Source organism: Heteronotia binoei, chromosome 1 (assembly GCF_032191835.1).
Source record: "Heteronotia binoei isolate CCM8104 ecotype False Entrance Well chromosome 1, APGP_CSIRO_Hbin_v1, whole genome shotgun sequence".
Classification (NCBI taxonomy): domain Eukaryota; kingdom Metazoa; phylum Chordata; class Lepidosauria; order Squamata; family Gekkonidae; genus Heteronotia; species Heteronotia binoei.
Window position 1 is genome coordinate 193,719,869 of NC_083223.1, and position 144,179 is coordinate 193,864,047.

General features: G+C 43.7%; 2 protein-coding genes across 3 annotated transcripts; both read right to left on the reverse strand.

The window, feature by feature from the left end:
- Nucleotides 1-19,364: 19,364 nt before the first annotated feature.
- EPHX1 (epoxide hydrolase 1) lies at nucleotides 19,365-69,114 on the reverse strand. Of its 2 annotated transcripts, none has more exons than XM_060259466.1 (9): nucleotides 69,031-69,114; nucleotides 63,668-63,855; nucleotides 56,528-56,708; nucleotides 49,755-49,982; nucleotides 46,234-46,363; nucleotides 36,020-36,234; nucleotides 29,593-29,701; nucleotides 22,998-23,123; nucleotides 19,365-19,652 (listed from the first exon to the last, which is right to left on the reverse strand). In XM_060259466.1, the coding sequence occupies exons 2-9, from the start codon at nucleotides 63,848-63,850 to the stop codon at nucleotides 19,439-19,441; spliced, it is 1,386 nt and encodes a 461-aa protein (XP_060115449.1). In that variant the 5' UTR covers nucleotides 63,851-63,855; nucleotides 69,031-69,114; the 3' UTR covers nucleotides 19,365-19,438. The 2 variants fall into 2 exon arrangements, with proteins under 2 accessions (XP_060115449.1, XP_060115441.1); XM_060259458.1 differs by having other exon boundaries at nucleotides 68,986-69,105.
- Nucleotides 69,115-73,908: 4,794 nt separating this feature from the next.
- Nucleotides 73,909-81,477, reverse strand: SRP9 (signal recognition particle 9). The gene is made up of 3 exons (XM_060245638.1): nucleotides 81,188-81,477; nucleotides 76,580-76,648; nucleotides 73,909-74,476 (listed from the first exon to the last, which is right to left on the reverse strand). The coding sequence occupies exons 1-3, from the start codon at nucleotides 81,257-81,259 to the stop codon at nucleotides 74,357-74,359; spliced, it is 261 nt and encodes an 86-aa protein (XP_060101621.1). The 5' UTR covers nucleotides 81,260-81,477; the 3' UTR covers nucleotides 73,909-74,356.
- Between the last annotated feature and the right edge of the window lie 62,702 nt (nucleotides 81,478-144,179).

Genomic DNA, 144,179 nt, shown 5'->3' on the forward strand with positions numbered 1-144,179 from the left:
TCTGTAGATTGTGTGTTCTGTGGCAGGGAAGCTGGCACCTGGGTGAGAGACCCAGAACCAGCAGGCTTGTTGTGGTTGGCCAGCTCTCCCCGTGTTGTTTGGGGCAGGGCTGGAGAGCTGGCATCTGTAGATTGTGTGTTCTGTGGCAGGGAAGCTGGCACCTGGGTGAGAGACCCAGAACCAGCAGGCTTGTTGTGGTTGGCCAGCTCTCCCCGTGTTGTTTGGGGCAGGGCTGGAGAGCTGGCATCTGGGTTTGCTGCAGCCAGGTCTGCAGAGCAAGATTGTGTTTTGTGTGGCAGTGACGTTGGCAACTGGGTTTATATTGCTTCCAGGCCTGCAGGGTTCATAGACTAGATAGAGGGATGTAGTGCATTTGGGTCCTATAAAGATTCTCTGATGTGAAGTTAGGTTTGGCTTTGGGTGCCCCAGGAATTGGACCCCCTGGTCCAATTTTTTTTGGCCTTGTGGGTTTTGTGTGGGACAGTGCCCTGAAGCTGCACAGCAGTTTGGGGGGGCTCTCATCAAAACCCCCTGCTCCCCAGAGCCACTTTCCCCACAACAATTACAGTGAGGAAGTGGCTAATTGGGCTTTCGCCATCATTGTTGGCAATGGGCCTTTTGGGGAGCCCAAAGACAGGGACCCCCTGGCCCAATCTTTTTGGTACTTGGGGGGGTTGGAGGGGAGAGTCCCCTGCAGGTCCCCTGCAAATTTGGGGGCTCTCCCTCAAACCCCCTGCCCCCCCAGTAGCCTCTAATTATGCCCTATGTTGCCATTGATTTCAATGGGCTATAGGGTATAATGATGGAATAGGGGCACCCTCTTTGGGTGCCCCTGGAATGGGATCCCCTGGCCCAATCTTTTTGGGACTTGGGGGGGTTGGAGGGGAGAGTCCCCTGCAAATTTGGGGGCTCTCCCTCAAACCCCCTCCCCTCCATGCGGCTTCAAATATACCCTATTTGCCATTGATTTCAATGGCCCATAGGGTATAATAGGGCCGTATATTCGGCAATAGCCGTGCATCTACCGTATATGCGGCTATTCCGAATGTGGTATTCAGGAGTATACGGGGATTCCGAATCCCCCCCCCCCGTATACTTCCGAATCCGTGTAAAACCGAATATTTTTTTTTGCACATCCCTACCTCAAGGATCTGTCCTGGGACCTGTTTTGTTCAACATCTTTATAAATGATTTGAATGAACGAATAGAGGGAATGCTTATTAAATTTGCTGATGATACTAAATTGGGAGGGGTTGCAAATACAGTAGAAGACAGAAACAGGATACAGGATGACCCTGGCAGGCTGGAAAACTCGGCTGAAACCAATAAAATGAATTCTAACAGGGATAAATGTAAAGTTCTGCATTTCGGTAGGAAAAATCCCATGCATAGTTATAGGATGGGGGAGACTTGTCTTGGCAGTAGTATGTGCGAAAAGGATCTAGGGGTCTTAGTGGATCATACGCTGAACATGAGTCAACAGGCAGTTGAGAGGTGATATGATAACCATCTTCAAGTACTTGAAGGGCTGTCATATAGAGAATGGTGTGGAATTGTTTTCTGTGGCCCCAGAAGGTAGGACCAGAACCAATGGGTTGAAATTAAAAGAGTTTCCGGCTTAACATTAGGAAGAACTTCCTGACGGTTAGAGCAGTTCCTCAGTGGAACAGGCTTCCTTGGGAGGGAGTGGGCTCTCCTTCTTTGGAGGTTTTTAAACAGAGGCTAGATGGCCATCTGACAGCAATGAAGATCCTGTGAATTTGGGGTAGGCATTTGTGGGTTTCCTGCATTGTTTAGGGGGTTGGACTAGATGACCCTGGAGGTCCCTTCCAACTCTATGATTCTATATAATTTCTGGGTAAGATAATTGGGAGAGCAGTAGCTGAGTAACTTCAGGACTTCCTTGAGGACACATCGGCACTAGACCCATTTCAGTCTGGCTTCTGCCCTGGCCATGGGACTGAGACTGTCCTGGTCACTAGTCTAATGGATGATCTCTGAATGCAGGTGGATCGAGGCAGATTGGTGCTGCTGTTACTATTCGACACAGATGACTATGATCAATTGGCTCACTGCCTTGTCAACATGAGGATACGTGGGATGGCCCTACAATGACTTTCCTCTTTTCTCTCAGGGACAGAGGATGACACACAAGGAGGATGTGTCCACCGGATACCCCCAGGTGTGTGGAAGTCCCTCTAGGAGCACTCCTCTCTCCAATGTTATTTAATACCTATATGTGCCCCCTTGCCCAGTTGGTATGGAGCTTTGGGCTATGGTGTCATCAATACACAGATGATACCCAGCTGTATTTGCTGTTGAGTGATCAGTCAGCCACTTTCCTGGCATTTCTGACTGAGGAATTGGAGGCTGTGGTGGTCTGAATAAGGAAGAGCAGGTCAAAGATGGAGGTTCTGTGGCTGAGGGAGCAGAGCTGGAGTTGGAGCTTAGATTGCTGCTCTTGACAGGGCACTTTTAACACCAATGCCAACCATCAAGAGTCTGGGAGTGACACTGTATACCTCCCGTTCACTGGAGGCTCAGGTCGCACATATTGCCAAAGTGGCATTTTTTCATCTTTGCCAAGCCCAGCAATTGGCCCCCCTCCTGTCTCACTTGGACCTAGCCATGGTAATCCATGCAATGGTCACCTCCAGATTAGACTACTGTAACTCACTCTATACTGGCCTACCCTTGAGTCTGACCCAGAAGCTCCAGTGGGTCCAGAATGTGGCAGCATGAGTCTCAACGGGAATGCCACGGATGGCACACATTCACCCTGTGCTGCGTCAGCTACGCTGCTTCCAGTTGAGTACCAAGTCAGATTCAGGGTTTTGGTTATGACGTTTAAGGCCTTGAGCAGTCTGGGACTAACATATCGATGGGACCGCCTCCTCCACTATGTCCCTGGAAGAACATTGTGTTCTACTTGCCAAAATCTACTGGTGATTCCTGGCCCTAAAGAGGTCCAGCTGTCCTCAACGAGGGCCAGGACTTTTTCAGTCTCAGCCCCAACCTGGTGGAACTCTCTGCCAGAGAACATCAGGGGCCAGTGAGATCTTTCACAGTTCTGCAGAGCCTGTAAGACAGAGATATTCTGCCAGGCTTTTGATTGAGGGCAACGAGGATTGCCGAGGTTGCACCTCTCCCCTCCCCTCCAATGCAGTGTCCAGGAAGCTGAATTGGAAGAACATTAATAGGATGCCATCAGGGTTTATAATTTGTTTTGGTTCAAATTGCTTTTACTGGGTTTTAAATGTATATATTTATTATCCATTGCTGTTCATCACCCAGATGAAGTGATGCATCAAATTAAAAGATTGATGATGGTGATGATGATGATAATGATAATGATTTGAACATGCAGATCTACCAGTGAACACATGAATCAGGCCCTGGGTCCATCAAGGTCAGTACTGTCAACTCAGACTGGCAGTAGTTCTCCAAGTTCTCAGGTGGAGGTCTTTCACATCACTTACTACCTGACATCACTTACTACCAGAAACAGCAACTTTTTAGCAAAGGACTGAGTAAACTCTCTAATTGTTGGCATTGTAACTCAGGATGCATCCCTTTGTCAGAACCCATCACCGGTGGACAAGGCCTGGCACTGGCTAAATAACATCATAGGCAGGTCTATGCTCTCAGGGATCATTTTCTGGTTGCTGCATCTTTTCAGACCTGATGGGGTTCACCTGCCTGATACTAGGATATTTTCTTAGCTGATCTGCAGGGTGGTCTGCATGACCTGGCAGGAGTTGAGTTAAGCCAAGGCTAGCCCCACTCTGTGGTGGGAAAAGCCTGGGTTGAGGGTGTTTTTGAACTGTAAAGCAGCCCAAGATATCAGCAGTTGGGGAGTCCTCAAACTGGGTAGCTAAAGGCTTGGTAGTATGGGTGACTCAGTTGGAGGCTTCTTTGACAAGCCTTAAGGCCCAGCAGTCACAGGCAGGAATGTACCCCTCCATCTCCTTTACAAACTGGCACATGGGTTGTGACAAGTAAGGTCCTGAAGCATTCCAGACCCGACTCTGAGCCAGGGTGGTTTGCCCCATTAAGAAGTTTGCTTTGCAAGCACAAGACAACCTCTGCTTTAAAATATAGCAAAATGATGCAGATCACCTTATGTGTAAATAAAATTCTCAGTTAAACCATAGCTTGTATGTTTTCATTCAAAGGTGGGTGGGCAAAATTCGGTTTAAGATACATCGGACAGCACAGCATCTCTTTAGCAAAGGACTGAGTAAAGTATCTAATTGTTGGCATTGTGATTTTCAGGATGCATCTCTTTGTTTTGGGAATGTCTCATTTTGGCTTTTCTGGGAAGAAGTTATTACTCATATCAGTTTTGTATTAATGTTCATTGATTTTTGAGGATAGTTATATACTTTTAAGAGCCTCGTGGCGCGAAGTGTTAAAGCTGTAGTACTGCAGTCCTAAGCTCTGCTCACGACCTGAGTTCGATCCCCGGTGGAAGCTGGGTTTTCAGGTTGCTGGCTCGAGGTTGACTCAGCCTTCCATCCTTCCGAGGTCGGTAAAAATGAGTACCCAGCTTGTTGGGGGAAAAGTGTAGATGACTGGGGAAGGCAGTGGCAAACTACCCCGTAAAAAAGTCTGCCGTGAAAACGTGAAAGCAACGTCACCCCAGAGTCGGAAACAACTGGTGCTTGCACAGGGGACCTTTCCTTTCCTATATATTTTTAAACTGTTTGCTCATTTCTTGGCGACTGACTAGTGGTCAGTGAAGATGGCCTCTCCATGCTGTTACTACTGCTAAAAGATTCCTATTACAACACTGGAAATATAAAGACCCACCTACAGTAGATCAGTGGATTGGAGACCTTGGAACTTTATCAATACTTGAACAATTGGCATATAGACAGGAATTATATGTGGACTTACCCAACAGAACTCATTTGCATACTAGGCCACACCTTCTGATACCAAGCCAGCCAGAACTGTGTTCCTGTGCGTTCCTGCTCAAAAACAGTCCTGCTTTTGTGTGTCATCCTCTGCTTTTAGATATTTGGAAATGGTTTACAGGAACTTATGCATAGATCTCCCATCAATTATATGTTTTTGTCTTATTTTTATATTTTCTTTTCCTTTAAATCTTATTTGGTTGTTAGATTTGAAGTGTTTTTCTCCCTTGTTCTTTTTTTTCTGCCTTTTATTTGTGATTTTTTTTTTTGTTTTAAAGAAGACATTCAAAATTCCTTCCAAATAATCCAGGAAACTGCAGATTTGTGAGTGGGTCTATGGACTTTCGAACTATCAATATGCTCACTGAACATATGAGTCCTAGATATTTAAACCTTGCTGGTAAAACTGATATACATTTTGCAGGGAAGTAAAAGATCCCTTGAGTGGATGCATATCAGTATTACAATGCCAGTGAATATATTTAATATGCCTGCCATTTGCATTGGATAAGGGCTTATTGCCATATTAAGATCCCTATTCACAATCTTGTTTGGTTGCATGTGTCTCAAGCCAACCTTCCTTTACACACTCAGGGCTGGCGCATGGGAGTAGGCCAAGTAGGTGGCTGCGTAGGGGTGCCATGAGGCACCCCCTCTCCCAGCGCATGCTGCCTCCCCACCCCGTCTGCCTCTCTACACTCACCACTGCCTCCCTGCCCCCACCTCCCCTCACCTGCTGCCACCTGCCACTTCCCCTTGCCCGCCGCCGCCTCCCCATGCCTGCTGCCACACACCTCCCCACCCACCTCTCTGCCTCCTCCCTTTGCCTGCTGCTGCTCGCCTCCTCCCCCCGCCGCTGGCCACCACCTCCCCTCACCCACCGCTACCTCCCTTCGTCCACCTTCCTGCGGCTGTGGGCTGCGCACGCTGCTCGTGCAGCCCGATGACATCACTTCCGGTGATGTCATCAAGTCGCATGCTATACGTGCGCAAAGAAAGACTTGGTGGGCTGCAGGGTGAAGGGGCCCAGCCTAGGGGCACCTGACCCCCTAGTGCCAGGGCTGTACACACTATCAGAAAAACTGAGCCCATAATCATATTTGGCCTAGAGAGCCCCAGTTCAGGTTCAGTATGAATCTATGTAAATAGTTTTCAATGTCATTACTATGAACAGGCTGCTGGGTGGAGCCTGAGGGAATGGGAGCACTGAAGAGCCAGGTCAAATGTTCTTTTGTTTATTCATATAAGTGGATGAAGGAGCACAACAAAAAGGTTAGCATGTGCATTTTTAGAGACAACAAACCCACCATGTGGGCTGCTTTGCAAATCCTTGTTGCATTAGCTCAGGGGAAAGAGGAGCCTATAGACCTCATCCATTAGCTGGAAGGTGGAAGGTTAGCATCCTCTGTATCCATAGCAGCTGCTGTCAAATGTCTTCTTCAGGCCTAGCGGGGAAGAGTAACTGTGCCTAGCTGGATTAAAATTGGCACAATTCAAAGATCAGTCTGGCCTGACTAGACTAAAAACACCAAAACCCATTTTCTGAACAGTGTATTGGCTTTATGCTGGATCAGAATTAGTTTGACTAAGGTGACTTCCATTGTAGTTTTGCGTAAAGACCAGTAGTTTTCTGTAGAGTCATTTAGTCCTCCTGCTTCTTGTCACACTGAACTAACCTCTGAGACAACAAGCATGTTTTTGTGACTAAAAATAGGAAAGGTACACAGTGTTCATGAATCGTTCAAATGGGAAAGTCAGGATTCTAAAATAGGGGGATCTATCATTGTCCTCTTTCAAACAGCTCTTACACAGGAATGGAATGTTAATGAGAAGCTGGCAGAAAAGCTAAAGCATAAAGCAGACTAATTGGTGTAGCTCTCTAAAGGTGAGGTGAAGTTGCAGCTAATTAAGTATGAAAGGACCATGGGGAAAAAACTCTCTGTGATTAATATAAAGAAGCAGGAGGAGACAGCAATCTCCCCCCCCCCAGCTTTTTTTTTCTGGTGTCACAGTTTTCAGGACACCTTAAAAGAATGCTTTCAGAAAGTGACAGCTCAGAGCCTTTCAGAAAATTTGACTCTGTTTAAATTGGCTTGTCAAACTGTGTGGCCCAAATCACATCCCTATTTTCAGAACTTTGGCTTAAAAATTGAAAGTTGGCTATGCCTGCCAGTCACTTCCTATGGGAGCATAAGACTCTGTAACAGAATCCTGATTTGCAGAATGGAATTAAACACAGCAGCCCAAGGTCTCCCTTTTACTTTGGGTATTTATATATGGTTTTTCCCACCCTATCATGCAAAACAGTATGTCACAGCACCCTTGGCTCCAAAGGAGTTATCTACATTACCCATTTGGTACTTAAAGACTGAACCAGATATACCAGGGTGATGGTGATTAGAATGGGGCCTTGAGCAAAGTTTCCATCTGTGGACTGCTGACTAAGTTCTTCTAGCCTGCCATGTGGAACAACTAGGATTACTTCACAGCTGCAGCATGCCTTTCATAAGCCCCCTATCAGTACACAGGAAAAACCCGTACTTCTTCCATGGGTGACCACATCAGAAAGCCAATACATAACTTCATGTTCTATGGACTGGACTGTGAGTGGGGTCTAATGCTTATATGGTCAGCTTGCACTGACATTAGGATGCTTACTCATCTCATAAACTGCTGTCTCAGTACAGTAGGTCATAGGTTGAGAGCCTAAATAATATGGAGCCAGAGCACATAAAAACAGTCATACAAATGACATTTTAAACTAGCCCCTGTCTTTGTAAATCCAGCTGTGAATGTTGAGATGGATTCATGAAGAGTAGGCAATTTTCTACATACAAGCACAGTTCTGGTGTTTTATTTTCAGCTGATTGTTCATCTATACAATTATTTTCAGCTGAATATCTGCATTTATCTGTTTTATTTTCAGCTGATTATTTATCTACAAAATTTACACCCTTCCTTTCTGTCCAATTGGCCACCAAGGTAGCATAGATTAAGAACAGTGCAGTATGGTTCTTAGGACCCACTCCAGTCAGCATCTTAGCTGGAGGACCCTGTACCAATCAGAATTTCCAAATACTGCTCAAAGGAAACTTGACATAGAGCACATTGCATTCTCCTAATCTAGATTTCAAAAGGACATGCATCACAATGGCTAGACCTTTTCTGCCCAGATAAAGCAGAAAACTAAAAAGGTAAAGGCAAGCACTAGTCATTTCCAACTCTGGGGTAATGTTGCTTTCACAACATTTTCACAGCAGACTTTTTTATGGGGTTGTTTGCAGTTACCTTCCCCAGTCATCTACACTTTCCCTCCAGCAAGCTGGGTACAAATTTTACCGACCTCAGAAGGATGGAAGGCTTAGTCAACCTCGATCCAGCTGCCTGAACCCAGCTTCTGCCAGGATCAATCTCAGGTTATGAGCAGAGCTTAGGACTGCAGTACTGCAGCTTTACCACTCTGCGCCACAGGGCTACTACTTCATTAAAAAGCTATTACTTCATAAAGTGCCTAATTTACTTATGCGAATTGCGCTCAAAAGAAGTGATTGAAACACATTAACTTAGGCTGGTTCATCAGTGGATATTAGATATGACAAGTGGGGGGCCTGCAAAACTCCTGGGGTCTGTGTCCTCTCTCTCCCTCCCCATCGCCAAGCCCAGTGTGACTCCCGGCCCCGGCACTCACCAAGCACAGCACTGGTGGTGTCAGAGAGCCTGCGAACCTGCCAACATCCACCACCACTGCTACTGGGCCCAGGGTGACTCCTAGGTTCTCCTGCTGCCGGTGCTGCCAGGCCCACTGCAGCTCCCAGAGACTGCTGCAGAATCACAGTAAGTGTGTTATCTACGCATGTGCATACAACACCTTTTTATTTTTAGGGGAATTTAACACACACACACATTTTCTATCACTTCAGATTTTTCTGCAAACCTGGGGATTCTCCCAAGTTTGTAGAAAAATCTGTTTAACGTAACTGTGGCCCCAATCTACAGTTTTAGATATCAACAGATGGGGGTCAGGCTTCACTGTTAGATACATAGATGAGTAAATGAGTAAATGCATGTTTAGTGACTGTAAACATCTGAGTACCAGTCGCTGGATGGCAACAAGGGGGACAGGATGCTTGTAGGTATTCCAAGCGCATCTGGTTAACCATTGTGAGAAAGGATCTTAGGCTAGATCAGGGGCATCAGATATGCAGCCCGGGGGCCAAATCAGGCCTTTGGAGGGCTCCTATCAGGCCCCCAAGCAACTGGCTGCATCTGCTTCCTTCTCCCTCTCTCTTGATTCCTTCTGCATAACAGCTTGCTTTGCAAGGCTTGCTCAGTAGCACAGGAGCTACAGAGCAAAGTCTCTATTTTCTCCATTGGCTGAGGCTCCTCGGGAAGGAACAGGGGAGGGAGAGTTTGCTTTGCAAGGCTCTCTTGATTGCACAGCAGACCTATTGAGCCAAGTCTGTCTTCTGTCTATTGGCTGAGGCTCCTTCCCCTGGGGAAGGAAAGAAAGAGCCAGAGCTACTGGACCCAGGGTGACTCCTAGGTTCTCCTGCTGCCTGTGGTCAGACCCACTGCAGCTTTCTCCCAAGGTAGCAGTAGTGTTTCTCCTCACCCTCACCTCCTGCAGTATCTTTCTTAAGAGATTCAGCCTGGCAGAATTTTATTTTACTGAAAGCAAAGAGTGTGCAGTAGTTACTCCCCCTTCCCTCACTGTCTGGCCTCTGAAGCAGGAATGAAAATACCTCTTACTTGCATTTGAAAACTGGTCTGGGAAACACTACCTCATGAACTTTGCTCACACTTATTTTGTCTATATTGTGACAGATCAGTCTACAGGGGAACATGAATTTAAATTATGGTGCAGCTATGCTCCCTGGCTGTGATTAATGACTGTATGCACACATGAAACATTCTGTTGGATGACCCTGTGGCCTGAAACAGGAGACTGCACCTAGAAGGCAGAATCAAAGGTCAACTTTTATGTTGCCTGAGCTGAGGGAAAGGACAAAGCATATAGATATAAAATACAGGGAGAGTGGTCAGGGAACTGGTGAAACTGTTGCTTCCATAATTCACAGATTGAGTGGTATGAAATAATAGTGGGTTACGTAACTAAATGTAATGACTGAATAAGAGCACTTTAAAGATGCCATCAGGGTTTGTAATTTTTTAATGTAACTGATTTTATATATATGTATTTTTAATGTTGTACATTGCCCTGAGCCTGGTGCTAGCTGGGATAGGGCAATTCATCAAATGTAATAAATAATAATAATAAACAATGAAAACTCTTGAAAGCCTAAGATTAGCCTAGAAGAAACTGTCCCCTGAGCTTCTGCATGATTCCCTGTTCTGGCTTTGCCTCCTCAGTTTGCTTCTTCTGGAAATTATAGTTTTGTCATGTGTCTGCATGTTATGGAATTTATGGAATCCTGCCATACTGCACTGGTGTGATAGAAGCAACCTGTTATTCCTAGTGTGTACTGATACAAGCGCTTTCATCAGCGCTGCCTTCGCACCATCCTCAACATCCACTGGAGTGACTTTGTGACCAACACTGAAGTTCTCAAGCAGGCGGAGGTTACCAGCATCGAGGCACTGCTGTTGAAGATGCAGCTGCGCTGGGCAGGGCATATTTCTAGGATGGAAAACCATCGCCTTCCCAAGATTGCTCTGTATGGCGAACTCTCCACCAGCCATCGAAATAGAGGGGCACCAAAGAAGAGGTACAAGGACTCCTTGAAGAAATCCCTTGGCACCTGTCGCATCAACCATCACCAGTGGTCTGACCTAGCCTCAGATCGCAAAGCATGGAGGTACACCGTCCACCAGGCTGTCTCTTCTTTTGAGAACGCACGTATAGCTGGTCTTGAGGACAAAAGGAGATTGAGGAAGAATCGCACTGCTACAGCACCAACCCTAAATCAGACTTTTCCCTGCAGCCACTGTGGCTGGACCTGCCTGTCCCACATTGGTCTTGTCAGCCACCAGCGAGCCTGCAGCAGACGTGGACTATTGCACCCTTCTTAAATCTTCGTTCGCGAAGCCAAGCCGAGAGAGAGAGAGAGTACTGATACAACAGAAGCATCCACCCTCAGGAGGCTACCTGACATTTCTCTGTATCAGTACCCTAGAAGCATAACTGCGTAACAATCTTCCTTGCACTACCAAAGCAGTTGCCAAACATGAGGCAGCTCATCATTCAGTTTTTTTCTACAGTTAACTAACGTTCAGCTCAGCAAGCTCATAAGTTAAATGTTGCCTAAATGGAAAATGTGAGAGGACAGCCTAATACTTACCTTCACAGTACAGTTGTTCCAAAATAATGTGTGTCTGGCTTGCGTATAGGCACAAGCGTTATTTATTTATTTATTTATTTATTTATTCCGTAACTTATATCCCGCCCTTCCCACAAGTGGCTCAGGGCGGCTTACAACAAACAATAAAACAATAAAATCGGAACAAATTAATACATTTAAATTCAAATATTTAAAACCTAAAAACCTTAAAATTTTACATTTTACATTAAAACTGTGCAGTATAATCACAGAAATCTAAGATCTAGAAAGCTACATTTGTCTAGTCAGGCGTAGGCTAACCGGAAGAGGGTCGTCTTACAGGCCCTGCGGAACTGAGTAAGATCCCGCAGGGCCCTCACCTCTTCCGGTAGCTGGTTCCACCACATAGGGGCCGTTGTGGAAAAGGCCCTGTCTCTAGTTGTTTTGAGGCGCACTTCCTTGGGCCCGGGGATGGTGAGAAGATTTTGAGTCCCAGACCTCAGTACTCTCTGGGGAACGTGTGGGAAGAGACGGTCCCTCAGGTAGGCAGGTCCCAGGCCATATAGGGCTTTAAAGGTAATGACCAGCACCTTGTACCGGACTTGGTATATTATTGGAAGCCAGTGCAGAGCCCGAAGACCCGGCCGAATGTGCCCCCATCTTGGGAGGCCCAATAACAGCCGGGCCGCGGCATTCTGCACCAGCTGCAATTTCCGGGTCCGGCACAGGGGCAGCCCCATGTAGAGGGCATTGCAGTAATCCAACCTCGAGGTGACCGTAGCATGGATCACTGTTGCTAGGTCGTCGGGGTCCAGGAAGGGGGCCAACTGCCTTGCCCGTCTAAGATGAAAAAACGCGGACTTGGCAGTGGTCGCTATCTGGGCCTCCATATTTAGGGACGGCTCCAGCAGCACCCCCAAGCTTTTGACCCTGTCCGCCAGCATCAGCGGGACACCGCCAAAAGCTGGCAGGGGGATTTCCCCCCCCCGGCCCCCGACGGCCCAAACAAAGGACCTCTGTCTTCGCAGGATTCAATGTCAGTCCACTCAGTCTGAGCCACTCGGCCACGGCCTGTAATGCCCGATCCAAGTTATCTGGAGCGCAGACCGGTCGGCCGTCCATAAGCAGATAGAGCTGGGTGTCATCAGCATACTGGTGGCACCCCAGCCCATACCTTCGGGCAATCTGGGCAAGAGGTCGCATATAGATGTTAAATAACATCGAGGAGAGAACCGCTCCCTGGGGCACCCCACAGTCGAGTGAGCGCCTCCGGGATAGTTCCCCCCCAATCGCGACCCTTTGTCCCCGACCTTCAAGGAAAGAGGAAAGCCACTGCAAGGCCAACCCCTGAATCCCTGCGTCAGCGAGGCGGCAAGTCAGCAACCGATGGTCGACCGTATCGAACGCCGCCGATAGGTCCAACAGCATCAGCACTGCCGAGCCACCCCGATCCAGATGCCGTTGAAGGTCATCTACTAGGGCGACCAACACCGTCTCCATCCCATGACCTGGGCGGAAGCCGGACTGAAGTGGGTCAAGGATGGAAGCGTCCTCCAGGAAAGTCTGTAGCTGCCTCGCCACTGCCCTCTCAATGAGTTTGCCCAAAAAGGGCAGGTTTGAGACCGGCCTATAGTGTGCCAATTGGGCCGGGTCTAGAGATGGTTTTTTTAGGAGGGGACGGACCACAGCCTCTTTGAGTGGCGCTGGAAAAAGCCCTTCCGTTAGGGATCTGTTTATGATATCCCGTATAGGATATCTGAGATCCCCCTGGCAAGATTTAATAAGCCAGGAAGGGCATGGGTCCAGTTTACAAGTTGTTGGGCGGGCAGATGAGAGGATCCTGTCGACTTCCTCCAGGCTGAGGGGGCTGAAACCGTCCAGGATATAATCCGAAGACATGCTCGGGGCCTCGGTTGCGTTAACTGCCTCAAAGTTGACGGGGAGGTCGAGGCGGAGTGATGTGATCTTGTCCGCAAAATAGTTCGCAAAAGCCTCACAGCCTATCTCCAATTCACTAGAATTTGGTCTGCCCTGGGGCAGAGTAGTCAGATCTCGAATTATCTCAAACAATTGTGCCGGGCGCGAAGTTGCGGACGCAATCTTAGCCGCAAAGTATGTCTTCTTTGCGGATTTGATTGCCATCTCATAGGTCTTCAAACTCTCTCTATAAGATGTTCGGGTCACTTTGTCTCGAGTACGCCGCCATAGCCTCTCTAGTCGTCTGAGGTCCCGCTTCAATTGCCGTAATTCCTGATTAAACCAGGGAGACGGTTTGAGGCGGGGGCGCAGAGGACGCCTCGGCGCAATCTCCTCGATAGCCCTGGAGAGTCCGTCGTTCCAGGACTCAACCAGAACCTCTAGGGAATCGCCAGTGGGCCAGGTATCCCATAGGGCCGTCAAGAACCGTTCCGGGTCCATCAGGCTCCGCGGGCGAGCCAAAATATGCTCTCCGCCTAAACGGGTTTGGGGTGGCATATCCATACGGGCCTTGAGGGCAAAGTGATCCGACCATGGCACTGCTTCCATTGCAATATCGTTCACTTGTACTCCCGCCACGAAGACCAGGTCTAACATGTGTCCCGCCTGATGAGTGGGCGTTGTAACAACCTGGGAGAGTCCTAGTGTCGCCATGGATGACACTAGATCCATCGCCCGGCCGGAGTCCACGTCGTCGGCATGAACATTGAAGTCACCCAAGACCAGTAGCCTTGGGCACTCCAACGCCCAGCCTGCCGCGGCCTCCACCAGGGATGATAAGGCGGCGGCTGGTGCGTTAGGCGGTCGGTACACCAGCCAAACCGCCAACCCCTCCACAACGTCCCACATCAGGCCGGCACATTCAATGCCCGGGATCTCCGGGGCCGGGAGAGCCCTAAAGGAGTAAGCCTCTCGTATGAGTAATGCCACTCCTCCCCCCCGCCCGCTAGTCCGGGACTGGTGGAAGACCGAGTAACCTGGGGGGGGTCATCTGGGAGAGAGCCACGGTCTCCCCATCTCGCACCCAGGTCTCGGTCACGCATGCCAGGTCCGCGTCCTGCCCGAGCAGGAAGTCCCGAAGGACACCGGTCTTATTGTTAATGGACCTGGCATTGCATAGCACCAGTGTCGGAGGCGGGTGAATTCGTCTGGTCCCACTACCTGTCACCGTCGGGATGGGACGCAGGCTGGAAGGTGGTCGAGCACTCTCATGTCTCAACCTCCTTCGCTTGTAAGTCTGCCTGCTCCCACCGTCATACCTTCCCCTCCCCAGGAGTACCGGAATCCCCAGGCCAGTCATCTTCTGTGGTGGTCACCAATTCGTCGACTGGAAATGATTCAACAACCCTTGGTGGTACAGACGCCTATGGCCAAGCCAGGAGCAAACCAATGTGATCCACTCCTAGTTTTGCCCCACTTCAGCCCATTCTACCCATCCCAGTTGGCTTACACTTAGAAAACAAGAGCACAGTCTGAGATACTCTTATGCCCATGAGATGCAGGGCCAGACTACAGAATATGCTTGTCCAGCAGTTAACTGGGGATCTGTTTTCCCTGCATGCCTGTGGCTATTTCAGGGTGCAAAAATGACAGCACCTCGGGGGAGAAGCTCCCAGTAGCTGCCATCTGGTTGTGGGGAAAAGTGGATGGTGTTGGGACACCCCAGCCTCAGTTGCAGACAAGTGTTAGCATCCAGTCTGACCTTTCTTGAGAGAAGTCAGGGATACAGGGTAATCTGTTCCTGCTTATCCAACTTCAAAATGTGTGATCCCACAACAGGAATTTTAAATGATGGAGTGAAATTAGTGATCAACAGGTTAAAAGGTGTAACTGTCTGAAGTCTCATCTGGATGATAAAGGCATCACAGGGATATCTATTTTCATGTGACATATTTGCCTCTTGCATTTGGCATGTAAATTTGTTACCATACCATTGCCACCATAGGGGCTGCAATTCTGAGCATGCCCCCATCCCAGACTACTAAAAGTATATTCAAATTAAAAAGGTGTATTTATTTCTCTGCAAATCAGTCAGCAGAAAGTACTGAGAGCTGCAGAATCTTTCCCCTAGCATTTCATTCTGACCCTGGGGAAGTTTATTCATGGGGTTATCGGACTGATGAGGACTAATAGCCAGCAGTTTTAGAGGCTGCATTAGGGAAGCAGAATGAGACAAAATCACCCTTTCTGCCTCACCAGTCAGTACAGCTCCACCCAGGGCTGGAAAAGGACTGCAGTGCTGACAGGAAGGGAATGTGGAAAGATCTGGAATCCAACTCAGTGGTTTTCTCCAAAGGATGAGAATGTCAACATTTCTGAAGTGTAAACATAAACACTATAAGTGGTTTGCAGAACTCATAAAAGTTCCAATTCTCTCTGAAGGTCTGCTGCTTTAATTTGACACCTGTTTATACAAGTAGTAAATCAAAAAGCATCCTCTGAGACCAGATATTTCCTTCCATGCAAAACCTTCCACAAAGACATTCTACGTAAGACACTTACCATTGAGTACCTCCTGGACACTCCATTCCTGCACCTCAGCACCTTTATTTATTTATTTATTTACTTATTTATGTGGATTTATATTTTGCCCTTTCCCAAATTGGGCTCAGGGTAGATTTCAACACATCAAACAGTAAAACCAATAATTACACTATTACAATAAAACAGTAAAATAATTACACTATTACAATAAAACAGTAAAACAGTTAAACAAAAACATTAAAAATTAACACAGTTAAGCCAGTAACAGCGTGGATAGTGTGGACACTTAAATACACAGCCTGGTGTCCAGAAATGCCAACTATATCGGCCCGATTTTCTCCTCAATCCAGGTGGTAGTCGGTATTGGTAGTCAGTGGTGTCAGTGTTGGGAGGCCAGTTAGATGGTATAGCAAGATAAAGATGCCCGTCTGCCTCAGTCAAAGGCCTGGTGGAATAGCTCCGTCTTACAGACCCTCCAGAATGGCAACAGATCCAAGAGGGCCTGAACCCCTATGGGGAGCTGATTCCACCAGGTCGGCGCCAGGGCCAAAAAAGCCCTGACCCTGATCGAGGCAAGACGAATGTCCCTTGGGCCAGGGATGGTCAGAAGATGTTTAGTGGCCGCTTGTAATGGCCTCCGGGGCTTGTATGGGAAGAGACGGTCCCTCAGGTATGCCGGTCCCAGGCTGCACAAGGCTTTAAATGTCAGTACTCACACCTTGAAGTGGATCCGGTACTTGATTGGCAGCCAGTGCAGGCTGCGCAGCATCGGCCAACTGCTTGCCTGTACAGGCGATTCAGTCAGCAAATGTGCTGCCGTATTCTGCATCAGCTGGAGTTTCTGGGTCAGCCTCAAGGGCAAGCCTGCATAGAGCGAGTTACAGTAGTCCAACCTGGAAGTGACTGCTGCATGGATCACTGTAACTAAGTCCTGGGGAGCCAGATAGGGTGCTAGTTGTTTGCCCTGCTGCAGATGGTAAAAGGCAGATTGTGCAACTGTTGTGATCATAGAGAGGGTGGCATCCAGTATCACACCCAGACTCCTCACCTTCTGAGCTGGCACAAGAGATGCACCATCCACAGTGGGGAGCTGAATGCCCGATCCTAGCCCTTCCCTGACTCATATACAGGACCTCCGTCTTGGTAGGATTAAGCTTCAGCTGGCTCAATTGCAACCAACCAGCCACTGCTTCCAATGCCCTGGTTAGATGGTCTGAGGCAGAGTCTGAGTGGCCATCCATCAACAGATAGATCTGGGTGTCATCTGCATACTGGTGACAACCCAGCCCAAAACGTCTGGCAATCTGGACAAGGGGGTGCATATAGATGTTGAACATCATCGGCGAGAGAATAGCTCCCTGTGGTATACCACATTCTAGTGGGTGATGCAGGGAGGTCTGCTCACCGATAGCCACCCTTTGTCCCCGACCACGGAGGAAGGAGGAAAACCACTGTAAGGCCACCCCCTGGACTCCAATGGTGGGTCATTAGATTGTAGTTGACCGTGTCAAACGCTGCTGAAAGATCGAGAAACAATAGCAGCGCTGACCTGCCTTGATCCAGATGCCTGCTAAGGTCATCTGTGAGGGCAACCAGAGCGGTCTCTGCCCCATGACCAGGACAGAAGCCGGACTGGAATGGGTCAAGGACAGATGTATCTTCCAGGAAAGCTTGAAACTGTTCTGCCACCACTTTCTCAATTATCTTGCTCAGAAACGGTAAATTTGAGACTGGGCGATAATTGGTTAGAAGATGACTTCTTCAAAAGTGGATGAACCACTGCCTCTTTAAACTTGGCTGGGAATACCCCCAATGCCAGGGATAAGTTAACAATCTCCGCCAAGGGCCCCTGAATGTCATCCCCACCTGCCTTGACAAGCCAGGATGGACACGGGTCCAGAGGACAAGTGGTGGGCTTCACTGCAGCCAAGATCCTGTCCACATCCTCCTGAGAGAGACAGCTGAAGTGGTCCAACATGGGACCTGAAGATGGACAACAGGCTTCCAGTTCTTGTACTGTATCAATTGTGGCTGGGAGATGATGGCGAAGAGTTGAGAACTTATCTGCAAAGTAGGTTGCAAAAGCTTCACAGCCGATATCCAACTTTTGATTGCCTGTTGGCACCGTAGTCAATGATTGAATTGTTCTAAACGATTGAGCTGGGCGCGATTTCGCAGATGCAATGGAGGCCGCATAGAAATCTCTTTTAGCAGACTTCACAGTCTTCTCATTGACCTTCATAAATGTTCTATAAGAAGTTCTAGACTCCTTGTCATAAGATCTCTGCCACACTCGCTCTAGCCGTCTAAGCTGTCGCTTCATCCACTGCAGCTCCAAAGCGTACCAAGGAGTTGCTCTGGTGCAGTAGCGAAGAGGGCGCCAGGGCGTGATTTCATCAATGGCCGTGGAGAGCCAGGAGTACTAGTCCTCCACTAACTCATCTAGCGATCCGCCTGGGGGCACTGGATCCCGCAGAGCCTCCCGAGGCCACTCTGGGTCCAGGTGGCTCCGCGGGCAAGCATAAATCTGCTTGCCGCCCAAACAGGAGGAGGGCTGCAGGTGCAGTCGGACTTTCAGGGCACAGTGATCTGACCATGGAACCATATCAACAGCTATCAGATCCAGTGTTATCCTAGCTCCAAAGACCAAGTCGAACGTATGACCAGCCTGGTGGGTGAGAGCTGAAACAAACTGGCTGAGTCCCAGTGCCTCCATGGATGACACCAGGTCCTGGGCCTGCAAGGATGCTGTGTCATCAACATGGACATTGAAATCCTCCAGGATTCATCACCTGGGGAAGTCCAGAGCCCAGGTTGATGCCACCTCCAGCAGTGCAGTCAGGCTCTCTGGGGGTGTGTTGGACGCCCGGTACACAACCCAGATCGCCAAACTCTCCTTGGTCTCCCATTCCAGACCAGCACATTCAATGCCCATGATATTTGGAGCAGGAAGTGTTTTGAAAACTGTCATTGCTTCCAGAGTGGCTGATAGCCTTGCCTGTCTTTGGGCTCTGCTCCCCCACTACTTTCAGCTGCGAAGGGAGAGCTTATCATGTTCTTACCAAACACCATCAGAGGGGCAATGAAGCCTGCTGCTGCTTAGGCATGTATGACATCACAATCTTCCAGGCAGGTATATTAAAAGCACTTTGAGAGACCAAACATAGACTGGTAGCATTTAGTATGTGAACTGTAATTGCATTTTAAGTTTAAAATATTGCTAAAAATCATCTCTTGAAAGTAACCAGAAGTATGGGGAAAGTATGGTGAGGATAAATGGGTGACGGGAACATCATTAGAGCAAAACAAATGCTACAATTGTGCAGAAAATCCCTCACTGATTAACCTGAGTAGTCAATCAGTCAGTTTGAATAACTGAATAAATCAGTCAGCTTGAATAACTGAACCAATTTTCCAGCTGCCTTAGCCTGGCTGGCCCAAGCTAGGCTGATGTTATCAGAAGATAAGCAGGGTTTGCCCTGGTTCGTACTTGGATGGGAGACCGCCAAGGAAGTCCAGGGTTGCTATGCAAAGGCAGGCAATGGCAAACCACTTCTGACTATCTCATGCCTTGAAAACCCCATAGGATTCCTATAAATGGGCTGCAACTTGACCACACTCATCACCACCAATATTCTAAACACATGGGATAAGAATCTGAGTTACAAACAAACAAAAATATATCTATTTAAATGCGAAGCATGTACCTATTTTCAATCTGGATAATTTGTACATTGCAAAACATATTACAACATCCCACAACTAAAACCAATTACTACTTCATTTGGCAAGGTTTCCTTTTTCTATTTTCTCCACAAACTGTCGGATGTCTGCTGCTAGGAGTTCCGGTTCTTCAAAGGCTGCAAAATGGCCACCTCGTGGCATGTAGTTGTATGAGACAATATTGACATACTTTGATTGTAGCCATAATCGAGGAAAGCATAAGAGGTCTTTGGGAAAACAAGTAATTCCTGTAGGAACATGCACAGGCAGCCTGCAAGGAAATCAGAAGTCAGTTGTTATAAGGCTACCTTCTAATACAACTGATAAAACAGAAAAAGACTGAAGATACTAAGGGAGAAATTCTAAGCAGGTCTTCTCACAATCCTACTCAAATTTATTCAGTGGGGCTTACTCCCAGCAGAGTGTTCTTAGGACGGCAATGTAAGAGTGGATTCAACGGAACTACAGATTCATTAGACTTCTAGAAACAGTAAGAATGTGTGTATACAGAAGGGGGAAAAGCCAGGTATTGGCTGCTGCAGATTAGTCTTCCCCACCCAATAAGTAAGGGCCACCTAAAATGGGCTTCAGGACTGTTCCCCAATATGACTTGCTTATTTTGCAGCTCTTTCAGAATTTTTTTTACCATGTACTGAATCTCAAGGGGCTTTGAAATATTCACCCAAACCCAGAGTGCATTCTAATCTTTGCTTCTATCAATAGTTTTTTTAAAATGTTAGAATGCTAGGTATCTTTGTATTTTCAAGTTTCTATGCTGCTTAAACATCTCTTGCTTTGTTCTGTTCATATAATTGATTATACTCCATACTGTGCATTATGTCTCATTCCATCTACACTGGCTTCCAGTTTGTTTCCAGACCCAATTCAAGGTGATATTATTGATCTTTAAAGCCCTTTATGGCTTGTGACTACCATATCTTAAGGACTGCCTACTCCCATATGAATCTACTCAACCATTTCAGTCATCCTTGGGGAGGATAAATGTAAAGGATAAATATTTGACAGATACATAGAGTATTTGAGATCAGATTATGAGTAATTCTGCATGAGAGCAGAACTAGATGGGGTCATAGTTTTAGCATTTTGGAGGATAAACCAATTCATAAAGAAGCTGACCTGATCTTCTGCCCTGCTTATGGCAGTCTAATCCTCTGGATTCTTTTGCATAGTTTGAAGCTGCCATTTTGTTCACCACCTGCTAGTCAACCCACCAAACAACAGCAAGCCAAACAGCATCTGGTGTTGGTGGCCAAATGTTATGTTGCAACTTGCAAGCAGGATTTTCCATCAGTAGACAAAGAAAAATTGCCACAAGCAATTTGGCCCTATCACAGTTGGCCCTATCTCTGTAAAGATAGAGTGAAGCTGGGAAATACAGCCAGATGCAGGGATCAGCCTATCTCCACAGTGCAATTCTATCCCAGGCAGTTATGGTTGCCAGCCTCTAAGTGGGCACTGAAGATCTCCTGGAATTAGAACTGGTCTCCAGACTACAGAGATCACTTCCCCTGGAGAAAATGGCTGTTTTGGAGGGTGGACTCCATGGTGTTATACCCCACTGAGGTCCCGCCCTTCCCCAAACCCCGCTCTCCTCAAGCTCTACTTCCAAGTCTTCAGGAATTTCCCAATGCAGAGCTGGCAGCTCTACCAGTGGCAGCTGTCTCAAATTTTAATCAAGATGGGCTATGCTCAGTTTCATTTGCAATGTGATGAAAATGTGTTTTCAAACGTTCAGTAGGAAGATAATATTCCATACACCTATTCCATCTCTTAACACTTTAAAATGTAATGTAAATAACCTCCTAGCAACTGTTCTGGATATTATTGTAAAACTTGGCCACCCATTAGAGGCTTAGGCTGTGAGGCAAAACAGTTCTAGCCCCAAGATACTTTCTGGAGACTAGAGCTGTCTCTGAGAGCCAAGTTAGTTGCAATACTGGAAGATTTGTGAATGGATCACTCCAGTGGCACACTGGTGATATACGGTGGGTAGAAAGGCTGCTGCACAATCCCTGTGTAGTAGTTTCAACAATGCCCCCCCAGCTGCTATTACTCTAGAGGGGGGAAGGTGGCAAAAAGAGGGTTGCCTTTATTTTTTCCCATCAAGAGCAAATAACCCTGACCTGGATAGCCCAGCCTAGCCTTGTCCTGTCAGATTTCATAAGCTAAGCAGGGTTGGCCCTGGTTAGTATTTGGATGGGAGATCACCAAGGTCAATCCAGGGTTGCTAGGTGCAGAGGAAGGCAATGGCAAATCACCTCTGAATGTCTCTTTCCTTCAAAATCCCATGGGGCCATACATCAGCTGTGACTTGACAGCAAAGAGAGAGAGGAAGAGAAATAATAGCAGTAAGGGGGGGGGAGTAGTTGTTTCAGTTGGCAAAACCACACTGGAGGGGAGAATGATTAAACCATCTCTCCCCCCTTCCCCACGGGCTTTCCTTTTAAAAACACATGTTGAGAGGACCTGTTCATGCTTCTTCCAGTGTTACATCTAGTTTGGCCTGGAGGGAGTTATACATATTCCAGACAGAAGGTATACATATGATATTCCACATACCAATTTATCATTTCAGTTAACTTCCCATCAAATTTACAGTTGCCTTAATAAGGTGTTGACTTTAGCAGAACCCCAAAAGGCAGTGAATATTAATATTGTTATGGTAATAAAAATAATTTCACCCATTGTCTGAACTTTGCTATGTTGTGAACACTGTTAATTTCAGCTGGGATTTTACAACAGAGGCCATAGAGCAGCCTCCAGTATTTAGATTTTCTTACTACAAATCTGCAAAGGTTGCCAGCCTCCAGGTGGGGCCTGGAGATCTCTCACTTTTACAACTGATCTCCAGTTGGGAGAGATCAGCTCCCCTGGAGAAAATGGCTTCTCTGAAGGATGGACTCTATGGCATTGTACCCTGCTGAGGCCCCACCCCTCCCCAAACCCTGCCCTCTCCTGGATCCACCCCCAAAGTCTCTAGGTATTTTCCAAAACAGACCTGGCAACCCTGGCCAAGCTATTGTCTAAAATGTAATGAACCCAGTGAAATAATGAAAGCAACCTGCCTTAGAACTTTACAAAGGTTCATATAAGTACATTCCTTCCTGAACTTTCTGCTACAAATCCACCCTTTACCCATATTCTGCATAATAATCAGTGGTGCCTTAAAAATTAACATTTATTATGTAATCTGCTGGAGTCTCAGTAAGAAATGCAGATTATAAATAGCATAAATAAATTTATTTCAGCAGAGGTCTCTTCTACAAAGGACTTACAAAAGCTTGTGCTGGAAGAAATGTTAGTGTTTAAAGTGCCACTGGATTTCTACTTCACTTTGATACAACAGACTAACACAGTTACCTCTCTACAACTGTGCTCTGCATTCCAGCATAGGGAATTTATTGTTGTGTTATTCAGACTTCTTGCTTACTCCAGAAACCTTTAGATGTCCAGATTCTAAAAAAGTCACCATATGTCCTTTCTGTATGACTGATGCTTACGTGGTATACAACAGTAATTCTCAGAAGTGCTGAGAGAGTGAGCTTGGGCATGGTATAAAACAGAAATATAAAATGGGCAAAGGGGGATCTCTTACTTTTCATGCTTTTCTGTGCCAATGCCATTCTTTAAGTTCTCTTTGTACAAACGCACTGAAGAAACTATGCAGCCTGATACCCAGTAGATCATTACATTTGTAAGCAGGTCATCAAGAGTGAACTTCCTGTAAAATACATTCCACAAATAGCTTCGTTAGAGCTCAGTGCAAATATTATAAAGAGCAGTTAAGGGACTTACTTTTCAGTAGTTGCAAATGGTGAAAGCAGCTTCTGCCACCAGCCTTCATATTCATAACCTTTCCCAGGTCCAGACCAACTCACACCCCTGGAATTGCCTACATCTACATTTTTCTCATTATGCACAAACCTCTGTGTGGTGGGGATTGGAGGAAAATCCCTCTGCCTCAGACAGACTTCAGGGAATCAGTGTGGGAGGAGGAGGAGGAGGAAGAGGAGGAGGAAGAAGAAGAAATTGGATTTACATCCCGCCCCATACTCGGAATCTCAAAGCGGTCACAATCTCCTTTACCTTCCTCACCCCCCACAACAGACACCCTGTGAGGTGGGTGGAGCTGAGAGAGCTCTCACAAGCAGCTGCCCTTTCAAGGACAACTCCTATGAGAGCTATGGCTGACCCAAGGCCATTCCAGCAGGTGCAAGTGGAGGAGTGGGGAATCAAACCCAGTTCTCCCAGATAACAGTCCGCGCTCTTAACCACTACATCAAACTCGGTACTTGTTATCATCTGTACTGTGCTGTTTGCAAGAATCAGAGTTTTGGAAAAAGATTCTGTGTAGATGGAGGAATAATGTATCATTTTGCTTTTTGTTGGGGGATTTCAGTGTTCCCCCAAAGAGCTTCACTTTCCCATTTCCTGCTCAAGAGTACTAAGACTTAAGCAAATCCACAGCCTCCCTTTAGAGGACACTTCACAAGTCATGCAAAAAGAAAGGAATCAAACAGCAAAGTATTATGGGAAGTGGTTACTCTCATATACTTTCTTCTGATTTAGTGTTCCAAGGTCTAAAATGTTAGGTACGTTGCACGAAGGCAATGGGGGAGGGCAGAATGCCATCTCTGCAGTCAGAGGATTCTATTTGACCATGATGGACAAAATCATTTTCAAGAGTTGGTTTTGTCTGTTCACTGAAAGGGCCAAAGCAAAACAGCCATCTGTGACATTTATTATTCATAAGCTCAAATCCTGCCATGTGTTATCAATAATATATCAGTTAGGAGGACTACAGAAACATGACCAACTGCTGTCCATTAATATTGCATACGTCATACATAGTGAGGGGGATGCCCTTGAGCCCAAACTTTCTATCATCATCTATTGTTTAAGAGCGCAATGAGAATATTCTGTTCCTAGCTAAAAATTAGCAGATCATTAGTTCTAGAAAATTTACAGCTGCCCGTGCAGACAGCTCCTTTATCTGGAATTATAGTCCTTCCCCTCCCAAAGGTTCTGGTCAGGCTGGTTCACTACCTGCAGTAACCTCCAATGGCTCACTACCAGCAGTAACAGAAAGTGGTTTTGAACTGATGATCTGGCATCTTATGTCTTTGGGATATTGCTGAAATATATTATTTCTTCCATTTATCATTATATTGGCTATTCAAGGATTTGACTAGGTAATAACTGACAGCTTAATTAAATAAAGCCCTTCCTAGGTTCACTTGATAGTAACAAAAACACAATATGAACAGCATTGACCCATTTCAGTCCGGCTTTCGCCCGGGACATGGGACGGAGACGGTGCTGGTCGCCCTAGTGGATGACCTTCAACGGCATCTGGATCGGGGCGGCTCAGCGGTGCTGATGCTGTTAGACCTGTCGGCTGCGTTCGACACGGTCGACCATCGGCTACTGAAGGGTCGCTTCGCCGACGCAGGGATTCAGGGGTTGGCTTTACAGTGGCTTTCCTCTTTCCTTGAAGGTCGGGGACAAAGGGTCGCAGTTGGGGGGGAGCTGTCCCGGAGGTGCACACTTGACTGTGGTGTGCCCCAAGGGGCGGTTCTCTCCCCGATGTTATTTAACATCTATATGCGACCTCTTGCCCAGATTGCCCGAAGGTACGGGCTAGGGTGTCATCAGTATGCTGATGACACCCAGCTCTATCTACTGATGGACGGCCAGCCGACCTGCGTCCCGGAAAATCTAGATCGGGCACTATATGCCGTGGCTGAATGGCTCAGACTGAGCGGGCTGAAGCTTAACCCTGCGAAGACAGAGGTCCTTTGCTTGGGTCGCCGCGGTCCGGAAAGGGGAATCCCCCTACCAGCCTTTGACGGTGCGCCGCTGATAGCGGCGGACAGGGTCAGGAGCTTGGGGGTGCTGTTGGAGCCTTCCTTAAAGATGGAGGCTCAGATAGCAGCCGCTGCCAAGTCCGCGTTTTTTCACCTTAGGCGGGCAAGGCAGTTGGCCCCCTTTTTGGAGCGCGACGACCTAGCAACAGTGATCCATGCCACGGTCACCTCGAGGTTAGACTACTGTAATGCCCTCTACATGGGGCTGCCCCTGTCCCGAACTCGGAAATTGCAGCTGGTGCAGAATGCCGCGGCCCGGCTGTTATTGGGTCTCCCAAAGTGGGAACACATTCAGCCGGGTCTTCGGACCCTGCACTGGCTTCCAGTAATATACCGAGTCCGGTACAAGGTGCTGGTTATCACCTTTAAAGCCCTATATGGCTTGGGACCTGTCTACCTGAAGGACCGTCTTTCCCCGCACGTTCCCCAGAGAGTACTGAGGTCGGGAACACAAAATCTCCTTACTATCCCTGGGCCGAAGGAAGCCCGTTTGAAATCCACCAGAGAAAGGGCGTTCTCCGTTATGGCCCCTACATGGTGGAATCAGCTGCCGGAAGAGGTGAGGGCCCTGCGGGACCTTGTACAGTTCCGCAGGGCCTGTAAGACGACCCTCTTCCGGCTAGCCTATACCTAGCTTGAGAATTTTAATGTAACTTGCCGGATTTCTTTCTTTTATATACAGTTGATATATTTATTAATATTTATTAATATTTATTGATAACCATGGTTTTATCTGTTTTTATCTGTTTTAAATGCTGATCCCTTTATATGTTTAAATACTGTAATTTTGTTGGATCTATCACTGGAAGCCGCCCTGAGCCACTTGTGGGAAGGGCGGGATATAAATCCCAAATAAATAAATAAAAAAATAAATAAATAAATAAACCTTTCTGCTTCACATTTTGCAAGATCAGTCTCATTAAATGGCTAGTGAGCATGGCTCAATTCTAAGGTTGCTAGGTCTTATCTGGCTTCCAGCAGGGGGGTTCCAAGTGCATTCTGGGATGATAACCATAGAGTTTTGGCCAAAAATTCTAGCATGTCAATGTGTGATGTGCCCAGTGTGATGATGTTCTGGGTTACATCATTGTGCCATTGATGTTGATGCGATAGGGGGCTGTTTGGAGGTGGAGTTTTCTCACCAGCCAACTGGCTGGTGGCAAATTAAAGCCCTTGAAATCAGGGGAACTCCCACCCCAACTAGGGAACTGGCAACCCTACTCAATTCTTTAGCTCCGGCCTTGCTTTCAAAGAATGGGTGAGTACAAATTCCACTCTGTTTCAGAAAGGGAAAAAACAAAACATCCCGGAGGATTAGTTCAATTTACACAATCCTCCACTGGGCCAAAAATCTTTCAGCTGTATGGGCAATCAGTAGATACACAGCTGACTGTAAAAGCAGCCCTGTATGTTACAGGGAAGAACAGAAACCTAAGCTAAGCCTTAACTTTATAGATTAGTATGGGGCTTGGACTATTATTTCCACTCAAAATATGATAATATGAGGAGAGGGGCCCAAACATTCAGTCTACAGGAGCACTCAAGAACAAAGTATGATATGAAACAAGGTAGTATTCTCTGTACAAGTTTTGTTTATAGTTTGTTCAAGGACATACTGATTATATTTCTTTTGCATAAATTCATTTTGATAGGAGTATAATTGTAAAAAAATTAGAAACACAATCTGGTTCAGTGTCTCTGCAGCCTAGGCTTCTCAAACCTCTGGATTTTCAGCCTCCTCCCCCGCTCTCCAAATATTTGGAAGCGGGAGGGGGGACGATGCTTCCCCCTCACAGCGCCAGGCTGCCGCCGCCGCCACAACACCAGCACAGCGCTGCCACCACAAGCGCTGCTGGCCCAGGCACAGGCAGCAGCCGCCGCCACCATCACCGTGGCTGCGGCCCGAGCTACAGGCTGCCAGTGCCTGAGGAGAGCAGCAAAGGGTCTCCTCTCCCTCCCCCCTTTGATCCTGCCTTCTGGGAGGGACTTGCGAGATTTTTTTTTACAATAATTACCAATTGCCCTTTCCTTCCGAGGAGCGGCTGTAGCTGGGAAGGAGAGATCGGGAAAGTCAAAGGGAGGAAAGGTAAAACAGAAAAACAACAACCCCATGCAAGCCCCCCCCCCCATCTGAGGCTGCCAGTTACAGGCCGTTTTCCAAATCGACACCCCCCGTTGAGATCTTTTCGCCCTCGACCCCGAAGAGAAGCTAAAACTGGCATGAGGAAGCCCGCACCTGCCTGCACTCTTTGCTTTCTTCCTGAGTGAGAAGGAAGCCGTCCACTTTCTTAACGCTTGCAAGGTCCAGGTAAAGTTAGAGAGTCCAGCGGCTCCTTTAAGACCAGCAAAGTGCTATTCAAGGTATGAGCTTTCGTGTGCACGGCACGCACACCTCAAATACGCAAAGTCCGGGTAAATAATTTTAAAAGCACATTATGTGGTGGAAAAAAGGCCAGCAAGGCATCGCAACCAGCCAGGCAAGACTGCCTCCCTAGCGAGAGAGAGCATGTGACTTACCAGACTGGGGAGGGAACTGACTGCTGGGCATTAATTATTCCCTATGGAAACCGATTCCCAAAGGGAATAATGGAGAATTGATCAGCGGGTATCTGGTACTCTGGAGGGGGGCTGTTTTTTGAGGTAGAGGCACCAGATTTTCAGCATAGCATCCGATGCCTCTCCTCAAAAGACCCTCCAAGTTTCAAAAAGATCTGACCGCGGAGTCCAATTCTATGAGCCCCCAAATAAGGTGCCCCTATCTTTTATTAATTCCAAGGAGGGAAGGCATTGAAAAGGTGTGTGGTCCTTTTCAATGTGATGGACAGAACTTCCTTTGGAGTTCAATTATGCTTGTCACAACCTTGCTCCTGGCTCCATCCCCAAAGTCTCCTGGCTCCACCCCCAAAGTCCCCAGATATTTCTTGAATTGGACTTGGCAACCCTACTGCAGCCTGTTGTGGGGAGCAGATTTTACACTGCGGTCACCACAGCCCGAAGGAAAAGCAGCCACTGCACTGGTAGCAGGAAGACTTGAGGACTCAGGCAACTTTCTTTTGTATTGCTAATGTGTACTATTGCTTTAGTGGGCCCTGAAGGTCAAATATGGTAGAAAGTAGGGTGAATTAGAATAAATACATGCTGCAGAGGCAAACCTTCCGGTTTAGCTAATCAGACTTTACTGCAGTAATTAGGGTTGCCAAGTCCAATTAAAGAAAAATCTGGGGACTTTGGGGGTGGAGCCAGGAGACATTGGGGGTGAAGCCAAGAACAAGGATGTGACAAGCATAATTGAACTCCAAGGGAGTTCTTGCCATCACATTTAAAGAGACAGCACACCTTTTAAAATGCCTTTCTTCCATAGGAAATAATTAAGGATAGGGGCACCATATTTTGGGGCTCATAGAATTGGACCCTCTGGTCCATTCGTTTTGAAACTTGGGGGGTATTTTGGGGAGAGGCACTAGATGCTATATTAAAAATTTGGTGTTTCTACCTCAAAAAATAGCCTTCCCAGAGCCCCCAATACCCACGGATCAATTTCCTATTATTCCCTATGGGAATCGTTCCCCATAGGGAATAATAGAGTGCCTAGTAGACATTTCCCTCCCCCCCACGCTTTCTAAAGGGGTGGAGGGCCTCCAAACTAGGGAATCCCCTGCCCCCTCCCTCTCTCACACACACACTTACCAGATCTTCCTCCAGACAACTCTACTTCCTGTGAAAACGAAAGCAAAGAAAGGGAGGGGCCGTTCTCAGAAGCCCTTTCTGCTTCCTGCTTCCTGCCCAGCCTTAAAGGGGCAGACATTTCACAAACGGCTCAGGAGCTCTACAACATGAAGCCTAAAGGTATGTTCTCCCCCCCCTCCACCCCCGCTTCCAGAGTTTTGAAGAGCGGGAGATGAGGCTGCGAACCCAGAAGTCTCCCGCCAGAGCGGGAGGTTTGGGAAGCCTAGCAGTAACAGAACATTTTTCATATGTTGCTTCAAGTATGTGACAGATAATCAGTATAAAAATGATCTAAATAAATACAGTTTGGAGTCACTGACTTGCATCTGATGGAACAACATTTATATTAGTGAGAAAGTGACTTCTTCTGACTTCCCCTTCCCTCTGCAAAGCCTCACCTTACCCCCTGTGCTGGTCCTGAGGGGCCATTGACCACCAGAAACAAAATCACAACACATTCAATGGGCAGCAGCAGGACAAAGAAGTGGGAAAGTTCTGCTCTGTGAAGTCCACTGATGGTTGGATTTACATAACTGAACCCTCCCCAGAAAAAGTAAGTTAGCTGCTGTGTATATGAGAAGGAAAGATGGCACTCACTTTTCTAATCCTCCATCTTCTAGATACTTATGGTTGAGATCGGTCCATAAAGCAAACTTCTCCAATATGTATGCAGCCAGTCCCAAAGGAGAGTCATTCAAGCTACAGCCTAAAAGGAAGAAAACCCACAAGTGACTATTCATTTAGCTCACCCACATAAATAATAAATACAGGCTACTTCTATCTGGTTTAAAAATTTAAAACATTTGAAAATCCACTAACAAAAAAGAAGCTTGCCTTGCCTTGGAAAGTTGCTTTGTGAAGGAGAAAAACTATAAAAAAGCAAATATTTCAGACATTTTGAAACAGTAATGAAACAGCAGCTGTCAGAGTAGCTTTGAAGATTTTGTTTGAATTTTGAAAAGGTTTGAGATCGCTATTGTGGCCTAAAGCTTTAAGGGTGACCAAGCCTGGCTAGTGTTCGTTCTCATCTTTCCATAGGGTTGCCAAGTCCAGTTCAAGAAATATCTGGGGACTTTGGGAGTAGAGCCAGGAGTCTTTGGGGGTGCAGCCAAGAGACATTGGGGTGGAGCCAAGAGACATTGGGGTGGAGCCAGGAGCAAGGGCGTGACAAGCATAATTGAACTCCAAGGGAGTTCTGGCCATCACATTTAAAGGGACAGCACACCTTTTTAAATGCCTTCCTTCCATAGGAAATCATGAAGGATAGGGGCACCTTCTTTTGGGGCTCATAGAATTGGACCCCCTGGTCCAATCATTTTGAAACTTGGGGGGTATTTGGTGGAGAGGTACTAGATGCTATACCAAAAATTTGGTGCCTCTACCTCAAAAAACAGCCCCCCCAGAGCCCCCGATACCTCCAGATCAATTCCCCATTATACCCTATGAGGATCAATCTCCACATAGGGAATAATGAAGTGCCCAGCAGACATTTCCTTCCCTCCCTCCCCCCGTTTCTGGTGACTCTGAAGCGAGGGATTGACATCTCTACTCACGAGTTGCTGCCAACTTCTTTGCTGCCAAAGTAACGCAGACACACCATCCCAAGAGGAAGCCTTTCCAAATGGAGACTGAAGCCTCTGGAGGTGGAAAGTCACACGATGGTTGTGGAGGCGGGGCTTCCCCCCATCGGCTAGCTGACTGGGGGCGGGAAGGAGCCTGGAAAAGCGGAAGAACCCCCGCTGGGACCTGGGGATTGGTAAGCCTAACTTTCCATCTTTCCTCAATGGTAACAATAGCTGTGCATATCTGAAGGAAGAACAGCCACCGCAAAAGATAACAAGTGAATCCTGGTACTGCTGCCATCACCCACCAAGTGGCTTGAAACTGACTGCCTGGACAAGTTTGCTTGGAGTGATTCTCACCTCACTTACTTGACAGTGGACCTGGCTGGTATTTTGAACCAATTTGTGAAATTCAGCTCACTGTCCATATGCTATGGTCACCAGCCCTCTTTTCTGAAGTGCCCAGGTTCTGTTTCTCTCTGTTAGAACTGGGTGGAATTTGGGGGGGGGGGGGTGGAGGAGGTAGGTTGGAGTGTGCTTAAAATTTTTTTTTAAAAAAAACGTTTGAGTAAAAGATTTCCCCACCCAGACAGAATTGGCACTCTGAATTGCTTTGCAGGATGGACTCTGTGTCATTATACCCTGCGAAGGACGCTTCCCTCCTGCTTTAGTCACACTAAGGAGAAAGACTGTACTTTTCCTAGATAGAGGCTGCAGGGAGGGGACAGAAAGCTTAAGTCAGATCAATTCCTCTATAGAAAATGGCTGTCTTGTGGCACATACTCTAGTCTATGGTATACACAACACAACAAGGCCAGGCCAAAAACTCACACACAGATCACACTACAAGCACACACTGATACTAAATGCAGCAAGGCTGAATATAGCAGGAAAAGGCAGCAACAATGTGCTGCAAGTAAAAGGAATGTTCGGCTTCAGCATCTATGTGACTGTCTTTATGCCCCCCCTGCACACACACACCCATAATTATTATTTTTTCTCTCCATTCTGGGCCTGCTTCAGGGCTTTGAGCCACTGCAGACATGGGGACACACACACACCCATTCGAAGGGAATGGAAAGCTGGCATCTTTTTCAGCTATAGGTGGGTGGAAAGACAGTGAAGATGGGGAGGTGAGTGAAGGCCAAGGGTTGAGTGGGGGGGGGGATAGCAAGGGTGGAGGGTGAGTGAATTTAACTGGTGGGGGAAGTAGTGGAGTGCCAAGGGGGCAGAGGTAGTTGAGATGAAGAGATGGTTGGGGGGGGGGTTATTGGAGGAGGGGTGAGAAGTTAGGGGGGAGACACCAAGGGTGGCGGGGCACTTGCCCAGACCCTCCTTCTAGAGCCCATTGTATTTTTCTCTACAACAGGCCTTATTCCTAGTACATTATATTTATACATTTTAAACTATTTATATGCTGCCTCATAATATACTTTAATTATCAATAATATTTATTGTTTCCAAGTGTTTTAGTGCTTCAACATGCTCTCAGCCAAATTTATGATAATAAGGAATGGCAGTTACAATACAAGTAAAGCTCAGAAGAACAATCACAAGGCAAACAGATGTAAGGAGGAAGTTCCACAGACAAGACAAGGCATCACTGAACAGACCCTGTCTCCCAAAGCCACCCACCTCCCTTCTGATGGATGGGGGCACACAGAGACGGGCCACCCACCAAAGATCTTAAAGGTAAGGTAGGAGCGAGCTGTGCGAATGCACAGCTCAGTTTCCCAGTGCGAATATTCATTGGGCCTAAATTTCTCTCCCAGAAATAACTCATCAACCCTTACCAAATTTTAATCATGATGGAGTAAAATGTTTGTTTATAATATTTCTTATAAGGCAAAGACACCATTATGAGGCGGTACATAATACTTCGCGTAAATGTTACTGTGTGGTAATCCTGAAGTGCTTCTGGAATGGCCCTCTGCCTCCTGAGCTGTAGCGCATTTGATGGTTTCATTAAGTCCTTTTCAGGTGTTACATTCCTGGCTGGCATTGTAATGCTGTATACAGAACAAACACTACACACAAATCACCAGTGCTTGAAGAGAAAAAGTTAGGAAAGCTAAAGCTAAGTATGAGCTTAGGCTGGCCAAAGATGCTAAATACAACAAAAAGGGTTCTTTTCATATGTTCAAAAAGAGCAAGGACATGGTAGGCCCATTGCGAGGGCAGGAAAGTGAAGTTGTAACAGGTAACAAAGAGAGGGCGGAACTGCTCAATTCCCACTTTTCCTCAGTCTTCTCTTCTGAGGGAAACAGTGCTCAACACGGCAAAAACAGAACATATACTGAGGATATGGAGTTGCAACCTAGGATCAGCATAGGGGTAGTACATAAACACCTAGTTTCTTTGAATGAAACTAAGTCCTCAGAGCCAGATGAACTGCATCCAAGGGTTCTAAAAGAGCTTGCGAATGTAATTTCTGAGCCTCTGGCTATCATTTTTGAGAATTCTTGGAGAACAGGAGAGGTGCCTGAAGACTGGAGGTGGGCAAATAATGCCTCATCTTCAAGAAGGGGAAAAACGAGGATCTGGGTAACTATTGACCCGTCAGCCTGATGTCTATCCCTGGACAAGTTTTAGAATAAATCATCAGTCAGTCCTGGAACATTTAGAAAGGATGGCTGTGATTACTAAGAGCCAGCATGGGTTTCTCAAGAACAAGTCATGTCAAACTAACCTGATCTCTTTTTTGCTGGATCGGGGGAATGCTGTAGATGTCATTTATCTTGATTTCGGTAAGGCTTTTGATAAGGTTCCACATACTATCGTTGTTGACAAGTTGGTAAAATGTGGTTTGGATCCTGTTAGTGTTAGGTGGATCTGTAACTGATTGACAGGTCGCACCCAAAGAGTGTTTGTGAATGGTTCCTCATCCTCTTGGAGCGGAGTGACAAGTGGAGTGCCTCAAGGATCTGTCCTGGGACCTGTTTTGTTCAACATCTTTATAAATGATTTGGATGAAGGAATAGAGGGAAACCTTGTTACATTTGTATATGATGCTAAATTGGGAGGGGTTGCAAATGACCCTGGAGGTCCCTTCCAACTTTATTATTCTATGATTCTGCAGAATCCTCCCAATACATCATCAGTGTTCCCTCTAAGCTGAGTTAGTGTGAGCTAGCTCACAGATTTTTAGCCTCCAGCTCACAAATTTTTGTCTTAGCTATGGAAAAATGGCCCCAGAGCACAATGATTTATCCAGTAGCTCACAACTTTAATGCCAATAGCTCATAACTTTAATACTAGTAACTCACAAAGCAGAATTTTTGCTCACAAGACTCTGCAGCTTAGAGGGAACATTCGCCATCACTATTCTTTTGCAAGGGGAAGTGCATGGTATGCATGTTCCAAACCTGGACTATACAGACATTGTCTGTTTTAGAAGAACAAGTGGTCATGTGTATCAGGCGGATTGCATGCAGTGCATTTGTGTGGTACTCTCTCTCTCTCAAACATAATGATTGATAATAGCTACAGTATTGAGCATTCATGCTCCATATCTCTGAATCCCTTACTGAAAGTCCATGCATAGAACACAACAATCTGATGAGGAGTTTGTGTGGCTTGCTCTGGAGTGTACTGTAGCATCTGAAAAACAAAGATGACAGCCCTGCCCTATACTGTAAGAGACTTGCTTTAAGTGACATTCTGGAGTCTTGAATTAGATTAAAATATTCCAGTAGGGCAGTGTATTAATTCGTTGCAATTTTTTAAAAAATTACTGGAAAAATTGATACTTTGAAGACCAACAGAGCTATAAAGCATAACTTCTTGTGGGCTCTACCTCACAGCATTTTATGCTTCAACAAACTTGTTAGCCCAGAAGGTGCGACAAGACTCCTATTCAGATTAAGATATGCAGATTTTTACAGTAACTCTAAAAGTAAATTTGTCACACAAAGCCATTTTTTTTTTGTAACAAATGCTATCGTTGTCATCCCTGTAATAATATAATTTAGATACAACTGAATGAATGATACATTTTCTTATTCACTTTCCAATCAGTTATAAAATATAGTTTTAAATGGAGGCATTTAAAAGTTTGCAGACCTAATCATAACAATATAGTTAAGCTAATTCACTTGCATGTCTAGATAACAACCCATTAGTCAAATCTGACAGTTTTCCCCCTAGGCACAGAAAGCTCATCTGAAGGCTTGTCAGTGATCAACAAAGAAAGAGGCAAAATTTAATTTTACCAAGTGTGCTGCTAGTTCTGAGTACTGGCACACAGTCCTCTGAAAGCAACTCAGCATGCAAGAAAAATTTAAAATAGCCATTAAACATTTTTTTCATTACAGTTTCTGCTATAATGGACCTTCACGGTGGCTCAAAAATTAAAAGAAAACAACACAATTGGCAAAGTAATTATATAAAAATGCAGCAATAAAAAAGAGAGAATAACAAGTGTAAATTGATCAAACAATTATGGCACAAAGAGAAACACCCCCCCCCAGAACAACCCTCTATCATACCCTATAAAAAGCTCCAACAAGATGGATTTTTCCTGGCATGTAGATGGTCCAAGGTGAATGTACAGTAGGTCAAATTTTGGTAAAATAGGATGCCACCACAAACAAGGCACTACCTGGCTAGTAAATAGTTCTGCAAACAATCATCACCATTTCCAAACAATGAGTCAGGAGAATCTCCCCACACAAAAAAAAACCCCATAAGGAAGCAGTTTTAATGGAAATAAAATTTTGCAGATATCCTGACCTGGTTAAAGGAAAAACACTGAACAAAAGCAACAATATTTTGGAAAAATGCTGTAGAAAGAAAACCCCCCAAAACAGAGCTAAAAATCTTAGTTAATGTTATAGTAGCAGTTCATGTTCTCAAGAACTGCTGGCTTGTATGTTTGAAAATAATGTTTATGTGCGCATTACAAGACTGTTTCACACACAGAGACACACAATGAAATGCATGTGATTGACAACTTGCACAAGTGAAAATTATCTAGTGGTGAGACATCAAGAGATGTCTTGTTCCTTTTTGTAGAGAAAAGCCCAGCAGGAATTCCTTCGCATATTAGGCCACATCACCTGATACCAAGCCAGCCAGAATTACGTTCCTTTGTGTTCTTGCTCAAAAAAAGCCATGTGCCTGTACAAATAATTTGATATTAAAGCTGCCAGGCAACAATGTGCAGTGTTTCACCCAAGCAATGGGGATACTTTTGCACATAGGCAGGGCCACAAATTGATTCTCATCAATTAAGAATACATGTTCATACAGGTGGTCATGGTCAACCACACGCTCAGTGGGATACTAAAGCAGCTGAAATTTGCAAGAAGGAAGGAAAACCAGCTGTACATGCACAAAAGTGTATTAAAACTGGTAGGATATTTGTGCAACGTTTTAAAAAAATGTTTATCAAATGATAACAAAAATTGCTATTTGCAATGAAAAGTGAACTGTGAAATTTTTATAATAAAAAAATGTTTTACCAACAGTATCAGGCCTTGTAGCTTGTATGTGAGCATAACCAGATTCTGTTATGAACCTAAGGACCATTTTCTTCCAGAAAGGAAATAAATGCTGGACATCCTCTTCTTGGAATCCAAAGAGTTTTGGGAAATACTGCCCCAGCAGTGCAGACAGCAGTTGCTTAAATCCCCAGACAGTGCACACTGCATCACTTAAGTGAAGGCCTTTCACATGGCTACATTAAAAAGGGAAGAAATTACATTAATTACAAACTTAAGTACTATTTTTCATACATATATATTTTTGTGAAACCCCTACCATACCCCTACCATATGTAAAAGAAGGCAGCTCCTGTTGGTAAGGCAAGAACCCAAGACTGATGAACATAAGAACATAAGAGAAGTCATGTTGGATGGGGCCAAAAATCCTAGCTATAAATACAAGTTGAGTTTAAACAATTTTATTAATAACATATGGTAACAATGTCTGTTTATATCATTACTATCCCTGACCCATATGATATTTTCTTATCCCCCCTCCCTCCATTTCTAGACTCCCGCCGAAGTTATATATTTAAGTTCACTTATAAAGGTACCCTTAATCAATCAAAATTCAATGTCTCCCTTATCTCATACTCATTATTAAAAAATTGTCCAATGTCTTTTTATATTCCACTCTTTCTCTATATATCCTCTAAATTTTTTCCACTCCCTTTTAAACACTTCCAAATCATAGTCTCTTAAAGTTCTTGTTAGTTTGTCCATCTCACTCCATGATAAAACTTTCACAATCCAGTCCCATTTCTCTGGTATTTTTTCTTGCTTCCACAACTGCGCATACAATGTCCTAGCAGCTGAGAGCAAGTACCAAATTAGAGTTCTATCTTCTTTTGGAAATTTTTCCATTTGTAATCCCAACAGAAAAGTCTCTGCAACTTTCTTAAAATCATATCCCAAAATTTTAGATATTTCTTGTTGTATCATCTGCCAAAACTTTTTCGCTTTTCCACAAGTCCACCACATATGATAAAAAGAACTTTCATGTTCTTACAGTTCCAACATCTATCCGACATCTTTTTACTGATCTTTGCCAGTTTTTTCGGAGTCATATACCACCTATATATCATCTTGAAACAATTCTCTTTAATCCTCTGACATGTTGATATTCTCATAGAGTTCTTCCAAAGATATTCCCATGCATCCATGTGTATTTCCTTATTTACATTAATGGCCCATTTAATCATTTGAGATTTTACTAATTCTTCTTCTGTAGACCATTTCAACAGTAATTTATATATTTTCGATATTAGTTTTTCATTATCTCCAAACAGAACCTTTTCCAATTCCGTTTGCTCACGTCTAATTCCAACAGTTTTAATATCATTCTTCATCAAACTTTTTATTTGTTGCATTTGAAACCAGTCATACTTATTATTTAGCTCTTCAGCAGATTTTAATTCAATTTTATCACCTTGGATCTTTAGCAGTTGATTATATGACAAGCCTCTCTCTTCATCAGATTCATCTGTTATTTTTATTACTTCTGCTGGCACTATCCATAATGGCTTTCTTTCATTACCATATTTCTTGTATTTTGTCCATGTATTTAGCAAGTTGTTTCTAATATAATGGTGAAAAAAAAGACCATCCATCTTTTTTTCCCCATAGTACATATAAGCATGCCAGCCGAATTTATTTCCATGAGCTTCTAACAATAAAAGCTTTTTATTTAACAGTATCATCCAATCCTTTATCCACGTCAAACAAACTGCATCATGATATAATCTTAAATCTGGAAGTTGAAATCCTCCCCTTTCTTTAGCATCCGTTAAAATTTTCATCTTAATCCTTGGTTTTTTCCCAGCCCATACAAATTCTGAGATCTTCCTTTGCCATTTATTAAATTGTTTACTATCTTTCACAATCTGAATAGTTTGGAACAAATACATTATTCTTGGCAAAATGTTCATCTTAACTGCAGCAATCCTACCCAACAAAGACAGATTAAGTCTATTCCATTTCATCATATCTTCATCCATCCTACGCCATAACTTTTCATAGTTATTTTTGTACAAATCAATATTCTTCATTGTTATTTCTAGACCTAAATATTTAACTTTAGAAGTGACTTCACATCCCGTCAAACTCTGCAATTCCTTCTGTTTATTTAGTTGCATATTTTTACATAAAAATTTCGATTTCTCTTTATTAATATAGAATCCTGCCATTTCTCCATATTCTTTTATCTTAGCTAGCAACAAAGGTACCACTTGTATCGGATTTTCAGTTATAAACACAATATCATCTGCAAATGCTTTATATTTGTAAGAAAATCCTTTAAATTTCAGTCCTTCTATCTCTTTGTCATCTTGTATTTGCATTAGCAGAATCTCAAGAGTCATTATAAACAACAATGGTGAAAGCGGACATCCTTGTCTTGTACCTTTGCTCACCTTCATTTCATTTGTAAGGTCTGCATTTATACACAATTTTGCGTACTGATCCATATATATTGCTTTTGTCATTCTTATAAAATACTCTCCCAGATTCTTTTTCTTCATTACTGCAAACATAAAATCCCAATTCAGATTATCAAAGGCTTTTTCTGCATCTACAAAAAATAATGCCGCCTTTTTCTGGATGTTTCTCATAATATTCTACAATATTTACAACAGTTCTTACATTGTCTCTTATTTGCCTTTAGGGAGAAATCCCGCTTGATCTTCCTTTATAAAATCAATCAAATATTGCTTGAGTCGTTCTGCCAAAATTCTTGTGTATATCTTATAGTTATTGTTTAATAATGAAATTGGTCTATAGTTCTTTACATTTGTGACATCTCTATCTTCCTTGGGAATCAACGAGATTACAGCTTCTTTCCAAGTATTTGGAATTTTCCCTTTTATTCTTATCGTGTTCATCAATTTTTGCAATTTTGGTACCATCTCATCTTTGAGAGTTTTATAAAATTTAGTTGTATATCCATCCGGACCAGGAGCCTTACCTACTTTCATTACATTTATTGCTGCTTCAATTTCAATTTTTTTCTATTGGATCATTCAAAATCTTTTTCATATACTCAGTCAAGGGTGCTATTTTAATATTTCGTAAATACTCTTCCATTTTTTCTTTTTTTTATTTTCACACCTTTGAATAAATTTGCATAATATTTAAAAAATTCTCTTTTGATTCCTTCTTGGTCTACTATCTCTTTTCCGCTAGCCACGATTTTATTAAAAGTTTTGTTTTCTTTCTTTTTCTTCAGCTGCCAAGCTAAATACTTCCCAGGTTTATTCGCACCTTCAAACGATTTTTGTTGCAAACTTTTTAAATTCCATTCTAATTCTTTATTCAACAAATGTCTTAGTTGGGCTTGTAATATAGTATTTTCCCTTATTAATTTCTTTTTCCCTAGTCTTTTTCTTAGTTCCCCTTCTTTTTTCTTTATTTCATTTTGAATGTCCAACATCCGCTTTTCTTTTGCCCTCTTATTTTTATTGTTCAATGTAATCAATAGTCCTCTCATTACTGCTTTGTAAGTATCCCAAACCGTCTGGAATTCTATATCATCAGTATCATTTATTTGGAAAAAAGCTATAGTTTCTTTTTCTAAAAATGTCACAATATCCTTATCTTGTAACAAATCCTCATTTATTCTCCATGTTCTTGTTTTCTTTTGCAATTTGTAGCCCAAAATATTGGATTATGATCTGCACATACCTTTGGTAGAATCTCTACTTTTCTAGTCATGAGGCCCAAACTTTTAGAACCCCATAGCATATCAATTCTAGAAAAAGTATTATGTCTTGCTGAAAAGAAAGTATAGTTTCTTACTTCAGGATTAAATTTTCTCCAAATATCCTCCAAACTTTGTTGTTTAACCAACTCAAAAAATGATTTTGGCAGTCTCCCTTCTTTATTATTGCTCTTTTGGCCAGATCTATCTATATTGTTTTGTATTGTTCCATTGAAATCACCCATCATCAAGATCTGGTCATAGGACACTTCATCCAACTGTCGGTTAATGTCTTTTAAAAAAAACATCTTTTGCTCTATTAGGTCATATAGTCCTAGTAACAACGTTTTCTTTGCATCCATCATCACTTCCACTGCTATATATCTTCCATCTTTATCTTTAAATATCAATTTTGGTTCTAATTGCTCTTTAATGTAAAAGACCACACCCCCTTTTTTTTGATCCACCAATGAAAAAAATTCCAACCCCAATTGTTTGTTCCACAAAAATTTATAATCCTTTTGTTGTATATGAACTTCCTGTAAACAAATTATATTACATTTTTGTTTTTTAATCCAATGAAATGTTGCTTTTCATTTTTGTGGTGAATTTAATCCATTTATATTCCAAGATAATAACTTGAAATCCATTATAATGCAAAGTCTTTATTCTCTTCAAAAAAACTACACATCTCTTGCTCATTCCTTATTGTAATCCTTCTTCCACGTTGCTCAAAGCCCAAACCTTTGGGTATTATCCATCTATATCTCGTTCCCTCTGCACGTAGCTTCTCTGTTAACCTCTTGTATTTCTTCCTGTTGTTTATCACTTGTCTTGGCAGTTCTTTCATTATTTTGACTCTGCTCCCTTCCACTATCAGAGCCTTTTGAAAATTTTTATTCAGAATTTTCCCTGCCATGTCTTTTGTCCTTAGTTTTATAACTATATCTCTTGGTAAGCCTTTATCTTTTGCATATGATGAATTAACTCTATAAATACTGTCAAACATGTTTCTGGACCTTTCAGGATCCTCTTCTAAATAGTCAGCAATTATTTTCACCATATAGTCCATTAAATCAGTTCCCTCCCCTTCAGGTATTCCTCTCAGACGCGCTTGAGTTTCCATTAATCTGCAGTCATGAACTGTTACCTTCTCTTGAAGCTTTAATAAGGTGGAAGCATGTACATCAACTTTCACTTCAACATCCTTGACTCTGTTTGTAACCATACCCAACTCATTTTTAAATCTTCAACTTCTTTTTTAAGGTCTCCAATGTCCTTCTTAAGCTCTTTTTTACAAGCTGTTAACATCTTCTCCACACCCTTCATGATCCTGGCCTCCATGGTATCAAACTGACTTTGCATTTTGTCCAAAGAATGAGATCTTGCACGAGTTAGTCTTTCTTCTGACATTAAAAAAAAACCTTCAAAAAATCCAAAGACTCCAATTCTAAATCCAGCACCAAGTCCAGTAGCTTAGAACTTGCTCTTTAAAATAAGACTAGTTTCGCCCTTCTCCAACCTTCCTGGGCTGAGATATTGATTTTTAACAATTTTTGGCAATTTTCCCTTCTTCAAAATGGCGATCGCGATTTCTCTATGGTTAAAAATTCCTAGCAAAGACCTTCTTCTTGCTCCTCTCACCTTCAGCTTTTACTTCCTGGTTCACTGAGCCCAGATCACGTTCTCCAAATGTCGCGGTCTTTATAATGCTTGTTATGTTGATTGCAAGTGCAGAGCCATAACACCGAAGCATACGTCAGGTATTCAAAACAACTCTTTTCATTCCCAGATTCTATCAAAGTCTTAAGAAGAAGAAGATGATATTGGATTTATATCCCGCCCTCCACTCCAAAGAGTCTCAGAGCGGCTCACAATCTCCTTTACCTTCCTCCCCCACAACAAACACCCTGTGAGGTGGGTGGGGCTGGAGAGGGCTCTCACAGCAGCTGCCCTTTCAAGGACAACTTCTGCCAGAGCTATGGCTGACCCAAGGCCATTCCAGCAGGTGCAAGTGGAGGAGTGGGGAATCAAACCCGGTTCTCCCAGATAAGAGTCCGCACACTTAACCACTACACCAAACTGAGTCCAAATTTCAAGTTTCCTCTTCCTCCCCTCTCTTTCTTTGTTATTCAATTTTTCCCACCTTCCAATGTTATCTAGATTAGCTTAGAAAAGTCCCAGAGCGAGAGATTGTAATCAAAGTACCTTTAACGGCTATGCCTCTTAAACTTCGGTCTTGTTGTCAGCGCAGGGACATTGAAGTTTCAACAAGGAACAGGCTTAGCTTTGTTGAAAACAAAGTTTCTGTTTATTGATTACAGCAATGCATTCCACAACGCAGGTTCATTGATACTAATAACAAAAGGGGTGCAAGCATGAGCATATAAGGATACACATCAAAGGATAGGGGCTTTAAATCATTTCCCACAATAAAACTGGGGCTTCTCTGCTGAGAATAGCCAGGGTGCCTTTCTGTTATCTCCCACCTACATAGCATTCTCGCCTCCTCTGCAATGGCCTTGCTTGTCTCCTCTAGGCGCCTGGAAACGGCTAGATGTTTTACACTTCAAAGACCTGCTGGTATTCTGGCTTCCCCCCTCTTGACTATCTCTCTACAATACTAGGGTTAGTGTAGCAAAAGGCATGGGATTAGTTCACAGTAAATAAACAGTTCAGGTCATAAAATAAGCTTCAATGTATACAAGCTGACACTTGTCGCTTCTCAGATGTTTATCAGTCCCAAAAGAGAGTGAGATCCAGACAGGCTTATGCCAATTAAATGGCTCTTTAATCCTTTGTAGATGTTGAACGACGCCACTTTTCTCCGCCGGTCCTCAAAGCTTCAGAAAGACCCCCTCCAAGATCAATCATCAGCTGAGGTTAACTGGCTCAAAGTCTTCTGCACGTAATTCTGGGCAAATCTCTATCTGAGAAATGCAGGCAGGAAGCCCCAGAAAGGCTTCTTACTACCCTGAACAAAGAATTAAGTTTTCCCCTTATTCAGGAGACGTCAGCTCTGTTGGATTCTCAAACCGGAAGCCCTAGCTATAAATACAAATTGATGGGATGTGAACTGGCAGAGACTGACCAAGAAACAGATCTTGGGGTTGTGGTAGATAACTCACTGAAAATGTCGAGACAGTGTGCGACTACAATAAAAAAGGCCAATGCCATGATGGGAATTATTTAGGAAGGGAATTGAAAACAAATCAGCCAGTATCATAATGCCCCTATATAAATTGATGGTGCGGCCTCATTTGGAGTACTGTGTTCAATTCTGGTCACTGCAGCTCAAAAAAGACATTATAGCATTGGAAAAAGTGTAGAAAAGGGCAACTAGAATGATTAAAGGGTTTGAACAATTTCCCTATGAAGAAAGGTTAAGACGCTTGGGGCTCTTTAGCTTGGAGAAATGTCAACTGTGGAGTGACATGATAGAAGTTTACAAGATTATGCATGGGATAAAGAAGGTAGAGGAAAAAGTACTCTTCTCCCTTTCTCACAATACGAGAACTTGTGGACATTCAATGAAATTGCTGAGCAGTCGGGTTAGAACTGATAAAAGGAAGTACTTCTTCACCCAAAGGGTGATTAACACATGGAATTCACTGCCACAGGAGGTGGCGGCTACAAGCATAGACAGCTTCAAGAGGGATTGGATAAGCATATGGAGCAGAGGTCCATCAGTGGCTATTAGCCACAGCGTATTGTTGGAACTCTCTGTCTGGGGCAGTGATGCTCTGTATTCTTGGTGCTTGGGGGGGGGGGTGTACAGTAGGAGGGCTTCTAGTGTCCTGACCCCACTGGTGGACCTCCTGATGGCACTTGGGTTTTTTTGCTACTGTGTGACACAGAGTGTTGAACTGGATGGGCCATTGGCCTGATTCAACATGGCTTCTCTTATGTTCTTAGTTTCTGAATATATGATGGTTCTGGTATACCCGGCAGAGTACTATAGATCACCTATAGCCCTGTGATGGAACTAATTCCAGTTTCTGTGGATAGAGCTGCACAGAATGCATATTCTGATCCCATTTAAGTTTCAGGATTCAGACTTTGCTATGCTACTACATAAGGATTCTGCTAACAAGGTCTTGATTTTATTAAAGAGAACCAGAGATATAGCAAGTGACCTAACCTTTGTTTAGGGTTGCCAGGTCGAATTAAAAAAAATATCTGGGGAATTTGGGGGTGGAGCCAGGAGCAAAGGTGTGACAAGTATGACTGAACTCCAAAGGGAGTTCTGGCAATCACATTTAAAGGGACCACACACCTTTTAAATGCCTTTAATCTATTTGGAAACAATGAAGGATGGGGCACCTTCTTCATAGGATTGGACCCCCTGGTCCAGCCTTTTTGAAACTTAGGGGATATTTTGTGGAGTGGCACCAGATGCTATGCTGAAAATTTGGGGCCTCTACCTAAAACCCCCCTCCCAGTCCCAGATATCCATGGATCTCTATTATACCCTATAACAGGGGTCCCCAACCCCAGGCTGCAGCCCACTACCAGGCTGTTGCCTGTTAGCAGCTGGGCTGCCACTCCCTGTCTTCCGCCCCCTTGCCATCCCCCACTTGCCCGTCGCACTCCCTCCCCCGTGCACAATGAGACACCACGGCCCACCCCCTCCCTTCCCTTCCGCAGCGCCACGTTCCGCTCCTTGAGCAGAGAAGCGAGAATGCTTTGAGTCAGCCCTACCCACTTCAGCGGGGCCCGGGCTGATACTAAGTTGTTTGAAGAGGAGGCTGGAGGAGGAGTTTCATTCCCTCCCTCACTTCTGGAAGGGAGCGGGGGAGAAGCCTCCTTTAGCACGCTATTGAAATAACTTCGAATCAGCCTGGGCCCTGCTGAAGCTGCCCAATCCTCGTCGCAGTGTCCTTCTGATCGCAAGGTGGGGGGGCTGATGAGGCTCAGCTTTACCTCTTTGGCAGGGCCTGGGCTGATTCTAAGTTATTCAATAGTGTGCTGAAGGAGGCTTCTCCTCCCCTTGCTTCCAGAAGTGAGGGAGGGGTGAAACTCCTCCAGCCTGCTCTTCAAAAACCTTTGAATCAGCCCGGTTCCTGCCAAAGCAGGTAGGGCTGACTCCTCTAAGCCTTCTTGCGAGGGCGGGGGAGGGGGGGAGAAACACAGTGTGGCCCTGGGGAAGGGAGGGGAGGGGGTGGGCTAGGGTTGCCAATCCCCAGGCCCTCCCCCCACTTCAGGGTCATCAGAAAGCGGGAGTGGGGAATGTCTGCTGGGAACTCTATTATTCGCTATGGAGACTTATTCCCATAAGGAATAATGGAGAATTGATCCATGGGTATCTGGGGCTCTGGAGGGGCTGTATTTTGAGGTAGAGGTACCATAATTGCAGCATAGCATCCAGTGCCTCTCCCCAAAATACCCCCATTTTTCAAAATGATTGGACCAGGGGGTCCTATTCTATGAGCCCCAAAAGAAGGTGCCCCTATCTTTAATTATTTCGTATAGAAGGAAGGCATTTAAAAAGGTGTGCGGTCCCTTTAAATGTGATGGCCAGAACTCCCTTTGATGTTCAGTTATGCTTGTCACACCCTTGTTCCTGGCTCCACCCCCAAAGTCCCCAGATATTTCTTGAACTGGACTTGGCAACCCTAGGGCGGGCCGTGGCAGCAAAACTGGTCCCTGGTGCCAAAAAGGCTGGGGACTACTGCCCTATAGCAGGGGTGGCCAAAGGTTGCTCTCCAGATGTTTTTGCCTACAATTGGCCATGCTGGCTGGGGCTGATGGGAGTTGTAGGCAAAAAACATCTGGAGAGCTACCGTTGGCCACCCTGCCCTATAGGAACCGGTCTCCATAGGGAATAATGGAGTGCCCAGCAGATATTTCCCTCCCCCAACTGGGGATTAGTACAAAAAGCAAACACATCTACAATTGCAGACCAATAAACATAAATAAAGATAAATGTATGCATGATTAGATTGCATCAAGATATAGACATGATGGGGCTGCAGGCTGGAACTGGCCATTTCACTGTAGAGCTTCATTAGGATGTATAAACTGGAGTTCTAATTAGCAGGATTCTTACTTTTGCTCCACTGGTGTAAGAAAGGATTTTTTTTCCCATTGGAAATCTGCAAGAATTACAGTGGACTCTGAACATTTAGGAATGGACTACAGTTTCCATTTTTAGTGGCTTTTTTAATGGGTCAAGTGTTTATGTATGAAAGCAGTTTTGCACAATTGGAATATATGAAATCTATGTCTTAAGGATGCAATCTAATAATTCATAAATTTATCTTTATTTATGTTTATTGGCCAGTAATTGTAGCTGTGTTGGTTTTTCATACTAGTTCCTTGATTAGCACATGGCTTCCTCTGAGTGGGTTCTTGTGCCCAGCTGGGGACTGGCAACCCTACCTTTGTTTCAGTTTGATCCAATAACTGGAATATTGCAAGCATTCAGTGAAAACCAGGGCATGCTTTTCAAATAATAAGTCAACTTTGCATTTTGCACAAAAAGAAGTTGAACACTAACTTTGGGGCTATTTGAGCCAGATTGGTACAGATCTGAAAGCCCCAGTCTCCTCCTTCAGCATAGAATTCTTTGAAGCCCAGTCTAAGCATCAGTTTGTAGAACATACGTGCACAGCTCACTGAAGTGAAATCTGTGAAGGAAAAAAAGTTACCAGTGTTTTTAAAGAATACAACCAACACATAATGGTGCAGTATTGACTTCTTTTTGTATTTAGGGGTGGCACTACCAGACAGGGTTGTGTTGACAACCCTCATCTACGGCTCCGAATCGTGGGTTTTATACCGTCATCACCTGCGACTCCTTGAGCGCTTTCATCAGCGCTGCCTTCGCACCATCCTCAACATCCACTGGAGTGACTTTGTGACCAACACTGAAGTTCTCAAGAGGGCGGAGGTTACAAGCATCGAAGCACTGCTGTTGAAGACGCAGCTGCGCTGGGCGGGGCATATTTCTAGGATGGAAAACCACCGCCTTCCCAAGATTGCTCTGTATGGCGAACTTTCCACCGGCCATCGAAATAGAGGGGCACCAAAGAAGAGGTACAAGGACTCCTTGAAGAAATCCCTTGGCACCTGTCGCATCAACCATCACCAGTGGTCTGACCTAGCCTCAGATCGCAAAGCATGGAGGCACACCATCCACCAGGCTGTCTCTTCCTTTGAGAACGCACGCATAGCTGGTCTTGAGGACAAAAGGAGATTGAGGAAGAATCGCACTGCTACAGCACCAACCCCAAATCAGACTTTTCCCTGCAGCCACTGTGGCCGGATCTGCCTGTCCCGCATTGGTCTTGTCAGCCACCAGCGAGCCTGCAGCAGACGTGGACTACTGCACCCTTCTTAAATCTTCGTTCGCGAAGTCAAGCCGAGAGAGACCAGACAGTGATTCTTTTCAGTCACACTGGGTATCACTTTATCAAGGCAAGACACTTTCTTAATTTAAGCCTTGTCTTCCCCTCCAATTTAAGCACACGGTGCCTGTGCTCATACCTCACCAATAAGGATAACTGTCTTTACAGAAAGTTCATACACCATGTAACCCACCAAGCTGAATACTTCCCATTCACTCCTCCCACAGAGCACTGCCAGGTGTTTGACATTTTCATTGTTTTTGCCATCCCAGGCAGGCAGCACAGCAGAATATCTCTCAAACCTTTTGGGAGCTTAGTAAGTATATACAAGCAGCTGGTAGCCTGCATTCAATTTAGTGAGAGACAATATGGTGCAGTATACAGAGTGCTGGAGTTTAAGAGACCTGGTTTAAGATATGCTCCTAGTAATTAAGGTCTTTTTCACATAGCCTAAGTATTCTGGTTTGGCAGCTGATCAGTTACTGAACAGTAACAGGTTTCTGCTGTCATTTCAGACAGACCCATTTCAGTAACTAGCTGCTACCGGAATACCGTTACCTTTTCTCACAGTCCTGCAGCTGTCCTGGCACTGAGGTGTGCCTGAGCTGTTATTAACAAAGAGCAGCTTCCTCCAGTTTTCAACCCCTCCTTCCAGGTTGAAATTGCTATGGCATGCTGTGTGAAATGCCCTTTAGCAATTCTGGAAGTGCCGGCTGTTTTCACACTCTTTCTTTCCTGGCCAGCATGCAATCTCTGTGTTGGGTTTTTTTTGGGGGGGATGGGGTTTGGAACATTGGGCTAAGAACACTATAGCGCTATAATGACATATCAATACAGTGCAACAGCACCACCATTGGTATGCCTGGGCTCCACTGAGATCGCTGCTGTTGACACTTAGCAACAAGTACCCCATTGGATATGCAGTTCAAGCAGGAGCTCAGGGCACCAGGCATTGGTCTGTCACCTGTTGCTAACCCTTCCATGGCCACATGGAAGTCAGGGGAAAGTGATGGGTTTCTAGGTGAGTATAAGGCACACATATATTGGGGGGGGGGGGGGGCTGTTGCTACCTGGAAAGAAGTTGCTAAGCTGCAGCAGGTATACTACTAGGAGATCCAGAATCTTGTGCTCCTTCCAAGCTACACTCCTTGATCCACTCATCTTCCTTACAATTCCTGACAAACCACTCACCAACCTATTAAACCAGACAAACCACTCACCAACTGCAACCCAAAGAAATCTGTGGCTTCCTTCCCTGACATTTATATCTGCTGCAGCTTAGCAGAAGTCACTTTCTAGCCAGCAGCCCGTGGGCATGGCCGTGGTGCACATCAGTTTGGGTTAGCAACATCTGTCTCACCAATCATTGTTGCTCTGATCACCCAGCCCCAAACCTGATGTTCTATGGGAAACTTCTTTCCAGGTGGCAACAACACCCCCCCCCAAAAAAAATGTGTGTCTTATACTCACCTAGATCCCATCACTTTCCCCTGACTCCCATGTGGTCATGGAAGGGTTAGTAACAGGTGACAGACCAATGCCTGGTGCCCTGATCTCCTGCTTGAACTGCGTATCCAATGGGGTTACCAAGTGTCAACAGCAGCAATCTCAGATGTCTCAGTGGAGCCCAGACATCCCAATGGTGGTGCTATTGCACTGCTTTGATACATCATTATAGCGCTATAGAGCTCTTAGCCCAACAGTAAAAAAAAAATTGCAGAGATCATGCATCAGCCGACAAAAAAAGACACAAAAATGGCTGGCATTCCCGGAAGCAAGATAAAAGCAGAACAGTGTGAAATGGCTCACTTCAGACACAGAACCCTACCAGAAAGAAAATCATGTGTTTGAAACTCCCATCCCTGTCCCGGATTACTTCAGGGTGGCACAATACCAATTCCCTTCCGGTTTCCATTGGCAAGTGTGAAAAGTCCCTATGTTCTCTGTGGAACACATGAAGCTGCCTTATACTGAGTAAGACCATATGTCCATGTAGCCCAGTATCAACTACTAATAAAGACAATAACGGTCAGTTTCAGCTCTTTACAGGAAAGATGGGATGAAAATTAGACAGATACACAGAACACCTGTTTGCTAAAGAATCCACATGATACCATATCATGATACTCAGCACACTGCATGGGATTATGGGTAGGATCATCCCCAGCTAAGTATTCTGTAAAGGATGTTAGTTGGACTTCATGTCCTACTACAAACACAGTCCTGCTTTTGCAGGGGGATTTCAATAGCAGTGGACCAATTGTTTTGCAAGAAAGCTTGACTGCCATGTTTTCACTGAAGAATCTGTAATAGCTTTTGTAGAATCCAGATCACAGTCTGACAAGGTCTTTGGACTTGTTTAAAGGTGTTTTGATTCCCTACATAATTAAAATTGGATTTTAGCTGTTGATTTTGATGTTTTAATGATTGTTATATTGTTAAGGTGCTTTTGAGTACTCACTTGAATGGAAAAATGAGACACAGATTTTCTCAAACAAAATCCTGCATGTGTACTCACACAGTGACTAGGTGTTTCTGATCTTTGGGACAGTTCTTTGCAGAAATGAAAAAACCTGTTCATTCAGCATAGTTATATGCATTCCACACATACTAATATTTTGCAGCCAAAATAACAGCCAGTATACTTTCCATTTCTTTTGAAACAACATACCTTTTTTATGAGGGGCCTCTGAAAAGCCATATCCAGGGATAGAAGGGCATATTACTTCAAAAACAGGCTCATCACTTAGGCCATGAGTTGCAGGATTCGTCAAGAGGGGGATAATTTTGTAAAATTCGTAGACTGAGCCAGGCCAGCCATGAACCAATAATAATGGCTTTGCCATTTGGCCTTCAGGCAAACCTGAAGGTTTCACATGAAGAAAATGGACATCAATTCCTATGAAAAAGACACAAACACCTCAGAAAGACCAACTAAGCAGATCAGAACATGGAAAGCAATCCACAGTGTGAGTGCCAAACAGCTGCATGCCTGCTAGACAATTTTGCTTGGTGCATACGACCAAGGGACTGGGGGCACCTTGACTTCTTTAGGCTCCTCCCATTTTTACTTCTCAAAGGGATCATTTATGACTGTGCCTTCAATACTTTGCTTTCAATAAACTTCCGTTCCTCTTGAACTCCCTCCTGGCAATGAGATTCTACCTAGCATAACTTTTAAGTTTGTCAACATTTGCTTTCCTGAAGTCCAACCTATATGCCTATGTGCAGCTTTTCCCTTCCCAAAGCCTATAAATTCCAAAATTACATGGTCACTACTACCCAGTGTGTCCACTACTTCCACCTCGTCAACTAGTTCTTCCCTGTTGGTGAAATCAAATCCAAGATTGCAGATCCCCCTGTTTCCCCCTCCACTTTCTGGAAAATGATGTCATTAGCTAGATAAATCAGGAATTCATTTGACCGTTAATTTTTCAGAGTCAGACTTCCAGCAAATATCTGGGTAATCCCATGACCACCATGTCCATCTCTTTGAGAACTTTGTAATCTGTTCTAGGAGTGCCTCAGCCAAGCCCTCTGCCTGGCCTTGTAGTCTATAGCAGTCCCCACCATAATATCACTATTACTCTTTTTTATTTTTACCCAAAGACTTGCAATTAAACTTCTATGCTCAGATTCATATATTTCCTCACAAGTATATACCTCTTTTACATACAATGCAACTCCTCCACCCTTCCTTGTCTGAACATTGTGCCATAGGTTCTGGAGGCTGTGTATGGAGGCCATAGCAGTCTGGGAGGTGGCTGCAAGCATCAAGGTCTCCCCCAGAGGTATTCATATCGTGGGGCCCTAAATTCCAAAGCAAACAATCTGAGCAGATTTACCAGATCCATCCAGACCAAATACCTCCAGAGGGTCTTTGAGACCTGAGGAGTTGCCCAGGTAGATCTGTTTACCACCTAGGCTTGCCAATCCCCAGGTCCCAGCGGGGGTTCTCCCACTTTCCCAGGCTCCTTCCCGCTCCCAGTCAACTGGCCGGTGGGGGGAAGCCTCGCCCCCATAACCACCATGTGCCTTTCCACCTCCAGAGGCTTCCTCTTGGGATGGTGTGTCTGTGTCTTTAAGGCTGAATGGTGGCGGGGAGAACAGGCAGAAGAACAACAAGGCTGCTCCCAGACCCTCTGTTGGTTGCACAATCTTTTCAGAGGTCGTTTACGTAGGAAGGGTAAACTTGAACCTTTGGTTGCTCTGTGTTTCTTTGAAGAAGTTGGAAGTTCAGCAACTCATGAGTAGAGATGCCAATCCCCCACTACAGAGTCGTCAGAAACGGGGTAGGGGGTTGAAGAGGGAAATGTCTGCTGGGCACTTCATTATTCCCTATGGAGATTGATTCTCATAGATTATAATGAATTGATTTGGGGGTATCTGGGGCTCTTGAGGGGCTGTGTTTTGAGGTAGAGGCACCAGATTTTTAGCATAGCATCTGATAACTCCCCTCAAAACACCTTCCAAGTTTAAAAAAGATTGGACCAGGGGGTCCAATTCTATGAGCCTCAAAAGAAGGTGCCCCTATCCTTTATTATTTCTAATGTAGGGAAGGGATTTAAAAGGTGTGCGGTTCCTTTAAATGTGATGGCCAGAACTCCCTTTGGAGTTCAGTTGTGTTTGTCACAACTTTGCTTATGGCTCCACCTCCAAAGTCTCCTGGCTCCATCCCCAAAGTCCCCAGATATTTCTTGAATTGGACTTGGCAACCCTATTACCACCCTTGGGGAGAAAAAGTCCCAGAATTTTGCTCCCTAGTGGGCAGCGATTTAGCCTCTCTGGAGGATGTGTTCCAGATTCCCTGGTCAGTGTCACTGTTTTACACATTTCTGCCCTTTCTTCTGAGCAGAGTTACAGGGAAACTGGTAGAAGAGAGGTCAGAATGCATTGTGGTAGCCCCCTTTTGGCCCCACCGGATTTTGTTCTAGGAGTTCTGCAGTGAGGCGAAGGAGTGCATGAAGGCATCAAAATGACGTCCTGCTCCTTAGTCTCTTCCCCTCCCATCTATGTGTACTCTCCTTTAACTGGAATCAAAATGAGTGTGGTCAATAGTAATGTCTCCAGGAGCTTCTACTCATTGACCCTTCCACAGATCCCTAATATTTGGGAACGAGATACCAAATAAAATATACATTAAATATCACTAGTATCCACCTATAGTGGAATCTGGCATGTTAAAGTTCATTTTGTACCTTTTGCAAGAGTTCTCTTAACTGGTTTAGTTTAACTTCTAGATAGTAAAAACAAATTGGTTGCTAACAAATGGGCTACATCCTAAAGAGGATGGTCTGTTGGTCATATCCAGCCCATTAAGAGTTCATTCTGAAGAAGAACAGAACTACCATTCCATAGATTACTTGTTGCATTGTGACAGCATGCGACTGCATGGACTGAAAATGGGGAAGCCTTGGTAGCCCAGGCAAGTATTTAGAAGTCTTACATTGCTGACCCAATTCCAGTTATAGAGGACTGCATGCTTATTATGAGAGGGATTTGATGTCGAGGCAATGGCAGTTCCAATAACTCAACATATGTCTCACTTTTATTCAATAAGAAAAAAAGAAGCTAACTTTCTAACTAAACTAAATCAAGTTTCTTAAAATTCAGAAAAACAAAAGGAAGAATTCACTGAGATGTGCATAAGGAGATGTAATTAAATAAAACTGGAATCTATATCTCCAAAAGCAAATTACAATAATTAAGTAGAGTAATATTACAGAAGGCAGTGGGAGATTAAAAAAAAAAAAGCCAAAGCCTCGAAATAATTCTAAGCAGGAATCAATGTCTGACTACTATATGGCTCCAGGTTAATCAATATATGTAATAAAGTAAAATACATTAAAGGCAAAGGATCAATTGAATATGTTTTTATCACCTTCCTAATAGATGAGCAGGGCATTTGTGCCAATAGTTATAGACATGATTCCAGAAAGTTGTTTGTTTCAGAAACCAAGCCACAGGATAACACACCTAGCCCTCTACATGGCAATACAGAACACCTGGATTATCAAGCCAACTTGGATGAATAATGTTTTTGTTAGGGCTGCTGGAGTAATCAGATTATCTATCTATCTATCTATCTATCTATCTATCTATCTATCTATCTATCTATCTATCTATCTATCTATCTATCTATCTATCTATCTATCTATCCCATCATTAAAATTGCACACCATATCTATGGGGGTGTATCAGCATCCTGAATATTGCAGTATAGTATGGTCTTTTGTGCATGTCATTGCCTAGACTCAGAAGCAATGTGAATCAAGATCATTCTTGTGAGCTCATGTGATATTTTACAGACTGCTTGGTTCCACACCACTATTTAACCATTTACTTTATAACACTATTAACTGCTTTTAAAAAATTAAAACAAAGAAACTTGCAATATTAAAGATCCCTGTAAAAATACAATAAAGCATACCATCAAGAGGAAGCATCCTGCTCTCTGATATATCCAGGTTCTCACACTGATACTTCACTGAAAGGTTCAAATTTGCTTGTAGCAGCTTTTAGCTACCAAGCACCTGTTGCCAGGCTTATTTGAGATGCTATGATTAATGGTCACCTACATTTTTAAAACTTTGGCTCAAACTTTGTAGAAAAATACAGTAGTTGTACTTACACACAGCAACAGTAACCAGGAAAAAGTCTGGTGCATACAAATGTTTTTAACTGACCACAGAAAACAAAGGAGAATCCTAAGGGGGGGTGGTCGGTGAAAGTGCTTTGGAAGCAAACTAACCACTACGTTGGCGGAAGTGCAATTTGCACCCTTCTGACTCTCTCCATGCCTGCGCAAATGGGAGCTGCGCCCATCTAGGGGTGCCTCACATATGCCCACCCATGGCTGCCAGCAGAGCAGCACCACACCCAGTCTGCAGCGCAACTGGAGCATAGGGAGCTATGCCATGCAAGAAGGGGCGGCCCCAGGAGCATGGCCAGCGTTAAGACCTTTCAGCCTGGGAACGCCCTCCGTGAGAGGCATAAAGTTACAACAAAGAAAATGTTGGCGTAGCCCATAGAGACCCATGTATCCTGAAAACAAAGTTTGCTGTCGCTCCTGGTGCAGCCTCGAAACCCCGTAGGGAGCCAACTAAATGGCACACCAATCCCCACACACCCTGGACAGGACAAACCCCTTCTCCAGCACCCAATCACAGACTCCCCCAAGCCTTTCGCACCGGAGCTCTGCCATGGAGCTCCCTGCCATGCAGACATAAAGTGAGGGCAGGGGCGCTTTGGTGGTGGAGGCTGCACAGCGAGGGCACTTAGACAGTACGAAGCAAGCTCTTTGACTTGCAAGGAGAAGGGCGAAGTCTCCTCTGTGTTTAACCTTTCCTGTTCCAAGTCCCCACAGATACCTGGCCCCTTGGGGCTCAGTGTACAAGGGTGATCGCACATGGATGGGTAAGTACGAGTGCGCCCCCCAAAGCTACCCCCCTCCCCTCGCTCAAGGAAGGCGTCTCCGGCACTTGACCTGGGCAGCGAGCTCAGACAGGGGGTGGTTGCTGCAGCCCCCATGTGGTGCTGGCGGCACTGGTCCATCCTCTGCCTCGTTCCCACGCCTGGCAGGGCACCGGTTGGCAGCTGGTCCAATACTGTGAGGAGGTGGGTCGGAGACTGTCCCTTTAAGAGACTCCCTAGCCAAAACACATCCTCATAGTGCAGTTGCTGCCCCTTTGGGTGCTCTTGGCCTCTGTCTGTTTTCCAGGTGGGGATTCAACAGAGAAGCTTCTGTTTGTAGTGATTCAACCCCCTTCCCCCACTCTACTAGTCAGCTGTTCCTGCCCTCCTCTTTTGAGTGGAGCCTTGAACCCTGAAAGACTGTCCAAGTTGCACCTAGGATGCTGTTGCACTTGGTTCCAGCACAATGAAGTCTTGGATGTGCTCTACTTTGCCTGGGATGCTGCTGCACTTGGTTCCAGCACAATAAAGTCTGAGATGTGCCCTACTTTGTCTCTCCTGCTTGGTGTCTGCTGCATGTTCCCTGTGCCCCTCCCCACCCCCTCTGTCACTCTGTCCATGGGTTCCCGAGGGAATCTCTGGGTGGGAGGGCTCGCTTGTTTCTTAGGGAGGGGGCAGGGAGGAATTATGAGCCACTATGCTGCCACAAGGCTGGACAAGGGAGGGGAGGGGTCTTCGCCCCATTTGTCCCATGGGAGAGAGGGTAACCTTGGGCCAGGTGCCACACATCAGCCTAGCTGGCCAAACAGCCTGCCCAACCCCATGGGGCTTTTGTGCTCATGGCAGAACCTACAGCAAGGGGGGAGGCGCTAATGGAGTAAATGCATGGCCGGTACCTCACACTCTGAGTTTTGCGGCCCCCAAGGGAGGAATTCCATACACACAGCAGGGGGCATCAGGGCCATGTGGGGGGAGCCCTGTTACGGGGCAGACTTGCATTCTTCATTGGGAGAATGCCCATGTCCCATGCTGGCATGCAGAGAAAGCAGCTGACTGCCTATGATTGGCTCAGTTCTTTGTCATGGGGTGGGATGGGAAAGGTGATCAGCCTCTCTGGGGCTGCCTCTCCACACCCCTGAGTGTCATGTGCTATGGCACCTGCGCCAGGACTGGCCAATCTGGGGGGCTGGGATGGCCCTCTTCTCCTGCTGCCTCTGCCTTGGCCCCCACACTGGGAGTCCGCAGTCCAGTGGAGTTGCCATAGCAATGGTCTCACATGTGGTGAGCTACTTCTTCTTTTCCCCCCTCCCCCGCAAGTGGAACTAAGCCCTTAGGAAGTGGACAAGCAGTGCCTCAAGCATGCCACAGCCAGCTGCCATGGAAGTTAGGACTGGGCTGCCCGTTGACTTAGACTGCTGTTCTATTAAGGTCTTTTCTGTTGGTCTACTCTGACTGGCAGTCTCACTGCACAAGCTAAATCACTCAGCTCTCCCATTTCAATTATACACAGAATTAAACTCTGTTACCTTAAAGGTGCCATTGGTCTCAAGCTTAGTCTTCATGTTTGTTAACACTTTTATTATTATCTGTATGCTAATTTCCTGCTATTCACAAATCTTACCAACTGCTTTAATCCAATTTTAGCTTTACTTATCACTCAATTGCTTGTGCATCTTGACTCTAATTAGCCCTTCCTGGCAACTAACCGCCCCCCCCCCCACCTATATATAATGGCTGAAGAAGTTTTGTTCCAATGTATCTGAAAAAATGTGCATGCACACGAAAAGCTTGAAGGTTCCTCTGGACTCAAACTTTCTTCATTAAGTAAGATACCCCGATCCTCTTTGAACAACCTTTCAAGCTCATCGTCATCAGTTGAAGAGGGAAGCTTTTTTCAGGACCAACAATGACAGAAGGGTGACTATTTAACCCAAAGTCTTATGTGTCTGTTAAGAGCAATGCGTCCATTAAGAATAGTAAGCACGATTCAAGATTTTTTTTTAAACCCTCTCAGTATTATTAGCCACAAACCTTCAATGCTTGTTTTGAATTGTGGGAATCTGTTCAGAACTTCCACTTGTTTTTTCCAGTCAAAATGATTTCTCCAATAAGAGGTGATCTTCTTAAGATAAATGGTATTAATCCCATAACAAAAGTAACTGTCCTCTAAGGGTTCTGTGAATCGAGCCTGATCAAGTCTCCTGTGCAAATCCTAAAATGCCAAAAAAGTGGGAGAGGGGAGGGGGAATGTTCAGACAAAATTAAATGAAAGAAGGGGAATTGTATCCACGTGGTTTCAGTACATTTATTGGATTTTCAGGTAAAAAAGAATGGGGGATGGGAATAAAAGGAAAGGGGAAAGGGAAGGGTACATGAATTTGAAATTTTGTAGTATTTCTACTTATACATTGTACATTTCATATCATCATCGATATTGGTCATCTTATAATATTCTCTGCAAATATCTTATAATTCAGTAATACAATAATCATTAATATCTCTTAAAACTCCTACTAAGACAAGAATATAATTTTACATGGCAATAGTTATCATAAATTATCTTATTATCTTATTTTGGAAGTTTATATATTACAACGTAGCCAGTTATATAGCGGTTCCCACATTTTCTTGGTTTCACAGAGATCGGCATCTCTCAGTCTGGCTGATAGTGTATCTATTTCTGCAAAACCAAAAACTAAAAGCTTAAAAGCCATGTGAATCATATGCAAATATTTTCTTCTACTTAATACTAAGGGTGTGTACAAAAAATTGTTATTTTGGGGGACCTTGGTATACTGAACCCGAAAAACATCAGTATTTCCTGATATTTCAGAATCCCAATATTAGTACGGCATTGGAATTCAGGAAATATTTCGGAATGCCAATTTTTTTTTTTGCTCCATTATACTTGGGACTATTATAGTCAACAGTCCTCATAGGCAATAACGGCGAATCGATCCGAGGGTTATCCAAGTCTCTGTGGGGGCTGCTTTTTGAGGCAGAAGGGCACCAAATTTATAGCATAGCTGCTGGTTCCTCTCTCAACCCTGCTTCCAGGTTTCAAAAAGATTGGACCAGGGGTCCAATTTTAGGGGCTCCAAAAGAAGGTACCCCATCCTCCATTGTTTCCAATGGAGGGGAGAAAAGGCATTGAAAAGGGACACAGTCCCTTTAAATGCCTTCTCCAAGCCATGGCATGACTCCACACCATGGCAAGTGAACTCCAAAGGCACTTAAAGGAACCACAGTCCATTTAAATGCCTGAGAGTTCAATCTGAAGGCATTTAAAGGGAATCATAGAGTTGGAAGGGACCTCCAGGGTCATCTAGTCCAACCCCCTGAGCAATGCAGGAAACTCACAAATACTCCCCCCTAAATTCACAGGATCTTTTTTGCTGTCAAATGGCCGTCTAGCCTCTGTTTAAAAATCTCCAAGGAAGGAGAGCCCACCACCTCCTGAGGAAGCCTGTTCCACTGAGGAACCGCTCTAACAGTCAGGAAGTTCTTCCTAATGTTGAGCTGGAAACTCTTTTGATTTAATTTCAACCCATTGGTTCTGGTCCTACTTTCTGGGGCCACAGAAAACAATTCCACACCATCCTCAGTCTATATGACAGTCCTTCAAGTACTTGAAGATGGTGATCATATCACCTCTCAGCCGCCTCAGTCACGGACTGAGAGCCCTTTAAATGCCCTTTTACTGCGGCCACCTAGCAGCCCAAAAAATCCCGAATACTTTTGGGATTTTTTTTTGAGTGACCATTTTGGGTAGCCAAATCACTAGGCCCTTGGTGAACAGCTGAAAAAAAACCTGATAAATACTAATAAAGTATCTAGTGGGTATTTTTCTGGCTTGGTTTATACTAAGTGCACACTCCTACTTAACACTAAAACAAAATTAATTTTTAAAGTAATTTCTATTGTGTTTTTACCATTTGCTTTCTTGGAGGCCTCCAATTCATGGCATGCGTGACCGAGACCGGGGTGCGCGATGGGGAGACCTCTCTCCCAGGATACTCGGTCTTTCACCAGTCGCGGACTAGCGGGCGGGGGGAGGGGTGGCACTGTTCATACAGGAGGCTTACTCCTTCCGGGCCCTCCCGGCCCCGGAGATCAAGGGCATTGAATGTGCCGGTCTGGCGTGGGACGTTGGGGAGGGGTTGGCGATCTGGCTGGTGTACCGACCGCCTAACGCACCGGCCAGCGCCTTACTATCCCTGATGGAGGCCGCAGCAGGATGGGCATTGGAGCACCCGAGGCTTCTGATCCTGGGTGACTTCAATGTTCATGCCGATGACGTGACCTCCAATCAGGCGATGGACCTAGTGTCTTCCATGGCGACACTAGGACTCTCCCAATTAGTTACGACGCCCACTCACCAGGCGGGGCACATGTTAGACTTGGTCTTCGCGGCGGGAGTTTTAGTGAACGATCTTGCTTCTATAGCAGTGCCATGGTCGGATCACTATGCCCTCAAGGCTCGTGTGGATGTCCCACCCCAAGCCCATTTAGGCGGCGAGCACATTTTAGCTCGCCCGCGGAGCCTGATGGACCCAGAACGGTTCCTGATGGCTCTGCGGGATCCCTGGCCCCCTGGCGATTCTCTTGATGACCTGGTGGAGTCTTGGAACGATAGGCTCTCCGGGGCCATCGATGAGATCGCACCTAGGTGTCCTCTGCGCCCTCGTTCAAAGCCGACACCTTGGTATAGCCAGGAGTTGCGGCGTTTGAAACGGGGACTCAGACGACTAGAGAGGCAATGGTGGCGTACTCGAGACAAAGCGACTCGAACATCTTATAGAGTGTTTATGAAGTCCTATGAGATGGCAGTCAAGGCCGCAAAGAAAACATACTTTGCGGCCGAGATTGCGTCTGCAACTTCGCGCCCAGCACAACTGTTCAATATAATTCGGACTCTTACAACACTGCCACAGGGCAGACCAAATTCTAACGAATTGGAAATTGGCTGTGAGGCTTTTGCGAATTTCTTTGCGGATAAAATCGCGTCGCTCCGTTCTGACTTCCCTGCCATATTAGATACAGTTAGCGAACCTGAGGCTCCGTGCCTGTCTTCGGATCGTGTTCTGGACGGCTTCAGTGCTCTCAGCCTGGAAGAAGTTGACAGGATCCTCCTATCTGCACGCCCAACAACTTGCAAATTGGACCCGTGCCCCTCCTGGCTTATTAAGACCTGCCAGAGGGAGCTGAGATATCCTATACGGGATTCATAAATAGATCCCTATTGGAGGGGCATTTTCCATCAGCGCTTAAAGAGGCGGTGGTCCGTCCCCTCTTGAAAAAAACAACGTTAGACCCGGCCGAATTGGCACATTATCGACCAGTCTCGAATCTGCCCTTTTTGGGCAAACTTATTGAGAGGGCAGTGGCGTTGCAGCTACAGAGTTTCCTGGAGGACGCTTCTGTCCTTGACTCCTGCCAGTCTGGCTTTCGCCCGGGCCATGGGACGGAGACAGTGCTGGTCGCCCTGGTGGATGACCTTCAACGGCATCTGGATCAAGGCGGCTCGGCGGTGCTGATGCTGTTAGACCTATCGGCAGTGTTCGATACGGTCGACCATCAGTTGCTGGCTTGCCGCCTTGCCGACGTGGGGATTCAGGGGCTGGCCTTACAATGGCTTTCCTCTTTCCTTGACGGTTGGGGACAAAGGGTGGCGATTGGGGACGAACTGTCCCGGAGACACACGCTTGATTGCGGAGTGCCTCAAGGGGCGGTACTTTCCCCGATGTTATTTAACATCTATATGCGCCCCCTTGCCCAGATTGCCCGAAGGTATGGGTTGGGCTGTCATCAATATGCTGATGACACCCAGCTCTATCTACTTATGGACGACCGGCCTGCCTGCGCCCCAGAAAATCTGGACTGGGCGTTACAGGCGGTGGCTAGGTGGCTTAGGCTGAGCGGGCTGAAGCTGAATCCGGCGAAGACAGAGGTCCTTTGCTTGGGTCGTTGTGGCCCGGGAAGGGAAATCCCCCTGCCAGTCTTTGACGGGGCGCCATTGACAGCGGCGCACAGGGTCAAAAGTCTGGGGGTACTATTGGAGCCTTCATTGACAATGGAGGCTCAGATAGCAGCCACTGCCAAGTCTGCATTTTTTCATCTTAGGCGGGCGAGACAGTTGGCCCCTTTCCTGGAGCATGACGACCTAGCAACGGTGATTCATGCCACGGTCACCTCGAGGTTGGACTACTGTAATGCCCTCTACATGGGGCTACCCCTGTGCCGAACCCGGAAACTGCAGTTAGTGCAGAATGCCGCTGCCCGGCTGTTATTAGGGCTCCCAAGATGGGAGCACATTCGGCCGGGGCTTCGGGATCTGCACTGGCTGCCAATAACATTCCGAGTCCGGTACAAGGTGTTGGTCATTACCTTTAAAGCCCTATATGGCCTAGGACCTGCTTACCTTAGGGACCGTCTCTCCCCACACGTTCCCCAGAGAGTACTAAGATCGGGCTCACAAAACCTGCTAGTAATCCCCGGGCCAAAGGAGGCCCGTCTGAAATCCACCAGGGATCGGGCCTTCTCGGTAATGGCGCCTTACTGGTGGAACCAGCTGCCGGAGGAGGTGAGGGCCCTGCGGGACCTAGGGCAGTTCCGCAGGGCCTGTAAGACAGTCCTCTTCCAGCTGGCCTACAACAACTAACTGACACTGAGAATTTCTGGATGGAGCTAGAATGCATTTGACAGACCGCTGGTTTTTATGTTCTATGTTTTATTAATTTATTGTTCTAACTGTTACTATGAAATTGTTTTTAAGCTAAACTTTTAACTGTTACTATGACATTGTTTTTAAGCTAAACTTATGTAAGTTTACATGTTGTGAGCCACTTCGGTGGGGAGGGCGGGATATAAGTCGAAATATAAATAAATAAATAAATTCCTACCTTGGTGAGATTACTCAACTGTCCATGTCCCAACCAGTGTGTGTATGTGTGTGCATGTATGAATAAAATGAGTGGCCTGTGTCAATCATGGAAGCAGCAAAACCAGGCCACCACAAACAAGGTAAGGCTTTTTTATGGGGGAGGGGGAGGGGGGTGGAAGGACTCTCCAGGCATGCAGAAAATATGACTTTGTAAATTATCTAAAAGAAAATGGGGGGGGGGTACCAAAAACAACCTCAAGAGGAATGACAATTCTCTAGGAGGTACAGAATGACAACTCTTATGAGTCATTTCAATGGGCAAATATAAGTTGATGAAGAAATTAGCCTGAACTCCAATTAGCCCTCAAGAGCTTACTGAATCCTGGAAGTGGAGTTGATTTTGGTATGTGCAAGAGAGAGGTCTCGCTTCCTATGATTCCTCACAGTTCACCTGCTTAAGAACATAAGAGAAGCCATGTTGGATCAGGCCAATGGTCCATCCAATCCAACACTCTGTATCACACAGTGGCCGAAAAACAAACGAACCCAAGTGCCATCTAGACATCCACCAGTGGGGCTAGAAGCCCTTCCACTGTGCCCCTCCCAAGCACCAGAATACAGAGCATCACTGCCTCAGACTGAGAGTTCCAACAATACGCTGTGGCTAATAACCACTGATGGACCTCTGCTCCATATGCTTATCAATTCCCCTCTTGAAGCTGTCTATGCTTGTAGTTGCCACCACCTTCAGTGGCAGCGAATTCCACATGTTAATCACCCTTTGGGTGAAGAAGTACTGCCTTTTATCAGTTCTAACCCGACTGCTCAGCAATTTCATTGAATGCCCACAAGTTCTTGTATTGTGAGAAAGGACGAAAAGTACTTGTCTACCTTCTCTATCCCATGCATAATCTTGTAAACCTCTATCATGTCGCCCCACAGTCGACGTTTCTCCAAGCTAAAGAGCCCCAACCATTTTAACCTTTCTTCATAGGGAAAGTGTTCCAACCCTTTAATCATTCTAGTTGCCCTTTTCTGCACTTTTTCCAATGCTATAATATCTTTTTTGAGGTGCGGAGACCAGAATCGTACAAAGTATTCCAAATGAGGCTGCACCATCGATTTATACAGGGGCATTATGATGCTGGTGGATTTGTTTTCAGTTCCCTTCCTAATAATTCCCAGCATGGTGTTGGCCTTTTTTGTTGCAATCGCACACTGTCTTGACATTTTCAATGAGTTATCTACCATGATCCCAAGATCTGTCTCTTGGTCAGTCTCTGCCAGTTCACACCCCATCAACTTGTACTTATAGCTAGGATTTTTGCCCCCAATGTGCATTACTTTGCACTTGGCCACACTGAACCTCATCTGCCACGTTGACGCCCACTCACCCAGCCTCGACAGATCCCTTTGGGGTGCCTCACAATCCGCTCTGGTTCTCACCACCCTGAACAATTTTGTGTCATCTGCAAATTTAGCCACTTCACTGCTTACTCCCAACTCCAAATAATTAACGAACAAGTTAAAGAGCATGGGACCCAGTACTGAGCCCTGTGGCACCCCACTGCTTACCATCTTCCACTGCGAAAATTGCCCATTCATACTTACTCTCTGTTTCCTATTAATTAACCAGTTTTTGATCCACAAGAGAACTTTTCCTTTTACTCCATGACTCTCGAGCTTACTAAGGAGACTTTGATAAGGAACTTTATCAAAAGCTTTCTGGAATTCAAGGTAAACAACATCTATTGGGTCCCCTTTGTTCCTTCTAATAATGAAGTTGAGGAATGCTTCCCTTATATTTGTAGATGGCCCAGTTCTGCTGATCCAGTGATTAACATAGGTTGCTCTACTTCATGTTCACTTCAGATAGAAAGATTTGATAATCCCTACTTTATCCTCTCAGAAAGAGATGACAAATAAAAATAAGGGGAAGAGAACTGTGAATGTGTAATTCTCTCAGTTTGTTAATTTCACTGTTCTGCCATTGGATTATAACTTTGTACCACTCTGCATTCTAAACCACTGCCCACCAGCTTTATGTAGTTCTGCTCTGCTCACTGTACCTTATTCCTTATCTGATGAAGTATGCATACAAAAGCTTACATTTTGAATAAAACTTTGTTGGTCTTAAAGGTGCTATTGAACTCCTATTTTGTTCTATTTCTTAACACATTTACTTGAATGAAAGTATGGAAAAGGTACTCAGAAGCACAGTTAGAATTGCACTGTTAGCCTAGCCATTTCCTGCTGTTTGCAAATCTGCAAGTGAGAACATTCCTTACATTTATTTCAGATTCTGACGTTTCAACTTTGAAAGGATGAACAGCTGCATCTTCTTCAGAATCAGATTTCTTTCCTTTACCCCACCAACCATTTCCCATAGGCAATGTTTCCTCCTTTTTCTTGGTCAGAAAGAGATAGATCACCATTCCCACAGCTAACGCTGACAGTATTTCAAGCAACATGTTGACTGCAAAACAATACCATAGTGTTAGAATGTTTCTAGCAGAAAGAACATGGACACTCCCAGAAAAGAACATAAGAAAGAAGTCAAGGATGTAGCTCCAATAATACTAGAGGATCAATTGGTAGGCCATCTGGGGAACACATTTCACTTTAAAAACTTTCTGCTATTATTATCGTTGTTGTCTTTATCTACTATCAGCTTCTCGGAGCCCAAGACAACCAATGAACTGGGCTAGGGTTGCCAGCCTCCAAGTGGGGCCTGTAGATCTCCCACTTTTACAACTGATCTCCACCTGGCAGAGAGCAGGTCCCATGCTGAGCCCTTCCCCTCCCCAAACCTCGCCCTCTTTTGGATCCACCCCCAAATTCTTTAACAAAAACCTGGCAACCTTACTGGGCTGGGCCTTCATGCATCCTACCTGAAAACAGCTCTCATCTCACAGCAAAGTAAGAACTGAAAGCTGCACTAGCCAAGGGAAACTCTTGGGCCTTCTTTGCTGTTACCTACATCCTTAGCCTTACTGATGAAAGTTGGTCACCAGGCAGTGGGCACCATGTGCAAGATACTCTCAATGACCGTGCCATGGAGCAGACGGCCACAGAGCCTACAATGCAGAGGCAGTTCTGGACTTGGTTCTAAGTAATTCTCAGGACCTGGTGAGAGATGTAATAGCAGCAGTGGGGAACAGTGACTGTAATGCACGTGGACTGCTATAAAAAGGGCAGTCCAAAAGAACATGAGGGACCGTTTCGATGACTCCTTGACTACAAGGGCATCATCTAAGATTGCGGGGGAAACACAACTTTGTCACTACTCACGTTGCTTGCTTTTTACAGGTTGCGATCCAAATCAGAGAGGCTTTTACTCATGCATAGCCTACTGCTATTTTATGTCATTTAACTTTTGCTGGTTTTTAAAGGTTTTATTATATTCTATAGTGTCACTGTTGGTTTTAAAGTGTACTGTATTCTTGTATTAATGCCAATAAAGGTCTATGGTATAGAGAAGCAGTGGAGTGCCGCAGGGCTCAGTACTGGGTCCCATGCTCTTTAACTTGTTCATAAATGATTTGGAGTTGAGAGTAAGCAGTGAAGTGGTCAAGTTTGTGTATATATGTGTATATAAATTGTTCAGGGTGGTGAGAACCAGAGAGGATTGTGAGGCACTCCAAAGGAATCTGTTGAGGCTGGGTGAATGGGCGACTGTAATGCTAGTAAGTTTAGCATCAGTGTAAATAGGGAGTTGCCCAAAAATAGCAGCAGACAACCACATTTAACATTAAAAGGGGTAACTTATCTCAGATGAAGGGGCTTGTGAAGAAGAAACTGAAAGGAAAGCTAAGGAGGTTCAAATCCCTTTGGGAAGCCTGGAGATTATTTAAAATTGCAATACTGGAAGTTCAGATACAATGTATACTGCAGGCTAGGAAAGGTACACATAAATATTATAAAAAACCCTCTGTATTATTAATGAACAAAGTAATGGAAGCAAAGAGAGCCAGTTTGGTGTAGTGGTTAAGTGCATGCACTCTTATCTGGGAGAACTGGGTTTGATTCCCCACTCCTCCACTTGCACCTGCTGGAATGGCCTTGGGTTAGCCATAACTCTGGCAAAGGTTGTCCTTGAAAGGGCAGCTGCTGTGAGAGTCCTCTCAGCCCCACCCAACTCACAGGTTATCTGTTGTGGGGGGAGAGGATATAGGAGATTGTAAGCCGCTCTGAGTCTCTGATTCAGAGAGAAGAGCAGGGTATAAATCTGCAATTCTTCTTCTTCTAAAAGGTAAGAAGGATAGCAGTGGAAGCCTAGTCCGAGTGAAATACATAAAAGGGAGCACAGGCTTTGGCAAATAAATCAGTGATAAAAAAGGGATAGGGTTGCCATGTCCTGCCTCCTCCCTGGTGGAGGGCCTAGGGAGACATTCCTGGAGGGGAAGGGACATCACAACACGATGACATCACATTGAAGTGATGTCATCACACTAAGAACTGGCACTCTGCATGCCTGAACTCCAAGTGGCAAATTCACTGGAGTTCAGGCAACTCCCCCCCCCCTTCTCACAAACAGCATTTAAAGGGTCTCCTTGCTTCTTGCAAACAGCATTTAAAGGGAGGGGGCACACGCCTGAACTCCAAGCAGCAAATTTGCCACTGGAGTTCAGGCATGCCCCACCCCCTCTTGCAGACAGCATTTAAAGGAACCCTTTAAGTGCTACTTACAAGAAGTGGGGGCCATGTGCACCTGAACACCAGCAGTGAATTTGCCACTTGGAGTTCAGGTGTGCAGCTGGTGGCCACCTCTCTCCCTCTCCTGCAAGGTTTAAAGGGCCTCCAGCTGTTCCATGGACCTAGGCTTTTCGGTGTGTTTATGGCCTTTCAATGCCACTTCAAATCAGTTGCCAAATCCTTATTCAGTCTCCTCACACTGGATATTAAGCTTAAAACTGGAGAACTAATTTCCGTCTCAAATTGTGAATCTTTGTTTTACACACAGAGAGACTATTTAAACAACTGGAACAGTCTCCTTCAGAATCTATTCTTTTTCCAACACTACATCACACTGACTCTGAAAGAGACTCTTCTCACACTAGAAAATCTCTCAAAAGCCACTGCTCACTTCACAATCCAACTCTCCTCCAACTGCCTGTCACCGTCTTCTCAACAGTTAGCTGCAGTTCCCCAATCAGAGCAAGTTCCATGTGCTGTCAATCAGGTCAGCTAACTCACTCTCATCCAAGCAGGACTGCCAAGAACCATGCTTCTGTTTGCTGTCCATCACATGGGCAGATGAGAATAAGATACAATTCAACAAGGCTAAGTGCAGGGTTCTACATCTGTGCAGCAAAAATGAGATTTACATATTGGATGAAGAATACACTTCTGCATAGCAGTGTGTGTGTGAATGAGATCTTGGGGTACAGGTGGGCTATAAGCTAAATATGAGAAGTCAGTGTGATGCAGCAGCAAAAAGGCTAATGTGTCCCACTGTACACTGCATTGGTTAAGCCACACCTGGAGTGCTGTGTACAGATCTGGAGGCCTCACTTCAAAAAGGATGTGGACAGTATGCAGCAGGTGCAGAAGAGAATGATGAGGATGATCAGGAGTCTGGAGACCAAGTCGTATAAGGAAAGACTGAGGGGACTGTTCAATCTGGAGAAGAGGAGGTTGAGGGGGGACATGATTGCTCTCTAAGTATTTGAATGGCTGTCACTTAGAGCAGGGCATGGAGCTGTTCCTGTTGGCAACAGAGAATAGGACTCACAATAATGGTGGAAAGGTACCAGCTGGATATTAGGGGGTGGGGGGGGATTTACAGTAAGAGTTCTTCAGCAGTGGAATTGACTGCCTAGGGAGGTGATGAACTCCCCCACTCTCTGGCAATCTTCAACCAGTGGCTGGATGAACAATTGTCAGAGATGCTTTACACTGATCCAGCATTGAACACGGGGCTGGACCAGTGAATTTAATAGGAGTCCTTGTAAAATTCATGAATATCTCACTATTGTGAAATCATGAATGCTAGATCTGTTGTTTTTCATGGACACAGTGTCATTCCATGGACACTGATGAGATGTGAGATTTCACAATGTTTTGTAGTGGAGCTCATTTACCAGTCATAAGGATCCATGTATTTAATACAGTTTTTGCTCCGCAGGGTGCCACAAAGAATAGGATCTGTGTTTTTTTGGTAATTTATTCTGTGGGCATGGATGGGATGTGTGATCTCCCATTGAGTAAGCACATGTAAAATTCCTGAAGTTACTTGAGAATATGCTGATTAAGATCACTGTTTCGAACCATGGAGGTGCCACAAAGAGGTACCGCTGTTTTGAACAATGGAGGTGCCACCTTTTTGTGGTGCAATCTGTCACCATGGAAGTGATATGTGATGTGTTGGTGATGCCACATAAATATAATGAGGCCCAATGCTTTGGTGCCACAAAGAAATGGATCTATGATTTTTTTTTGTGGTGCAGTCTGTGGACACGGATGTGATAAGAGATATGATAGTGATTTTGAGTGACCTCACTTTAAAATCATAAGGATCCATGAATATCTGCTTTGGATTAATGTTTTTGCACTGTGATGGCAACATGAATTGACAGATACATGGTTATTGTGGTGCAATCTATGGCCCCAGGGATTATGAGTGATTTGGTGGTAACTTTGGGGCAACCTAATGTGCAAAATACCTGAGAATCCATGAGCATCCATGCCTAGAAATCATGTTTTTGCACTATGGCAGTGCCACAAAGTAGTGGATCCATGATTTTTCTGGTGTAATCTGTGGATATGCACATGATACATAATTTAATCATAAATCTGGGGTGACCCAACAAATAAATCATGAGGATCCATGCTATGGAAACAGGTTTTTGTGCCATGGCAGCACCACAAAGCAAGGGATTCATGATTTTTGTGGTGCAGTACTTGGCTATGGACATGATATGTGATTCGATAGTGAGTTTGGATAGACCCAAATTCCAATGCAAAAATCCATGAGGATCCATGTTTTGGAACTGTTCTTTGTGCTTTGGCACTGCAATGAAGCAGTGGATGTATGATTTTTGTGGTGCCTTCTACAGCTATGGACATATGTGATTTGATGGTGAGTTTGAGGTGACCACATGCAAAAATCCTGAGGATCCACTATGGTCTATGCTTTGGAACTACATTTTTGCATCATGGCAATGCCACGAAGCTGTGGATCAATGATTTTCGTGCAGCAGTCTGTGGCGATGGACATGGTATGTGATTTAATGATGAGTTTGGGGTGACCAAATGCAAAAATCCTGAGGATCCATAATGATCCGTGCTTTGGAAATACATTTTTGCGCCACCACAGCACCATGAAGCAATGTATGCATGATTTCTGTGGTACTATCTATAGACTAAGATATGATCTACAATATAATGGTTTTATTTTGCTTCTGGGTAAAAATCATGAATTCCAGGGGATCCGCTTAAAATCATTTAGATCTGGCTTTTGCCCAGCCCCACCTTTGTACCATGTTTATGGTGCAGGATAGAACGCGGAGAAGCAATAAAATATGCATTCTAGCCAGTGACTACAACGTTTTAATAACCCACGCGTACTTAAAATAAACACAAACACCAGATATATGCCGAGTACCTGATCTATCGTCACCATCCGTAGAAAAGGGGATACAAAACGTACTTCTATAGGCTCGATCCAACCAACTCCGCTAGCGAAGTTCGTATTTCCCTCAGCCGCAGCATCGCTAATGTTTCTAAGGGCTGAAGGTCAAATGCAATCTTTTGCACAAAGGATCCTGGGAGATATAGTCCTTCAGTTGGAAAGCACTTTAACACTGGCCGGTGCCGTCCGCCAATGTTTAGTCATGGGCTCTCTTCGCAAAAGGAAGACTTAAGGCATGGAAAGAGTCTGCGTGAAATATCATGCATGCGACCCATAACCGTTTCTTTTGGGGAAATCTCAAGGGGAGGGCGGGGTTGCTGCTGCTCAGTCAGCCTCCGACTGGTTATTATTGGGGCCAAGAAGAAAAGCAGAACATAATTTGCTTCCCCCTTTCACCGTAGTTTGCTGAAAATGGTGCGGCAAATTCTAAGAGGGTTATGTCTCCTCATCGCTGTCTTTGGTCGCACTGTTCTGGGCTACGTTAATTTTAAGGGAAATTAGTTTACAGAAGGGAGAAATTTGGGGCTGAGTTTTGGTTGTCTTCAGGTTCCTTCCTGATTTATTTGCCCTTGCCCTGCTAGGTATAAAGGACAGACGAGACTGGAGACAGTGGGTATGGTACGTACATATGAGGAGAAAAAATGTGGAGCGTGAAAAATTGATGAGGGCAGTAAGAAACAAGGAGAGCACCTAGAAAGGAGAGACAGATGGGAAACAGGACTGATGATAGGGAGGGAAGAAGAGGACATGGATGTCTGTGTTACTGGAAGGAATTTAGAAAACTGCCATGCTGAGACTAATCAGTACTAGTCTCCTGTTTACTCTGACTGGTAGCATCTATGTGGCCAAGCCATCATGTGAAATCCTTCAGTGAGGGGTAGTGGTGGAGGGGATTAAACTGGGGAAATTCAACAACCAAGCAACCAACAGATACACATATTCCTATCTATATGAATATACTGGCCAAAAATTGAATAGAACTGGAATGAAGGTGAATGCCTTTTCTACTAATTTGTATTGGAAAGCATAAGATAATGGAAAGTATGACTCAGTGTTAAAAATATAAAAAGAACTCTGCCAGATCAGACCAGCACCCCATTTCACACAGTGGCCCATCAGATACCGGCAGTAGGCCTACAAACAGGGCGTAGAGATGTAGTCCTTCCCACAATGTCATCTCATAGTAATAAGCCTCTGAATAGAAATTCTTTTGGCCACCATGGCTAGCAGCCACTGATGAATTTACCCACGATGAGCTCATCTGATGATATTGGATTTATATCCCGCCCTCCACTCCGAATCTCAGAGCGGTTCACAATCTCCTTTATCTTCCTCCCCCACAACAGACACCCTGTGAGTTGGGTGGGGCTGAGAGAGTTCTCACAGAAGCTGCCCTTTCAAGGACAACCTCTGCCAGAGCTATGGCTGACCCAAGGCCATTCCAGCAGCTGCAAGTGGAGGAGTGGGGAATCAAAGCGGGTTCTCTCAGATAAGAGTCCACACAGTTAACCACTACACCAAACTAATCATTGCTATCACTACGCCCACTGCCATTGAAATCTACAAGTTAATTACTAATTGAGGAAAGTATTTCCTTTTGTCTTTCTTGCATGCATTTTGGCTGCCTTTATGTTCTTCCGTGTTTTGCCCTGCTGTATGTTCAGGCTGCCTCACTTCATTGGGTGCTGCCAATGGTCTTGCAGGGCCTGCAAGACCAGCCAGTGATTGTAGCACAAAGTATTAATGTTTTTAGAATTTTAAGAGATTTTAATTAACTGTAATTACTTGTTATTTATTGTATATTGTATGTATTGAGTTTTTGCTGTTAGCCGCCCTGAGACGCTTGGTCGGGGAGGGCGGGATACAAATAAAATGTGACTGACTGACTGACAAGTTTGATGGGAGGGAAGAAAGTTTCCTTTATCTACTTGCTCCACCCCATTCTTAATTTTATGAAACCCTTATTATTCCTTACCTGTTTTTATTTTCCTAAACTCAAAAACTCCCAAAGTCTTTAGTTACATTATTTATACTCTGCTATTCTTCCTGCTGGAGACTTAAACGTCTTTCATTTATCATTAAATTCAATTTTAAACCACCCTCTCCCAATGGACAGGGCTCAGAGCAATGTACAACACAATATCATAGAAACATAATTAAAAACAGATTAAACCCAATACAAACAGCCGCCACCGAAAGATGGCACTAAAAAATTTCTAATGCTGCCACTGCCTTGTGGGGAGGTGGAGGGTGGGGGTGGAAGAAAGATGAAACCATCACTGTCCTCAACCAAACAACTGGCATCTCTGCCTTACAGGCCCTGCAGAATTGCACCAAGTTCCGCAGGGCACAGATGTTATTCAGTGGAGAGTTTCACCAGCTTGGACAGATGGATATCCATCAGCAAGGACAGCTGGCTATCTCTCAGGCCAGGGACCACCAAGAGATTTTGGTTTGCTGAGCACAATGCCCTCCTTGGGGTATACCAGGAAAGGTGGTCCTGAATATATGTAGGTCCTGGACTGTTCAGGGCCTTGAAGGTCAGCACCAGAACCCTGAATATGATCCTGTACTCCTCTGGAAGCCAGTGCAGTTCACACGCCTTTAAGGACCCACATTCTGTACTAGCTGGAGTTTCTGGGTCAGTCTCCAGAACAAGCCCAAGTATTTTATTTATTTTATTTTACGTACATCCCACCCTCCCCATCAAAGGCAGGCTCAGGGCGGCTCATTATTTTAACAAATAATGAAGAGAAAATGATAAAATGTTGGTTAACTTTGTTCTTTTCTTTCTTTTATATTTCATTTTATATATTTCATTTTTATCTCTGGGGAAGCCTGGTATAAAACACATAGCATTGTTAACTGGAATAAATAATTCTTTTCCCACTGCACCATTTTTGCTTTGTCTGTGCTCATATTGGTGCAGCCCTTCATTCTTTCCTCATTGAGTACTAGTATATAAGATACTGAATTAATCTCAAGTAGTTTTTGGACTCCATCCAAAAAATATGGCTCAACCTTTTAAGTGGTCAGAAGCAGTTTTATCCCAGCCATGCCTCCACAGTCCAAGCCACAAATGTCTTTCAAATACACCTGTCATTCCCAAGTCTTCTCCACAAAATAGTTAAGATAAAACCATCAGTTTTGGGAAATCACGAAGTATGCCTGTGTGTACAGCTCTGTATTTTTCACCCTAGAGTCTGATCCCCATTATATGAAAGTCTATGAAGTTTCAGGTCCTTTCTTGATTAAAAGTCCAGCAGATATCCTTGGAAATGGCTGGGCAAGAATTAGAACTCTTGTAACAAAAAGCTATTACATTACAAAGAATTACAAACTTAAGATGATAGCTGCAAACACCATTTATTCCCATCTCTTTGCCTTTTGTCTCTTGCTACACTTTCCTTGTACAGGTATCACCAAGCCAGAGGGAATGACCAACTGCAGGCTGTGCATACTCAAGACATTTAACTGCCTTGCTTCTTCAATGAACAGACATGCCAGCACAAGCCACAAGGAATTGTTCACACATGCATAAGATACTTCCAGGATTCCATTTGATTTTTGCCTTCAGACAAAGATTACTATGCTATACTGCAGGGGTGGCCAACGGTAGCTCTCCAGATGTTTTTTGCCTACAACTCCCATCAGCCCCAGCCACTGGCCATGCTGGCTGGGGCTGATGGGAGTTGTAGGCAAAAAAACATCTGGAGAGCTACCATTAGCCACCCCTGCTATACTGTTTGCAAAACACACACAAAAATAACCAGAACACACAGATTTCGATAGATATGCCGGTCTTTGAATCTTGGCAGATTAACTTTCAATATGACTCTTACAGCCACTTCAGAGTCTATAGCATGCCAGCTGCAAATATAGTTGAAAGTCAACTGCCACAGAATGATGGCACCAATAAATATGCATAAGTATATATTCAAAATTACATCAGGGACAACAGAAACATTAGGAGTAGCAATGGTACTGCCAAATATGTTATTTTTGTTGACTTTTTAATCAACACCCCAAGTGACATGGGATAATAACAGTATACCAACTTCTATCAGCAGCCTGTAAAGGTTGGTTTCTATTACTGTTTTCGCACACAGCTTACCTCGCAGTCACAATCCTGTTCCCTCCACAGCGTCCGGTCGGATTTCTCACCATCTGCGCTGGAGATACAGGAAGTGCCGCAGCTTCTGCGTAGCAAACGTAAACTGGGTTTTAGCGGTTTACGTTTGCTACGCAAAAGCCGTGGCACTTCCTGTAACTCCGGCGCAGATGGTGTGAAATCCAACCGGACGCTGCAGAGGGAACAGGATTGTGACTGCGAGGTTAGCTGTGTGCGAAAACGGTATATGTCACATTAGGGTAACATGCTTCCCTGAAATGTGATATTCAGAAAGACAATTTAAGACAGATTTCTTGAATGATTTACCACCTTCTAATCAGTAGAACTCTATACTATCTATAGTGGGACTATTACATTGAATATGGAATGCCCCAACGTAGACTTGAAGTTAGCATTAAGCAACTACAATGCAATAAGGAGAACCTTTAAAGTTCACAAGATAGGAACTATCATATAGCTGATTGAATGGGTAGTGCAGAAGATTAATATTGGTGGCAACTGCTCTAAAAGCTGCAAGTGTATTAGCTGCAAAATAAAAGGCAACAAGAATAGGTTTGGCATATGGCCTTCTTTATGAGTCCCAGCTTTTGAGGTATGTATCTATTCACCATCTTTCCTGTCAGTAAACCCAAGAAGTATACTGAATTTGTTTCTAAAACAATTACTTTTTTCATATGGCTACTGAAGAGACATGGGACAATCAGCAACTTTAGGGAAAACACCAGTTATGAATGCAAAAGGTCAGATGCACAAAATTATCCATATTTTGGCAATTTTAATTTATTTGGAAGGTGCTAATATATTAATACATAAAGCTTACTTCAGAAACTAATTATTCTTTTTGTGTTAGCAAATGAGACAAGTAATCAGAAGTCCTTCTGTATAAATGGCATCTTGCAATGCACCTTGTTTTTTTAGACACCACTCAATATTTACACAAGAAGATGCCCAAATATGGCCTAAAATATTTTAACCTTTAGTAATTTTCTGTAAAAGACATTTATTTGCTCAAATTAAAAAAAATAAATAGAAGCTTTCTTATGAAAGCAAAACATTTCCTAGCCACTCTGGAGCCTGGAAATCCTTACAAAACCCATTTTAGACTTTAATAATCCACTTGATGCCACATTTGTTCTGTTCCAAAATTTGCCCAAACCCAAGAGGTTTTCTTCCTGTGAAAGATGACCAAGCATTCATTTTATCTCCAGCTATTCAGTCCATCTCCATGGCAACACTGCGGGATTCTCTGGCTACCATGAGTCGCATTAGTTGACTGTGGAATTTCTCAATCTTCTTTACATCTTGAGCCTGGTCTGTCCTATAGAGAAGACACTTTGAAAATAGAAGAGAAACTTAAGTGCATGTAGATTGACAGAAAACTGATATTAGGTTATATAAAAGGCAAAATGAAAGCTTCCACTAGAAATAAAGACACTGTACTATGTTGGACCCCATTTATTTTGTGCTCTTATATTTTGGAGATAAAAAGACAAAATCAAAGATCTAAATTGCTGTGATTCACAGCTGCAAGGTTAAACATTTTCTCCAAAAATAAAAAGGTAAGAACAGTTATTCAAGTCTTCAGTGCAAAACATAACTTTTAACGGAATGCAATGCATGCTCTCTCCTGATTGCAAGCAAGTATCGAGTGTATATTTATTTATTTATTAACAATGGCAGCTCAAAGCAGTTTACAAAAGCCTGTCTAGTATGCAAAAGGATTCTATAGAGAACCATATCTTCACAGAAAGTATTTTTAAAGTCTTGCCCACTAAAATGTGCATTAGTTCACGATGTTAGTCTTAGAGATTAACACACTTATTCTCCCTTTCCCACTCAATACCAAAAATGGGCTCAAAGACAAGCAGCTACACCCTGTCCCATTTTCACAACATTAGCTGTTGCTATACAATACCAACCAATCCTCTGACATTAAATATGTCTGTTTCCTACTCTCTTAATAAAAACAACTTTAAAGTTGATTTAATTAGAATCCAGAACACTGACAACCATATTCAGAATAAGAAGATCGATGAGCATGCTGCTATTAAGAAATTAGTTCATGCTGGCAGAAGAAACAAGATGACCATTGCTGAACATGGCCTGTTGCTATAGCTGCATCCCATTTTTAGAGGACACTGGAAGCTTTAAATTAAAGCCAAATTCAAGTGCAGCAAATGAATAGCACAGATTTTTGTTTGTTTGTTTAAAGTTAAACTAGCAAATTCAACACCTTAAAAATCCTAAGATTTGGAATGGAACCAACTTTGTTTAAACAGTTGATGAGTATGCATAAAACGATACCCATTCAGGCTGGCAAGAAATGAAGCACAATGTTCTTATTCTCCCCCTATCTGTAGGCTCAATATCCAATATTAGAACAGCTATTCTATGTTTTCTCATTTCAACCAGCTTCATGATTCCATTTGACTAGTTGTTCTCAGTTCTGTTCCATTTCTCTTCAATCAATCTCTGCTACATCATAAGCATTTAGAATGAGGACAAAATTTCTGAAGGAACAAGTTGAACAGCAGCTATTAGAAACAATACCTAATCACCATGTCGAGCTATGTTCCTCTGAGAATCAGATATCTTGGCAAACAAACAACTGCGTCCTTCGTATTTTACACTTGAACTTTCAGAGAGACAAAGCTGGTCACTGTTAGAACGAGAGCTAGCCTACTGGTATGTCAGACATAGGCACTAATGTCCTCAGTGAATGAACTGCAGTTAGATACAGCACTGTAATTAGGCATCCTACAAAACATAATCAAATACTGACCATTCTTAGGGTTTACACAGAGGTATAGTTTCTGAATACTGCAGGGTCATGTTCGAACAATGCTAGAAAGAGACTAAGTGAACAAACAAAAAACTGGTAGTAGATGTTGCTCTGAAAATTCACTTATGATTAATTCTGAGATGAAATTGTAGAAAGTATGTAATGCTTTCTTGGAAAGTACTCATCACAATAACCAAAAGAATATTAAAACAATAGTTATTAAGCCCATAGCAATATTTCTCCGTGGAGTTTTAGGGCCAAAAAACAATACTTGGGAGATGTGTAAAAAGTCACTTCAATCCATATTAAAGTGAAACACAAATATCAGAAGTAATTTTCAAGACAGCAAGGATAAGTTATTGGAAAAGAGAGAAACTAGTTAACCATTTTGCACTCCCATCACCTTTTATTCTCAAAATCCTTAAGTTGCTTTGCTCCTTTGTAGGAGAAGAGCTGTAGGTTTCCAGCATTCCCATAATGCTTTCCCATCTGTGAGCCAGATGGGAAAGCATTATAGGAACCTTCAGCAACCAAACAGGAGGAAGGAAAGGATTAAGGAGTCCCCTCCCCCACTTTTCCGATACAGGGCAACAATTCTCACATAAGGGCTAAACTAGAGGAAGTGACAAGTGTGGTACAAACATTTTACTTACAACTGCATCATCTGTCACTTTGATGCAAAGATTTCCATCACAGTGCCGGTATTTGAGTACCACTCGCACCTGAAATGACAGTCACGTTTTAAATGATGATAAATAACATCTGTGCAGCTATTGCTTTCACACAGCAACTTCAAAAAATGACAGTAAATTCCTGAACCCAGATTTGAAACAAAGTCTGTTAGAAGTCTACCTTGTGATTTTAACTAGCCCATCTTTCCTCACATGCCTCTTCACTGTTCATGAGCACTCTCACTTAGTATATCAGATGACTAAAATAATGTTTTATCACTTAATTGCCTATACACTTAAAACATCCAGGCAAGTGCTAATTTACAAATTTACCTTAATCCAACACTATAGTTTCAGAATATTTTAATTTAAGGAAATAAATTAGCACTCAGGCTTAACAGCTATTGTTTTAAAAAAAGTACACTTGGATTTACCCTTTAAAAGATTGCATGGGAGGATAGTGCCTTTAATACTGAACCAAACAAAAGGAACTGGGTATGTTTAGCCTGGAGAGGAGATGATTGAGAGGTGATATGATAACCATCTTCAAGTACTTCAAGGGCCGTCATATAGCAGAAGGTCAGACTAGAACTGAATAAAGAGTTTTCAACTAAACATTAGGAAGAACTGATGGAGCAGAGAGAGTTAGAGTGGAACAGGCTTGCCTTGGAAGGTGGTGGGCTTTGGAGATTTTTAAAGAGAGGCTAGATCAGGGGTGGCCAAACTCTGGTCCAGGAGCCATATGCAGCTCTTTCACACATACTGTGTGGCTCTCAACGCTCCCACCACCCTGTCAAGCCAACTTGGAGAATGAATTTAAAATTGCTTTCTTTCCACCTCTTCCTCCTCCCATCTATTTGCCTTCTTTCCTTCTTTGCAGCTCTCAAACATCTGAAGTTTATGCCTTGTGGCTCTCAAACATCAGCTATTTATTCTATGTGGCTCTTATGTTATGTACATTTGGCCACACCTGGGCTAAATGGCCATCTGACAGCAATGCTGATTCTGTGAATTTAGGCAGATCATGAGAAGAGGGGCAGGAAGGATTGCATCAGTGCTTAGTTCTCATGTCCCCTTCTTACATGCCCAGGAAATGCTGATCACCACTTTGGTGGGGTCAGGCAGCAATTTTTCTCCAGGCCAGTTTTGCTAGGGATCCTAGAGAATTTTTTTAAAAACCATCTTCAGGGCTTGGAGTAGGAACCACTGGATGTGTGTGTAGGGGGGATATACTTGTGAATTTCCTGCAGGGGGTTGGACTAGATGAACCTATGATTCTATGACTGTCTTACCCCACCCCCAACGTGCCATCAGAATATTGACATTTTCTTCATCTTGAAATGTAAATTGGTTTTTTTTTTTTACTGTGGATATGTTTTAGTATTTTAAATTGATTTCAATTTAATACATTTACTGTCTTTGTTGTAAGCTGTCTTGAGCCCTTCTTGCAGGGAAGAGCAGCCAAAAAAATCCAATATAATAAATAAGCTATATGGAATTTCAATCATTACATGGCTGAAATACCCAACTGCCTCACAGACCTTAAGAAAATTGAGTGGCACTGGCAGCAGAAACATGGTACAATTCCTCCACCATATACCAAGAGAGCACATTTGATAGCTAAAAACAAATTAAAGTTACAACAAAAAAACCTGAATAGTAATTACTCATAATTCCAATCTTCTAACCACTTGGGTTAATAGAACAAAGTAGGAGTCCAGTAGCAACACACTGAATAGTCCCAGACTCTTTGGCCACTTGTACTTTTTCCAGCTCTGCAATATGCTTTTTGAGATACAGTTACCAGAACTGTATTCCAAATGAAGCCACAACATAGATCTATATGGGGGTATTATAATATTGGCGGCTTTATTTTCAATCCCTTTCCTAATAATCTTCAGCACAGAGTTTGTCTTTTTATAGTTGCTCCACAATGGTTTAATATTTTCATTGAGCTATCCACTATGACCCAAGGTCTCTTTCTCTCTCCGACTCAGCAAGCTCAGACCCCTGGGTGTGGGTATAAAGTACAGTCAAGCCACAGCAACCCCATAGGGTTTTCAAGGCAAGAAACATCCAAATGTGATTTGCCAGTGCCTGCCTCTATGTGGCAACCCAGGACTTCCTTGGTGGTCTCCCACTAAAGTATTAACCAGGAAAGATCCTGCTTAGCTGCTGAGATCTGATGAGATGGTGGTTGTCTAAGCCAATATCACTAGTATGTATTTAAAGTTGGGATTTTTTTTTGTTTCAATGTGCATCACCTTTCACTTGGCTATATTGATCTTCATTTGCTATTTACCTGGAGCTCTTCACAGTTGATTTTCACAATCCTGAATGATTTCGTGTCGTGAACTTGGCCACTGCACTGCTCACCTCCAGTTCCAGATCATTTATGAACAAAATAAATAGCAGTGGCCCCAATACCTTGTGGGACTTCACTGCTTTCCCTCCACTGAGAGAACTGTCCATTTACTCCCACTCTGCTTCCTTTCATTCAGCCAAATTTGAATCCATGGAAGGGTCTGTCTTATTATCCCACTACAGCTACACATACTTAATAGGCTTTATGAGGGGCCATGTCAAAAGCCTTTTGAAAGTCCACTAATATAACATTTACCTCAGCTAAGAAAATATGAGAAAAAAACTGTACCCAGTGAATGTTTGCTCCAAAGAATGAAATTGATGAATATTTTAGATACAATTATTTTAGTTAATACTTTTAAGCACAATTATTTTAGCAATGTTTGTGTTTGATTGTAATAGCCTTGGGCTATATGCAATCAATGGTATTTGTACACTTATATAACGTCTACAGGGTCACAGTTATCTATGTTTGTTCACTTTTTTAAAGAACCCCAAAAGATTGGTAAAGCAGGATTTTGAAAAAGCCATGCTGATTTTCCTTCAGCAGGCTTCCTTCCTCCACGTACCTAATAATTCTTTCATCTACTATTTTGACTGGGACTGATGTTAGGCTAATTGTTCTACAATTTCCTGGTTCCTCTCTGTAACTTTTTAAAAATCAGTATAACATTTGCTATTTTCCAGTTCTCTGATTTTAGTGACATGTTATACTAACTTGATCTATACTAGCTAATAGTAAAACAATTCCACTGCTGAAACCTTTGAGTGTATCTCATCAGGAGCAAAAGACTTATTGGTTTTTAATTTCCCCAGTGGGACCATAACTTACTCTCTCATCACCTCAATTTGACTCCACTCCTGACAAGAGTTGCTCTGACCTGGTATATACACTTTCTAGGTAAAACAGAGACAAATAGGGTGATAACAGACGGTATTTTGGGACAGATGGAAGGCATCCCAAATCGGGACGGGCTCAAAATGAGCTGTCCTGAAGCCTCCACATGCTCCCCCGCAAGCCGTCCCCATCCTGTTCATGGGGTGACATGGGCGTGTTCAGATGCCTGTTGTGCACCATTTCCATCAGTCAGCTTAGGTTTCCCCCCATACATATTCAGTAGCCTTGCACGTGCCCGCGTATATGTGCGCATGCCCGCTCATGTGCTCTGAACAGTTTTGTTTTTTAAAAAGCTGGATGCAACCTGGGGTGGCTTGGTGGTTTCACACCACCAAGGTGCCTTCCTTGCGCCCTTCTACTTCCAGACGCCAAGGAGGCAACTGGCATGCGGCTCAGATATTTGCTACCAGTTCGGAAGTGGTAGCTTTTTGAGTCACACTGTGGAGGCCAGAGTGAGTATGGGACAAGGACAGGTGGGAGATGTTTGTGAGTGGAAGGATTTTTTGGGTTGATTTCAGAGCCATCTCTGAGTTGGCCCAAAGTGCCAGTCTGTAATCACCCATAATTTACCTTCTCTGCCACCTCCCCATCTTCCTTTAACAGTCCTTTTTATTCCTCGATCATCCAAATGCAGTTGTATATAAATGCAGTTGTATATAAATGAATATAAATGATATATTTTATGCAAATAGATTTGCATAAATGTTTATTACGTGTCTTGATTTTTTAGTAATTTCCTCCTCAGATTCTCTGCTTGCATAACAGCTGTGTTCCGTCTGCTAGGTTTATTGGGGCAGGCAGGCCTTCCTTAAAAAGAAGCCTTTTAGCCTCTCGTGGCTTCTCATACTTGGGGTGTTAACCACACACGTATCATTTTAGACTTAGCAGTACCTTTCCTAACCTGGGGAAAGCATTCTATCTGGGCTTTAGTTCATATAGTGTTAAATAGCTACCTCCCAAGCATCTAGAGAAGGGTTTTTGCTTTCCAGAAAGAAAGCCATTATAACAGCAGAAAAAATATTACAATCCAGGGTCCCCCCCCCCCCCCCAAATTTAAATGAAGAAAAGGTTCCATAACCTTCAATTCATTACCGTTCCGAAATTTTATTTACGTAACTTTAGTTTACGGAAATAACTTTAGTTACAAAAGGAAAAATGCAATACAAGGCAAGCGCTCTCACAAGTCACACATACCGGCACGGGAAAAGACTCATCAACCCCACATTTGCTCCCGCAGCTCTTCAAGCCAAACCCCACCGACCCTTCCCAGCTTCTGTTTTAGCCTCCAGTTCCATCTGCCACAGATAACCCTTCCCGCTGTCGGGTACCTTCATAGGATCAGACAAGTACAGCTTCTCGGCTGCGCGAGTGAATTCCTCCCAGGTCTGATAATGCGGCATAACTAAATCCCTTTCGACATGAAAAGCACAGCTCACCAACCCACCCAGCTAGCAGAAGATGGCGAGTTAAGGCAGGGCTAATTTAAGCAGCCTGCCATCCTATTGGGTTAAATGAGAAGACTAACCAATAATAAAGCATACTATTCAAAACGCACTCTTCCCCCCATTTTCTTCCGGTGTCAATGAGGGGACCATAACTATAGAGAACTAGATAGTAAATCATGAACGGTTTCCGGAGGCAGACGCAGGCAGAGGCTGTCGAGTAGCGCCCTCTGATGGCACATAAGGAAAAAATTTCCAGCGCAGGCGCGTTCATTTTCTGCAACGTTTCAAAGGGCTTCGCCTTAGAGTCGCAAGCAGTCATTAGACGCTTGTATCACCATTCAGTATGGGATATGACTAGCCAGTAAGAGTTCACAAAGTAGGAGGTCCGCTAAGGACTCTCGAGATGGGGCGGAAATTTCGTCCGCCTTCCCCTTCCAAGATTGTATGAGTTGCGTTCGCTGCTCCCGCTTTCCTGTACAATGAAGCCCAGCTTCTGCCTGGAGCACGCTCCGTCCTCAGCAGACTGATTTTAAGGTTGTGTGTTTTAGATAATGTCCAGATATGCGTAGCTGGTTAGTGGCCTCCCTGCCTCCCTTATGTAGGCACCTCTGGATAGCCTGAATTTCTTACTTTTATTATCATATAGAGGCTAGCTTTTTATTATCAGATAAACTGCCATCTTTCCCTCCGCTGCAAGGATAGCTTTGGGATAGCTTTCAACACAAAGCAATATGTAAACAAGTTAAAACCCATCCCAACAAACAACTCAAAAACAACTGTATTGATAAATGAACAAAGTTTGCATTCTGGACTCAAACTGCTGCTTCAGACCAGCATGGCTACCGACCTGAATCTGCATTGAAAAATAAAATACTTACTGCATGTCAGATCAAATTTAGAAGCAAAATGAAAGCAAATTAAGAATCAATAAAAACAAATCAGTATAAACCCAGAGGCACCCTCTTTGTAAAACCTTAGAATACCAGAAGGCGACGGGGGAAACAAAAAGCATTAATTATTAAACCATGAGCAAGAAGAAAATTGAGGCTATTCAACTATTATAATAACAAATTATGAATCAACAGAAGGTCTGAGCAAATATATCCGATGCAAATGCTCAACAGATCCAAAGCTAGGAGAGGAAGACATGCTGCATCTACGGTGCTATTAGTTATAACAACACTGTTGGGGGTGGGGAATAAGAAAACTCGGAAATTCCACTTTATCCTCCAAAATAAACGTTCTAAACTTCAAAGATTAAAATAAACGTTCTAAACTTTAATGAGGGGTCTTAAGCAAGTTGATTTCTGATCTCCCTTTTATTCCTTTAACTGATGACACTCAACTGTTCTTAGCAGATGGCCCATTCTGGAGTATTTTCAGTCTCACCAGGCCAGGTTTGGTTGGGCTGTGTGTGTTGTTACAACAGACTCCTCCCCACCAATCTCTCTCTTGCTGTGGAATCTTTTGCTTCTCACCAGCATGGCCAATGGGTGGGGCTGATGGGAGTTGTAGGCAAAAAACATCTGAAGAGCTACCGTTGGCCACCCCTGGTATAGCCCATCAATGATAATCCTGCTAATGCAAATGTCTCTATCTTTTCCATCCTATGTTCCTAGTTCTGCAATGAGTGGTTTCTCTTGTGTGATTTTCCAAATAAAGATAATTTTCTTTAGATATAAAACTCTTCATTGACTCATAAGGGCTCTGGTATACATAGGTTATTAATCGCATGCTATTTTTCCAGCTTGCCTGGTTAAATTAATATTCCACAAATTCAATCAAAAAGGCATTTGTGTTTTTATTAGTTTACAAAATACCTGAGGAGTCCCCAGAGTAAACAGAAACCTCTCCATTATTTGTAGGTGGCCTAGTTGTGCATTCTTCATGATTGCCATGAACCACCTCCTTTACTATTAGATGGGGCAGGGGTCCCCAACTTGCTGTTTTTAGAAAGTGGGTGGGGACAAGTGGAGCTTTTACCCAGCAGGGGTTCTGATTGGCTACTGGAGATCTAATAGACTGCGCAATTTTTTAAATTGTTTTGGTAGCAGCTGCCACCTTGGCACAAGGATCTTCATGCATGATTTGGGGGGCAGGGAGTAAAAACTGGATCTACATGAATCCTTATGGATCTTACAGATTTTTAAAAACAAAATTCCATCAAATCACATGTCAAAGCCAGGACCATGAACTGAACCATAAAAAACATTGATCCAATATCACTTGCAGTGTTGCAATTGTGGAAAAACATGAATCTTCATGAATTAGTACAATTTTTACACTGAAACAATAAAACCACCATCATATGGTAGATCATATTGTTGTGGGTCAGCCAGGTCTTAGCAATAGTGAGCGCTCTTTGAGAGAAGAGGAGCCTCATGTAGTCCGCCCTGAATCAGCAGAAGCCAGGAAAGCAGGAAGAGGAACTGCAGGCTTCTCAAAGTTCAAAGCCAACAGTTAGTGTGGAGCCAGTGACACCCACCAGCCCTGGTTCAACAGGTGAATCTCAGTTGGCCATTTTCAGCCCCCCCAAACCATTAGAGCATTGCAGATGGAAGCTAAGATTAGAGCTACAGGAAAGACAACGAAGTGCATGCCTCCTGGCCTGATGCCAGCTGCTTGCTGATAACAAAGTCTGGTGTAGTGGTTAAGTGCACTGGGTCTTATCTGGGAGAACTGGGTTTGATTCCCCACTCCCAGCTACTAGAATGGCCTTGAGTTAGTCACGGCTCTCGTAGTCCTTGAAAGGGCAGCTTCTGAGAGAGCTCTCTCAGCCCCACCCACCTCACAGGGTGTCTGTTGTGGGGGAGGAAGATAAAGGAGGTTGTAAGCCACTCTGAGTCTCTCATTCAGAGAGAAGTGTGGGGTATAAATCTGCAGTCTTCTTCAAATATGAGAGCTGCAAGATTACTCTGAAGCAGCTAGCTGCCATCATGACCCTTCAGCAGAAGACTATAAAAATTAGCCCAGGAAAGTTGTTATTTGTTTTATTTATAATTTAGATTTATGGATTGTCCAATCCCTGAGTTCAAAGGGCTCTGGGTGATGAACAACAGTAGAATAAAATACATGATTTACATTGTTAAAATCATATAATGAATGTTAAGTGTGGAAGCAACAAGTTGAACAAGGGTGATGAACAACAGTAGAATAAAATACATGATTTACATTGTTAAAATCATATAATGAATGTTAAGTGTGGAAGCAACAAGTTGAATACCTTCTGACTCTGCAATGACTGAATTGGATTCTGCCTTGTTCCTGTGACCCCTCAGACTGTCTTCTGACTCTACTCTGTACCAACTTTAAGGTAACCCTTGGGCTTCTAGACTTTGGTTTTTTGGACTGGGCCTACTATTTGATGACTTGCTGATTCTGTGCAACAACCTTTGGACTGGACTTGGACTATGCCACTTGGGTTAGTGCTCTTGTTTGGCTCCCAGCCTGAACCCTGAGACATGTCTTAGTCTATAGGCAGTACCACAAAAATCATGCATCCATTGCTTCATGGTGCCATGGTGGCACAAGAATGTAGTTCCAAAGCACGGATTCTTATAATTTTTCCATTGGGTCACACCAAACTCACCATCAAATCCCATATTGGATTCATAGCCACAGATTGCACTACAAAATCATGAGTCTGCTGCTTTGTGATTCCACTGCAGCTCAAAATTATGGTTCCAAAGTATGGATCTTCAGGATTTCTACTTTTGATCACTCCAAATTCATTACCCAATCACATAACAAACATGGCCACAGCTTACACCACAACAACCATGGATGCACTGGTTTGTGGTGCTGCCATGGTACAAAAACGTGGTTCCAAAGCACAAATTCTCATGGATCCTCAGGATTTTTGCATTCAAACTCATAATCAAATCACATATCACATTCATGGCCACAGACTGCAATATCATGAACTTTTCCATTATGACAATGCATTTACTTTGTATTAGTTTTTCCTTCACTATTACAAAACAACATAATTATCCAATACAGTTTTTTTTCAGAAGTTCAAAATATGCAACAGATGAAGGGTATGTGGTTGTTTAGTATTCAAAAATGCATTTATATGCATGCGCTCAACAGGCAAAATGTAGCTGCAACCACTATTACTTATGCCTTTCACAGATTATTTCTTTAAGAGACTCTGGGGAGAGAGCAGAGTCCTTCAGACTGATAATTATAGCATCTCAAACAAGGACAATTTTAAAAAGGCATCCCAAAACAACAAAAGAGAGAATAGGAACTGTGTCTCATATATATAAGAATAGTGTCAGATATTGGTCAATACTAGTCAGGGCTTAACTTCTAAGATCTGACGAGATCACACTAGCCTAAGCCATTCAGGTCAAGACAGTAGCTTGCTGGATGTAAGGATACACCAGAGATAAGATTCAGCACCACCCTAGCAAAACTATCAGCAGAGCTTCAACATTAAGACAGAATATCCTTTTCCCAGAACAAAGATTTATGCCAGTGGCACCTTCAAGACCAATAAAGTTTTATTTTGGGTATAAGCTTTTGAGTGCACACACAAAATATCCAGAATAAACTTTGTTAGTCTTAAGGTGCTACTAGACTTAAACTTCATCCTGCTGCTTCAGACCAACATGGCTGAATATATCCTTTTCCCGCTAATTGCTGATGCTGATGCTGAATACAGGCAAGATAATAGACACAGAGAGCATGGGGGAAGTGGAAATGTGGTAAAACCTGCGGCAAGACAATGGGAAATGAGGTCAGTTGGGTATGGTAAACTGGGTTGAGTTATGGAGCTAACAGTCTGTATCTTGCAACATGCACAGTCATGTGGTTAGTGGCCCTACATACCAAAGGGGCCAGGTATAGAATCATAGAGTTGGAAGGGATCTCCTGGGTCATCTAGTCCAACCCCAATGCAGGAACTTTGCAAATACCTCTCCCCACACACACTTACATCCCCAGTGACCCCTGCTCCATGCCCAGAAGATGACAGTAACCTCCAGGATCCCTTGCCAAACTGGTTTGGAGAAAAATTGCTGACAGACTCCAAAGTGGCAATCAGTCTCTGGGCATGTAAGAAAGGGCCATGAGAAATAAGAACGGATGCAACCTTTCCCAACCTCCCACTCCTTGTAATACGCAGCCAACCTTTGCCTGTTGATTCAACATATATAGGCAGCATTGCCAAATCTGTATTGCTGTGACAACAATAGCACTTGCAGACTACAGAGATTGTTGTTATTGTTCACCTTTTTCTTGGGTAACAGGAAATGGCCCTTCACTGCAGTGTTTGGACATGTAGAAAGTAACTGAGTAGGAAAAATATAGGAGAAATTTTGAAGAAATTCTGAGCACTGAGGGAGGAGATTAGGTGGTGGAAATGAAGGACGTTTGGAAAGGGTAGACATTTGGAGAAGATGAAAACGTAAGGAAGACATACTCTGATGGAAGATTCTTTCCTGCTTTGTTCCTAAGATTACTGAAGCCAGCAAGCACAGTAAAAATTACTATGAAAGCTTGTAAAAAGGAAATGGATTTGTTTTAAAGAAATCCTGCTTCAGGGTTTTTTGTCCTCATTCAACAGGAGCATGATAATCAGCAGAAGAGAAATATTTTGTCTAAAAATAAAATTACTGGGTTTTTCCCCCTCACCAACTGGGAGATACTCTAAACTCAGCCACTGCTTTTCAAAGGCTTGACACTATTGAAGCTGAAATGAAAACAACTGATTTGAGCAAGAGCAATGTTTGTAGGCAATTTTTGAGATCCTACTAGTTCTTCATTTCCCAAATTCATTTAACACTGATTAAAATTCATTTGGAGAAACAGCCGGGAAAATATTCCACTTTTTCACATAAAAAGTAGAATACATAAATACAGAGATGTCTTGCTGTTTATCCCTTAATTATAAATACAGCTAGGATTCTCCTCTGCTTTTACCTTTGTTTTTAAAACTTATATAATTGCCATGGCATAACAAGCAAAAAATAGCTGCCTTCTATTATCTGCCTTAGGAGGATGCACTTAAAACCCGGAAGTTCCTGATCTGAATAACAATAGAAGCTGCTGTTTTAGATTAGCTGGAAAGAACAAGCCTCAGTGGTGGATAGCCAAGTAAACAAAGAGCAAAGCAACCCACAAAAGAGGTTGGCCAACCAAAGCTGAATTATGCGGAGCAACAGCTCTGGTCTCCTGCAAAATGAGAAAGTTGACTGGGTTGACTGGCCACAGAGGGGTGGGGTGGGTCTCAAAGCAAGGGAGAATTCTGAGAGGTTGTGTGTGTTTTTCCAGCCAGTAAAACAAAATAGTATTGTTACTCGGTGAGTCAGCAGGGTGAAAATATCTTGCAGTTCTGCTAATAGTTACTGCAGTCCTACTAATATTTAATAGTAGACTGACAGTATGGGTAAGTTTGTGTGGTATACTGAATGTTGTATTAGCCATAGGGTTGCCAAGTCCAATTCAGTAAATATCTGGGGACTTTGGGGGTGGAAGCAGGAGACATTGGGGGTGGAGCCAGGAGCAAGGTTGTGACAAGCACAATTGAACTCCAAAGGGAATTCTGTACATCACATTTAAAGGGACCGCAAACCTTTTAAATGCCTTCCCTCCACTGGAAATCATAAAGGATAGGGGCACTTTCTTTGGGGGCTCATAGAATTGGACCCCCTGGTGCAATCTTTTTGAAACTTGGATGGTATTTTGGGGAGAGGCACTAGATGCTATGCTGAAAATGTGGTGCTTCTATCTCAAAACACAGCCACCCCAGAGCCCCAAATACCCGCAGATCAATTCTCCATTATACCATATGGGAATCAGTCTCCATAGGGAATTATGGAGTGCCCAGCAGACATTTCCCTCTCCACCCCACTTTCTGATGACCCTGAAGCAGGGGGAGGACCTCCAAACCAGGGGATCCTCTGCCCCTACCTAGGGATTGACGACCCTAATTAGACAGCTAGCAAGTCTCTGTTAATATAAAGAGCCCTGCTGGATCAGACCAGTAGTCTGTCAGATCCAGCAACCTGTTTAACACAGTGACCAACCTGTTGCCCAAAAGGCCAACAACCTGGGCATAGAGATTTGCTTCCTCTGACTATAGAGGAGAGCCATTGATTGACTTTTCTTCCATGAAGTTGTCTGTTCCCCTTTAAAAGCCATCCACGCTAGTAGCCATCACTACCTCCACTGGAAGTGATTTCCAACGTTTAATTAATTACTCATTATGTAAAGAAGTTTTTTCTTCTTTACTCAATTAGTGATTTAATAGTAGAATTCACTGTTAATTATTAAACAACAAGTAGATATGTATTTTAAAAGCTCCAAGCCAAACTATATGTTAGGCTTGCATGTAGCGGGCATCCAATGGTCCTATGTTTTTGCATGAAAATATGCCTTGCAGAAAAATATGACTCCACTGAGAGAGAAGTGTCAGGGCTGTGGGCATTTGACCCTTTCTCCAGACCCTTCTGATTGTTACTAGACAGCTCCCTTGCCATACAAGAATTTTTTGGGGTCCTCACTAGCATAGTGATTTGACTCTAACTGGTGCCATGAGATGAAAAATTTGATCAGCTGCTCAGTGATCAATGCATAGCTTGGCCTTTGGTCTGAGCTGTTGCTTTATCATGCTGGTTGTTTCGTGGATTGCCAACTCTGGGTTGGGAAATACCTGGAGAGTTGAGGGGTGGAACATGGGGTTTAGGGAGGGAAGGGACTTCAACAAGCTGTAATGCCATAGACTCCATCCTCTAAATCAACCATTTTCTTTAGGGGAATCTGGAGAGCAGTTCTGGGAGATCTCCAGGCCCCTCCCTCTGGTTCATGCTTGGTTCTTTTTTATGCTTGCCCTCCCTTCAGTTTCACAGTCTCCATATACTGTTATGCAGTCTCCAATTCCAGTGAGTATTTTCAGGGGTAGTACTTAGCTGGGTTGGTTCCCTTTGGAGTGCAGAGTATTGGAGACTTATGCTGTTTCTGTAGTATTTGCTTTACAAGCAGAGCATGAGTGAAGGCAATGAGATACTTACCAGAAGCTGGTTAAGATTATTGTGTTGTGGAAGTAGCAGACACTAGAAAATAGGATTCTGTGCTAATTCATAAACTATCTGAATCATCCAAGACACAGAGACTGGTGCAGTCATTTGATTTATCTTACTTGAGCTTGCCTTTGGGCTGCCTCCTGAATCCATGAAATGACTGGAACAACACTGGCTACTGCCTGAAAGCACAATGCTGAATTACACCAACACAAAAATGCTGTGTGGCCTACAGGCCATTCCTGTGAGGCTCAAACATGAATATGAGTATAGGGTAGAGAAAGAATTAATCAAGGAAGTCCCAAAGGGCCAACATAGTGGCCAAAGATCCCAATCTGAGGCCCCTGCAACACTACAAGTGACGTGCTGTAAGAAAAAGCCCCCTACTTTTCATTCACATGGACATCGTGATCACCAGTATGGTTGCCAGAGTGCCTGGAGTTTTCACTCGCACACATCTGCTCTAAGAAGTGGACTTTGCCCACGGTTTCTAAGGCTTATGTGGATACTATAAGCCTCAGCTTTGCAGCAGCATTCTACATCTCTGGATGGGTGTTAGCCAGAACTACAGACGAGCTTCCAGCTGCTCCTTGTGTGCCCAGTCTTGGCCGCTGCAGTGGAAGAAGCCATGCCACCATGAACTGTACAGGCAAACAGTTTCCGGCCTGTTTCCATGAACCAAAGGCTAACACCACCAGAATCCATCTTGTTTTCCTGACTCCATATCCAACAGCTGCTTCAACTTCTGCATAAGTCAATCAAGCTTATCTTAGGCGTGGATCCTGCCAGACCACCTAAGCCTTTGTCTAACGGAACTCAAGACAAAGACTGGTGCCAAGAAGAAGACTGAACAAGAGGAAGACCATCTTCAGCCAGAGCCAAGTTCCTTTGTGTAAACCGGGTGTTACCTTAGGTAGCAATTCGGCCATCTATTGTCACCTTTTTAGATAAGTTTAATAGTCTTAAGCACACCTCCACCCAGTAATTTCCCCCATTATTTTCCCCAACAGTCATCCTGGAGCCTCCCCCTGGCCCATTGCTACCTGGACAGCCAATCAGGTAACTAAGGCCAACTCATTGTAACTCAGGTAACTCATTGGCTAGCTATGAACGTCCAATCAGGGGTTGCCAATTAACTGGCTATTGGCTACTGCACTAGTCCAGCCCTTATGGTCACTGCAGAGCCTCCCCTTTTCTGAGGTCATGTACCAGCTGACCACCTGTCATCCACCCCTGCACCTCCCATACCCTGAGGGTCCAAGGTAGTCTATTTAACCTCTGACCCAGCTCCATTCGTGTGCGCATCTAGCAGTACCCCAGTTCCGCTGTCTAGATCCATCCCCGATTCTAAGGCCAAGTTTCGGGTCCCCTCTCCCATTTCCTCGCTCGTCACCATTGGAGCCTTCCTTGAAGACTACGATCGGTAAATATCACCCTGTTCGTCTACCCATGTGTTTCTCTATATCTCTCTCTATTTTTCTTAGGACTGTATGTATGAATTTATGAGTATTTTATCTTGTATGGAAGCCTATATTTTTCTGGAAAATTTTTAATTGTTTTACTTAATTAGAGTCCCTAATATTTTTAAGCATTAATTTCTGGAGGTGGAATCCTGTATACACTGGTAAAAGATCCTGATTAAGCCAGGTGCCCACCTGACAATTCCCCATCCTCGTTTTGAGGGCATTTTGGCTTACAGTGCTGTCAAGGTGTGTAAAGTCAGTAATGCTGGCATTCTGTCATAAAGCACACTGCTGACAAATGCAGCAAGGCACAGTCATGGTTACCCAATGTATCAGTAGTAATGTGCACAGTCAGAGGTGACATCACATAATTTGAACTGAGTTGTGCATTTGAAATGGGTTCTAATGTTAAGCTCTGCTGGTAATCTTTGTTCATATGGGTGAAATAATCAGGTCTTTCAATTTTGGAGAAAAAAAGGATTTTGTCTTCAAGAAGCTGAATGAGGTTTGTTTCTTAAAAACAATGCATGCTTTCAGAAGAACATTTCCTTGAGGTTTTTAAAGCTGTAATATATTGGCTATTTCCATGTTTGACAGTGGGTGTCCATGTGTTCTTTCCAAAATGGCTTGAATTCAAGAAAGCATAGCTTAATTTATAAACAAGAATTTCAAGGTCTCAGCTTTTTGTGGACATCACATGGAAGTCATTCATTTTATCCTTGGTATACATAACTTATGTTTCAAGGGAGATCTTGTTTAAAAGTGCTGTTTCTTTATATGTGCCGAACAGAAGTATGGAAATTTTAAAAATGGCAACACTACCAATTCATTAAGTCCCCGTCATTGCCTATAGCTTGAGGGACCTTATTATTTCTGGAAACTTGATTCATGTATCTGATACTAAGTGTTAAACACACAAAAAAACCACTAAGGAAAGCAAGAAAAAATAGTAAAAGCATTTCTATCAGCACTACATATTTTGAACTGTGCCCTCATCCAGTTTGTTAACAAGCAAATAAAGACTGCACATAGTTTAATTATTTCCTTAAAACAACACAATGTTTTTCCACCTGTGATTTCCATCTGCAGATTCTGCGACAGTATCACTGGTGAGGTATTGTAGCTTACAGCAGTTCAGAGACAGATTTGCTATGCAAATAACTTTGATTCACCAGTCACATTTAAAGTCTGCTCTTCTGTATGCATATGGCAGTAAGAAGTAGCTTTATAATGTGATCTTAGGATGGGGTTTTCCCAGTTTTGGGGCCCCCAGCCTGCTGGCATGAAGCTGGCTGGCAGGGGGTCTCCTTCCCCAGAGTCCCATCAGCACCTGATGTGCCCGGCATGGTGATGTCACCCAGAAGTGATGTCATTGTGCCAGGCACATCAAACGGGGGATGCTCTAGAGTTTTTTCCCAAATGCTAGAGCATCCCCTGTGCAACATGCCTGCTGCAATGACGTCACTTCCAGATTACATCGTCATGCCACACATACAATACCTATCTCCTGCCAGCAGCCAGGTAGGACCTTCCAACCCTATGTGATCTTGAAATGAAAAAAAAAAATCTTGAAAAGTACCACCCTACTCATACATTACATGGTGCTTTTTAACTGTTGATTAGATCAAAGGGTCTTAATGCACCATTCTTTTCTAGGGTGCCACCCATCATTCATTGGACAAGCTTTTTGAAAAGGGGTCTTCTTCGTTTCCTCGGCAGTACTTTTGAGGGTGATTTACTAAAAGTGCCATTTCTAATCCAACTTCAGATTTTTAAATTAAAATTTCCTTCTTTTGCACAATGTGGAAGATGTGTTAAATTATTTTAATGTAGTTCTGCAAAGCTATTACTAGTGATAATGCCTATTCATGAATATTCACACAGGAAATTAATTTTCTACCATGGCTAAACCTCTGCAGACTGCTGGAGACTGCTGGAAACTGTTCCCTGTCTCTCTCTTCCCAAGGATTCATCTTCTGGGTTTCTAGTCTTCTGGGGCTCCTTGTGGAATAGTTTAATTCTTTGATTTTTGGTATTAGGAAAAAACAATGCTTTTCAGGAAGAGCAACTATAGGAGAGAAGGATACACTTAAACATTAATTATTAACTATTTTCCTCTTAAACATTTATAGTGCTTTTCCAAAAGTTCATGTTATGAAAATCAAAAGAGAGAGAGAGCTATGAACAAAGACAGAAGGCTTGTTTCTCTGTTTTGTTGAGGAATAGAAATGAGCAATTATAGAAGATCTGACGGCAATAACTTTTGGCACTAGTGCAATGCACTTCAACAAGATTGGAAATCGTTACTTATTTGCATACATTAATGCATTCACATTTAATATTGCACTTCTGCCAGGAATTTTGTTTTTTAAAAGAAACTTTTTGGGGAGAGCGATGATATATGCAGTGCTTTCTTATCAGTCCAAAGCTTATTTTACCATTTAAAAACATAAATATTTTATAATTTAGGTACCGTATAAAATTATACTATGTGACATATTAATAAAATTTAAAATTATAAACACCTTAGTTTTCTTAAAGCAAAATTTAAAATATGTCCAATACTAGAGAGAAAGAGAACAGAAAGAGTTGCAAACTGCTGCACATCCCTCTGCTACCTTTGTGTAACCCTTTCTAATATGTTTTCCCTCAAAATCAATAAATAACAGCACCCTTATAGCTTGGCAAATAAATGTGAAACTGCTTCAAAAGTTCAGAGGAAAATCAGGGTTGCCAACCTCCAGGTGGGGCCTGTAGATCTCCTGCTTTTACAACTGATTTCCAGCTGGGAGAGAACAGCTCCCTTGGGAAAAAACGGCTGCTTTTAAGGGTGCCTTTATGGCATTGTACCATGCTGAGGCCCCTCCCTTCCTGAAACCCTGCCCTCTCCTGGATCCACCCCCAAAATCTCTAGCTATTTTCCAACACAGACCTGGCAACCCTATCCAAGGTGTTAAATGGTTTTCAATATAACAAACTTTTATCATAAACCCAGCAACTGAATGATAACATGCTCTGGATATCACCATTTGAAGAGACAGGATTTGATTTAGATTTAGATTTATTAACAGCCCACGGCCAGTATAGAAATATATAAATATCACAACAATAACACAAGGATTACACAATAAAATAAAATGATTACAAAATAAAATGATTAAAACTTATTAAAATTAAATATATAGATTTACAGCTCTAGTAAGACAGTTATGCAATTCAGCTTCCCACATTTCCTTGAGAAACAAATAGAGCGCAATTTCATTGCTTGAGTACAGAATTTCGCAATTTTTTTTTACTAATCTTTGGGTTCTCGTCAGAAAGAAATTTATTAACAATCTCTCTATTGGAGATTTTGGAAACTTTTGATAATATTGGAGAAATAAACGTCAAACGAATATCATTATATATCAGGTCAATGAAGTAAAACATGTATTGTTGTCTCTATTGCACCAACATTACAGGGACAAACTCTCTCAGCTTGAGGGATTTTATTATATCTACCCTCGACCACTGCTGATGGCAATACAGCTAACTTTGCAAGAGAAAAGGCCCTTCTCTGATTGGCATTTTCCAGGCTATATAGATAAGAGGATGGTTGAAGAAGGTAACGTCTTTGGGAGGCAACGATGAAGTTTGGTGATTTGGAGATATCAATATGACGTTCTGTGTCTTCCACTCTCTGCTTAAAAGCTGTCTAGCTGTATCATGGCCCAAATGAAAAACTGTATCAGGGGAAAGTCAGAACTGAGCTAACTTAGTTTGAACTTCTTTAAGCCAGTTTGATTGAAAATCATTCTGAAAAATTAACAGTACAAGACCGCAGGAGTTTTTGTATATCTTAAACCAAAGGTTTAATGAGGAAAGAATTATTCTGGCAGTTATTTTCACCATCCCTGTTTCTAATCGAATCATAGAATTTGAGACACAATTTGGGACCCATAATACTGCTCTTAAAAATTTAGATTGAACCAGTTCTAAAGGCAAAAAGTGAGACTCAGAGGGGCCTAGAAAAGTTCCGTACAGTAATTGTGGTATGATCTTAAATTTGAAAAGCTTAAGGGCAGCTGGAACAAAATTTTCCCCCTTTGACCTAAAGAACTTTATAATACCCAAAGCTGTTTTTTCTCCTTTGTCCGCCTCATAATTACTGTGGGCCTCCCTGGCACCAGAGGCTTGTACCACCATCCCCAGATATCTAAAGGAGGAAACTTGGGACAGACATTGTCCATTCATTGACCAGCATCTCACTTTGGGGGATTTATTAAAAGACATTACCTTGGTTTTATCATAGTTAATTACAAGCTGCTGTTCATTGCAATATGTAGCAAAGCCACTAAGAGCTCTTTTTAATCCCACTAGAGTTCTTGAGAGAAGAATGGCATCATCAGCATAAAGCAACACTGAAATATGTTTGTGAGCCAATTTGGGTGGATGATGTTCGTTTACATTAAACAGCTTTACTACATCCTTTATATAGAAAATAAAGAGTAAAGGGGCAAGGAGACGTCCCTGTCTGACCCGCTTCCATGTGGTAATGGGTTCCATGAGCTGTCCCTTCTTGTTACATTTAACTTTTAGGGTGGTATTCTGATATATGGATCTAATTAAAAAAATAAGTCTTTTATCAATTGAAGATGATTCTAATTTATCTAACAACTTGACCCTGGAGATGGAATCAAAAGCAGCCTTAAGGTCCACAAAGGCCGCATATAGGGAGAAGGTTCCTTTGTTACCGTACTTTTCGATAAAATGCTGAAGGACCAAACAATGGTCTAGTGTGGATCTACCCTCCATAAAGCCAGCTTGTTCCATTGGAATGATGTCATTACTGGATAACCAGTCTACCAATTGTCTTGAAGATGACTTGAAGATGAAGTTTGCTAATTATAAACAATAGACTGATGGGTCTGTAATTGGAAGAATCACCTGGCTTACCTTTCTTTTAAAGTGGAACAATGACTGCTGTTTCCCACCCTTTAGGGATATGACCTGTAGCGTCGATATAAGTAAAAAGGGAGGCCAAAAAAGGGGCCCACCAGTCATCATTTTCTATCAAGAATTCAGTCGGAATGCCATCTTTTCTGGGAGCTTTATTCCTTTTAAGGCGATGTATGTGTGACTTAACTTCCCACTCTGAAACCAGAAACCAACCTGGCAAGTTATCTGAGAGAGAAATGTTGCTGGGGAGATGACAGTCATCATAAAGACTCTGAAAATAAGTGATCCACTCGTGTATTCAAAGCCACCTTTTTGACTTTACCTGAAATAATTCGCCAAAAAGTAGATGTATTTTTCTCTTTGGTGGATTGAATAAGAAGCATCCATTGTTCTCTGGAGTAATCCATTTTGGCTTTGCGAATCTGTGTTTTGTACAGTCTCTTTTTAATAAGAAGAGACTTGTAGTTATTCTTACGCTCATCTGGTCTCAAATAAATGCATATACGTACTATATGCTGTGGCCAAAAGGGATTTGGCCTTAACACAAGATTTGGTAAACCAAGGTTTAGAAATCTTAGAATGTTTCAAATTAGGCTTCCTATGAGAACTTAACAGAGTGTTTCCAAACTGCTGGATCACTTTATCATATTCCAGCAAGGGATCCTGCAAAAAAGCTGGGTTAGACAGCGACATACAGAGATGAGAAAGTAACCCAGGTAACAACTGTTCCTTTAATTTGAGACTAATGCATTGCTGATAAGGATAGCACTTACTATGGCGTTCCCGCTATTAGAGAAAGCTAGGGATTCTTTTGGCACTACTGGACCTGGGAAATTGTACAACATTTATAAGAATGGTCCCTGGAAGAAGGATCTGAGATCCGAAACGGCTTGCAAAGCGGACCGGTTCTCCATTGGACCACCTACTTTTAACACTGGACTGAATGTTATTTAGTGGCTTTCAGCCACATAAGGACAGTAGGAGCACTGAGTAACGTATGAGGTTTTAACTTGGTGATATATACTGATATTATTCGTTTTGTATTTTGATACTTATTATTCACAACAAGTTAAAATTGCATTTTACACGGAGAGTTTTTTCTTTTTGTTGTGGCAGTTCTGACACATGGCATTCCAGAACAGGCAAGAGCAGCGCTCATGTGAGTCTCCACAACAGGTGCAGGTTTGCCTGGGTTGGAGTGTCCAAAGGGCATGTGTCATTGGTTGGCTCTTGTAGCAAAGAGGACGTATGATCTGATGGGTCTCTTGCTGTCGGACGCCTCGGAGGCAGAAGATGTGGTGGCCTGGTGCGCAGTGGTCACCAGGCAGTGTCTGCATGACTGCTCAAATGTTGTGGCCTCTTGGAGGACCTTCATCAGGGTGAGATTGTCCTGGACAGTGAGCTTGCGGCACTGTTTGTTGTCCTGGACCCCCACCACAAACTTATCCAGGAGTGCCTCGTCCAGGTTCTGGAACTCGCAGTTTAGGGAGAGGCCTCGCAGTTTGGCAATGTAGTCAGTGGCCCACTTGGTGGGCTTCTGTTGCTGGGTGTGAAACTCGAGGCAGCATGCCATGTGGCTCAGCTGTGGTGCCAAATGGTTGGTGAGTGTCTGGAGCAGGCTCTTGTATGTGGCCACTTTGGGAGTGGTTGGAGCGATGAGGCACTTTAACAATTTCAGGGTCGCAATGCCATAAGCACTGAGCAGGAGAGATATTTTGTCTGTCTCTTCACTGATCTTGTGGAACAGTATGTAGTACTAGTGCCCCAGGACAGTCTGTCGGGGTCGAACTCTGACAGATGCTGTCCTGGAGCAACAGCCATGATCCCAGCCAAGATGCATTGCAAGTAGAGCATGGGGCTCGTTGAGCGGTGTGTGTGGTGCAGCTGAGCAATAGGCTGACTCAACAGGACCCCACCTTTGTCGCCAGTGTTAAATACTGGGTTCGATACATTTCGGCACCACCCAGCCGGGCGGCCAATCGGCCGCCTTAGGATGGGGGCCGTTCTTTGCCTCCCCTGCTGGAGAGGGAGACTTGGTTTGCCCTGACTGCCTGGGGGGTGGGGTAGCCTTAAGTAGGCTGGCCTGTCTCCTCCCTGTGCAGTCGTTCTCAGGGCTTGTCGGAGAAGGTCTGCAGCGTTGCCACGATTAGGCGTGGCTGTGCTGGGCCTTAGTTCGCGTCGGGAGCTGCGTCGGAGGTGCCAGCGACGGCCGGGCAGGCCGTTTTTGGGCAGCTGTCCGGAGTGTGCTGTTGGTGTCCGAGGGAGCCGCGGAAAGAACGGGCTCCTACAGGGAGTATTCAGTTTACTTGCCTTGCTGGGCCTCTTGCTTGGCTGCCTCGGCGCTGGTTCCTTGGAGTCAAGATAGGGGGCCTCTTTGGGATCTGTTGCTAGGGCTTTGAATCCTGCCCTTCTCTCTTCTCGTGCTGGTTCTGTTAAAATACTATAGGGGGCCCATCGAGACCTGTTGCTAGGGCTCGGAATTCTGCCCTGAAGCTAGCTTGGAGAGAGCGTTTAACCTCCTTCCACCTTTTTGTGTTGGGCTGCTGTGCATTGACTTCAAGGGTGGGGATTTAGGGAGGGGTCTTTTGAACCTCTGCTCACCTTTCTTCCCCTCCATCCTGATTAGGTGGTGGTGTGTGCTGTGTGCTCTGGTGGGAGGTTTTGCTGGCCTGGGGTTGGTTATAGCCCAGGCACCAGGGCTGTTTTTTAGTGTGGGATTCAGCTTTAGTTCACCCCCCCTCCCCCTATATTCCAGTTTAGGCTGTGTGCCTTGTGTTTGTGTGGCTGGCTTGTAGATTGGGGGAAGAAATAGTTTGCTGCCTCCAGGCTGGTTTGGGATTAAGCCTCCCTTCCTTATACTGTCAATTGGGTGGGGCTTATTGTTCAGTAGGACCTTACCCAAAGGGGCTCGTTCCCAGCTGACGTCTGGACTCTGTTGGGTCACTGATCAGATTGGACGTGATGGGTCCTAAAAAGGGCCAGGGCCCTTCAAAGGGCAAGCAGCCTGCCAAAAAGCCAACTAAGCGGCCCTGTCCAGGGTTACCCCTGGCAGAGGACTGGGATGATGGTGCCACTCGCCTTGCGATCCTTGACAGTTTGGCTGCTTTAGAAGGGGAAAGAGGCGTGGCCGGCCCTTCACGGCGAGTTTCGGGTCTTACAGGAAGCGGCAGGGCGGCAACCATCGCATTTCAGAGAGAGGTTCTTTCTCGCTTATCTGCCTTGCAGGGTGGAACTGATGGTGGTTCGCCGGATCAGGTCGCTCCAGAAGATGAGCAGGGGCAGGAGCCAGCAGACGTGGCAGTGGTCCCGCTGGAACAGGAAGGTAGGTTGCTGGCTCAGTCTCGTGGGTCTGGTTGGCCTTGGGGGCCTTGGGGCCCGGTCATCGGGCCTGGGGCTGGTACAGCTGTGCCTTCACAAGGGCAGGGCTTTCCATTTTTGGCCGGAGGACCCTCCACGAGCCAACAGCCTCCTTTGGGGTGGTCGCCTTTTTCTTCTCCCACGACTGGGCAAGCAGGTACTGGGTCTGCTTGGTCATCTTTGCCGCTTACAGCGGGCCCTCCAGGCGGTGTTGGTGGTTTGTCAAACCTAGTGGCTGGGGGAGTTCTTCCTTGGGGTGGTCAGGTAGCCATTCCGTCCTCTTTGCCTTGGTCCACGCAGCAGTGGGGTGGACTTGGGTTTCCAACACAACCTTCCTTTTCCTACGCGTCGATTCCTTTCCACGCTATACCCTTTGGCGATTCGGCTATGCCTCTAGGCGACCACCTTACGGTCGCAACTAGAGAAAAGATTTTAAAGGGTGAATACGTTGACGTATTCAGCTTACTGTATCGTGAGCTTGAGAAAAAACCAAAAGAGGAGATGGATGAGAAGGATAAGGAAAAGCTTAAGAGAAGGAAGGTGGACAGGTCCTGGTCGAACTGGCTGCCGGGGTTTTTAATCTATGCTGGGGTAATTGCCAGGGCTCAACCATGGAGGGCAGCCGCACTCTTTCAATACTGCGATATTATTTATCGCGCATATAGTGACTTTGTGGGCGTAGCGTGGCTTCAATATGATGAGGCGTTTCGCATGAGGGCGACGGTAAATCCCGGGTTGCCGTGGGATCAAATCAGCCAACAGCTATGGTTACAGCTGATGGCTCCCGCGAAGCCTAATTCTGGCGACAGATCGGACAGTGGTCACATTGTCCAGAGGACCAATCAGCCTGCTGTTCCCCGCGCCCCCGCGGGGCAGCCGGTTCAACCCCGGCTGCTTTGTTGGGAGTTCACCTCCCAGGGGGCTTGTGCCAGGAAGGACTGTCGTTACAGGCACGAATGTCCGGTGTGTGGGGGACCGCATGCCTTCACAGCATGTAGTCGGGCGAAGCCAGATAGGGGCTTCAGGAGGCAGGGAGGTTCCAACCCGCCACCTGGAAAAGGGCCCAAGCCCCATCAGAATAGCGGTCCTCAGTAAGTTGTTGTTAAGTTATCCTCGTTGGGATGATAGGCATTACCTGTTGCAAGGTTTTATGTTTGGTTTCCGGATCCCTTATCAAGGTCCACGAGCCCCCCTTTTTGTGTTCCAACTTGAAATCCGTGAGGGGGCTAGAGCACGTCGTGCGCGAGAAAATTAAGAAGGAGTGCGCGGAAGGCCGCGTTATGGGCCCCTTTGCGGAACCTCCTGTGCCTAATTTGAGAGTCTCCCCGCTTGGGGTGGTACCTAAAAAGGCCAGGGGGGAGTACCGCCTAATCCATCATTTGTCATACCCTAGGGGCCGGTCAGTTAATGATGCCATTCCTGACGAGTTGTGCTCGGTTAGGTACACCTCTTTTGACCGGGCGGTGCGCATAGTTCGCCATTGCGGGGTAGGGGCGGAGCTCGCTAAATGCGACATCAAGTCAGCCTTTAGATTGCTGCCCGTACACCCGGAGGACTTTGAGTTGTTGGGTTTTTGTTTCGAAGGCAGTTTCTATATGGACCGGGCTCTCCCTATGGGGTGTTCTGTGTCTTGTGCGGCTTTTGAGCGGTTTAGTTCTTTTTTGGAGTGGGCATTGCAGGACAGGACAGGTATCCGCGATACGGCGCATTACCTTGATGACTTCCTATTCGCTGGCCCCGCGGGTTCAGGTCAATGCGCTTATCTACTTAGGTCTTTTGAGAGTCTGGCCGCTGAGCTGGGAGTGCCTTTGGCAGCTGAAAAGACTGAGGGCCCCGCGACTTTGTTGACGTTTTTAGGTATTGAGCTTGATACCTTACAGCAGTCTTCCAGGTTGCCTGAGGATAAGTTGCATAGCCTGCGGGAAAAGGTGGCAGCAATGAGGGCAAGGAAGAAGGTTTCGCTTCTGGAGCTTCAGCAGCTAGTTGGCCACCTGAATTTTGCGTGTAAGGTGGTGGCGCCCGGCAGGGCGTTTTTAAGGCAATTTTGCGACGGTATGACGGCGTTGCGTTTGCCTCATCACGTTACTCGGGTGACCAGGAGCATGCGGGAGGACCTTGAAGTTTGGGAGAATTTCCTTCAACACTTCAATGGGACTTCCTTTTGGAGGGAGGCGATGCTTTTGGAGGCCGAATTGCAGATTGTCTCTGACGCTGCGGGCACCACTGGCTTTGGGGTTTATTTTCGGGGGCACTGGTGCGCTGAGCCTTGGCCAGCCGAGTGGCGGAATTCTGATTTGATTCGCAACTTGGCATTTTTAGAGTTCTTCCCTATTGTGGTTGCAGTTTTTATTTGGGGAAGCTCTTTGGCCAACCACACAGTGCATTTCTGGTGCGACAACATGGCGGTGGTCCATGTTGTCAATAATCTCACTTCCAGGTCCCCTCCAGTTATGTGTTTGGTTAGGCGTTTTACACTACGTTGCCTGAAATTGAATGTGTTGTTTGCGGCCAGGCATGTACCGGGCTCTAGTAACGGGGTGGTGGACGCTCTGTCTCGCCAACAGATGGAGCGCTTTCGTCAGCTCGCCCCGGAGGCCGATAGCTGTCCAGTGCCCATGCCGGCAGAGCTTTGGCGAATTGGAGGGAGGAAGTGAGCCGGGCCATCCATCTGGCAATTGCACCCAGTACGAGGAGGTCGTATGATCGGGCGGCAAAGCAGTTTGCGTTGTTTAGAGTAGGTGCCGGCCTGGATAAAACATGGCCGGTCCCGGTTGCGCATTTGCTGCAGTTCTGCGTCTGGCAGAAGGATCGCGGTCTCTCCGTGAGGTCCATTAGGGGCCAGCTCGCGGGGTTGGCTTTTATTAGCAAGTCCCGTGGGTGTGCGGATGGCACCAAGGATTTTCGGATTGCCAAAATGCTGGAGGGGTGGTCTCGGGAGGTAGGTCGCCAAGTTGATGGCAGGCGTCCAATTTCGCCATCTATTTTACGGGGACTTCACTCCACCTGGGTGTCGGTATGTGCATCCAGTTACGAGAGGGTTCTATTTCATGCCGCGGCGTTGACGGCTTTTTTCGGGGCGTTGCGGGTGTCCGAGCTGGTTGCAGGTTCGCGGACTGACAGCTCTGATAGGGCCCTGAGGGTGGATGATGTTACTTTGGAAAAGGGGCAGGCGCTCATTCGTGTCCGGCGGTCTAAGACCGATCAAGCACAAAAAGGTTGTGCGATTACGCTGGGCCCGTGTCCTGAGGAGGAGTTGTGCCCTGTCCTAGCTTTGGCACGTTATTTGAAAGTACGAGGGATGGATCAGGGCCTGTTATTCCGCCATGAAGACTCCTCCCCGCTTTCCAAGTTTCAGTTTTGGGCCACTACCACTCGGGCACTGGAAAAGTTGGGACTTGGCGGCTCGAGGTTTGGCACTCACTCCTTTCGGTTTGGCACTCACTCCTTTCGCATAGGCGCAGCATCTCCTGCTGCGGCTATGGGCTATGGAGGTGATGTCATCCGTCGGGTGGGTCGCCGGAAGTCCCGGGCTTTTAAGTCCTATATTAGGCCTCTGCTTCCTTGAGATCGTTTAGGGATGTTTTCAACATTTGGTTATGTTCACGGTGTTAACTGTTCTGAATTTATTTCTTTCTTAGGTGCTGTGGCTGGCTCGCATAGAAGGAGGATCCTTATTTGCGGCCACAGTATCATCTTTTGGGCGGCGCATCAGGCACGTCGGATGCCGGGAGGATCTCAGTTGGGCCTGAGCGAGCAGGTCACAATTGAGTGGCAGGGACGGCGTGGCATGAAGTGGGCGGGACTCCTCTCGCTTCTATTTAGAGAGAGGAGGGGCCCGCCACCGCACATCCTGGTGATTCACCTGGGGGAGAATGATTTGGGCCTAATGAAGGGTAGGGCCCTATCTATTCAGGCCCGGGATGACATCATCTTGATTAAACGAAGATGGCCTGGCGTCCTCGTCCTGTGGTCGGCCATGTTGCCGCGCCGGGTGTGGCGGGCAGCCTGGGACCCGGAGGGCTTGGAGCGGGCCAGAAGGAAGGCCAATAGAGCCTTGTGTTTATATATGGAGGCCGGGCTCGGAGTTTACGTGCCCCACCCAGCCATCAAGGCCAAACGTAGTGATTGGTACAGGCCTGATGGCGTTCATTTATCGATAAAGGGCAACGAGGCCTTTTTGGCCGACTTGAGGCATGGGCTGGAACATGTTCTCTCTGGTGGGGGGTCAGTGGCCTAAGCAGAGGCTTGGCGCTGTCCTTGGCGGTTTTAACGTTGGGAACATGTTCTTTTGGGGGCATTTGGTGAGCTCACATGGCAATGCACCTTTGGGGGTGCAAGGCGCCCCTGGGGGACCTAAGCTGCACGGCACAAGGTTGGCTCCAGGGAGCCTGGTGATCCAGTCTCTAGGGAGTGGTCCACAGCCCAGGCTGCACGGCACGGGGGAGGGTGGACCTCAGTGAGCTGGATCTAGTGCCTGGCCGGCCGGGTTTGAGCCGTTGGGTCGGCTCACTCCCGGGGCCTGTGGCTCGCCCAGTTTCAGGTTGGGGAGGTGGTCTGCGTTTAAGTGACCCCTGGCTCAACCTGGCCCCATGTTTATTCCCATTGCCGTTATTTTAAATAAAGTGGCCCTTTATCCCACATTGTTGTCAGTCTCTTTATTCCGAATGGGGGGGCAATTCGGCACCACCCAGCCGGGCGGCCAATCGGCCGCCTTAGGATGGGGGCCGTTCTTTGCCTCCCCTGCTGGAGAGGGAGACTTGGTTTGCCCTGACTGCCTGGGGGGTGGGGCAGCCTTAAGTAGGCTGGCCTGTCTCCTCCCTGTGCAGTCGTTCTCAGGGCTTGTCGGCCCGCCCGCCCGCCCGTCATGCAGTGTAGGCACAGGCTGGTCGCCGATTTTGGGGCCAGGTAGGAATTTTTCGCTTCCAAGCAAATTGGCTGGCTTGGGAGTGTTTTCGCCTACCTTACACTGTAGATGGTGTGCTGGCAATTGGCTACGGTGGTGCTGCTTTTAGTTTGGTCACTGGCGGTTTTAACGTTGGGAACATGTTCTTTTGGGGGCATTTGGTGAGCTCACATGGCAATGCACCTTTGGGGGTGCAAGGCACCCCTGGGGGACCTAAGCTGCACGGCACAAGGTTGGCTCCAGGGAGCCTGGTGATCCAGTCTCTAGGGAGTGGTCCACAGCCCAGGCTGCACGGCACGGGGGAGGGTGGACCTCAGTGAGCTGGATCTAGTGCCTGGCCGGCCGGGTTTGAGCCGTTGGGTCGGCTCACTCCCGGGGCCTGTGGCTCGCCCAGTTTCAGGTTGGGGAGGTGGTCTGCGTTTAAGTGACCCCTGGCTCAACCTGGCCCCATGTTTATTCCCATTGCCGTTATTTTAAATAAAGTGGCCCTTTATCCCACATTGTTGTCAGTCTCTTTATTCCGAATGGGGGGGCAAAAGAGTTTAAATAGTATGTAGTTATCAATAAAGCATGTTCCTAAGACAAAATGGCAGGGCCGCAACCCTGCTTATATGCTTACAAAGGTTTAAGGTTAAGGTTTATTGGATTTGTATCCTGTCCTCCCTGCCGAAGCAGGCTCAGGGTGACAAGGAGGACATCTGATCTGATGGGTCTCCCCCCAGAACCACCCCCCAGATTCCCATATCAAATCATGGCAGTCAAGTTTCACGTCAAGATTGCTCATTGGTGACTGTTTAGCATCCAGGTCTCAAAGTGCATCATTGTGTCTCTAGTGTTCCTGCTATTGCCCGGGTGCGCAAAAGCTCCCTGCCAAACATAAAGTCCAGTACATAACACCTCCCAACTGGGCAGGAGGACATGCTTTGTGCAGACAGCAGACTGCAAGAGAAAAGCTGGGGGAAAGGGAAGTAGGAAGGGGTAGAAAGGAGCTGGGAAGGAGGTGACCCCATCTTCAGTTTCCTCCAGGTTCTCTCCTTCACTGACAAGAAGCCACCACTGTGAGTGGCCCATTGGCAACTCTCATTAATTGGCAAGTGCCCACCTAAGCCTACCTATGAAATCAGCTGTGCCAGGAATCTCCCAAGTGAAAGTTGACAACCGTTCTTTGCACACCCATGTATCTTTTTATTGTCTGAGATGTAAGAAATAATGCAGCTTGGAAATACCTTGATATATTTATGTACTTACTTACTTTACAGCAGGGGTGGCCAAACTGTGGCTCGGGAGCTGCATATTGTGTGGCTCTTGAAGCCCCCACCACCCCATTGGCTGACTTGGAGAAGGCATTTCTCTCTTTAAATCACTTCTTCAAGCCAAGCCAGCTGGTGGCTTGAAAAATGCATTTAAAGTTAAAGTTACTTTCTTTCCATCTCTCCCTCCCCCATTTATTTGCCTTCAAACATCTGACATTCATGTCTTGCAGCTCTCAAACATCTGGCATTTATTCTAGGTGGCTATTACATTAAGCAAGTTTGGCCACCTCTGCTTTATAACTTTGCTTTTTTTTGTCATTGAGATTCAAGGTAGATTGCAGAATATAAAATAATGTAATCAGACAGCATAAAACAATCAGTGAACAATGCAGTAGCACTAGAATTACAGAACTAGAGAACAATGCAAGCAATAAACCTCCTACAACAAGAAATACTATATACAATGCACAAAGTGGAATTACAAAGGTAGAAGACAATGCACTAAAAGTAAGTGTATGATCTAGGCCTTGGGATCTGTTCCAAAATACTTGGATCTAGACTCCGCACTCAAGTTCAGCAAATCAAGCAAAATTATTTTATTATTTTAAAAAAATGAGGTGACCTCAATTAGAAACAATTAAGCAGGCAAAAAGTTCAGCATCTTCTGAAAGTTAACAAAACACAAGTCAATAAAAATCAGCCAAGACTTACTTAAACCTCAAAGGCAGAGGAATGTTCTGCCCAAAAGATATGTCATAAAAAACCCCCCCTCTCACCACCTTGGTTTTTATCCTTGAAGAAACCTGTTAACATGCTGCCCTTCCTTCTATTCAGTCCAGCTGTTAATTAAGATGACTCAGCTGTGCAACTGTTAGCAAGTTAAAAACCTAGTGGTTCCTGCAAAGACTTGCAAGGTTGATCCTCCCCGCTCTACCCATCATTTAGTTCTTCAGAGTTGCTGTTTTGTGCCCAAACCGGTCTCTTCCTTACAAGAAGATACCTACAAAAATTGTGGTAAAACTACAAGCCTATTCCATTATAAAAGTGCCTGTGTAGCAGCAACCTTAGCCATTGGTGGTCAGGCAGAAACGAGGCCACAGGCGAAATCAGGAAGAAACAGCCATTTATTTAACGTGTACACGGACCCCAGATCACACTCATGTCTAAACACATCCGGGAGCCCCGATTTCAGGAAGGTCTACAGTTTTATAGTCACAGACAATCATTTCCAGTAAACAATCACACAATTACAGGAAAGGACCCACCCCCATATCCCATACATCATTACAAGCATCGTATTTCTAAAGGAACAAGGAGGAGACAGGGAGGGTCTTTCCATACATGGCATTAATGTTGCTAACACTCTTGCAGCAATATCCTTCATCAAAAACATATGCACCTTTGACTTGTTCCCGAGACATTTTCCAAGGTACATTTGCTCAATGCTTATTTTAGTGCTTATTCCAGCCAGTTTCTAGTTCCTCAATTAGGCAGCTGCAGCAGAGCCGGTGGGTGAAGGATTAACTTCCTCTTTTGCTGCTCTATGCTTCTACAAATTGGACACACTGCTTATTTCCCTTTCCTTACTTTCTCATTCTAGAAGGATTATTTCACAGAGGCATCTAGCAAGCACTTTTAAAATCTCTTTGTTTGACCTTTTGTTTCCTTGCCCTTGTGCCTAATTGATGGCTTTCAATTTACCTTATTTAATATCTTTTTATTTCAACCCTGCTTCACCTGCTAGAACTGTTCCATTCTACTGCTGTTTTAATTTTTTAAATAGAAACACTTTCCTCACATTTCTATTTTGTATATTCTGCAGAACAATAAAAGAAGTGGAACTACCCTGACCTTCTCAGGCAGGCCATTCCACAAGGCATGTGAGAGAATGTGTTTGAATGACCAGTTACTAAAGTTGCCAGCCTCCAAGTGGTAGCTATAGGTTTTCTGGGATTACAACTGCTCTCCAGGCAACAAAGATCAGTTCATCAGGAGAAAATGCTCCTCCCCTCTCCAAGCCCTGCCCTCCACAGGCTCCGCTCTCCATTCTTCAGGTGCTTCCCAACCCAGAGCTGTCAACTCTACCAATTGCCAGTCTTACTGATCCGAAGTGTGGCATTTTCAGAAGGCTTTGATTAGATGAATGAAGCTGTCTTGCAGTTCTGTGGTTCTAGAGTCATTAAAGACTCTTTAGGTGATAACTAGTAGCTTGAATTGAACCCAATAACTGATTGATAGCTAAGAGAGTAACTGCAGAATGAGTTTGATGTGTGTGCTCCACCTAGCACCCTATAGTAATAAGGATGTGCTATTCTGTGTCAACTGGAGTTTCCAAGTCGACTTTAATGGCAGACACATATAGAGTGCATTACAGTAGCCTAGCCTCAAAGTAACCATGGCAAGGATTGATGTGGTCAGATCAGCTGAGTCAAGGATAAGTGTTCTGGGATAAGTGAAGCTGGAAGAATGCATTTTTAAAAGCTGCATTAACTTGCTTCTCTAGCATTAATGCTGATGGATCCCGTATAGGGTTGCCAAGTCCAATTAAAGAAAAATCTGGGGACTTTGGGGGCGGAGCCAGGAGACTTTGGGGGTGGAGCCAGGAGACGTTGGGGGTGGAGCCAGGAACAAGGATGTGGCAAGCATAACTGAACTCCAAGGGAGTTCTGGCCATCACATTTAAAGGGACAGCACTCCTTTTTAAATGCCTTTCTTCCATAGGAAATAATTAAGGATAGGGGCACCATCTTTTGGGGCTCATAGAATTGGACCCTCTGTTCCAATCGTTTTGAAACTTGGGGGGTATTTTGAGAGCGGGGGAGGAGGCTGCAAATTCGGGGGTTGGGAAGCCTAATCCCGTATAACCTCTAGGCTCTTAACTGAGTAAGCAAGCATCAGCTGGATGCCATCAAAAGTGGGTAGCACGGTGTCCTTCAAGCCTTCCCAATCAGTATTACCTCTGTCTAGTCAGGATTCAATTTCAACTTGTTTCTGATGGCCATTTTACCTCAGCAGTTCTGAATTGAGAAATTCCTGGAGATTTGGGGGTGGAAACCGTGTTCCCAGCTTTTAGTTTTGTGCTTATTATGAATATTTCAAAGCTTATTTTGATATAGTTATAGTATGTGCTTTTTTATTTTGACAATTTACATTTTTTCAACAATTTAAGGTATTTTATTGTGGGAGCTTCTGGCCACTCTTCTCTCTTGTTTAGTTTTTACTCATAACTCAATTTTCCTGTCTTTCTTTGTTCCCATGTTTTCATGTATACTAGAGTTATAGTTACTTCTGCACCACAACCACAAATAATTTCTCTCAATTTTTGGCTTATTTTGCTATAAGCACTGTTACCACAGCACTGATCTCATGTGGTTTTCCCTCAGGCCTTCTTCCACCATCCAACCAACATGACCATGATTAATGGTCTCCCTGTTGACTTGCTTTCACATACATGGCCATTGCAGCTTCTGCTCTGTTAATAATCACTTTTCTGCATCTGGAACCCACATGGAGATTGCTTTGTTTCAAGCAAGGCCATCCATATTAGCAAAGGGTTGGAAAAACAGAAAGAGGCAAAACACTTTTGCATTAATTCTTAAGATCTTCTCTTGAGAATTTCTTCTAGTCCCTCTGAATTTACAAGGATAGTGCAGTTGCTTCAGGCACTAATCTTTACAGAGGACATTTCTGTATGGTCAGTTAAATGTGTTTCAATCACATTTTAGTATTTGCATGATAATTCCCAGCATGGCCCTTTCAAATCCAGTAGAAGGTTAGTATTATATGATCAGGTGCTGTGGCAAGCAGTGTTGTCAAGGGGTGAAGAAAGGCTGGGAAGGGAGAGGTTATGCTGTTGTCAAGGGGTGAAGAAAGGCTGGGAAGGGAGAGGTTATGCTGTTACCCCTCCATCTTCTGTTGTATTTGTTTACTTGATTACTTGCACTTCCACAGGGTGATTAATGCTGTTTCTGAGCTTTTGTAGTCCTGTTCCCCTTTCCTCACCTATATTTGTATGTGTGTGTTTGTATGTTTATTTTTTTTTACAGTTGTCTCTATCGCCATGGAGTGTGTGGCCCTGGTTGTCTTTGACACTGTCTGTGCAATGTTAATGAGGTCATATTGAAGACTCTTGTTTTAGGTGTGTAGTATGTAGTGTTGCATTGAAGGAAGTGGTGGAATAAGAGGAATCTTGAGCTTGGGAAGAAAGACAGGATGCTTTCTCATCACCTTTTACTTCTCTTCAGCTTTACATCTCCTTGTGAGCCTTACATGCATGTGAGCAATACATGACTCCAATTCCTTGTACAGAAATACTATACCTACTCTGATGTAACCCTGTGATGGTGGTGTGCCAGTGCAGGAGCAATCATAGTTAATCCTGTTCTTTTTGCCTCATTCTTGTCAAAGGACAGGATTTCTCTCTTTAAAGGAAAGTTGTAATTGCACAAAAGACAGAAACAGCTAACTCCTGCTGAAAGCTAGTGAATTTCTGAACACGAGTGTAGTTTTTTATGCCTTTAAAAACTGTTTCTGAATGTTATTGCGGAAAAATTAAATATTCAAGGCCTGGGGTGAAGAATGAAGAGAAGTCTTCACAAAACTCATGTATAATGCATGTGTGAGGGGATTCCCTCTTTCTGAATATGCATTTTATATCTAGACAAAAGTAATTTATTTTCAGGTTAGTATTTTTAGCTTCTGTTTTTTAAAAGTAATTCCCTAAAGATGCCAATGGAAAACGGTTCTTACTTTCATAGAAATAGGCTTGTTCTTAGTGGTTTCTCTGGAACAGTTGCAGAAACATGTAAATTTTGGAACAAATATCCTGTCTACTTTCTGTCTGAAATACTGAAGATAAAATTGGCCATTTGGAAGAAGGAAGGACTACCCTGCAGGGGCCTATAGTCACAATACAATGTCATTGGACAAGTTAAGTTTTCTTCCAGCCTTTTATTGGACACTGAGACCTTCAGGAAAGCATTTAACCACATGCTACAGGAAATCCCTAACTAGGACAAATGGGTCTGTCATTTGTCTTAATGGAATCCAGAAAGGGAATTCTGTCCCTCAAGAACTCCATCTCTCAACTCAAAAGACAGAAGAGCATTTAGTCTGAGCTGACAGTGTGATCCCATCTTTGGCGCATTGAAATAAATGAAGTAAAGACTTCCGGGGTTGGAAAATGCCGAGCTGAACTGCTTCTCAGAAGGGGAACAGGCTGGAAATTCTGTTCGGGGTAGTGGAAGGCAATTTAATGCCTACTGCCTACTTTTGTCAGTCAGAGATCAGTCCAAGATATGCACAGGAAACTTTGAGGAGATTTACCTTGGCTAAAAGGGAGTCCTAGGGGGGGGGGCTCTTTTGAGGCTTTGAGGGATCTCCGGAGACGAGTTGCATTTTCATCATCTGCAGAGGTTTCCAGAGTCATTTATTTGACATAAGCTTGACAGGATCCTAATCTTCTTTGATACTGCTAAACATCTAAAGCTACACAAGACCGGTGTTGATCTGGATAACTACAGAAAAGGTACAGATCGCTATCTTTCATTCTGGGACTAATTAAAGTTAAACAAAATAAAATCAGAAGGTAGGAAACTGAACTCTAGAAAGCTTGGAAGAAGAAGGGTAGAAGGGGCGAAATTTGGGCTTTGTAAGTTTAAGGGACAGTGCTAAAAAGTGGAAAGGAATTTATTGTTTGGTCTACTTGCAGTTTTTTAGAAAAAGCCCCATCGTCATAGAATTGCAGCTCCCACAGTCAACACAGGAAATACGTCAAGTATTGCGAGATCTCTCTACCAGCAAAAACAGGCAAGTAAAGCAGGAAGCATTGAATGGAAAAGGGAAATCATCAAACCAGCCAGCCTACTCTAGGACTATAATATCATAGAAAAAATCGGCAGCCATTGCAAGGAGTCTAAAGTTCAAACAAAATTTTTAGTGTTCGGGACAGTAAAAATTGGGGAGCCGACAGAGGTGACGTTTATAAGGTAAATGCTATTGGACATTATTGTTAATAACTATTTTAGAAGCCTCTAGAGAAAAAAGAAAAAAAAATTAAGTGAGGCAGAAAGTCGCGACCGCCATTTTGGAGAAAATAAAAACTTTAAAAATTAATATCTGAGCCTAGGAGGCTCTGAGGACGGCGAAATTAGGCTTATTGAAGAAAGCAAGCTCCACTCTTTTAAACCTGATAGTTGAAATTTAATTTGGTGAGGTCAAAATTTTCAGTGTTTTTATATGTCAGAGCACAAGCAAACCCGAGCAAGGACTGCTTCATTGGAGAAAATGCAGGACCAATTAGATGCAATGGAAGCCAGGATAATGAAAGGGATGAAGGAGATAACTGCTTCCAAAAAAGAAATTAGAAAAGATATTGAAGAGCTAAAAAAAGATATAGAAGATATCAGAAATGAGGCTGTGGTAACATCAAAAAAAGTGCAAGAGGTGGAAGGGAGAGTGAAAGTACATGATTCCGCCTTGTTAAAAATACAAGAAAACGTGGCAGTTCATGACTGCAAATTGATGGAGACCCAGATACGTCTGAGAGGAGTACCTGAGGATGAAGAAACTAATTTGAAAGAATATATAATAAAATAATTGCGGAATTTTTGGAGGAAGATCCTGAAGGGACTAGAAATATGTATGACTGTATAGAGTGAACTCACTTTATGCCAAAAATCTACCAAGAGATGTGGTTATAAATGGTGGGATAAGAAATGGTAGAAAAGATCATGAATAAAAACTTTGAAAAGACATTGACAGTGGGAAGCAGCAGAGTAAGAATTATGAAGGAGTTGCCAAGACAAGTGATAAATGACAGAAGAGCTTACAATAAATTGACAGAAAAATTACGGGACAATGAAATCAGGTATAGATGGCTAATACCTGAAGGTTTGAACTTTGAACTTCAAGGAAAAAGGATTACAATTACAAACACACAGGAACTGCGTAGATTTTGTGAAGAGCATAAAGAATTTGCACCATGATGGATTACAAATTATTATCTTGGAATGTAAATGGACTAAATTCACCACAAAAAAGAAAGGATTTTCTTTTTCATTGGATTAAAAAGCAAAACTGTAATATATTTTGTTTACAAGAAGTACGTATCAAACAAAAGGATTATAAATTTTTATGGAATAAGCAATTGGGACTAGAATTTCATTCATTGGCTGAACAGAAGAAAAGGGGAGTGATTTTTTATATTAAACAAGAATTGGAGCCGAAATTAGTGTTTAAAGATAAAAATGGAAGATATGTAGCAGTAGAAATAATATTAAATGCAAAAAACCCGTTGTTATTGGGACTGTATGTGCCAAATGGAGCAAATGATGATTTTAAAAAAGACATTATACAACAATTTGATGAAGTGACATATGACCGAGTTTTGATAATGGGGGATTTTAATGGAACAATCCAGAATACACTGGATAGGTCTGGGGAAAAAAAATAATAAGGAAGGAAAATTGCCAAAGTCTTTTTTTGAATTGGTCAAACAAGAAAACCTGGAAGATATATGGAGAAAATTTAACCCTGAAGTACGGGGCTATACCTGTTTTTCAGCAAGACATAATACTTTTTCCAGAATTGACATGTTGTGGGGCACTAAGGATTTAGGCCTTATATTAAAGAAAATAGAGATTTTACCTAAAATAGGGGCTGATAATAACCCAGTAATGTGGATTACAAAATTGTCTAAAAAGTCAAGAAGATGATTAAATGATTTACTACAGAATAAAGAAATAGTGACATATCTAGAAAATGAAACTAAAGTTTTCTTCCAAATAAACGACATAGAAGATATAGAATATAAGATATAGCTATAGATATAAAGAAGGGGAACTGAGAAAAAGACCAGGGAAAAAGAAAATTATGAGGGAGATAACAATATTACAAACACAAATGAGACATTTGTTAAATAAAGAACTGGAATGGAATCTGAAAAGATTACAGCAGAAATCTTTTGAGGGAGCAAATAAACCTGGAAAGTATTTGGCCTGGCAACTGAAAAAAAAGAGAGAAAGTAAAATTATTAATAAAACTGTGGTTGATGGAAGAGAGTTGGTAGATCAGGAAGGAATAAAAAGAGAATTCTTTAAATACTATTCCAAATTATTTAAGGGTGTTAAAATAAAGAAAGAAAAAATAGAAACATATTTACAAAATATTAAAATAGCACCCTTAACAGAAAATATGAAAAAAGTTTTGAATGATCCAATTGAAAAAATAGAAATTGAAGCAGTGATTAATGCAATTAAAAATGGAAAGACACCTGGGCCAGATGGATATACAGCTAAATTTTATAAAATCTTCAAAGAGGAATTAATACCAAAACTTCAGAAATCGATCGATGAACATTATAAGAATAAAAGGGAAAATACCAAATACATGGAAGGAAGCTGTTGTTTTGTTGATTCCAAAAGAAGATAGAGATGTCACGAATGTAAAAAATTATAGACCAATTTCACTATTAAATAATGATTATAAAATATATACAAGAATATTGGCAGAACGACTTAAACATCATTTGATAAATTTTATAAAGGAGGATCAAGCAGGGTTTCTTCCCAAAAGGCAAATAAGAGACAATATTAGAACAGTTGTAAATATTGTAGAATATTATGAAAGACATCCAGAAAAGGAAGTAGCATTATTCTTTGTGGATGCAGAGAAAGCATTTGACAATTTAAACTTGGACTTTATGTTTGCAGTAATGGAGCAAATGAAGTTGGGGAAAAACTTTATAAGGATGATAAAAGCAATATATACTGAACAACGTGCAAGGCTATGTATAAATGCAGATCTTACAGAAGATATGACAATTAGCAAAAGTACAAGACAAGGCTGTCCGCTTTCCCCACTGTTGTTTATAATGACTCTTGAAATCTTACTGATGCAAATCCAAGAAGACAAAGAAATAGAAGGATTAAAAGTAAAAGGATTTACTTACAAATATAGGGCATTTGCAGAGGATATAATGTTTATAAATAAAAATCCCATACAAGTAACACCTTTGTTGTTAGTTAAAATACAAGAATATGGAGAACTGGCGGGACTTCATATTAATAAAGAAAAATAAAAACTTCTATGTAAAAATATGCAAGTAAGCAAACAAAAGGAACTGTAGAAGATAACGGGATGTGAAGTTACCTCTAAGGTAAAATATTTGGGTATGGAGATAACAATGAAGAATATTGATTTGTTTAAAAACAATTATGAGAAGCTATGGAATAAAATGGATGAAGGTATGATAAAATGGAATAAACTTAATTTGTCATTGCTTGGCAGAATAGCTGCAATTAAGATGAATATTCTGCCAAGAATAATGTATTTGTTTCAAACTATTCCGATTGTGAAAGACAATAAACAATTTAATAAATGGCAAAGGAAAATTTCAGAGTTTATGTGGGCTGGGAAGAAACCAAGGATCAAAATGAAAACTTTAACAGATGGAAAAGAGAGAGGAGGATTCCAATTACCAGATTTAAAACTATATCATGAAGCAGTTTGTTTAGTGTGGATAAAACAATGGGTGACGTTGTTAAACAAAAAACTTTTAGCGTTTGAAGGTCATGGAAATAAATTTAGCTGGCACGCTTATATGTACTATGGGAAAAAAGATGGATGGTTTTTTCTCTCACCATTATATAAGAAACAATTTGCTAAATACATTGATGAAATATAAGAAATATGGGGATGAGAGAAAAATGTTATGGATAGTGCCAGCAGAAGTAATAAAAATAACAGCTGAGACGGGTGAAGAAAAGTGGTTGTCATATAATCAACTATTAAAAATACAAAGAATTGAAAACTGTTGAAGAGCTGAATAATAAATATGATTGGTTCCAAATGCAACAAATAAAGAGCTTGGTGGAAAATGATATTAAAACTGAAGGAATAAGAAAAGAGCAAACAGAAATGGAAAAAGTTCTGCTTGGAGACAATGAAAAATTAATTTCAAAATTATATAAATTACTCTTAAAATGGTCTACGGAAGATGAAGTAGTGAAATCTCAAATGATAAAGTGGGCAGTTAATGTAAATAAAGAAATACAGATGGAAACTTGGGAATATTTGTGGAAGAATTCTATAAAGCTTTCGACATGTCATAGTATTAAAGAGAACTGTTTTAAAATGATGTACAGATGGTATATGACTCCTAAAAAGTTGGCAAAGATGAACAATAAGATGCCAGATAGATGTTGGAAATGTAAAAAACATGTTCTTTCTACCATATGTGGTGGACTTGTGAAAGAACAAAAAAGTATTGGCAGATGATTCAACAAGAAATGTCTAGGATCTTGGGATACGAATTTAAGAAAGTTGCAGGGAATTTTCTGTTGGGATTACAAATGGAAAAATTTCCAAAAGAAGATAGAACTATAATTTGGTACTTGCTTTCAGCTGCTAGGACATTGTATGCGCAGTTGTGGAAGCAAGAAAAAATACCAGAAAAATGGGATTGGATTGTAAAAGTTATGACATGGAGTGAAATGGACAAATTAACAAGAATTTTAAGAGACTATGATTTAGAAGTTTTTAAGATGGAGTGGAAAAAGTTTAGAAGATATGTAGAAAAAGAGTGGAAGATAAAAGGACATTGGACAATTTTTGAAAATGGTTAAGTCTTAGAAGGAAGAATAATATTAATCTTTGTTTTTATTAGTTAAGGGTACCTTTAAATATTAGTATTTTAAGTAAATAACACCGGCGGGGGTCAAATAACGGGGGGAGGGGTGGTTAGAAAGTAATATATGGGATAGATAAAAAGAAGTTATTAATGATGCAAGAAATAGATATTGTTACCATATGTTACTAAATAAAATTGTTTTAAAATCGAAATAAATGAAGTCAATAAATAATGAAGAATGAGCCCAGATAAAAGATTGGTTGGTGAGTGGGAAATAAAAATGGAAGCACAGAAAGGGGAGGATATGGGGGTTGCCAGGGAGAGGGAAAGAGCAAATAGTGTGGGGAGTGAGAAAAAGGGGAAAGTGAGGTACCTCCTCCATAAGTCCTTGCCGGTTCCTCACTATGCAACCACCACTCACTATTAGTCAGCACTAGTACTGGGACAGCCCCACAGCCAGCAGCATGCAACTGAAGATGAAGTAGGCTTGCCAATCCCCAGGTCCCAGCGGGGGTTCTTCCGTTTTCCCAGGCTCCTTCCCGCCCCCAGTCAGCTGGCCGGCGGGCAGAAGCCCCGCTCCCAAAGCCACCATGTGACATTCCTCCTCTGGAGGCTCCAGTCTCCAATTGGAAAGGCTTCCTCTTGGGATGGAGTGTCTGTGTTACTTGGAAGAAGTTGGCTGCAACTCGTGAGTAGAGAGGTCAATCCCTCACTTCAGAGTTGCCATAAACTGGGGGGGACTGGGACGTCTGCTGAGCATTTCATTATTCCCTATGTGGAGATTGATTCTCATAGCGTATAATGGGAATTGATCTGGAGATTTCGGGGGCTCTGGGGCAGCTGTTTTTTGAGATAGAGGTACCAAATTTTCAGTATAGAGTCTAGTGCCTCTCCCCAAAGTACCCTCCAAGTTTCAAAACGATTGGACCAGGGGGTTCAATTCTATAAGCCCCAAAAGAAGGTGCCCCTATCCTTCATTATTTCCTATGGAAGGTGTGCTGTCCCTTTAAATGTGATGGCCAGAACTCCCTTGGAGTTCAATTATGTTTGTCACACCCTTGTTCCTGGCTCCGCCCCTGAAGTCTCCTGGCTCCACCCCCAAAGTCCCCAGATATTTCTTGAATTGGACTTGGCAACCCTAAAATGAAGAGAAGAGATTGGATTTATACCCTGCCCTTCATTCGGAGTCTCAGAGCAGTTTACAATCTCCTTTACCTTCCTTTCCCCACAACAGACACCATGTGAGGTAGGTGGGGTTGAGAGAGCTCTTTCAAAAACTGTGACTGACCGAAGGTCACTCAACAGCACCATATGGAGTAGTGGGGAATCAAACCCAGTTCTCCTAGATTAGAGTCTGCACGCCTAACCACTACACCAGATTATAGTCCACGCGCTTAACCATTACACTGGGTCATAGTTTTCTCAGGGAGAGGCTGCCAGGGGGAGAGAAGGTGGGATAACTGAAAGGGACACTGATGAAGGTTGGCTGGCTGGTGAGTGGGGAAGAGGGCAGGAAAAGGGACCTTCCTGGGAAGGGAAGAAGGAAATAATGGAGGAGTGAGAAATCAGATGCTACCTGCAAGCCCCACCCCCCACCTTGCTTTTGTCTAAACACCTTCAGTAGCTAATGAGGAGCTTAGAGCTTTCTCCTTTGTTCTGCTTTAACTGCTGGGACATAAGCAAAGACCACACTGGCACATTGTCTGATGGAATGAAGCAGAACTGTGGTGCCCTAACCATGTTTCTTTTTTAAAAAAAAAAAAATCCTTAAAGGACATCTTTTTCAAAGTCTAGGTATCCCTTGTTACAGGGGCTTGCCAGTACAAAGTTGAATTGGCACTTGAAGGATGTGGAGCTATTTTGACATTCTGTGGACAGGATAAGTATAAGGTCAAGATTTGTAGAAAACTATTTTTAACTATGTTGTCAAAACAGAGTCTGTGGGAATCAATTTAGCATGGAGTTAATATAAAAACTGTGCCAGAATGAACTTGCCCAACATTAGTTGCAGCAGCACTAAATATTGTTTTATATAGCTTCTCTTTCTCTCAAACTAATCCCAGACAGGACTGACAACTTTTTATTTGTATTTATGAAATCAGTACAGAGAAAAGGAAGAAAACCAGTCACTACATGTGTGGCACAGCAAACTGCCTGTACAGACAAAACAGGTAACCATTTCATTTCAGTGTTGTTGCCTATGTCTAATATGAAATCATGCGTGCGTTGTAAAATGTGGAGAGGTTGAAATGCAACAGTAGATCAACCTTTCTGCATGGCAATGAACCAAATCAGCAATGCCATTAGAAGCATACTTAAAACTGCGTTTCTGCTTTTTACAAGTTGAAAACATGATACTCACATATTCTGCCCCCCCCCCCCGTTTTTCACACATGCATAGCAACAGCAGGAGAAGGACTGAAACATGCTTTATGTGGCATATGTGAGGTTGGCCTAAGGCGGGAGTGTCAAACTCATTTGTTATGAGGGCTGAATCTGACACAGACAAACACAATTAAAGATTTTTTAAAAACTTAAAATATGCTTAAAATATTAGCATGTTTGCAATATTTTGTATAACAGTTTCTGATAACTGACACCTCTTACTCTGAATTATTGCATCAAAATCTGGAGACAGTGTCTGTGCTGTAGCAATCTTGAGTATGTTGTTCTGGTGTTGTTCAGGTGTATATCTGTAAATTGCAAACCTACTTTTGAATTATTGACATTCATTACAGAAATCTCATGGTCAATGCTTTGAGCCTAAAACCGAGGGGAAAACACGAAATGGGCATTGCTAGTTGTGGAGAGATGTCATTTTAGACTATGGTTATCTGACAGGAAGAGGCCATCAAACTGGACTCAGGCTTCGGCCTAGTCTCTTCCTCCCCCCCCCCTCCCCTCCAGTCTGGAAGTAGCAATGCTGAGGAGGCCTCCTAGAGAGGCAGGAAGTCTTTCAGGCTGGTCTCCCAGAAGGCTGCAGGAGGGAAAACCAGTTCTTGGGTGGGAACTGGGTTATATATTAGTGATTTTGGGCAGGAAGCCTTCAGTTTGAGTTGGGCTTTGAGTTCAGTCAGTTGGGTTGGTGAGTCTGTCTGTGCTGGATGGTATGGCCAGGACAAGTATTGTATAATAGAGAAAGAAGGAGCGTTTTCCCTTACTTTCATTTATTTTTTCTGTTCACTATTTTAAAATGCCTGTATGTAGTTTTACGTTTTAAATAAATGTTTTGTCTTTTTAAAATAGGCTTCCCAACCCCCCCACCCTGGCGGGGGACCCCCGAATTTGCAGCCTTCTCCCCCGCTCTCCAAAAATCTGGAAGTGGGCGGGTGGGGGGAACTGCTTCCCACGCCGAGCCAGCTGGCCGGATAATGGACTCAAAAAGGATATTATAGCATTGGAAAAAGTGCCAAAAAGGGCAACTAGTATGATTAAAGGTTTGGAACACTTTCCCTGTGAAGAAAGGTTAAAACGCTTGGGGCTCTATAGCTTGGAGAAACATCGACACTGGGGTGACATGATAGACGTTTACAAGATTATGCATGGGATGGAGAAAGTAGAAAAAGAAGTCCTTTTCTCCCTTTCTCACAATACAAGAACTCATGGCCATTCAATGAAATTGCTGAGCAGCCAGGTTAAAACGGATAAAAGGAAATACTTCTTCACCCAAAGGGTGATTAACATGTGGAATTCACTGCCACAGGAGGTGGTGATGGCTACAAGCATAGCCAGCTTTAAGAGGGGATTGGATAAAAATATGGAGCAGAGGTCCATCAGTGGCTATTAGCCACAGTATGTATGTATGTGTGTGTGTGTGTGTGTGTGTATATATATATATATATATATATATATACATACACACACACACATATATTGGCCACTGTGTGACACAGAGTGTTGGACTGGATGGGCCATTGGCCTGATCCAACGTGGCTTCTCTTATGTTCTTAAGCTGGCAGCAACTCGTGAGTAGAGAGGCCAGATTTACCAGAAACCGGGCGGGGGGGGGGGGAGGAGAGGGAAACGTCTTCATTATTCCCTATGTGGAGATCGATTCTCATAGGGTATAATGGGGAATTGATCTGGAGGTTTCGGGGGCTCTGGGTAAGCTGTTTTTTGAGGTAGAGGCACCAAATTTTCCGTATAGTATCTAGTGCCTCTCCCCAAAGTACCCCCCAAGTTTCAAAATGATTGGACCAGCAGGTCCAATTCTATGAGCCACAAAAGAAGGTGCCCCTATCCTTCATTATTTCCTATGGAAGGAAGACATTTAAAAAGGTGTGCTGTCCCTTTAAATGTGATGGCCAGAAGTCTCTTGGAGTTCAATTATGCTGTCATACCCTTGTTCCTGGCTCCGCCTCCAATGTCTCCTGGCTCCACCCCCAAAGTCTCCTGGTTCCACCCCCAAAGTCCCCAGATATTTCTTGAATTGGACTTGGCAACCCTATTTTAAAAGGTAGTCCCAATGTATCACATAGTTTCCCCAGCCGCCTTAGACCACGCTACTGCAAGAGGGGAGTCCAGAGAAGGGGGAAGGCATATAGTTGGCAAGGGTGCCAATCCTCCAGGGGTCTCCCAGTGAAGGACTTTGGTCTCTGTGTTAACCAGGTGCTGGGTTGGCAGAGGACCTTGAGGCTGAACTGGTAAGGGGGGTTGGGAGTCCTGTTCCTCTCAATCAGGTACCCCTAAATTGAGCAGGTGGTGGCAGCATGCCCTAGTGGCGGGAAGATGATAAGCTCCGTTCAGGAGTTGGCAACTCAAAAGGGAGTTGGCGGGACCAGGTCTGAAGGCAGAATCAGGCTGGTTCCATCAGACAAGTTTTTGTACATAAGTTGCTTCATGCGCTCGTCAGCCAATGGAGAAAATAGAGACTTTGCTCTGTAGCTTTTGTGCAGCTGAGCAAACTTGGCAAGCTGTGATGCAGAAGAAAGCAAGAGAGAGAGAAGGAAGCAGAGGAAAATGAGTTGCTTGTGGGCCTGATAGGTGCCCACTGGGGGTCTGATTTGGCCCTCAGGCTGCATGTTCGACACCCCTGGCCTAAGATTCAACTGGGATTATCCATCACCAAGTTTGCCCTACAAGACTAATGCAAAGTGAGTATCCAATTAAAGCACACAGGGAGTTATGACATAAAAGAACTGGATATGAAGAGCACAATAAAGCTGGTCTGATGATGTGAATGGAGTTGCTCTCCTAAACTTTGCCCTCCTAAAAGTCCAAGATAAAGTTATTAGCAAATGTTGGTCTATCTGTGTGGAAACCAGAGAACTCTGGAGATGAGTTAGAGTTTTTCTGAACTGGAACAGCACCATCTCAGCTTTTTGGTATAACAAAGACTATGGAATTTCTTTTTCCCCAGGAGCAGGTTTAATTCAATGCCCCATAAAGCTTGTTATGCATTCTGTTCGCTCCTCAGAGAAGTATCATGAGGGTTAATTATTTTCCTGCTCTGAGTCAGAGTGATTCTTGTTCCAGAGGATTCTGGCAGAGAGTATAATCCTAGTGATACCCCCAGTAAGGAGTCCATTGTTAGCAGTGCTCATGAAGAAGCTAAGAGCTTTGGCTCAAAGATGAAAAGAGAGGCAAGGGCCTGGAAACTTTAAGACAGTTGCAATGCCCCTTCATAAATAAATTCTCAACACAAATAGCTTTTTAGTAGCAAATGGTAGACAATGTAATTCCCCTTTGGAGGATGATCTGTTTGGGTAAATGCAAACCACCCCCACAGAAGGCTATTGCTGAGAGCTGTTTGCTCTATACAGACTGAACTATAGATCAGGGAGACAAACTGTGGTTGGCTGTTGGTGTCATGCCCTATGAGATTCCTGGAGCTCCTGTCTGGATGCTCTTGGAGCACAAAATGCTAGATTTTGCTCCTGCAAGTGGGTCAAGTATGCTCATATCCAAATGGCAGCTACTCTCAGTTGGGTCCTGGGCATGTAACCAGGAATGGAAAGATTGTCCCATGGAAAGACAGCCATCTCTGGGACAGTTTTCTGTCTGTTTGTGTGAAACAGTTTTAGTAAAGGAGTAGACAAAGAAAAGTCCATCAATGGCTTTCAGCTCTGATGGCTAAATGGAAGCTCTGTGTTCAGAGACTGTATGAATACCAGTGTGGGGGGGGGCAACAACAGGCGGAGGCTTTGGCTTCTGTGTCCCTGATCGACCACTGTGGGAACCAGGATTCTGTGCCAGATTAATGTTTGGTCTTGTGTAGCAAGGCTCTTCTTCTGTTCCTATGGTGCAAGCTGCATGCCCTTCAGCAGCGCCTGTCAGTTGTGTCAGAACCATCCTGAACCTCTGTATTATGAGAATAGGAAGAAGGCAAGAAAGCAACAATATCAGGTCTTTACAATCAGAACTGCCAAAGTATGGTTGGAGTATCAGAGTAGAGTCTGGAAGACCCAGGTTTGAATCCTCAATCTGCCACGGAGGCTTGCTGGGTGACCTTGGGCCAGTTGCACAGTCTAACCTTCCTCACAGGATTGTTGTGATGGTAAAATGGAAAAGGAGAGAATGATGTAAGCTGCTTTGGGTCCCCATTGAGGAGAAAGACAGGGTATAAATGAAAGAGACAAATGAATAAATATATATATCTTTAAAGAGCTGAAACAAACATTTGTGTCAGTATAACCAGAACCATGAACCCTTTTGTTTTTCCACTCCCACCACAATGAGGCTTTTGTCAGTGCTGCAAAAAGATAATGTGTTCTCCTTGGCAGTATTTCCTCCTTTTTGTGGTTAAGCTTTCCACCCCAGATTTGAAGTGTCTGGCAGCTGTAAAACTCATCTGAAGAACTGTATCAGTATTATTCAGTGGCAGCTGCTGCTGTATATTTAAAATGCAACTCTAAGCTAAATAGGAAAGTTGAGAGTGTGATGTTGGCACGCTGTTAGCTGTGGTGAGGTTGTTGATAAGCACCTTACATGTGAGATAGTGTGATTAGAACAATCTTTATTTTATACCAAATCATAGAGGCTCCTTTTCCACATGCACCAATATATTTGCAGCTTTAGTTATAACCACTATCAATGTGAAATAATAGGGGCTGTAGTTCAGTACCAGAACATATGCTTTCATTTATTGCCATTATTATTTTCACACTATTTATATTTTCTCTCTGTAGGAATATCAGATTGGTTGATGGTAGTATGTTGATGAAATTTTCAATGAAGCAGTACTTCTAATTCCCCCTTGTTACATTCAGATATTTTTAATGAGAAAATTTCCCAAAAATTTTGTATTGGAGGTTAACTTTGTAGCTAGTGGGGTAGATGGGGGCAGAAACAGCAGAAAGATGTCACAAACATCCAAGAACTCAGCTACCCCATGGAATTTTAAGACTCAGCTAGCTGAAATTGTCAGTTAGACCAATTTATATGTCTAAGAAACAAGGACATACAGCAGTGAATGCTGACTTTACCAAAATTCATCTATGATTGCCAGCAGTCTGGTGTATAACAATGGCTGAAATCAGGATGTCCCTGATCCAAATCTGGACTCAGCTGTGAACTCTGTAAGTAGCATTAGGCAAAGCATTCTCTATTAGCCAACAGCATAATATGGGGGTGATAATATGGTCCTACTGTATTACCATCCTCATATTGCTCCCAGCAAGGTAGTGTATATAAAGTGTTTTCAATATTTGAATGTACATACATAAGGGCTGTGAAGTCACAACCAAGTTATGGTGACCCCAGTGAGGGCTTTATGAGGCAAGTGAGGTGGTTTGCCATTGCATTCCTCTGCAGAGGCTTCCTTGGTGCTCTCCCTTCCAAGTATTAAAACTGCTTAGCTTCCAAGTTTGGGCGGTACCATGGCACCTTCCCTAAATATTTGGATACACTATATAAATTCTTTTTAGAAGATGCTGGAAATAATCTAATTTTAGACATTCATTGTATTGTATTGTGTTCATTGTATTGTATTGTGTATAGATCAAGATAAGTAGCCTTGTTTGTCTGTAGCAAAAGAAAAGAGCAAGAGTCCAGTAGTATCTTAAAACAGAACCTTTTTTGTAGGAAAAGCCCAGCAGGAACTCATTAGTATGCAAGGCCATACCTCTGACATCACCGTCATTTGCATACTAGGCCACACCTCTGACATCACCATCATTTGCATACTAGACCACACCTCTAAAATCACCAAAAGTGCTATAATATCTTTTTTGAGGTGTGATAACCAGAATAGTACTGTGTACATTTCTGGTCACCACACCTCAAAAAAGATATTCTAGAATTGGAAAAAGTATATGTATATATATATATATAGCCATCCCAGAAAAAAAATCAAATTCCAAAACACTACTCAATCACAAGAGCCAGCATGGTGTAGTGCAGAAAGAAAGAAAGAAAGAGAGAGAGAGAGAGAGAGAGAGAGAGAGAGAGCAACAAAGAAAGAAAGGGGACTCACCTGTAAAACTGTTGACTCGCAAGAAGTTCCGTGGAGTCCTGCCTGCATTTGCGACGTTGAGAGGCCCACGTGCTGGCACGGCTGGCCCCCCAGAGTCCCGCCAGCGCACATGACGTTCAGAGGCTTCTGCAAAGGCACGACTGGGCCTCCGGAGTCCCATTGGCGTGCGTAATGCGGGGAGGCTTCCGCAAAGGTACTGCTCGACCTCCAGAGTCCCGCTGGTGCACGCAATGCGGGGAGGCTTCTGCAAAGGTGCAGCTGGGCCACCGAAGTCCTGCCGGCGTGCGCGACATGGGAAGGCTTCCGAAAAGTCGCGGCTAGGCCTTTGGTGTCCTGCTGGCGCATGCGATGTTCAGAGGCTTCCATAAAGGTGCTGGTGGGTCTCTGGAGTCCTGCTGGCACACATGACGTATGGAGGCTTCCAGAAAGGCACGGGTAGGTCTCCGGAGTCCTGCCAGTGAGCGCGATGTGGGGAGGCTTCCAGAAAGGCACGGGTGGGTCTTCAGAGTCCCGCCGGTATGCACAACATGAGGAGGCTTCCGGAAAGATGTTGGGAGGCCCCCATGCAGGCGCGGCTGCGCCCCCGGAGTCCTGCCGGCCAGCGCGGCTTTGGGAGGCTGCCCAACAAATGCTGCTCGGCCCACTGAGCCCTGCCAGCCATCTGAGAAACTGAGCCGAAACGCCGGCTAAGGCAGCTGGCACACTGCCCAGGCCAGCCGGAACTGCGTTCCAGTGCATTCCAGCTCAAAAAAGCCTTGTCTTAAAGACTAACAAAATTTGTGGCAGGGTATGAGCACAAAAGCTCTTACTCTAACTGATTCTTACTCTTTTCTATTGGTGTGTGTGTGTGTGTGTGTGTGTGTGTGTGAGAGAGAGAGAGAGAGATCATCATTTCTTGTGTAAACCAATTTTATTGTTTTGCAATATATTGAAAAATATACATCAAACATATACTTAAAGATATTAACCAATACACTACAAAATTCCCTCCTTCCCCCACCTCTTTTTCATGAACACCTCCGCTGGTGTTCAAAACAATTAAAAAGAAAATAAAGGTAAAATTCACAATTATAGAATCTTCACTAAAAATTGCAGTTACCATAACACAAGATGAACCAAGACTATGTAATAATTATTATTATAATTAACCCTCTATTTATCTCATAATCTAACCTTCTGCTAAATTACATATTAAAACAAGAGCCAATATTTGCAGCTTTATCTTCTCAGTAAAAAATTCAGTTAATGTTATCAAAAATCATTAAGTGTCTCTTCACTTTTTATTGTTTTTCAATATATTTTTGAAATTTCTCCCAGTCATCTTTAATTTTTTCTGAATTACAGTCTTTTAAGATTTATTTATTTATTTATTTTTCGCATTTATATCCCTCCCTCCCCGCCAAAGCAGGCTCAGGGCAGCTAACAACATCATTAAATATCCACAATAAAACAATAAAACCATAAAGCAATAAAAACAATTACAGTAAGATATTGAACAGATTTAAATATTGAACAGATTTTAAAAACAGTTTTGGTGCTAAGTTCCATACCATGATGTTAAGCAGCTCTGTACTATAGTTGAAGGCCATTCGAAAAAGTGTTGTTTTACAAGCCTTGGGGAATTGGGCAAGGTCTCACAAGGCTTTAACATCATCAGGGAGTTGGTTCCACCAGTGGGGGGCTAAGATTCTAGTAAGCTTATCCATTTCACTCCAGTGTAGTACTTTTAAGATCCAGTCCCATTTCTCTGGTATTTTATCTTGCTTCCACATTTGCGCAACTCTAACTTCTATCTCCTGTGTCTTCTGTGCTGTTGCTTGTGACTCTTTCCTGAGATCCTCAGTCTCTTTTTTAATCTCTTTCTTGACTTCTTCAGCACTAAAATTTATTTCTTTAGTTAATTGTTTCTTGGTATCAGTTATTAATTCTTTCATCACCTTCACCAATCTTGCCTCCATAGCATCCAGTTGTTCTTGAACTTGTTTGGCCATTTTTCCTTCCCCCAAAGAACTTGCTCTCAAACGTGTAAGCCTTGGTCCCAGCTTTTGGTCAGACATCACTGTCCTCCCATTGCACAAAATGGGCTCTGAAGTTGATTTCACCAATCAGCAAACCAATAACAGAATTCTATAGATCAGAGCATGCCCTTTTCAAAAAGCCCAAAATCGCCATCCTCCGAGCTTCCTAGCTCGAGATATTAATTTTTAAAGTTCTTATTATTTCCAAAATGGCGGCCACGACTTTTCCAAGCCCCTTTTTAAAAAAAGTTTTCCTTTTCTAATAGTCCTTAAATTTTAATTTCAAACATATAGTCCAAAATATTTCACCTTTTTGGGATGATTCCTGCCGGTTTTATAAGTCCCATTCTATTTTAAAGAGTTTAAAACCTTTGACTTTTCTTTAATGGCCGCCGCTGCTTCTCTATGGTTTTTGATTGTAGAGATGGCCAGGAGGCTTAAAGACTTCCCTTCTTTCAATATTCACTTCCTGACTTTCTGACCGTGAAGTCTCATTCTCAATGGTTGGTAATCCCACGATAGTTGTAAAACGTCACTTCCTGTGTCGTCTTGAAGATCAGCAACTCTGTTATGTCGGGGGGGGGGGTTTCAAAGCCATAGGTATCTCAAACATCAGTTATTTTTCTGCACTTTCCTGCTTAGCTTAATTTCCAAAAATTCCAAATTTACCTTCTTCTTCTTCTTCTTCTTCTTCTTCTTCTTAACTTTTTGCTCTTACAGTTAGTTCCAGATCTTAATCTTTTTATTTTAAAAGTCTTATTTTAGTCCCGGAGTGATAGATAAAGATCTTTTACCTTAATGAAAGTCTATTCTTCTGTACACCATTCTGTTCACATTCAGATGTTATTGTAATCCATAGAAAGTTGGAGTCTTGATGAATTTAAGCCAATTTATTGACCCTGGAGACCCTTTGTAGACAATGGAATGCAATTCTTCATCGGGGACTCTTCAAAGCCGGAAAGGAACCCCGCTGGGATTCCTCGCCAGCCAAAGTAAATCCCCTCATAATTCTTCAAGCACATCTTAGACAGTTCCCTTTCTGGAAAATGTAGGCAGCAGGCATTAGGATCACCTTTTATGCCCAAAACAAAGGCTCTGGTCTGCTTCTCCTAAAAGAAGCGGGTCAATTCACCATCTTCCAACTCCGGAAGTCCCAGAGAGATCATCATTTCTTACATGAATAACTTTGGAAAGGTACTAGCTTATAGTTGATTGTAGGACTGCTCTGAAAGCAATATATTGCAGCAAAGTTTTGCTGATAAAGCAATATATTGAATAAAGTTTCCTGTTTGGGCCAGCACAAGAAAGAATTGTTCTGCTCCATTCTGTGTTAGCCAGATCTCTTTGGAGTACTGTGTCTAATTCTGCAATCAGTACTTTAAGAAGAATGCAGACAACTTGAAATACATTCAGAGGACAGCTGTGAAAATGGTCAGGGGTCTACAGAACAAATTTGTATAAGGAAAGATTGCAGAACCACCTAGTTATGTTCAGCTTGGAAGAGAGAAGATTGAAAGAGGGAGTGCAAGTGTACTCTTCAGTTACTGAAAGGCTGCAACACAGAAATGGGAAAGACTTTTATCTATTGCTCCAGACAGCAAGACTCAGTCTAATGGGGTTATGTTAGCAGGTAAATTGAGTTGAAACCTCTTAATGGTATGAGCATTTTGACAATGGAAGCAGTTACTGAGATGTGAGAGTGGGTGCAGTTTTGCTTTGCTGGAGGTCTTCAAGCAGAGTCTGATAAGCCATCTGTTAGGGATGTTCTAGTTTTGGATTTCCTGCATCAACAGGTAGTTGGATTAGATGGTCTAAAAGACCCTTTCAAAGTCCATGATTCTTACATATGGTGTTGCCAAGTCTCTTACTCATGCTTTTATTCTCAATGTTAAGATTCCTACAGAGGCCGTTTGAATCCTTTGCTTGGTTTTCAAGTAGAATTGGGTGGTTATGGCAACAATTTTTTGATTACACATGGTTTCCTGATTTTGAAGTGATAAATGTCAGCATGAACTGATTTTCTTTGACCTCTTGTGTAGAGCACAATTCCCCTTGCTGTTTTCTCATATACTCTGTGAATCTTTCCCCACCATGTTTTCTTCATGAAGTCCATTCCGCCTCACAACAGAGCAGCACTATGAACACTGTGTAGTTGTTCCATGGCATTATTTGTTCAAACTGGGTCCTTCAGAATGCTGAGTTCTCTGAAAAATTACCATTAATACTATTACTAATGCAACTGATATTAATATTATAGAGATTTGCTTCTAGGGAGACTGTTTTGCATTTAGGACTAGAAATCATAAGGATAGTGAAAAACCTATTTAAAAGAGACATACATTCTGTGGTCAGTGATGGTAGTTCCATGTAGGTGAAAAGACTTAGAGAAATATTACTACACATGTAATGCAAAAAAAAAAAGAAGAAGAATTTTGTAAAACAGTACTACTTTTCCCAATCAAACAACATGCCTGCCCCTTCATGCAAGGCTATTTCCTCTTAGCCTGTTGCAAAAGTCTCCTGTAGACAGGCAAAATATCGAAACAGAACTCCCGGGGAGCCCTTAGCTGTGATCTCAGTGCAACTTTGGAGGGTGAATGACAGATACATGTCACAGCAGATTATATGGTGGTTCAGCTATTAGTCTTTCCACCTACTCATGCTTAAGGCAGATACCTGCCTTTGGGTTTTTTTTAAGTGCTACAAAGCAGAAGTATTTCTAAAATTAATCTAAAAACATTCTTAAACGGCAAACGTCCTTTGAGTATGAGGGGCAGTTTTTGTGACTGCATGGATGCTAGACTGTTAATCCTATCCAGAACCAGCTTCTGTTGAAAGCTGCACACTCTGGTTATTTTCCCTCACAGAACTCAGCCCTGAAGAGGAAAGTTATATTTGAATTTAATGTAATGAGAGCACTTTTTTCATGGATGCAATTGTATTATATACATCTTCACACTTAGCCTTCATTAGCTATATTATGACTTCCAAATTGTTTCTTTCCAAGCAGGAGCCCCATAGCTAAGTAGCACTGGCCATCAAAAGTTATCAATATAAGTTTAAGCAAACATCATGTAGAAATCAGTGTCCATTACAGAAATATATTTAGCTATTTACAGGGGTGGAATTCTAGCAGAAGCTCCTTTGCATATTAGGCCACATACCCCTGATGTAGCCAATCCCCCAAGAGTTTACAAGGCTCTTTTTTGTAAACTGTTGGAGGATTGGCTACATCAGGGGTGTGTGGCCTAATATGCAAAGAAGCTCCTGCTAGAATTCTACTCCTGGCTATTTACTGCTTACATAACCAGAGGAAAAACTCACCTCTCTTTGTGATACCAGCATTTTCATTTGTGTCTATTAAAAATGTTACTTAGTGCAATTATGTGCTATCTTTGAATGACTCTTCCTTCTAAATCTCATAGACTTAGTTCCCATAAATGTCAGATGAGCTGGCGAACCTGCTTCTAGACTGAATCATTTCAGGCTACATGTGGAGAGTTGTATAATGGAATTTTCCTTCATACAAAAAAAAAAAAATCCTGACCATTGAACCACAGGTCTCAGGGAGATAGATAGATAGATAGATAGATAGATAGATAGATAGATAGATAGATAGATAGATAGATAGATAGATAGATAGATAGATAGATAGATAGATAGATAGATAGATAGATAGATAGACAGACAGACAGACAGACAGATAAATAAATGTATTGTCATTGTTCTCAAAAAAGAAAATGAGAGCAATGAAATGAGGTGCTCTTCCACAAACATACCAACACATCAACACCCACAAAAGGACATATACATAGACCATTTAAATACATCTAAAAACACATAACCATTCATAACCCTGCATTTAGCTTAACCACGGCACTTGGATAGAAGCTGCCCTTGAATCTATTTGTCTTTGCCTTCAACACTCTATATCGCCTACCTGATGGTAAAATCTCAAATAGCAACTGGCCCGGATGTGAAGGGTCCCTTAAGATCATTTGTATCTTCCTTCTACATCCCATATCATACAGATCCACCAATGAGGGGAGAGAACATCCACAAATCTTCTGTGCTCTCACCATCACTCTTTGGAGCACCCTTCTCTCTGCTTCCGTGCAGCTCCCAAACCACACGCAGAGGCAATAAGATAAAATGCTCTCAATGGAACTACGATAAAAGGCAACCAGCAGACTCCCTGACAGTTGTTGTGATCTTAAGAGTCTTAAATAGTATAGTCGTTGCTGGGCCTTTTTCTCTAGAGCTAAAGTATTTGCTCCCCATGTTAGATCCTGTTTCATAGTAATTCCCAAAAACTTCCATTCTGTCACCTGTTCTACCATAACCCCATCAATAAACAACGGCTGAATGTCCAGACTACTCTTCCTATAATCCACTATAATTTCCTTCGTCTTATTTACATTAAAAATAAGATTATTTGCTTTACTCCAGAGGGACAGCTGATGAACTTCCCTCCTATACGCAGACTCATCATTCTCAGAGATGAGCCCCACTAACGTTGCATCATCTGCATACTTAATGATTTTATTGCTCAGACTACTAGAAACACAATCAGACGTGTAAATAGTGAAAAGAAGTGGACTCAAGACACATCCCTGGGGAGTGCCAGTGTTTAAGATCTTCACGGAAGAAGTATATCCGTCCATTTTAACCCTTTGTGAACGACCTGATAAAAAGTTCAAAATCCACTCCCATATAGAGTCCGACAGCTTCAAATCCTTAAGCTTAAACAACAATCTATGGGGTGATATTGTATTAAAAGCAGAGCTAAAATCCACAAACAACATTCTAACATACGTCCCCCTTTTATCCAAATGCGATAAGGCAGTATAAAGGACAGTATAAACAGCATCCTCAGTAGATCTATTTTTCCTGTAAGCAAACTGATGTTCGTCGAAGGTAACAGGAAGGCAGGAAATAATATATTTTCGAACTAATTGCTCAAAACACTTCATTATCACAGAAGTCAAGGCCACTGGCCTATAGTCATTTAAAACTTTTGCTGGCGTCCTCTTTGGTATTGGGACAATAAGAGAAGCCTTCAAACAAGTGGGAACAATAGATTGTGACAAAGAACGATTGAAAATCTCAGTCCACACCCCAGCTAACTGCCCTGCACATTCCTTTACTACACAACCAGGGATATTATCGGGACCTGCAGCCTTTCTAGAATTTACTGCTTTCATTATACACCTAACATCGTGCTCCCTCACAACGAAAGGGGCACCTTGCTCGGTCCCCAGCGGAGATGTTGCTCGTAATTCTGCTTCCTTTCGTTCCACTTCGAACTGGGCATAAAAAGTGTTTAACTCCTCTGCTAGCTCCTGCTTTCCATTCATGCTAGCCTTTAGCGCCTTGAAATTAGTTAACTGCTGAATCCCCTGCCAAGCTTGTCTCAAGTTATTCTGAGAAAGCCATTCTTCTATCCTGCCCTTATATGCAACTTTGGCCTGTTTAATACCCCGCTTCAAATTTGCTCTAGCCACACTGTAAAGTGAGGCATCCCCAGACTTAAAAGCCTTATATCTCCTATGCAAAAGAGACCTAACAGTGCTAGTCATCCATGGTTTTTGATTTGGATAGGTACGAATACACTTGTTTGTCGTAACAGTATCAATACAGTGGGCCATATACCCCAAGACTGTATCTGCATAACACTCTAGGTCTGGATGTTCAAAGATGTCCCAGTTCGTTCGTTCAAAACAGTCTTGAAGCTGCATAGTCGCCCCCACAGGCCAGCATCTCACTGTTCTGGTTACAACCACCCCCCTCTTCCGCTTAGAAATATACACAGGAACAGATGCATATATACACAGATGCATACTAGCCTTGCCACTTTCTTGACATATGAGTTTTCTACATTTAGGAGTCTTGTTTTTATGGAGGAGCATTACCATCTGTGAGCTTCCAGGTGCGGTTTAAAGTAGATTTATCACCTGTTTTGGTTTATGTGAAACTAAACTAGTGATCCAGTAGTGTTTTGAGCTTGCAGGCACCTTTGGAATGTTGAGGCAGGGTGGCAGGCACCACCAGGGGTTGTTTTGTAGAAAAATAGGTGGTGGAGCTCATCCAGAGATTGTTATGCAGCTGCAATACTATTCAATGGACAAGGAGGTGGAACTCTCAGAAGGAGGAGGAGGAACTCTCAGAAAGGTTCAGGAGCTGTGCTTCTGTGAGCTCCCACTGAATCTGAGGCCTGACCACCACTACAAAATGGGTGCCACAGGAGCACACAAAGGAAGGGGGGGAGAGGGAGAAGGAGAAGTTGGAGGGGTAATACTCATACAAAACACCAGTGGGGGGGAGGATAAAATTTATACTGGGAGAAAAGACTAGGGGTGGAGAGGGGACTGCTCCAGTGCTTTCTAGTCCGTACAATGTCACAGCTGATCTGTGTTTTTTTTTTTTACAGGATCCTGGATCCTTATCCCCTTGATTGATATGAAGGGAGCCAGTCTCTGTTTCTGCCTTCACAATAGACTCACCTACTTCCCAGAAGCACATGGCCATGGCAGGCAGCTGGGGAAATTCAGAGCACCAAGTTGGGAAACTCTGAACTAGAATATAGAATCATAGAATCATAGAGGGACTTCTAGGGTCATCTAGTCCAACCCCCTGCACAATGCAGGAAACTCACAAACACTTCCTCCTGAATTCACAGGATCTTCATTGCTGTCAGATGGCCATCTAGCCTCTGTTTAAAAACCTCCAAGGAAGGCGAGCCCACCACCTCCCGAGGAAGCCTGATCCACTGAGGAATCGCTCTAACGGTCAGGAAGTTCTTTCTAATGTTGAGCCGGAAACTCTTTTGATTTAATTTCAACCCATTGGTTCTGGTCCTACCTTCCGGGGCCACAGAAAACAATTCCACACCATCCTCTATATGGCAGCCCTTCAAGTATTTGAAGATGGGGATCATATCACCTCTCAGCCGCCTCCTCTCCAGGCTAAACATCCCCAGCTCCTTCAACCTTTCCTCATAGGACTTGGTCTTCAGACCCCTCATTATCTTCATTGCCCACCTCTGGACCCGTTCCAGCTTGTCTATATCCTTCTTAAAATGTGGTGCCCAAAACTGAACACAATACTCCAGGTGAGGTCTTTATGGATAACATAAAAGACATACTGAATGTTTATATCACTTTTTTGTGTCACGAATCATGAACCATCCCAGATTTCTCTTATGATGACCTTGAGACAGTACTGTGAGCCCAAGAGCTTCACAGTTCTATCAGAAATAGTGTGGGAGGGAATCCTCACTGGGGAAATCAATGAGGTAGATAATTTACCAGACTCTGAACTTGGGACTCACAGATCAGAAGTGTAAAGCAGCCCATGATAGTCCCAAGGCTGTTTGCTCTCCAAAGAGTTCTTACTTGAGAAGGCAAAAGACAGAATCAAAGGCCATTTGGTAGCACCACAGGGTACAGTTCCAAGTCAGAAAAGAACATCATGAAATTCCCTGTAACTTCAGTTGAAGAAGTGAGGCTTTGGAAGGAACAAGGATAGGGTTGCCAAGTACAAATCAAGAAATATCTGGGGACTTTGGGGGTGGAGCCAGGAACAAGGGTGTGACAAGCATAACTGAATTCCAAAGGGAGTTCGGGCCACACATTTAAAGGGACTGCACACCTTTTAAATGCCTTCCCTCCCATGAAAATAATTGATAGGGTTACCTTCTTCTGGGGCTCACAGAATTAGACCCCCTGGCCCAATCTTTTTGAAACATGGAGGGTGTTTTGAGGAGAGCCACCAGATGCTATGCTGCAAATTTGGTGCATCTACCTAAAAAAAAACAGCCCCTCCAGAGCCCAGATAACCATGGATCAATTCTCCATTATACTCTATGGCAGGGGTGGCCAACGGTAGCTCTCCAGATGTTTTTTGCCTACAACTCCCATCAGCCCCAGCCAGCATGGCCAATGGCTGGGGTTGATGGGAGTTGTAGGCAAAAAACATCTGGAGAGCTACTGTTGGCCACCCCTGCTCTATGGTAATTGGTCTTCATAGGAAATAATGGATGCCCAGCAGACACTTCTCCCCCCCCCCCTGCTTTCTGATGACCCTGAAGTCGGAGGAGTGCCTCCAAACCAGGGAATTCCCTGTCCGCACCTACAGGCCCGGCGCTAGGGGTTCTAGTGCCCTAGGCCAAATGCCGCACCCTCACCCCTTCCCAGTGTTAGTTTTGCATGTGCTTCGCACAACTGTTCAGCCTGCCCCTCTCCCACTTTAAAGGGAGGCAGGAAGAGGCTGCGTCCTTCTTTCTTGTGAAGAAAGAAGGAGGCAGCCTTGATTCTGGGTCCCTCTGAAGCAGGAGAGGGCCAGGCAAGGGGTGGCTGCTGGTCACACATTCTTTTTTTGAGAATATGCAGCTCGGCACACCCCCACCCCTTGCCTGTCCCTCTCTGGCTTCAGAGGGACTCGGAAATGAGGCCACCTCCTTCTTTCTTCACAAGAAAAAAGGAGGCAGCCTCTTCCCAGCTTCCTTTGAAGCAGGAGAGGGGTGGGCAAGTGGTGGGGGCATGCCGAGCCACGCATTCTCAAAGAAAGAACATGCGGCCGGCACATACCCCTTACCCAGCTCTCCCCCACTTCAAAGGAAGCTAGAAAGAGGCCACCTCCTTCTTTCTTGCCTCATCCCAGCTCCCTCTGAAGCCGGAGAGGGCTGGACAAGGGAAGGCATGAACGGGGACAGCATGAGTGGGGATGGGGAGGGGGCGCCCCCTGCCCCTGCAGTGAAATGGCACCCCAGGCAGCTGCCTACTTTACTGACTCCCATGCACCGGCCCTGCCCACCTGGGGATTAATAAAAAAACAAGTCAAACTGTGTAGCACTATACAAGAGGTTGTATTAACAAAATTGTCATTTACAACATGCAGTAGTCCATACCAAAACTTGAAGGAAAAAATACCGTTTGCTGTAAATCCTATGGTTGTCAATTACCAAGCAAGCCTTCTTCTTGAGGTGCTGTTACAAGTATTAGTCCAAACCAAAATAATCAGCAAGCAAGCCTTCTTCGTAGAGTAATATTGTAAATCTAAAGAAGGAAAGAATTGGGATTGGTTTTGATTTTTCCAGCCTTCATCAGCCAAAGATTAATATATAGTTTGACATCTCATGCATAGAAGATGACCTTCAGATGTCCCTCGTACAAGGGTGGAATTCTAGCAGCTTCTTTCCATATTAGGCCACACACCCCTGATGTAGCTAATCCTCCAAGAGCTTACAAAAAAGAGCCCTGTAAACTCTTGGAGGATTGGCTACAGTACACCAGGGGTGTGTGGCCTAATATGCAAAGGAGTTCCTGCTAGAATTCCACCCCTGCCCCTGTCTCAACCTATGTTGGGCTTTAAAGGACAAAACCAATATCTTGAACTGAGATTGGTAGCCAGTGTAATTGCTATAGTATTGTGGTCATATTTTCCCAGGAGCTGGCCCTGACAAGCAGTCTAGCCACAGCATTCTATGTTAGCTGCAGCTTCCAAACACTCTTCAATGATAGCTCCATGTAGAGTACATTGCAATAGTCCAGTCTAAGGCATGGATCATTGAGGCTAGATCTGAATGAACCAGTAATACGTGCAACTGATAGGCAAAAGCACTCTGAGCCACTGTAGCCGCCTGGTTGTCTAAGGTGACTGCTGTGTCAAGCAGCATTTCTGAGCTACAAACTTAGTTTTTCAAGTGGAGAGGTCCAAGAGAGGAGAGGTTTTAAGTCCCTTGTCTGCCTTTCTACTAATCCAGAGAACCTCTGTCTTGTCACAATTAAGTTTCAGCTTGTTCACCCTCATCCAGCCCATTACTGACTTCAAGCACTAAATCAGAACATCAGCGGCATCCTTTGAATTAAGTGGATGAGAAAGGCAGAGCTGGCTATCATCTGCATATTGATGACACCACAGCCTATACCTCTTGATGACCTCTCCCAGTGGCTTCATACAGATGCTAGGTAACATGGGTGATAAGATATAACCCTACAGTACCCCACAGGCCAACGGCCATAAGGCAAAGCCAGAATCTCCCAACAGTATCTTCTGAGACTGCCCCGCGCAGATAAAGTCAGACCACCATAACACAGTGTCCCTTAGTCCCAGTGCTGAGAGGCAGCTCAGTAGAATACTATGGTTGATAGTATCAAAGTCCACTGAGAGATCCAGGAGAACTAGTAGGCCCTATCTAGTTCTTAATAGGGGCCATTAACCAAGGTGACCAAAACACTTTCTCTTCCAAATCTTGGCCTGAAGCCAGATTGAAATGGGTCCAGAAAATCAACTTCTTCAAGAACTCTTAGAGATGAAAGGCAACAGCTTGATCTAGTAACTTGTCCAAGAATGTAAGATTGGAGACTGGTTAGAAGTTCTCAAACATAGTAGGGATTTTTTCAAAACAGGACTAATCACTGCCTCCTTGAGCATAGGCTGCACAACTCCAGCTCTCAAGCCCACTAAGCTAGTCCCCGCAGCAGCTATTTTTAACAGCCAGGAAGGGTAAGAGTTGAGAGTAGGGTTGCCAGGTCTGTGCTGGAAAATAACTGGAGACTTTGGGGTGGATCCAGGAGAGGGTGGGGTTTGAGGAAGGGAGGGGCCTCAGCATGATACAGTGCCATAGAGTCCATGTTTCAGAGCAGCCATTTTCTCCAGGGGTTGCCAGGACCATGGAGGAACAACTATGAGAAAGGGCTATTGGACCCAAAACGATTTTGGACCGGTTCTCCAATCATCGGACTTTCATTATTATATATAATTATTTTGGACATTGATCCCAGAAAGAACAGTAGGAATAGCATGTGCTGTGGATGGATATTTTATTGCATGATCTCCTGATTAATGTATGTTACTGAAAACACTACAATTCGTATTTGCTAGTAAACACAGATATTTGTTATATTCTGTGTGTGCACAGAGAGGAGTCAGTGTTTTTCCTTATTTTCTCCAGGGGAGCTGATCTCTGCCTGTTGGAGATCCATTGTAAAAGCAGGAGATCTCCAAGCCCCATCTGAAGGCTGGCAACTCTGTTTGAGAGCAAGTGATAGGCCTCACCTTTCCAAGGATCTTATCCACAACCTCAGGTGCCACAAGAGGAAAAGTATCCGTATAAATCAGACAAACAGATGTCAAAAGTATATAATCTGAGCATGCATGCCGTCGTCTAACCCAGAGTTGATCTGGGTAATTTGCAACGAAAGTGGCAAATTGATAATCAGTCCAAATCCTTGGGGCTATAATTTATTTTATTGTATTTATATTCCACCCTCCCTGCCGAAGCAGGCTCAAACCACAGGAAACAACTCCGCTGGATGATTACATGCAGATGCAATTTCTCCTTTGAGAAATATTTGGAAGTACTGGTTCTGCCATATTTTGGAAGTACTTCTGCATCATTTGGTAATTGATTCTAACCAGTTGCATGAAACAAACTCTCTTCTGTTTAGGATCTTGCTTTTTGCTTCCTCGTCTTCCTACTAACTGCTGGTTGCCATTTACTCCAGGTCAGTTCCTGTCAGAGGTCGTTTTCGCACTTACCTTATTCCGGAGCGACGTCCCTCTTCACCGCGCAGCGTCTGCGCAGATTTCCCACTACTTGCTCCGCAGAACCCGGAAGTCCCGCGGCTTTTGCGTCGCAAATGTAAACTGCCAAAAACCAGTTTACATTTGCAACGCAAAAGCCGCGGGACTTCCAGGTTCTGCGGAGCAAGTAGTGCGAAATCCGTGCAGACGCTGCGCGGTGAAGAGGGACGTCGCTCCGGAATAAGGTAAGTGTGAAAACGACCAGAGTTTCCTCCGCAGCACATGGGCAGATAGCACAGAAGGAACAGGAAATGAAGAATTTCAGCTAAAATGTATTGATTAATGAGTTTTTGGCATCTGAACTGTGTAATATAGAATGAAGCCATTAAGAAGAAGCCACCAGAGCTGTATGGGATGAGTGGTATAAATTTAGTCCAGAATAATTGTTCAGAATTGTGTTTCTTCATGACCAAGGTTGCCTCTACATGGAAGTTTTGCTCCAGTTTGGAAGCATTTTTTTTTTGTAGAATCCATGAGATACTGTCCCCTAATTGTCCACTGTTTGGGTTTTCCCTGCTTTGCCAAACTTAGTTTGAAATATTTTGTGTTTTTTAAAGATTGTAGCAAAAGCATGTTTGCATGCCATGTGGATGGGAAGGTGCGTACTTTTTCCTTGCCTCAGCCCCCCCAGTGCTGCAATTTTCCTGCCTGCACTAGATCACTATAGCGTTATAATTGTTTTGTCATAATTTCCTGGCTCCTCTGATTTTTCCAGCTTCCATTTTAAAAAAGTTTTTGGGCTTTTTTGTTCTGGAGATATACCTTTCTGCTTATATCTCTATAATGAAAAGATGCTAGGGCTGGAAATTTCTGTTATAAAACTAAAGCTGGGAATTCAGGGGAACTAGTGGATTGTGGCAATAGATAATTCTAAAATTATAACAATCTAGCAAATACAGCAAAAAAGGCCCAGTAGGGGTGTGCGTGGTGAGGGGGGGGAGGGAGAATGGAGGGAAAATATGGACACTCCATTGCCAGTGTTAATACCTCTTCATTCAGAGCAGTAATGACAGCCAAACTGAGAATCCTCACTATGTGGATGCATCCCAACTTTCAAGACCAAACTGGATAAGATGTTTGGATATCTGTGATAGGTTATTTTGCATTGTTTTTGTACAAAACACCTGCAAGGGAAGGAGAGGGTTCAGATTGTGGAACAGGTGTTGGGTACAGTGGATAAGAGTTTGGAATCCAAAGGTGGAATAAGAAAATTCTCAGAGTAACAGGGTGGAAGGAAAGCAGAACTTGAGCTGGAGCTGCCATTTTTGTCCCATGTTTCTAATAGTGGATTGGGATCAAAATGTATTAATGCATCTGTTTGTTTCCTCACATTTAAAGCAGGGGTGGGGCTTCTGTTTCCTACTGTTCCCCCCCCCCTTACCTAACTTTTAATGTTTTCAGCACCTCCCCTCCAACACATTTCTAACATAAGGGCAATGCTGTTAGAAAAATGTTCAAAGCACCAGAGAATAGCAAGGTAAGGCAAGAGAGGGGACAGGGTTTAGGTTTCCTTTCCTGTCTGCTCTCTCTTTTGTTGTTTGTTTGTTTGTTTGAAGAAATACTCTTTTTATGCCCTATCACCTTACATGTGAAACATGAATAAATAAACATCATTCCCATGTCTCTCATCTAGTTTGGCCCTTAGAACCAAACTGCAGATAGTTGAGTGCATGTGGCCAGGGCTGAGGGAAAGACTTGTTTTGGACCATTGCTGTCTAGCCTGTAGATGCACAAAACAGCAGTCTAGAATAGGATCTGGGTGCCTTCTTAAGTAGCCATCTCCTGATTCTCTTTCCCACTGTTTTCCATTATTGAATTCCCTGCCTCCTGCCATCTGCCCTACATGGTAAGAGTGCTCACAAGAAAGTTTTTTTCTGCTTAGTAAACTGCTGTGCTTTTCATTCTCTTTCCTTCAAAAAGCCTTCATTCATCCACCACTGAAAAAATATCCTCCTCTGGGACAAGGGGGGAAAAGTATCCTATCATTTATGGGCACCCAGAGACCATTGAGGACAGAAACCGAAGATCTGCTTCTCCAGATGAAACAACAGGAGGAATTTTTAGACCTGCCAGGATATAATTACCTACATTGGAGCCAAGCCAAGATTGCACTAAGCTTAGCAACAGTAAAGTCCTAATGCGCAAAGGGGATTGAGAGAAGCTAAAAAGAAAAATACAATAACCCAAGTGGGATGTCTGATTTTACCATCTGGGAAACAGTTCCTGCTGGTTACTAAATGCCTACCTTCAAGGATGTGAAATATGAGGGAAATGATCAAAAGCAAAGGCAGGGAGGAGCCCTCTTTACTCGATAAGTAGCAATGGATCAACTATGGAATTGATTTAAAATGCTGCAGAAGAATCATGACGATTTCCCCACTGAATCTGCAAAAGTTATGTGGAATGCTGGGCTTGGTCCTTTGCTTAGGCTGAATTGTATAAATAAAGAAAATTTTAAAAATGGCCTTTATTAGGTCAGCATGAACTTAATAACATATTTTATTGTCATCCCTTTTCAAAGGCTAATGGAATGGCAGTGGTGTCAAAGCCCCATTAAAAATAAAACCTGATACTCAAGAAGATGAGTAACATTAGTCATTTATATGGCACTCGTAAGGCTCCATTTAGCAAAGGTGGTGGCCAGTCCCAGGCCCACACACAACTTCCGCTGCAGACCTCATGTGCTGTTTCATCCACAGTGCTTACTCATGAGTTCATTAGTTTTACACACGCAGGATGCAACCAGATGAGATGTGGGAGATCTGTGACTGAATCTCCATGGATTAGGAGGACCACAGAGGTGGCAGGATATTTTTAAAAAATTGTTTACCCCAGAGTTCTTTCTTGGTAGAAACTAGTCGTATGCTGTCATTAGTACTAGCAGGAGTAAGTGGAGGAACTTGTATTACGTCAGATTAACCTGATCTCCCTTTTTTTGAGAAAGTTACTGCCTTGCTGGATTAGGGGAGCGCTGTAGACATAGTTTATGATTTCAGTAAGGCTTTTGATAAGGTTCCACATACTATTCTTGTTGACAAATTGGTAAAATGTGGTTTAGATCCTGTTACTGTTAGATGGATCTGTAACTGGTTGATAGATTGCACCCCAAGAGTACTTGTGCATGGTTCCTCATCTTCTTGGAGAGGAATGGCAAGTGGAGCGACTCAAGGAACTGTCCCGGGACCTGTTTTGTTCAAATAGAAGGAATAGAGGGAATGTTATTAAAGTTGCAGATGATAAAAAATTGGGAGGGGTCTCAAATACAGCAGAAGACAGAGACAGATACAAGATGATCTTGACAGGCTGGAAAACTGGGTAAAACAAATACAATGAATTTTAACAGGGATAAATGTAAAGGGGAAATTTAATGCATCATTATTGGATGGGAGAGACTTGTCTTGTCAGTAATATGTGCAAAAAAAATCTAGGGCTCTTAGAAGAAGATGAAGAAGATATTGGATTTATATCCCACCCTCCACTCCGAAGAGTCTCAGAGCGGCTCACAATCTCCTTTACCTTCCTCCCCCACAACAGACACCCTGTGAGGTGGGTGGGGCTGGAGAGGGCTCTCACAGCAGCTGCCCTTTCAAGGACAACCTCTGCCAGAGCTATGGCTGACCCAAGGCCATTCCAGCAGGTGCAAGTGGAGGAGTGGGGAATCAAACCCGGTTCTCCCAGATAAGAGTCCGCACACTTAACCACTACACCAAACTGGCTCTCTCTTAGTGGACAATACACTGAATGTGAGTCAGCAGTGTGATGCAGTGGCTAAAAACACAAATGCAATTTTGGGTGGTATCAACGGAAGTATAGTGTCCAGATCACATGAAGTGAAGGTATCACTTTAACTCTGCTCTGGTTAGACCTCACATAGAGTTTTCAGTTTTAGGCACTACAATTTAAGAAGGATATAGACAAGCTGAAATGTGTCCAGGGGAGGGCAACAAAGATGGTGATGGGTCTGGAGACCAAATCCTATGAGGAAAGATTGAAGGAGCCAGGTATGTTTAGCCTAGAGGAGAGATGACTGAGAGGTGATATGATCACCGTCTTCAAGTTCTTGAAGGGCTGTCATGGTACAGAATTGTTTTCTGCTGCCCCGGAAGATTGGACCAGAACCAATGAGTTGAAATTAAATCAAAAGTGTTTCCGGCTAAATATTAGGAAGAGCTTCCTGAAAGTTAAAGTGGTTCCTCAGTGGGATAGGCTTCCTTGGGAGGTGGTGGGATCTCCTTCTTTGGAGGTTTTGAAACAGTCTAGATGGCCATCTGACAGCAACGCTGATTCTCTGTGAACTTTGGCAGATCATGAGAAGGAAGGTGGAAAGAGCTGAATCAATGTTTAGTTGTTGTGGCCCTTTCTTACACACCCAGGGAAATGCTGATTGACACTTGGGGTCAGTCAGCAATCTTTATCCAGGCCAGTTTGGCAAGGGATCATGGAGGTTTTTGCCATCTTCTGGGCATGGATCAGAGGTCACTGAGGATGTATGTGTGTGTGGGAGGTATTTGTGAAGTTCATGCATTGTGCAGGGGGTTGGACTAGATGACCCAGGAGGTCCTTTCAAACTCTATAATTCTGTGGTGGTGCTTCTACTTCTTCTTTTCCAATCAGGACTAATTGCAGCTCATGGGAACTGATTTCTGTTGGGGAAATGTGTGAGAGAGTGTTGATGGGGAACACCCTTCCTGCCCTCATTCCATCACCCTCATCCAAATAAAGGAGTCCTCCTCCCACTCCTGCCTTTTCACCTTAAAAGTACAGTACGTTGTGAGATCACAGGTCTCCCTGGTTTGGTCTAATTGCACTGTGAGTGGCTCTTGTTATCAACAATGAAACAGGTTTGTGTAAATGGAATATGTGCTAAGGGCACAAAATCCTTTGCTTAAAAAGAGGAGTGTGACCTTGCCATAGTTTCCATATAAAAATTAACCACTAGATATGCTGTTAGCATATTATTTAGGAGCAGATCTTTGAGATCTTGCCATTCTCTCCACTGAAATTTTCCTATAAAATTCCCAAATAGAGAATTCACAGCAGCCTGGTGAGACTGATTATCCTGACTGAGGGACACTGACTTTCCCAAAGGAGTAGGAAGGATTCAGAAGGGTTTTGATCCTAGTTCTCACATATCCAGACATAACATTTTTTGCACTACAATTGTTTGTATTACAAAGGTGCAGTGCTGCTAGCAGACTATTGTGATTCCTCTTATTTCAATGGAATTTAGACACTTCAACTGTGCTGTGCCAAGGACTCCACACCATAAGGTTGTTTCCAACAAATATCAGGAAAGTAAACTCATTAAACATATTCTGCCGTTTTCTTTAGATCCATCTTAATATGAGCTTCATGTAGAAGATGTAGCTCAAGTGGGGCTATGAACATGCTTGAAGGAGACTGCATAATGAATAGTGCTGAGCAAAATGTTGCCAATAGGCAACAAGGGAAGAGGCAGTGAAATAAGAGAAGAATATTAAAGGATCACTGAGCAAAGCAATGAAAAAAAACACCAAAAAACCAATAATGTTAATTATTTACAGAGCACCTCAGAATTCTAGGCACTGAACAAAAATTGAAACTAAAGCCAGGCTCAGCCCCAGGTTTATAATCCAGTGAGACTGAAGAAATAAGACACAAGGGGAAGGGAAGAAATGATCAAGTGGCAAAGATATGAGTCAACAAGTATATTTTTAGGCACGGGGGGTGGGGGGGAATAGTCCTAATGGTCAGTGCCAGAAGAGTGTAGAGATGCAGCACTAAGCAAAGGGGGGGGGGGAGTATAATGATGTGAGATTGACAATGAAGCTCTTGCTTTAGTGTCCATGTAGGTCCTTGTAGAAAAAGAGGACCGGATCTCAGAAGTTAAGCAGGTCAGCCTGGTAAGTATTTGGATGGGAGACCACTAAGAAAATCCAAGATTGCTATGCAAAGGCAGGCAGTGGTAAATCTATGAAGACTCTTTCCTTGAAGGGTTGCTGTAACTGGGCTGTGGCACGATAGCAAAAAAGAAGAAAGAATATGCAGGAAAATAAAGAGATGGGTGGGAAGATCATTCTATAATGTAGCTGTATTAGTCTGCTGCAACCAAAATAACAATATAGCTAGTCACCAGTGTTCCCTCTAAGCTTACTATGAGCTAGCTCACAATTTTTTAGCCTCCAGCTCATACATTTTTGTCTCAGCTCAGGAAAAATGGCCCTAGAGCAAACTAATGTATGCAGTAGCTCACAACTTTAATACCAGTAACTCACAAAGTAGAATTTTTGCTCACAAGACTCCACAGC

Bases quoted from the DNA above. Each gene is read 5' to 3' on its own strand.
- EPHX1 (XM_060259466.1), bottom strand. From the start codon at position 63,850: ATGTTGCTTGAAATACTGTCAGCGTTAGCTGTGGGAATGGTGATCTAT. The intron at 46,364-49,754 runs GTATGTTGTTTC...TTTCCTTCACAG, and splicing joins AGAGGCCCCTCATAAAAAAG to ATTTCACTTCAGTGAGCTGT. The intron at 19,653-22,997 runs GTAAGAGATCCC...ATTTCCTTGCAG, and splicing joins GGCACAGAAAAGCATGAAAA to GCTGCCTGTGCATGTTCCTA.
- SRP9 (XM_060245638.1), bottom strand. From the start codon at position 81,259: ATGCCGCATTATCAGACCTGGGAGGAATTCACTCGCGCAGCCGAGAAG. The intron at 76,649-81,187 runs GTACCCGACAGC...CTGTCATTTCAG, and splicing joins ACTTGTCTGATCCTATGAAG to GTGCGAGTGGTACTCAAATA. The intron at 74,477-76,579 runs GTAAGTAAAATG...CTATTTTCAAAG, and splicing joins AAGTGACAGATGATGCAGTT to TGTCTTCTCTATAGGACAGA.